We start from the raw sequence: 144,179 nt of genomic DNA on the forward strand, positions 1-144,179 counted from the left end.
AAATACACTCCTGCAAATGGAAAAAAGAACACATTGACACCGGTGTGTCAGACCCACCATACTTGCTCCGGACACTGCGAGAGGCCTGTACAAGCAATGATCACACGCACGGCACAGCGGACACACCAGGAACCGCGGTGTTGGCCGTCGAATGGCGCTAGCTGCGCAGCATTTGTGCACCGCCGCCGTCAGTGTCAGCCAGTTTGCCGTGGCATACGGAGCTCCATCGCAGTCTTTAACACTGGTAGCATGCCGCGACAGCGTGGACGTGAACCGTATGTGCAGTTGACGGACTTTGAGCGAGGGCGTATAGTGGGCATGCGGGAGGCCGGGTGGACGTACCGCCGAATTGCTCAACACGTGGGGCGTGAGGTCTCCACAGTACATCGATGTTGTCGCCAGTGGTCGGCGGAAGGTGCACGTGCCCGTCGACCTGGGACCGGACCGCAGCGACGCACGGATGCACGCCAAGACCGTAGGATCCTACGCAGTGCCGTAGGGGACCGTACCGCCACTTCCCACCAAATTAGGGACACTGTTGCTCCTGGGGTATCGGCGAGGACCATTCGCAACCGTCTCCATGAAGCTGGGCTACGGTCCCGCACACCGTTAGGCCGTCTTCCGCTCACGCTCCAACATCGTGCAGCCCGCCTCCAGTGGTGTCGCGACAGGCGTGAATGGAGGGACGAATGGAGACGTGTCGTCTTCAGCGATGAGAGTCGCTTCTGCCTTGGTGCCAATGATGGTCGTATGCGTGTTTGGCGCCGTGCAGGTGAGCGCCACAATCAGGACTGCATACGACCGAGGCACGCAGGGCCAACACCCGGCATCATGGTGTGGGGAGCGATCTCCTACACTGGCCGTACACCACTGGCGATCGTCGAGGGGACACTGAATAGTGCATGGTACATCCAAACCGTCATCCTAGACCGGCAAGGGAACTTGCTGTTCCAACAGGACAATGCACGTCCGCATGTATCCCGTGCCACCCAACGTGCTCTAGAAGGTGTCAGTCAACTACCCTGGCCAGCAAGATCTCCGGATCTGTCCCCCATTGAGCATGTTTGGGACTGGATGAAGCGTCGTCTCACGCGGTCTGCACGTCCGGCACGAACGCTGGTCGAACTGAGGCGCCAGGTGGAAATGGCATGGCAAGCCGTTCCACAGGACTACATCCAGCATCTCTACGATCGTCTCCATGGGAGAATAGCAGCCTGCATTGCTGCGAAAGGTGGATATACACTGTACTAGTGCCGACATTGTGCATGCTCTGTTGCCTGTGTCTATGTGCCTGTGGTTCTGTCAGTGTGATCATGTGATGTATCTGACCCCAGGAATGTGTCAATAAAGTTTCTCCTTCCTGGGACAATGAATTCACGGTGTTCTTATTTCAATTTCCAGGAGTGTACTTACAGAATTTTTACTTTTGCACAATTCTGTAGTTCTTGCATGAGCTTACGAGATGTCTGTAGCTGTTCTCCTTATAGTCTATACAAGTACAAGCCCTTGACAACAGATACCCCAAGCCTTCTGCTACCATTATAAACGCTTGACGATTGTTCCGGTAATGTGAAAAGTATCAAGTCGTAGAATGTAATGTTTCTGTTACATGCTGTGTTATACTATTTGACGATGCCTGGTCGATACAAAATGCCTGAAAATATCTTACGGTCTCAGAATAACGATGGAGTGGGCAGAAGGTAGCTACAGAGAGAACAAAAGTCTTCCTACAGAAAAGGAAAGAGCGTTTTTCAACCTGTGCTGCAAATAACATTCAGGATCTGCTTTCTGTAACACAACTACGGAAAAGAATTTTCTGAACGAATAGTTATAAATGTAGAGGAATGAAATTTCTGGAATAAGTTTGTCTAGTTCACATCTTTAAGTGATTAAAGTTGCAACATCAAAGGTTAGTGTAAGCGCGAGATAAACAATTGCAAATGTGAAATGCTGGTACTTTAATAACCGGTGTAACCTCGAGACTGTTGAATGTGAGCATACAGACGTGCATGCGTTGTGTTGTACAGCTGTTGGATGTCAGTTTGTGGGATAGAGTTCCATGCCTGTAGTATTTGGTTGGTCAGTAGAGGAATAGTTAATGTTGTTTGTGGATGACGCTGGAGTTCTTGTCCGATGATGTCCCATATCTGCTCGACTGGAGACCGATCTCGTGATCGGACTGGCCAAGGCAACAAGTCGACACTCTGAAGAGCATGTTGTGTTCCAATATTGGTATGTGAGGAGCGTTATCCTGTTGGAAAACACCTCCTGGAATGCAGTGTGACAGGTCGAATCACCAGATTGACGTACTATTTTGCAATCATGGTGCGTGGGATGACCATGAGAGTACTCCTGCTGTCGCACGAAATCGCACCCCAGACCCATAACTCTAGGTGTAGGACCAGTGTAACTATCACGCAGACCGGTTGGTTGCGCACCCTCAAATGCCCTCCTTCTAACCACCACACGGCCATCATTGGCACTGAGGTACGAGTAGAACCGGCTTTCATAAGAAAACACAACAGACTTCCACCCTGCCTTCCAGTGAGACCCTTCTTCACACCACTGCAGTCACAGATGTCGTTAGTTTGGAGTCGGTGTAATGCACGCTATGTGGCCTCTGGCTCGGAGCTCTTCTTGAAGTAACCGATTTGTAACAGTTCGTTGTGTCACTCTGGTGTCGACCGCTGCTCTACCACATATGGAGTACGATACGCCAGAGTCATACGCTGAACATGATGGCCATCCCTCTTGCTAGTGCCAAGTGTTCGTCTGGAGCCCGGTCTTCTTGCGACTACTTTCTCGTGACCACCGTTGCCAGCAAACATGTACAGTGGCTACAATCTTGCCCAGTCTTTCTGTAATATCTCGAAAGGAATATCCATCATCTTGTAGCCCTATTACGCGACCTCGTTCAAACTCGGTGAAGAGGTTCTAATGGTGTCTCTATGGCTTAACAGGCTTTCTTGACCAACATCAACTCACTACATCCAATCTCAAAAGTAACTAAAGCTCACGACCGTTGCAGCGTGTATTTAAAGCAAACCTGGTAGGCATCCTCATAGGGGAGCTAATAGCGCTACTATTGTGTGATACGTGTGAAATATGAAGAGACATCATCTTTCAGACGTAGAAACAATCCAACCAACATCAGTTTATGTCGCAGAACTTTTCTTTTGTGTTGCGATTTTTTTGTCTCAGTGTATATTACCCTCAGCGGCGAAAAGTCGTGGTAAGGCTAAGGGTGTGATGTTAATACAGCAATGATCCTCCACGAACCCTCAGAAGTACAGTAACATATCGAAGCACGCATTCTAAAAGGTGTTCCAAAAACAGATTGACCACGGATATTGCAGCACTACCCACATTTGATCTTGTACAGGTTTTATCGGATGTTCACGGATACAGCATCTCGTAAATATTAGACTGAGTTAAAATCGGGTGTTATGGGGCGTAGTCACGGGCGTTATTTCAGTGGAATGGTCATCAAGTCACCTGTGTGCTACCAAATACCGACAATATGTCACACTGACCTACTGAAACATGGTATCTCCGCCAAGGTACCCTAATGTCACATGGGGCTGCAGATGTCCTGCAACAATGTTCAGATGATGTGCATGTTCAGTGGTCGCCGTAGCAAGACACTGGGACCTAACTGCGACACTATGAACACAGTCCGGGCTCTAACCTTCAATCAGAACGCGACTTTGTTGGCAGGCAGAGTATGGAGATTCATGAGGCATGCATTGCATTCTCACGTGCCCATCATCTCGACTGCATCAAAACCAAGATTCATCAGATATATTACACGCCTCCTCTGTTTCATAGCCCATTGACCACTGACGATGTTCACGGACTCTTGCCAGTCGTTGAGCTCGGACTCCAGGTGTCAAGGAAGGGGACGTGACTCGGTCATTGACTGGTCAAGGCAGTGCGGTATACTTGCCTCGACGCACGTCCGCTGGAACTGGTTTCTGACCAAGCAGACGGTCGATCACAGCATATGGATGTGTGGAGGCGACGTGACGTTCGTGCGTCCGGGTCTTGGGATCGTCCCGTCCAGTGGCTTACGAGTGCTACATTGAAGACATAGGCAGACACTGTTGACCTCGGAAACAGAAATTCTTGTGTAATCTCCATAAGATGACTTGCGAAATATAGAGGTATATGAGCAATGACCCAAGAGTCTTGGACAGATAATCATCTCGCCGTCGAAGTCAGTTAACTCTCGGTAGGCAACGAAACGTCAGGAAGGAGAAGTTTTATATATGGACCACGGCAATTCAGCCCGGAAGTTTTAATTAATGATTTACATTTATAAAGGGTGAGTCACCTAACGTTACCGCTGTATATATTTCGTAAACCACATCAAATACTGACGAATCGATTCCACAGACCGAACGTGAGGGGAGGGGCTAATGTAATTGGTTAATACAAACCATAAAAAAATTCACGGAAGTATGTTTTTTAACACATACCTACGTTTTTTTTTAATGGAACCCCGTTGATTTTGTTAGTACATCTGAACATATAGACAAATACGTAATCAGTGCCGTTTGTTGCATTGTAAAATGTTAATTACATCCGCAGATATTATAACCTAAAGTTGACGCTTGAGTACCACTCCTCCGCTGTTCGATCGTGTGTATCGGAGAGCACCGAATTACGTAGGGATCCAAAGGGAACGGTGATGGACCTTAGGTACGGAAAAGAGTGGAACACATTACGTCCACATGCGAACACCTTTTTATTGGTCTTTTTCACTGACGGACATGTACATTACCATGTGCGTCGGTGAAAAAGACCAACAAAAAGGTGTTAGCATGTGGACGTAATGTGCTGTTCCAGTCTCTTCTGTACCTAAGGTCCATCACCGTTCCCTTTGGATCCCTACGTAATTCGGTGCTCTCCGATACACACGATCGAACAGCGGAGGAGTGGTACTCAAGCGTCAACTTTAGGTTACAATATCTCCGGATTCTCAGGATGTAATTAACATTTTACAATGAAACAAACGGCACTGATTACGTATTTGTTTATATGTTCAGATGTGCTAACAAAACTAACGGGGTTCCATTTAAAAAAACGTAGGTTTGTGTTAAAAAACATACTTCCGTGCATGTTTTATGGTTTGTACTAACCAATTACACTAGCCCTTCCCCTCACGTTCGGTCTGTGGAATCGATTCGTCAGTATTTGATGTGGTTTATGAAATATATACAGCGGTAACGTTAGGTGACTCACCCTGTATATGTTGGCTCGGCGATGAAGTGCCCACTGAACCGCATCGTATTTACCGACCCGTATTCGCGTATGACTTCGACGTTGGGCGCCCGTAATCACCAACCACCTACCCATATTCACATCCCTTAACGTTAAAAAGTACTCTTTAAATAACAGTAGGTTTCCCCTTTAATTCAATTTTCAGTATTTGTGGTATTTATAGCACGTTGAGAAAAAATCCATTTCTATTATGAAAATAAATCTTCAACAAGTAATTGAGCTGGCTTAGGAAAAAGACAGAATTCTATTTAACATACTTTGTTCAAAATATTGTATGTCCAACCATACCGTCGCCGGCCGGAGTGGCCGTGCGGTTCTAGGCGCTACAGTCTGAAACCGAGCGACCGCTACAGTCGCAGGTTCAAATCCTGCCTCGGGCATGGATGTGTGTGATGTCCTTAGGTTAGTTAGGTTTAATTAGTTCTAAGTTCTAGGCGACTGATGACCTCAGATGTTAAGTCGCATAGTGCTCAGAGGCATTTGAACCATTTTTGATCATACCGTCGTCCTTTACATTTCATAGTCTGAGCCATGTCCGGCTCGCGTTGATGCCGCTCATAGCTTGGCATCTTGTAATAGCGATAGTGGCTTCTCGTTTTCTTGGTGTGTTCACTGCTGCCACTACGTTTGCTCGCCTTGCCTGTCCGTGAGTGGCAGCAGCAGCGCTTATGGATAGCGCATACTCTGGTACCAGCTTTGGAGCAGACTCTAGTATTTCCGGGTCGTCGTGTGTCGAGCTAGTTGAGTTGGGACGGATCAGCAGTGAGGCGCGGACAGCCAATACTCGCCCGACCGCTGACGACACACATGCACTGTCCGACGGAAGGATGTGGTCGCGAGAGTGCACGGCCACGTCAAGGACCGGATTCAGTGAGTTTTAGTTAAATGCATCATGATATTCGAGTAGTGCAACTTTCGGCTCTGTGTGTTTGTAAGCCCATCGAAGCGCCCTCATGGCAGTAAGTTGTTAGTCGACGATTTATACTGGGATCTTTTCCGTGCCTGACTTGAGTGGAGACGACCGTCGGTTGGTCATTCGTCGGCTGTCGCAGCGGTCGACATGCATTTGATCTTCCGACCGCTTCTGGCTTCTCTGTGTTTGTGCCGACTTATAATTCGTCCTTGTTCTTTCACTGAGACTGGTTTTAGTATTGTGAGTTGTTCGTGGAATTGTTTTCCATGACCTGTGTGAATCTCGTGGTTTTGTATGAGCAGTTATTTTAATGCTGTCTGCGTACTGGATTCGGTGAGGAGTTGCGAACGGACGTCGCGTCGGTTGGAGGTGCAGCAGCGAGCAGGTCTGTGCAGCGCGAGGGCAAGCCTTGACCACTGGTGGCGTGCTGCCTCTGCCGGATTGATAAGGGGTAGCTGCTAGAGCGACATCTTCGTTGCACACCGTACCCTGGACGTCTGACAGTGAACACATGGTGTGTCATGGGGTGATCACTCAGTTTTTAAAATAACTGAAAGTCACGATCGCGACGTTTAAGTTGAGTGAAGAGTTAACTGCTAATGCAATCTCGACTATTCTGAGATCCCGCCTTTGGTCGACAGGTTGTTGCTCCCAAGGCCGCTGAGCCTGGCGGCAACGAATTAAGTGTTTCGAGACAATGAAATATTGCAGCCGTCTTCCTCCATTTGTTATTCATCATTGAATTTAGTATTATTCTTATTAGTGAAGTGCGACTAGCGGTATTTTCCACCCTGTAGCCGCTAACGCCCCAGTTACCTGCCCTGCGGGTTAGCGTACTTTCCGGAAGTGTACCTTTCCTGGTCGTCTTGATGCTGCCCGACACAGCATGTAGTCCAACAGCCTCTTGTATTGTACTGTGCATATTTTTTGAGACGTCTACCTTGGTTCTAGTGTCTCCTTCGGCCTTGGGTGTTTTCTGAAGACGTAGTGCTGTCTGTCTCTTCGCCCTTGTCTAAAAATATTCCATCGTTGTACCGGTCATCGGACATTAGGCGGATTGGTTAGTCGGTCGGCCGGCACTTAAGCTCCCCCTAGTTTGAGCTGCCATCCTGTTACGTGAGTACAACTCTTGGCTTCCTGTCTCACCTTAGCTTATGTCTGAGTTACTTTTCCAGGCTGACCCTTGGAACACTTGCTGAGAACCACTTGTCCTGATTCCTCATAATTTAGATAGTGATGTTTGTTTTAAGGATACCTGTAATTTTCTAATTATGCCTTCAGCCGTGTTACAATAAGTTTTTTTTAAAAAGCAAACTTGTTTTAAAAACAAAGTATTTATTGAAATGTGTGCTATTTGGAAATGTTCTTCCGTTTTCTAATTCAGGCCTTCAGCCGTTTGTTATTTGAAGCTGTATGTGGCCGTCAGCCGAGAATAATTTCCCTTCTTTCATAATAAGGCCTTCAGCCGTGTTACAGTAAGTTTTTTTTTAAAGCAAACTTGTTTTAAAAGCAAGTTATTTGTTGAGATGGGTGCTATTTGGAATTGTTTCTTGACTTCTAATTCAGGCCTTCAGCCGTTTGTTATTTGAAATTGTTTGTGGCCTTCAGCCGAGTGATAATTTCACTTGTTTTATAATAACGCATTCAGCCGTGTTACAGTTTGCTTTAAAACGAAGTATTTATCTTAATATGTGCTATCTGGAATTGTTCTTCTGTCTTCTAATTCAGACCTTCAGCCGTTTGTTGTTTGAGGTTATTGTTGGTGCCCTTCGGCCCTAAAATTGTGGCATTTTTTTTCTGTGCTAAGGCCTTCAGCCATCATACAGTCAATTGTGTTTTTTTTTCAGAGATTGTTTTAAAATTTTAGTTTCTTTAAATAAACTTTACGTATTTGTTGTGCAACCGAGAATAGCTGACTACGGCCCCATCCACAATCGTAACCTTATCCTGCCCCATCCTGAGAAACTAGCTCTCATAATCTAATAAATTATTTTTCCATTTTGCATTTTATAGCTCTCTTCGTATGGCATTTCTAAATACATTTTTCCTTTTCGTAGGAAGAGTATGAGAAATAATTGATCAAGCTGTATCACAGTTACTCAAATGTAACAGCCTTTTCTTTGCTTTCAAATTATTGATCGCAAGAGCATAAGTTTCTCAAACATTTTGAAATATACAAATGATTAGGTTTATCTTCACCATAAGGAGTTACAAGCTGACATTTTCATTTACAACATTCTCAGCAATTCCAAATTTCATTTTTGTGATAAGACACACATGTGTGGAAGAGAAATAGAAAACACACCAGCAGTGTGACTAATAGTCACTATATAGATTCTTGCCTCTGTTAGAGTTGCACTTACACCTTCTTGTATGGGCAAACACTCTGTAAATATCTTTTTATCCATTCGATACGACTGTCTCTCTATTCACCTCTCAACATAAAAAGACTGTTCACGTCACTCCGACTGTAGATTCGCCTGAAGCGACCGCTACGGTCCCAGGTTCGAATCCTGCCTCGGGCATGGATATGTGTGATGTCCTTAGGTTAGTTACGTTTAATTAGTTATGAGTTATAGGCGACTGATGATCTCAGAAGTTAAGTCGCATAGTGCTCAGAGCCATTTGAACCAGATTCGCCTGATCTAGGTGTTGGCCCTCCCTTACAAGGGTGTGCCTACCCTTTATTTCTCCAATGCCTACATGAAACCCCGTACATCCAACTTTATATCCTTAACAGCATTCACAGCCTCTGATCCTTATCTTTATATCTTCCAATGACGATTTTTCCGCGTAACATACCAAATCTACCCAGTTACTCCAACATACACTCCTGGAAATAGAAAAAAGAACACATTGACACCGGTGTGTCAGACCCACCATACTTGCTCCGGACACTGCGAGAGGACTGTACAAGCAATGATCACACGCACGGCACAACGGACACACCAGGAACCGCGGTGTTGGCCGTCGAATGGCGCTAGCTGCGCAGCATTTGTGCACCGCCGCCGTCAGTGTCAGCCAGTTTGCCGTGGCATACGGAGCTCCATCGCAGTCTTTAACACTGGTAGCATGCCGCGACAGCGTGGACGTGAACCGTATGTGCAGTTGACGAACTTTGAGCGAGGGCGTATAGTGGGCATGCGGGAGGCCGGGTGGACGTACCGCCGAATTGCTCAACACGTGGGGCGTGAGGTCTCCACAGTACATCGATGTTGTCGCCAGTGGTCGGCGGAAGGTGCACGTGCCCGTCGACCTGGGACCGGACCGCAGCGACGCACGGATGCACGCCAAGACCGTAGGATCCTACGCAGTGCCGTAGGGGACCGCACCGCCACTTCCCAGCAAATTAGGGACACTGTTGCTCCTGGGGTATCGGCGAGGACCATTCGCAACCGTCTCCATGAAGCTGGGCTACGGTCCCGCACACCGTTAGGCCGTCTTCCGCTCACGCCCCAACATCGTGCAGCCCGCCTCCAGTGGTGTCGCGACAGGCGTGAATGGAGGGACGAATGGAGACGTGTCGTCTTCAGCGATGAGAGTCGCTTCTGCCTTGGTGCCAATGATGGTCGTATGCGTGTTTGGCGCCGTGCAGGTGAGCGCCACAATCAGGACTGCATACGACCGAGGCACACAGGGCCAACACCCGGCATCATGGTGTGGGGAGCGATCTCCTACACTGGCCGTACACCACTGGTGATCGTCGAGGGGACACTGAATAGTGCACGGTACATCCAAACCGTCATCGAACCCATCGGTCTACCATTCCTAGACCGGCAAGGGAACTTGCTGTTCCAACAGGACAATGCACGTCCGCATGTATCCCGTGCCACCCAACGTGCTCTAGAAGGTGTAAGTCAACTACCCTGGCCAGCAAGATCTCCGGATCTGTCCCCCATTGAGCATGTTTGGGACTGGATGAAGCGTCGTCTCACGCGGTCTGCACGTCCAGCACGAACGCTGGTCCAACTGAGGCGCCAGGTGGAAATGGCATGGCAAGCCGTTCCACAGGACTACATCCAGCATCTCTACGATCGTCTCCATGGGAGAATAGCAGCCTGCATTGCTGCGAAAGGTGGATATACACTGTACTAGTGCCGACATTGTGCATGCTCTGTTGCCTGTGTCTATGTGCCTGTGGTTCTGTCAGTGTGATCATGTGATGTATCTGACCCCAGGAATGTGTCAATAAAGTTTCCCCTTCCTGGGACAATGAATTCACGGTGTTCTTATTTCAATTTCCAGGAGTGTATGTTCCCTGAGTCCTTTTTTATAACTGCTACCTATGCTTCTTTCAGTGCTACAGATTACCTAAAACTGTACGAAATCATGTAATAAAAAGCTTCCTCTCGCGATATTCTGCCTACATTTGTTATACTATCTGTTACTAACAACAATCCTCCACGCTCTTCCAGATAGTCATCACCTTCCCATAATTGCTACTTGTTAATTACTGTTCGCCCGCGATCTAAGCGGTCACATTCCGCCCACATGAAAAACAATTACAAAAGTACAATTTGCAATGTCTGAACGTATTTATTTTTCATTTCTTTCGGCCAATACTCGCAATACACACTAAGAAGTCACTATGCGAATACTGTTGAGAATACCTGTATGTTTGCTCTTAATCTCTGTTTAATCTTCATAGTTCATATAAGATATGACATATCCATTCAACAGCTAACCAGTGCCTCTATTTTACGAGAAGAGGTGTGATATATTGATAACTACAGCCTTTTTATTTTACTGACACAAATCATTTGTTCAGTAGCGCGCTCTCGTCAGAAATAAGTTGAGTCTTCTGTATTCTTTTGGCTCCTCATCTGTTAAGCCATTCATTAGTGGTCTCTTGCCAGAGAAAATACCATGCTCAGCTATTGAAGTCAGACAGTTTGCTCGCCGAACTACCTTGCCTTCACTTGGGGAATGATTCCCGCTCCCTCCCCCTTCCTTCTGTTTTGTGATGTGTCTAACATGCCTATTTTTCGTCATTATCACCACAAGCTGCTACTTGCTTACGGTAGGCAACCTCCCCTATAAAAAGTTGTACACTCCCAAACATAATGCGCCTAAGTACAGATAAAGTACTAAATTCTTATCACACGAAACGTACATAATATCTCATTGACATTCGGTACATCATACAACTTAGCTGTAGTAGATTTTGTTTGTATTATCGCAGTCGTTTCACGTATTTACGAGATCACTATGGTAAGTCTCTCTGTAATAGAAGAGAGGCAATTTCAACTGTGAGGTGTAAAGATCTGGAACGGGCTCCGTTCAGCTTCACGGGGCCAAATGGGGGTCTGCATGATAAAAAAGGTTGTGAAATTCTCATGAAAGTCGCTAAAAAAAATAGAGTAAAATCTTAAGGCTTGCAAGAGGTTAGGAGCAACGTGACATTTATATTATTTTTACTCTGGGCGTCAGATGAGCATCGGCAGTTGTCATACAAGTTAGGTATTTCTTGCACGTGGTAGGCAAGGCGTAACACAATAGTATAGCTAATCTCTCAGGACCAATTCCTTACTCAGAGAAGGATTTGTCATAGGAAAATGCTTCTGCAGGCGATTTATTTCCACTCTAGAACAACTATTTTAGAATCCTCCGTAATCCATAAATGACGAGAAGAAAAGGGATGCAGCATAACACATGAAATTTTTTCACATGAAATATTCAAACTGCCTTCTCGGATACTCCTACTGACATTCTAATTCTTGTTTTTGTTGCTTTTCATTGAAAGTAATGTTGATGAGTGATTCACGTCATTGTGACACATTCCGTTTCCTTACTTGCATATCGCATCACCTTTTGAGGATGACAACGTACTTCACGAGCACAAAACAATTTACAAATTTTTTTACGGTCTTCGTTTCTGATACAATGAAACGTAAGTGTCAAAAAAGCGGAGTTGGTGCCCATTTGAAGTGCACAGGAACGAAAGTGTACAAAAAAAGCTGCTCTGGCAAATGGCTATTTGGTATAAGGTGTAAGTCGCGCCTCTGACGTTTCTATGATGACAGATTTTCAGAATGAAAGTGATTCGATAGGATTATCTTTGAAGCAACTGATTGTCGTCTAGGGGGTTGCGAAACGTCAAATCTTTCTACTTGCGATAATGGAGGAGGCAATTCTTCAGGTAATTCACGACGACACTAATGTTAGCAAAATAATAGTTGCAAGAAGTTTCTTCTGTGTTGACGCGATGGTGAATGCTACATGATAACCTGCTGTCTATATTCATACAATTTATAGCCTGAGATACGTTATCAGCTGTTGATTTTCCTGGTCGGGCCCACTTCTACGAACAGTTTATTGAACAACTTGTTAATGTTAGTTTTAGTACAACGGTGCATTTAGTGGCTTAGTTGTCTTGTGCACGTTATATAAGTGTAAACTCTCACACACAGCCCGTAATGGCTTTCCTGAATTGCCACCTTGCTGTTAAAGGGATTGAAAAAGGAAGATTTTTTGTCATTCTGCGCGCCATTATTGTTGCTGACAGTTTACTGAGGACACGTTTTCTTTTTCTATATAGGATCAACGGAAAAAGATTCATTTCTTTCTTAGAGAATTCTGTAAATGATTTCTTAGATGTCATGCCTTTGTAAATACAAAGTACTAGGTACTCCACTGCAGGTTAAAATTGAAATGCCAGGATACCAAGTAAAGTATTTACCTTCCTTCGCGTATACGCCTTAGACGGAATATAGATTAGTTCTGATAATGCTGGGCATAGAGTCAAACGGACACGTCACCCAAAAAACGTTACGTCACAGTTCATAGATTATATGGCTGGTGAGAGGTGGCTTGTCAGTGACTACGCAATCCGTGTCAGATGTTTTCAAAGTGTCAGAGAACACGCCAAAATCCCGTGTGTCGAGGTATGTGAGGACAGCAAGAGCAAAATTCGATGTGACATTACCTTGTTGAAATACAATACTTCGCAGACTTCGAAGATAAGGCATGATTACCGGACTTAACACGTAACATATTCTGGCTGTGCGAATCACAGGTGATTATGAAGTTCATCCAACGACGCACTACACCGTGATATCGCAGGTTGGGCCCATAGAACGGTGGCAAACGCAGTCTATCAATATTCGTTGTACTCAAAGACGCCACACATGGACACATCCATTACCATAGTGTAGGGATAACCCGAACTCATACGAGAGGATGGCGTAGAGCCATTCCTGTCGCCATTGTTCTCTTTGGGCGCTCTGCTGCTGGCGCACCCTCACTGCTGACGGGTGTCTATGTCCTCAACAATGGCTGTCGTGCTGACAGTAACTGATGCTCCAGACTGACCGTGTGGGCACATGCTTCTGTAAAAAAAAGCCCGTTTCTTGACTCAAGCTACATAGCGGTGCTGTACGATCCTACGTAACCAAACAACAGTGACTATGTAAGTAGGCTGTTTAATTTTTTATGTTGGTAACACCACGTAGCGCTCTATATGAAAATCACTGACTGTGCTCTGTGCACTCAGTGGCTGGTTGGCATTGTTGGAATAGTCGCTATTGCAGTGTTGGGCAGCTGGCTGTTAACAGCGCGTAGCGTTGCGCAGTTGGAGGTGAGCCGCCAATAGTGGTGGATGTGGGGAGAGAGATGGCGGAGTTTTGAGAGCGGATGATCTGGACGTGTGTCCACCAGAGACAGAAAATTTGTAAGACTGGATGTCATGAACTGATATATACATATAATGACTTTTGAACGCTACTAAGGTAAATACATTGTTTGTTCAAAACATGGTTCAAATGGCTCTGAGCACTATGCGACTTAACTTCTGAGGTCATCTGTCGCCTAGAACTTAGAACTAGTAAACCTAACTAACCTAAGGACATCACACACATCCATGCCCGAGGCAGGATTCGAACCTGCGACCGTAGCAGTCGCTCGGTTCCAGACTGTAGAAGCCGGCCGAAGTGGCCGTGCGGTTAAAGGCGCTGCAGTCTGGAACCGCAAGACCGCTACGGTCGCAGGTTCGAATCCTGCCTCGGGCATGGATGTTTGTGATGTCCTTAGGTTAGTTAGGTTTAACTAGTTCTAAGTTCTAGGGGACTAATGACCTCAGAAGTTGAGTCCCATAGTGCTCAGAGCCATTTGAACCAGACTGTAGCGCCTAGAACTTCACGGCCACTCCGGCCGGCATTTTTTGTTCTCTATCAAAATCTTTCATTTGCTAACTATGCCTATCAGTAGTTAGTGCCTTCAGTAGTTAGAATCTTTCATTTAGTTGGCAGTATTGGCGCTCGCTGTATTGCAGTAGTTCGAGTAACGAAGATTTTTGTGAGGTAAGTGATTCATGAAAGGTTGTTAGTCAGGACCATTCTTTTGTAGGGATTGTTGAAAGCCAGATTGCGTTGCGCTAAAAATGTAGTAACCACAACCAACAGCGGGAACGCCTTGGGCCACGGATCGGAGCCGACAGGCGGGAAAGCCGCCGGCGGTGGAGCACGCACCACCAGGTAAACACAGGACGAGTCGGACGACAGAGCAAGGACAACGGACAACCACCGACCACGACCGACTATGAGCGACACAACAAGGAAGAGATAAACAACGGAGGCTTGCGGAAACCACAACACCAAACACTAAACGTAAATCCACTCGGAACCAGAGACAGGCAAGTGTCAACAACGAGCAACGACCAGAACGCAGTACCGCCGAGATAAAAACGAGATCCAGAGCGAGTACCAGACTGACGGGCCTACGGTTTTTTTTTTTTACTTTATTGTCATTTTAAAACCTATACAATAGGCAGGCTGGCAGCAGCACACTACGCTGCTCTTCAGCCAAAGAAGACATAAGCATAAAAAAAAGGAGAAAAACAGAAAAGTCACAAAATGGTGGGCGATAAAACAGGAGACACAGAGAGACAAACACGGAGCCGTTCACACTCGACGATAAACCACACTGCAAACTGTTGAGACGACGCACAAACACTGAAGAAGACGATGGCACTGGTGAACAACGGAGTGTGACGGTGAACACGGAACACTAAACACGACGGCACACACAAGACACTGATGGCGGCGATCTCCGGCGCGCGAAAGTCCACGTAGCGTGTGCGAGTCCGGGGACCTGCCAAGAGGGGAACGGGGGTGAGGTGGGGGAGAGGGGAGAAAAGGACGCCAATGGCGGAGGAGACGGGGGCAGGAGGGAGAGGGACAGGGGAGGGGAGGGGAGGCCCGGGGGAGGAGGGGAGAGAAAAGGAGGGGGGAGGGAAAAAGGGAGAGAAGGGAGGGAAGGGAGGGAGGGTGCCCTGAGGAGCATGCACAGGAGGAGGGTGAGAGGATCAAAGTTGGTAGGAGGGGTAGATGGAGGGGAGGAGGACATCATCAGGGAGGGGGAGCTGGCGGAAGCCACCTTGGGAGAGGGTAAGGAGGGTGGAGAGATGGAGACCGGGTGGGACATGGGAGTACAGGCGCGGCAGCGGGCGGGGGTGGGAGAGGATCGGGGAGACGAGCGGGTGAGGAGGATCGAGTTTACGGGAGGTGTAGAGGATGCGTATCCGTTCGAGGAAGAGGAGGAGGTGGGGGAAGGGGATAAGATCATACAGGATCCGCGTGGGGGAGGGGAGACGGATGCGATAGGCAAGGCGGAGAGCATGGCGTTCAAGGATTTGGAGGGATTTATAAAAGGAAGGGGGGGCGGAGATCCAGGCGGGATGGGCGTAACAGAGGATAGGGCGGATCAGGGACTTATAGGTGTGGAGGATGGTGGAGGGGTCCAGACCCCACGTACGGCCGGAAAGGAGCTTGAGGAGACGGAGTCGGGAACGTGCCTTGGCTTGGATTGTCTGGAGATGGGGAGTCCAGGAGAGGCGACGGTCGAGGGTGACGCCAAGGTACTTAAGGGTGGGGGTGAGAGCGATGGGACGGCCATAAACGGTGAGGTAGAAATCAAGGAGGCGGAAGGAAGGGGTGGTTTTGCCTACAATGATCGCCTGGGTTTTGGAAGGATTGACCGTGAGCAACCACTGGTTGCACCAAGCGGTGAACCGGTCAAGATGGGATTGGAGAAGGTGTTGGGAGCGTTGCAGGGTGGGGGCAAGGGCAAGGAAGGCGGTGTCATCGGCAAACTGGAGAAGGTGGACGGGGGGCGACGGCGGCGGCATGTCCGCCGGGGCCTACGGCAGAGCGGGTCCCTATATACGAAACCGGAGGGAGCGGCTATTGGCCTCTGTCTGCACGTGGCTTAGCGGTGGCGCCCTCGCTGCGCGACAGCCACTGCGAGGAATAGCCGCCGCGGAGGCGGAGCCGTCTATGGGCTGCCCACGTCCATTTGTTCTGCCACGTGTTCGACTTCCGCGGCAGTTGAGCGCGCGATGCCAAAGAGTGCGGACAACGGAACGCGCGCGTCCGAGCCAGCCGGCTGGGTCGCGCCGGGGCCGGCCGCTGGCCGGTCGGTGGGGCCTGCCCCGCTCCCCACAGGACGGATACAGTGGCGACGACCCCTGCAACGACAACGGACTCTGACAGGCAAGATAATGAGGACAGGACCACGACGAGCGATATGCGAATGCAGAGCGGAGGACACCGTACGTCAAACCCCTGTGACGAGCGACATCAGCTAACACAGAACGATCGGCACCAACGGGAACTCAGACGTGAAATACAACACCTGATTCTGCAAAGTCAGGAAGTATACGACAACCGGACTAGTACAGTTCCTACTTCACAGCCTGAAGAACAAGTAGACGACGTGGAACAATTTTCTACACCAGAAGACGACGACGAAATGGAGGGAGTCTCCTCTGAAGAAGTTTGGACCATGCAGCCCACCGACGGAGAGGGCGATTTTACACTAGTTCGCCAAAGAAAACGAATCTACGCTTCTCCTAAGCAGAACGACTCTCGGAAGCGACAACGTCCAGAAGAACTGAAATCTTCCAACCGTTATGCGGCTATTGCGACGGAAGATACTACGGATGCTCCAGAACGTATGGACCAGACGAGTGACGTCAATCTCGAAGCAGATAAAGAGGGGACAGATGGCTCTGGCCGTAACTTACTACGCAAAGTCCCGCCCGTTACTATTTACCATACCAAGAACTACATGGAACTCAACAAGGCGCTGCAACCGAATATTGACGGCAGTCTTAAGGTCATCTACCAACGAGACAGGACAAAATATCACTTTGACTCCTATGAAGATCAACGGCGGGCCATCAATTTCTTTGTGTCGAATGACATCCACTTTTTTACACATCAGGCCGCAGAGGACAAGGACCTCAAAGTCGTTGTCAAACGTCTACCTGCCGAAGTTACGGAGGAAGAGCTGAAAGACGCACTGATAGAGAAGGGTTTTCCTGTCATCAACGACCACCAGTTTAAAAATCGAGACGACAACACGAAGGAATTACGACCTCAAGATGCTTACTGTGTCACGTTGCCAGCCCAAACGAAAAACTACAAGATTTACGACATCAAATACCTTCTATATACTAAAGTAGTTATTGAAACCTACAACAGACAAGAAGGACCTGTTCAATGTCGCCACTGCCAGCGATTCGAACATACGGCTAATTATTGCAGCTTGCCTGCTCGCTGCGTTCGATGTGGAGGGCAACACCGATCTTCAGCATGTACTCATCCCCGACGGGCTCCGCCGAAATGTGTTAACTGTGAAAAGGACCATCCTGCCACATGGCGTGGCTGCCAGAAGTACCAGGAACTTCCCAGGAAATACAGACAACGGTCTTCCCCGCAGCCCTCTCAACGGAGGACTCGTGTAATACGGAACCCCAACCTGACGCCACACCCTCCGCCCCACCGTCAGTAAACGCCACAAGAACAGCCGGCGGCGACACGACAGCCAATAACACAGCCTCCTCCTGAAGCACGCGCACCTCGACAGCACCGCCAGCATTATTCATACGCCCACGCAGCATCACCACGCCGACCGGAACCGGAAACCTACGTCTCACCAGCTCATTTGATGGAATCTATAGCTCCAGCGCTCTCTGATGTCGCGAAACTTCTCACCGCCCTGCAGCAACAATTAGTGGGAATACTTTCTTTAATCGAAAGGGTATTGAAGGCCTTTGCAACACCTTAATATGGATCGCCCTGGGACCACGAGAAACCTGAAAATCTGTATATGGAACGCCAACGGAATGAAACACAAGAAAACAGAACTCACTGAATTTTTACAACGTCACAAAATCGACATCGCACTTGTATCGGAGACACATCTTCGTCCAACAACTGAGCTCAGATTTCGTAACATGTACGTCTATAGAACGGACAGACAAGGCCAACGAGGTGGAGGGACCGCAGTTCTGCTTAAAAGGGAACTGCGGCACCATCATGAAACACTACCACACCTCCAACATCTGGAGGCAACAGCAGTAACGGTTCGATCGGCGTCAGGCAACATCACTTTCATTACGGCGTACAACAGCCCCGGTAAAAACCTGGTGCCAGACGACCTAAGGAGTATCTTCACCAATTTTGACAAAATATTCCTCGGGGGTGACCTTAACAGCAAGCACGTCGCGTGGAATTCCCGGCGTACGAACCCTCGTGGACGAACTTTGATTGCCATGGAGGAAGAACTGGGCATCACAGTCCATGGCCCACGAGAGCCGACACGGATTCCTTACGTCGATGGGCAAGAAGCAGACGACCTCGATATTGCTATCATCAAAAATATTGAGACGAACCTCCAGCTCCGCACCGTCGACGATCTTTCGTCTGACCACCGACCTGTTATCAGCATAGTGGAAAACGCAACGGCCAACCTTCCGCCCCCAACCTCACAAACTCTGAACTGGGGTCAATTTCGGACATATCTTGACAACAATGTCTGCCCGACGCAGGACGTTTCAACACCAGAAGCCATCGACATCGCGGTACAAACTTTGACGTAGAAGATAAAGGCAGCCAAACGGAGGGCAACTACTCACACGGTCTACCCTGTAGTAGCTTTCGATGAGTTCCCGCCTCTACACCAAGAACTGAAGACACAGAGAAACAGGAGTAGGCGACGTTGGCTCCGCTATAGAAACCCGATCGATCGACGAGAAACACACGTCTTAACACAAGAACTGCACAGGACAGTGGCCGAGTGGCGACAGCAGGTCTGGGAAGATAAGATAGATGAATTCTTACTTCGAAAGAAGAACGAATGGCAGGTAGTCAAGAACATACGACGCCAGCGGCCACCTAAACGAGCCATCAGAGGACCCGATGGCCTCCTCTATGACGAACTCGCCCAGGCGGAGCTGTATGCTACGACTTACCAAGAACAGATGTCTACACCAGCGACCCCCGTGAACGACGTCCGCCTGCAAGAACAGGAAGCCTTCGTTACAGCAGAATGGACTGCTTTTCGTGCTGCGCCTGTGCAGAGCCGCCCACAACTCACCACACCAGCAGATATCCGTAAAATTATCCGGAAGACTCGGAATAATGCACCGGGCAACGACTCCATAAGCAACACCGATTTGAAACAGTTGCCCAGGAAGCCAACTGTGCTCCTCACCCGAATTGTCAACAGCTGCCTTCTGCAGGGATATTTTCCTACGGCATGGAAGACGGCTCGAGTAGTTCCAATACCCAAGCCAGGTAAAGACCCAGCAGAACCCAACAGTTACCGGCCAATTAGCCTCTTGCCGACCCTTGGCAAGGTGCTCGAGAGAGTGCTGTTGAAGAGGCTCCATGACACACTTACAGCGCATGATGTTATACGACCCGAACAATTCGGTTCCAAGGACAAGTTATCTGCCGAACTTCAACTTCTACGGATCACCGAACGGATACAAGAAGGATACAACAAGCAGCACTTCACGATTGGTGTCTTCCTTGACATCGAAAAAGCTTACGATAAGGCGTGGCGGCCCAACCTTATCGTCAAACTGCATCGCACTACCCCTATTGCGGATTGTTACATTAGACTCATAGACAGCTTTCTGCAGGACAGGAAACTGTATGTCCGAGTCGACGAAAAAAACTCCGAAATGAAACTGATCTCCGCAGGAATTGCGCAGGGCTCTGTCATTTCGCCTCTGCTTTTCAATTTATATATAAATGACATCCCAACAGTCCCCCTTGTTACGGCGACTTTTTATGCGGACGATACGGCTTTTCTGACAACTGGACGACACTTGGACCAGCTAATCGCTAGGATGCAACGGCAACTTGCTGTAATGGAACGCAGGGCGCTGAAAAATAAGATAACGATCAACCCGACGAAGACGGCAGCCGTTCTGTTCACACGGAGGAAACCAGTTCTGAACGACAGGCTCCAAATAACTGACCAATTTATCCCATGGTCGCCGGGAGTCAAGTATCTCGGTGTCTACCTTGACAAAAAATTACTCTTTACGCAGCATATTGACGACAAGAAGACGGCAGCCCAGAAGATGGCCAGGTCATTGATTCCGTTCGTGAAGAGTAAGGATCTCAACCCTAAGACTAAACTCCAATTGTATAAGGCAACAGTGGAACCCACAATGTTGTATGGCTCCACCTCGTGGGGCACTACGTGCGTCTCCAACTACAACAGACTCCAAGCGCTGCAAAACATTTGCTATCGATGGATCACAGGAGCTCCATGGTGGACAAGAAACGTCGACATCCGCACCGCACTCCACGAGACCACTATACAAGAGAAGGTCCATGACAAGGCTCTACGAGTTTTTGACAAGATCGATGCCCTTAGGGACGAAGTTCGACAGTTAGAATCGGTAGGAACGGTAAACCCTGCAAGATGGCACAAGTATCGAGTACCGAAGTCAATAACGTTTCACCCCCCATAGGCAATATGTCATAACACGAGGAAGCAGTCCCACATAACAGCCTTGACACATTTCACCCTCCACAGGAGATAGACATCACCAAAAAAACTTCCGCGGCGGAAGGTACTAGAAAAAATATTGTGTGTCAGTTTAGTGTTGATCAGAATAGGTAAAGAGCGAAATGTCTGAGTACGTTCAGTTCTGCTCAGCTGTTTGAAAATCAAATAATGTAAGAGGTTTAGCAGCACAGCCATTTATAAATTTTTCTACGGGGATGTTTCAACTATACTCTCAGGTGCTAGTCGCGTGGGGCCGTCACTTCTGTATGGCTCTTCCTACTCCATCGATTCCACACTGGTATGACGGTCGTCGGATCCCAGCCGCAGTGTGAAGGTAAACTAAAAACTGAGCGTTTTTGCCGTTGTCAAAATTCGACAAACAGTGTTAGACATTTCCCCCGATGTCATGATCCTCTCACAAACAGACAACATTGAAATACAATTTCTTAGTGAAAACACACGGTATGATCCTTAGCCATGTGCAGAATGTAGATGACATTGTTGCTATCTCCTTTGCGCCGTTTTAATAATGTGCATATCCTAGCATATAGTACATTTGGCGTTGATTTTGTTTGCGTTGCACCTTGCCTTCTTCCCGCTGCTATTCTAATGGCTAGCAAAGTAGATCATGTGCTATGGATGTCATTTCAGCCGTGTGTGCTCTCTAGCTGCTGGAATGGGAATGTATGTGAGGTATGTTGAATAGGTTAATACAAAGAGAAGCAACACCTAAGTTGTGCTATGCGTTTAGTTTATTGTGCGACGCCTCTGAGAGGGAATGGATCAGAGTCCGAGTTGTACGAGAGCGGCCACGACCCCCTGGAATCCGGCGTTGAAGTCGAGCGCGACCTCGTTGTGCTGGTAGTCGGTGCGGTCGTCGTAGTAGGCGTCGTTGGCGTCCGGCCCCCCCACCAGGGCACCGTACAGCACGTGCGGGTTGGGGTCCGTCGTGCTGAACTGCGTCCAGTCGCACGTCGCGGGCGCGTCGGGGCACGACCTGCCAACACAGAGCAGCAGACAAGAGGTCAGAAGTCTACACTTCCAGTTCAGCTTCAGCATGAGAGTCAAGAAATATGAGCAGTCGGAACAACGGAATTAATTAATAATTAAATATATCTGGATGACTCCTTCTTGTCCAAAAACCATTTTCGTCTCTTCACTATTTATCTACAGATGTTTCGGCTATGGTTGGTACAATATCTTTTGCTGCAGAAACTAACGTCTGAAGCACAGCACTGTGTGGACTATGAGGGAAGTTGAGAAGACGATGACCGAAGCGTTTTAGATGTGGCCCCACAGAAGGGTGATGAAAGTTATGTGGAATCATAAGATATGAAACGAGTTTCCGCGCAGAAATGGCGAGTATATAAATACCGGGTGATCAAAAAGTCAGTATAAATTTGAAAACTTTATAAACCATGGAATGATGTAGATAGAGAGGTAAAAATGGACACTCATGCTTGAAATGACAAGGGGTTTTATTAGAACAAAAAAAAAGTTCACAAAATGTCCGACAGATGGCGCTGGACAGCAAAACTTCAGTGACTGCTACCGTCACTGGTGAGAGGTACGATGATATGTTACAGAGTCGCATCATCCCCAGCCTGGCTGATAAACACCTGCTGGATCGTACGATGTTTATGGAGTATGGCGCTCCACCCCATATTGCTAGACGCGTGAAAGACCTCTTGCGCGCGTCTTTTGGTGATGATCGTGTGCTCAGCCGCCACTTTCGTCATGCTTGGCCTCCCAGGTCCCCAGACCTCAGTCCGTGCGATTATTGGCTTTGGGGTTACCTGAAGTCGCAAGTGTATCGTGATCGACCGACATCTCTAGGGATGCTGAAAGACAACATCCGACTCCAATGCCTCACCATAACTCCGGACATGCTTTACAGTGCTGTCACAACATTATTCCTCGACTACAGCTATTGTTGTGGAATGATGGTGGACATATTGAGAATTTCCTGTAGAGAACATCATCTTTGCTTTGTCTTACTTTGTTATGCTAATTATTGCTATTCTGATCAGATGAAGCGCCATCCGTCGGACATTGTTTGAACTTTTGTATTTTTGTGGTTCTAATAAAACCCCATATCATTCCAAGCAATGTGTGTCAATTTGTACCTCTCTATCTACATTATTCAGTGATTTATTCAGTTTAAAAATTTATCCTGACTTTTTGATCACCCGGTATATGGGAAAATTTAACGAGAAGAACAGACAGGATAATAAGACATACTAACTGCAGAGGAGCTGTAGCGAGGTGTAGAGGGTAAAATGCCTTAAATCGAATGTTATACAACTTTCACTCATTTGCATTCTGAAAGTAGCCCAGCGTCGACATGACGCTTCAATGCCCAGTAGTTTTTCATAGTGTCATTTCTCCTCTGAAACATGGTAGCCGTTAACAACGAGTAAATTCATAACAACGACGAACTTACCCCGTGTGAACACATTTGGCTAGCCGTTTTTGTCTTTTACAATACACACTGTTGTAGGGCTTCACGTTATAGCAGCTCTATAAATTATATTCAAAACAGCACCTTTTCTATGTTTGCTATAGATGGGTCTGTTCCACCACCTTGTTTTCCAACAGATTACAGAACCATAATGCGTAACTTTACCGTGAAAAATAACAATATTAACAAGAACAACACAGTTTCAGATGACAAAAAGTATGATGATACTTTCTGTACTGCTCAAGACGAACGGGGTACAGGACACCAATATACCGTTATGTACCTAAAAAACAACAACAAACTTTCAAAGCACAATACACTCCACTGTAGAGTGCTAGCTTCACGTGTGGGTGAACAGGGAACAAGAACTTGAGGAAAAGAGCTCTACAACAAGTTCATTTAATCACGCCTATCACGTTCTGGTCAACCTGTTAACTAATATATTGATTGGAAAGTGTACAAATGCTTCACAAATGTGAGTATCCAAATAAATATGTAAAAGCATGGTGTTAAAACGTCAGTCATCAAGTCGTGCATGACTGCTACGACAAGTAATTGACATCATCTTCTGTGAAGCATTAAGCGCTGTACAACGGTTTTGTAAAGGTAGATATGTACAGCAATAATCAAGTTTAATAGTTTCTCAAATAAAAAATACAGCCACTCAAATTAAATTGAAAATATGTATATACTGTGTCACATTTACTCGTGTAACTGAAACTAAGAAACCAGTGAATTTTATAATGAGGATGTACATCATTACGCACTTGTAGTATTTCCATACAAATGAATCAATATGTTGTGACAACATTTCCAACAAAAGATTACAGTGCTCCTCAGACTGGTTGTGAATAAATAACGTCGTATTCCAATCTCTTCGTGATCCTGTCTTCATTTTTCAAGCATTTGTAAAACGTGGAGAGCCATCCCCGTAAGAGGAAAAGAAGAAATTTTGCTTTCGTCAAGACAGAAGCATCAAAACACATTTGTTGTTCAAAACATTTGTTTTCCTATGAAAATTGCCTCAAAACTAGTAAGTAACGAAATTAAACATAAAACATTCGAAAAGTATTATTATGAATGTACAAATGCGTTACTGAGTGTGTCTTGTATTTTTAATCAAATAGATTATTTGAAAACACGGATTTCTCAAGTATTATTTCAGCGGCCAACTGACAGTTGTTAGTTGCAGACTGCTATATTAGAGTTCAAAATTACTTTTGAATGACCATGATAAGTTCTTTTTCTCTGCAGTAATCATTCCTGTTATTTCTCGAAGACCTTTGATTACAATTTCCCGTACTTGAAGTAGTCGGGAGACCCCTGCTCATAAAAACTTTCTCTAAGCAACAGCATCCAGTTTCAATGCATACATTACAACAAAATCCCGTAACTCTGGATTCAGAATCGTTTGGCCTCGTTAGCTGCGCACATTATTTGTGACAGGACGGTAATGACTCCCTGCAATCCATTCTTTGAATTGTGCATTTCACTGGAAAGTTGAAATTTGCTTACTGATAAATCTTGCCCTATAGGTTACAACACCATGTACTTAAATTTCATTGTTCAAACAAGTTTTTGTCTAGAACATTCGCCTCCTGCCTGTGGTTGAACGGCCAAGTTTCTTGTGACTTTACGTCCTCAGAGACAACGTTTTTTTTCCAGTTGGTTACTTTTCTTTTATCCATATTTTTGGCCTTCCGATGTGCCAGGTAACCGAATGCGTGAAAGCATTGCTTCAGGGATACGGGGAGGTGAGACTGTCCCGGCCAGAATCCCCTTCGCATATTAACGACGAAGGCCGCTGAGTTGGCTTGCCTGGATGTGGCTTTTAGGGGTTTTTCAAAAAAATGGTTCAAATGGCTCTGAGCACTATGGGACTCAACTGCTGAGGTCATTAGTCCCCTAGAACTTAGAACTAGTTAAACCTAACTAACCTAAGGACATCACAAACATCCATGCCCGAGGCAGGATTCGAACCTGCGACCGTAGCGGTCTCGCGGTTCCAGACTGCAGCGCCCTTAACCGCACGGCCACTTCGGCCGGCTAGGGGTTTTTCCTTATCCAGCTAGGTACGTATCAGGTTGGTAGCACCGTGGTTCAAATGGCTCTGAGCACTATGGGACTCAACTGCTGAGGTCATTAGTCCCCTAGAACTTAGAACTAGTTAAACCTAACTAACCTAAGGACATCACAAACATCCATGCCCGAGGCAGGATTCGAACCTGCGACCGTAGCGGTCTCGCGGTTCCAGACTGCAGCGCCCTTAACCGCACGGCCACTTCGGCCGGCTAGGGGTTTTTCCTTATCCAGCTAGGTACGTATCAGGTTGGTAGCACCGTGGTTCAAATGGCTCTGAGCACTATGGGACTCAACTGCTGAGGTCATTAGTCCCCTAGAACTTAGAACTAGTTAAACCTAACTAACCTAAGGACATCACAAACATCCATGCCCGAGGCAGGATTCGAACCTGCGACCGTAGTGGTCTTGCGGTTCCAGACTGCAGCGCCTCTAACCGCACGGCCATGTCGGCCGGCGGTAGCACCGTCCCGCCTCAGATACGCACTGCACAAACATTCAGAGAAGTTTCTCATACTTCAATGTAGATTTACTCAGAAGCAGAAAGGCAGGATAGGCAGACTCCGTCCCAGCAGAAGTGTTGGCGTCGGGAATGTCATACGACCGACTACCGCTGACGTGGCCTCAACCCATATAACAATATCAGCAACGTAGGAGAAACTGGAGTAGGAAATAGAAGATATGTTTGACTTTCCGGGGATATTCCTCTCGTTCCATCTCTTGCTCTGCAGAAGTCTATTCTAGATAGTTTTTCCTCCATCGTTCTCGATATTCGCTTGCCAAGTTCAGGCTTCTCTTCTATAGCACTTCGACGACGTTTTGGTGTTTGTACAATTTTTTTAAGTCTTAATTTTTTTATTATCCTCCATTCCATGTCATCTTCTTCATATACAAGTCCAAAAATTATCTTTAGTATATTGGTAAATTAACTAAAAGGGATTAGTTTATAATGTGTCAGTATGGGAGCATACTGCTGAACAGGAGTGACACAAAAAGAAGATGAAAGGCATGCTTTTCGCAACTATTTACTTGCAGTGATCCACAGTCCTACTTTACATCTGAAGGACTTGATGTACAATTCACCACCTCATCAGGGAACAAAATACAGCGAACAATAAAGAAATTAAAGAATAACAAAGCTTGTGGTGAAGACCTGCTATACGCTGAATTTTTAAAGAATGGAGGACCACAACTCGAATTAGAACTATAGAATTTAATATAAACGCTCTGGAGGCAGAAACCATACCTGCGGACTGGAATGAATAACGATTCCTTTCTGTGCGATATCTACGGAGGAATTGTTTTACTCGATGTCGCTTACAAAACCATGTCGATCTGTCTATTAAAGAGGCTGATACCCCTAACTGGAGAACTGACTGGAGACTACTCTGGGCTGGGACAGGGACACGCCACTTCACCTATTTCATTTAAAAGCATGTTAGAGGAGATCGATACAGAATTTGCTAAAACTAACTCACAATGCATACAATTGCAGGAGGTGAAAATTATTAGACTTTCGTGTGCAGATCATGTACCAATATTAAGTAGTTTCAAACAGTACTGGTTAGAATCATGTATAACTATTACGCTGAGAATACATGATTACGTGTAGAAGAAAAGACGGAAGACCGGGTCAGAAGGAAGAAAATCACATGTGTTGTACCTTTGGCTGCAGACAGATTCACTTTCAAGCAGTTAGGGAGTTTCACAGCAACAACCGTAGAACCTATTTAGAACGGATATATAATTAGACTACCTGTTACCCTCTGTTTCGCTCGCGTATTAGTAGTTTTGTTAAGATGAGTGATGCTCAGTAAGTTAGCTAGTTCAAATGTTCAAATCTGTGTGAAATCTTATGGGACTTACCGGCTAAGGTCATCAGTCCCTAAGCTTACACACTACTTAACTTAAATTATCCTAAGGACAAACACACACACACTCATGCCCGAGGGAGGACTCGAACTTCCGCCGGGACCAGCCGCACAGTCCATGACTGCAGCGCCCTAGACCGGACGGCTAATCCCGCGCGGCAAGTTAGCTAGTAATTTTACGAGATGTCTGTGTCACAGTGGCGTATAAAAATGTATGCAGTGCCATTATGTAGTTACATAAAGGATATGTTTCTATTGTTTTTCTGCATATAGAATCTGAAAGCACGAATTAAATTTTTAGCTATATTTTAAAAATGGTTCGATTCATTACATTCGCGCACAAGTAGAGTATTTAGGGGTTTCTCTGGCTCATCTTATAGATTTAAGTGTCAGGAAGTCATTTCTGAAAGTATTTGTATGGAGTGTAGCCATGTATGGAAGTGAAACATGGACGGTAAATACTTTGGACAAGAAGAGAATAGAAGCTTTCGAAATGTGGTGCTACAGAAGAATGCTGAAGATTAGATGGGTAGATCACATAACTAATGAGGAGGTACTGAATAGGATTGGGGAGAAGAGGAGTTTGTGGCACAACTTGACCAGAAGAAGGGATCGGTTGGTAGGACATGTTCTGAGGCATCAAGGGATCACCAATTTAGTATTGGAGGGCAGCGTGGAGGGTAAAAATCGTAGGGGGAGACCAAGAGATGAATACACTAAGCAGATTCAGAAGGATGTAGGTTGCAGTAGGTACTGGGAGATGAAGAAGCTTGCACATGATAGAGTAGCATGGAGAGCTGCATCAAACCAGTCTCAGGACTGAAGACCACAACAACAATAACTGGCTCATCTAACACTGGATGGAGATTTTGCTACCAAAGCAACACATATCAACTTGCATTTTAATGTTTCATGCTGCCTACATTTTTGATCCATCACCCTACGATGAGTAATTCATGATTAACGTAGTCAGTTAATATATAATCAAATGGAGCTTCATCAAAAGCCTCCTGCGTTCCACATTTAAAGCTACGACTCTACATTTGTCGTTCAGTCATTAAATGAAGCCGTCGTTGTGTCTTCAAGTGTCTTAGAAGCTACAAGGGATGCGTGACACTCAGCGTCTAAACTGCGACGGGTTTATGAATGTTCTAATGTCTCTGTAGCTCTTACGGCCGCCTGGCGTGCTGCATCCGAGTTCCGACGGATACGAGATTGATCTAAAGTTTGTTAGATTCGAGTCATTTTCACAGCTCGAGCTTTCTTAGAAACATACGCTACATCAAATTTACGTTTGCGAGGCTTGTAGTAACAGTTTTAAGTATGGCTCTCAAGGTTCCCGTCCTTCGAGGGTGATGATGATGATGCTAACGCAATGCATACATCCAAACGCGAGCGGAAGAGGGAAAGACCTGGCGGGAACTGAACCTGGAAAACCACGATCGTGAAACAGCAACGTTGACCGGATGACCACAAGGTGTTCACGGAAATTCTAGCTCAACAAAGGAACTGTTAAGCGACGCATGACGCTCAGCGGCTAAACTGTGATTGATACTGTCGCATCTCTACCAAATCTCCCCAGATATGCCAGATGAAGCAGCAATTCAATATTACAAACCACGCGCTCAGTACCGTTGGATCTGCACTGCCACAGAATAACCTAGACACTAAGAGTCACCGAACGTTGCGCCATTGTCATCTGCATGCCACTGAGGTATACCATATTTAAAAATGTTAGTAATACTCAAAAAGATACAACTTAACAAGGAATGCAGTAGTCTTCCCCAGGGTTCAAGCTATCTCCATACTAAATACCATAGGAACCTGTTCTGTCGTGATAACGAAACAGAGTGAGCTACTTCCACAATTAACACTGGTGTTAGTGAGGAAGTGCGAATTAAACATGTTGAGAACTGAATAAACATTGTATTGATTACGTTGTATAATATTATGTGGAAGGCATCAATCAACAAAAGCATTTCCACAAATGTGTTCAAATTGAAAACTGAAAGAGTAAATAACTTTTTCAGAGCAAAAATATTTTTCCTTATATTGCGTAATATTCTTCAATATCTCGCACTACACGCTTTGTAAAGTAGCCTATCTTTTTCATCAGGGTTCAAGATGTCTCATGCCAAATGTCATGGGTATCGGTGCAGTGGTTCAGTCGTCAGAACGTAACAGACAGAGCTACTTTCGCATTTATAATATTAGTGTGGAAGTAGGAACTGGTATGAATTCAATATATTGACCATTGTATAAGCATTGTGTTCTACCTGTTACTCACGGCTCCACTCGCCTATGAATGAAACTAAATAAAATTTGTGTATAGCTTTATTGGCCAGAAGGCCAAGGTTGGGATGTTGGGGAGCTTCGTGCAAGTCTTTCTGTTTGACTCCACGTCGCTTACTTACACGTCGGGACCGATTGTGATAGTAAGGCAACGCAAACGTCCAAACGCGAGCGGAAGAAGAAAAGACCTGGCGGGAATTGATCCCGGAAAACCACGATCGTGAAACAGTAACACTAACTGGATGACAACAAGCTGTTGATGGAAACTCTAATTCAAAAAAGGAACTATAACGGAAGCATGACGTTCACCAGCCGAAGTATGATCCTTTTGTCACTGATATTGGTATGGAAGTGTGAATTAAACATCTATGGATTCTCTAAACTTTGTATTCATTACATTGAATCGTACTATGTAGAATATGTTAAACAATAAAAGCATTTTCTCAGTAGGATGAAGTTCAAAAGTTTTAGAGTAAACAGCTTTTTCAAAGAGTAATTATTGTTCCATATTTTGCGTTATATTCTTCAAATCAATGAATATGTTGAACTACGAACGTAAATAAGGTACTCTATGTACCTACTCAGCGTGCAAGCTATTTCCAGACCAAATTTTATCAAAATCGGTTCAGCGGTTAAGTTGTGAAAGCGTAACAGGCAGAGCTACTTTCGAAATTATAATATTAGAATGGATGCCTGTCTAGTAATAATGAATAAATCACTTTTCGGATTCACCAAAATTCTAAGGAAAATAGTTTTGGACAGTTTGCACTTATCTAAAAAGCTATGTAGTCGAAGAAGAATTGCTCTTAACACAAAAAATTATTAACTTTTACTGCTACCCTTCTGTCGCTGCCGAAAACTCAAAGAGGAATCAGTAAGATAAATTTCTCCCATTCGCGGAAGGAGAGGCTGTGTACTCGTACGCTAATGTGCTAACGCTGGAGAAACGCTGCTACTGGGCTGTGGTTAATGATGTTGGCTTCATCAACGGACAAGGTATGGGCTGCAGACGGCTGGCTGGCTACTCACGCGGAGCGGTGGTGGGGCCTGACGGGAGGGTTCTCGCCGAAGCCGACCAGATAGCTGCGACCCGTGTCCCCCAGGATGTAGCCGATCTGCTCCTTGGCCAGCGCCTGGTTCTCCTCCGTGTTGATGCCCAGCGCTGCTGCCTGAGAAATGCCAAGAGAATAGATATTGTAGTAAAGTGTCTGTAGTTAGCCTTGGAATCGGAATCTTACACTACACTACTGGCCATTACAATTGCTACACCATGAAGATGACGTGCTACAGACGCGAAATTTAACCGACAGGAAGAAGATGCTGTGATATGCAAATTGTTTAGCTTTTCGGAGAATTCACACAAGGTTGGCGCCGGTGGCGACACCTACAACGTGCTGACATGAGGAAGGTTTCCAACCGATTTCTCATACACAAACAGCAGTTCACCGGCGTTGCCTGGTGAAACGTTGTTGTGATGCCTCGTGTAAGGAGGAGAAATGCGTACCATCACGTTTCCGACTTTGATGCAGGTCGGATTGTAGCCTATCGCGATTGCGGTTTATCGTATCGCGAAATTGCTGGTCGCGTTGGTCGAGACCCAATGACTGTTAGCAGAATATGGAAACGGTGGGTTCAGTAGGGTAATACGGAACGCCGTGCTGGATCCCAACGGCCTCGTACCACTAGCAGTCGAGGTGACAGGCACCTTATCCGCATGGCTGTAACGGATCGTGCATCCACGTCTCGATTCCTGAGTCAACAGATGAGGACGTTTGCAAGACGACAAGCATCTGCACGAACAGTTCGACGACGTTTGCATCAGCTCGGAGACCGTGGCTGCGGTTACCCTTGATGCTGCATCAAGGACAGGAGCGCCTGCGATGGTGTACTCAACGAGGAACCTGGGTGCACGAATGGCAAAACGTCATTTTTTCGGATGAATCCAGGTTCCGTTTACACCACCATGATGGTCGCATCCGTGTTTGGCGACATCGCGGTGAACGCACATTGGAAGCGTGGATTCGTCATCGCCATACTGGCGTATCACCTGGCGTGATGGTATGGGATGCCATTGGTTACACGTCTCGGTCACCTCTTGTTCGCACTGACGGCACTTTGAACAGTGGACGTTACATTTCAGATGTGTTACGACCCGTTGCTCTATCCTTCATTGGATCCCTGCGAAACCCTACATTTCAGCAGGATAATGCACGACCGCATGTTTCAAGTCCTGTACGGGCCTTTCTGGATACAGAAAATGTTCGACTGCTATTCTGGCCAGCACATTCTCCAGATCTCTCACCAACTGAATACGTCTGGTCAATGGTGGCCCAGCAACTGGCTCGTCATAATATGCCAGTCACAACTCTTGATGAACTGTGGTATCCTGTTGAAGCTGCATGGCAGCTGTACCTGTACACGCCATCCAATCTCTGTTTGACCCAATGCCCAGGCGCATCAAGGCCGTTATTACGGCGAGAGGTGGTGGTTCTGGGTACTGATTTGTCAGGATCTATACACCCAAATTTGCATGTAAATTTAATCACATGTCAGTTCTAGTATAATATATTTGTCCAATGAATACCCGTTTATTATCTGCATTTCTTCTTGGTGTAGCAATTTTAATGTCCAGTAGTGTAGTATTTTTGATAAGCTCAGTCTGGAAAGCTATTTACGAAGTAGACACTTTATTACATTATTCAATCTGAAAAATTAATTACATTCCTGTCGATAAAGGCCATTATCTGTCAACAGTTTTGTCAGCGGTAGGAATATATTTTATTTCATTTTATCTACACACACACACACACCAACAAAATTTTTGTGTGTCTGTTCCTATACCGATGTGTATGTTGATCCTGATGTTGTTTCTGAACACACTCCCAATTAAGCGCTACATACGTAGGGCGCCGCGCCCGAATGGACTGCAGCTTTTCAGCTGAAAGCAAAACACCAGAGACATCTGTGGGACAGTAGAACGAACACCCGTCCGCAGCTCCTGGTCTCGCGGTCGCGTTCTCGCTTCCCGAGTGTGGGGTCCCGGGTTCGATTCCCCGCGAGGTCAGGGATTTTCATCTGCCTCGAGATGATTGGGTGTTTGTGTTGTCCTCATCATTTCATCAGCATTCAAGAAAGTGGCGAGATGGAGCTGAGCAAAGTTTGGGAATTTGTACAGGCGCTGATAACCACGCAGTTGAGCGCCCACAAACCAAACATCATCATCATCATCATCATCATCAGAATGAACACTCATCATTACACGAAGGACAGTCGTGACCAGTCATCGGATCTGCATCACCACGTTATGAGAAGAAAGCTTGTCAGCCATGGAAGTTGCTCCACCTGTGCTCCGCCGTCAAAGTGATTTGGTGCGGTCGTGGAGTCGGCTCCAGTTTACTGTTGAGGACTTAACACCGCACACGCTGTCCACGTTCGACACGTAAACATGATTATCGGTATACACGACTTTGACTCAAAGGAACAGTGGGATGGTCTCTCCAGAACTGAATCTGGCGTTTCTAGAGGCGGTACGTCTTGCATGAAACTCTTAGAAGACTATTTCATGATGTGACTCTCCAATCCCGACGAGCACTGCGAGCACGCCATAGTACATCATGAATCCACGGACTCCGTCACAGGAGGGCTAGAAATCACACAGAATGGACTCTCCAAGATTAACGTTGGGGGTTTGGTCGAAATTTGGGTCAGTTTGCATCCAGATATTCGCACACACAACGTGCTGGGAAACAACTCGGTAATATCCTAAGCCTGCGAAACTGTTGTCGCACGTGTGCAACAGAGTGGCGTTGGAGTGATATCCTAGGGTGGCGTTTCATGAGACCACCGTGTACTTCTTCTGGTTGTTGAGCACACACTCTTTGCCCGACGGTACAGCTGCGAGATTCTGCATTCAATGGCGGGTACCGCGTAGCCAAGGTACTGGCGACAATTTCATCTCGATCGATGATAACTCGGATGCTCATCGTGCTATTCTCATGAACACGTTCGCCTAACATGCTGGTATCACCAGAATGGAGTGACGTGCCAATACTCCGGACATGATCCCTATCGAGCATGTGTGGGATCTATTGAAACGAGCTGTTTTAAGGGGTCGCCAGCGAGCACATACTCTGCGTTGACTTACGCAGAATCACCATCGAAGAGTGGGACGATTTGGACCAGTGCTGGCTTTGTGATCTCATTGATGGAATGGCAAGACGGATTCAAGCCTACATCCGAGCAAAGGGACGTTCCATCACTTAAGGACGTTTCTGAGGAGAGCTGCGAAACCCCCCTAAAACCACTGAAAATAAATATATATGCATGCTTCAAAAGATAATTTCGTTGTCTGTGGTATGAATTTAGAAATAAAAGAATAATGAAAAGCTTTTGTTGATGTAATTCGGACCATGATTGACTGTAGTTAAACTTTACAGCAATTTATTCTCCAGAAATTTACGTCATCTCATCTCACGCTGATATTAAATGGAAGACACGAATACCCTCGGCATATTAATAATCACTTCATAGTCACTTTTCTAAGTGTTGCTTTCCTTGATCCAAATGGAACGGTGCCGGGCGAACATTTATTCATGTGCATTCCTGCATCTGCACACGAGGTCGTGGTTAGGTAGCGTATGAAACTTAGACACCTGCTAGTGATCGTGGTGCTCCCTCAGCGTAGCAGGACTGGTTCAGGCGTTGAAGGCAATGACTCGCTTGACCCAAGACTTGAACAACCTCCCAGCATACCCTGAATTTTAACAAAAATTACAACACAGTCTTGATAGCTTGAACACGTTTCTTTAAAAATGGTCACCGGTTTCATTTGGTTTTAGACCACCATCACACTCGCCGTACTCCAAAGCTGCTAGGCAGAGACTTTGACGTGGAAAAGGGACCGTGTATGAGACACGGATGTCAACCGCTCTGGTTGACATCCACGTCTCGTACCTACGGTTGCCGCCCTGCTCCATCAGCCGCCTTTGGAGTATGGTCTGAAGATGTCTAAAGCAGAGTGAAACCGTTCATCATTTTTGAAGAAATGTGTTTATGCTATCAAGACTGTTTTTTTTTAATTTTTATTAAATATTGTTTGTAGATCTCTGCTTTCCCAACTACAATTACAAACATAAAGAAGCTTAAGTGGCTCGTATCAGGTCTTGCAGCAAAAGTCCCATAGTTCCGCATCTCTCTCTCTCTCTCTCTCTTGTCTTCCATTTTCTACTTGAGTAGTCTCTAAAATTGTTCAGAGAGACTTCTTACCTCTGACTGACCAGTATGAATTCCCTATCCCAGGAATTGAATTGTTTCAAGCAATTCTTGTTCTATGGTAAAATAAAAACCTATTCCAATAACATTTTTAATACTGAAAGGACTGCGGAATATTGGTTCGTTTACTGTTGTATTACAGAATCTGTTACGGCTGTATCTCATGAAGTCGTGAATCTAGTATGGTCTCTTGGATTAGCGACTCAGTGTACAATGGAGTTGTAGACCCACTTGCCAGACAAGTAGAGTCTCTTCGACGCATACAGTAGCATGACTTTAGCGTGGAGAGATGCTTTTTTTTATGTCTCGAAACCACTCGAGCAGTCACAACGTAATATATTTTACAGGAAGCACACATCTCCTGTATCAGCTTACTGGGAACAGAGGTTAGCGAATGTAGATTATTAGTTAGGTACGGGATGCCGGGTCCATTTGCTCATTCAGTACGTTGTCTCTTGCATAAGTCAGACTAATAGTAAAGGTAGAATGAGATCAATCCCTTCCACTCTACTATCTCTTCCACGGCAATGGAAAATGGGGAGAAAAGAAATATGGGTAACATTTTGCCACTGGCACCGGCAGTTCACCTACATGAAATTATCGACTAGCAACAGATCAGCATGTCAGAGACACAGATAACATTTTTTTTTTTCGAATAATCATGAATACTTACCCACGAAACAACGAACATATAAACAGCTGTGGATCAAATGCTGTCCAGATGAGCTCCGACAGACTCACCTTGAGACAGGTCAACGCGACGTTGGCGGCCAGTCGGAGGTTCCCCCAGTCGGAGATGTAGAGCAGTTTGAGAGGGGTACGCTGTTGCTGGTGCACCATGTACGTGCAGTGGTCGGACAGCTGCGTGGAGAACGTCTCGTCACCGGTTATCTCCGCCAGGAGTGCCTGCAGTACACACCATAACGTTGCCCGCTGAACCATCACAATAAAGTTACACATTTCCTGCTTCATTCTAATCGAACAATATCGTTCCCCCTTTTACACTTTTCATGAGTCATTTTGACTCAACGCTATATTTTGGCTACTTTCGTAAAATATTTTAGTTAATTTCCATAATATCTTTCCAGTAATACCAATCATTGGTCAAACAAGTGAAAAACGTGACTATTATTACAGTTCCAGAAAAGTACGTTTTGTTCACTTGAAACCTCCCCTTAGAAAAATTTATGAATGATTGTACTGGTAACCCCTTACGTATTTTGATTTTCAAACAGCTGAGCAAAACTGAACGTGCACAGACATTTCTCTCTTTACTTATTCAGATCATCAATAAACTGACACACAATATTTTTAGCACAACGCAATCTGACTCTCAATAATCCCTACAAAAGAATGGCCCTGACTAACAATAAACTATACCTTTCATGAATCACTTACCTCACAAAAATCTTCGTTACTCGAACTACTGCACTACAGCGAGCGCCAATACTGCCAGCTAAATAAAAGATTGTAACTACTGAAGGCACTAACTACTGATAGGCAAACTTAGCAAATGAAAGATTTTGATAGAGAACAAACAATGTATTTAACTTAATAGTGTTCAAAAATCATAATATATATGTGAGTTCATGACATCCAGTCTTACAAATTTACTCTTTCTGATGGGCACACGTCCAGATCATCCGCTCTCAAAACTCCGCCATCTCACTCCCCACATCCACCACTGCCCGCGGCTCACCTCCAACTGCACAACGCTACGCGCTGTTCACATCCAACTGCCCAACACTACAACAGCGAATATTACAACAATGCCAACCAGCCACAGACTGCACACAGCACAGCCAGTGATTTTCATACAGAGCGCCACGTGGCGTTACCAATACAAAAACCTAAAAAGCCTACTTACATAATTGTGTGCATTTGATATATTTGTTAGCATTAATATAAAATTTTTTAACAAATTTGTATTGGCCAGTGCCCAAAACAATTTGTAAAATTTTTTGTGGGGAACATAGGGGCTATGTAAGTAGGCTGTTTAGATTTTTATATTGGTAATGCCACGTAGCGCTCTGTATGAAAATCACTGGCTGTGCTGTGTGCAGTCTGTGGCTGGTTGGCATTGTTGTAATATTCGCTATTGTAGTGTTGGGCAGCTGGATGTGAACAGCGCGTAGCGTTGCGCAGTTGGAGGTGAGCCGCCAGCAGTGGTGGTTGTGGGGAGAGAGATGGCGGAGTTTTGAGAGCGGATGATCTGGACGTGTATCCATCAGAGACAGTAAATTTGTAAGACTGGATGTCATGAACTGATATATATATATATATATATATATATATATATATATATATATATATATATATATATATATTCACTTTTGAACGCTATTAAGGTAAATACATTGTTTGTTCTCTATCAAAATCTTTCATTTGCTAAGTATGCCTATCAGTAGTTAGTGCCTTCAATAGTTAGAATCTTTTATTTAGCTGGCAGTATTGGCGCTCGCTGTATTGCAGTAGTTCGAGTAACGAAGATTTTTGTGAGGTAAGTGATTCATGAAAGGTATAGGTTATTGTTAGTCAGGGCCATTCTTTTGTAGAGATTATTGAAAGTCAGATTGCGTTGCGCTAAAAATGTTGTGTGTCAGTTTAGTGTTGATCAGAATAAATAAGAGCGAAATGTCTGAGTACGTTCAGTTCTGCTCAGCTGATTGAAAATCAAATAACGTAAGAGGTTTACCAGCACAGTAACCATAATTTTTCTAAGGGGACGTTTCACATTTTAAATTTTATTTATTGAATTCGTGTCAATTAACACTTAATGCATGTAAATTTGAATAATCCACAAACAAGTTCATCAGCACAATCATTCATAAATTTTTCTAAGGGGAGGTTTCACACTCTGTCATCACTTACGTAAATTGATGAAAAAAACGTCATGACTACCTGCTTAGAAGTGTGTTCGTCCACATATGGTTTCGTTTCTACGTCCTGCCTATGTCTTTGGAGGTAATGTGTCGCCAGATGTGTACGGGCAGAACACGCAGTTCCCGTAAATTACTGGATGCTCTTACGAGTCGTGGAGTTAGCACCCGACAGCGTCCCACATGTGTTCGATCAAGCAGATTTGGTGGCCAAGGTTCAAATGTGAGTTTTTTATGATATTCGTCACAACACTTGAGACACAGACATCTGTCTTGCTCTAAGATGTCATTGCTGATGTGGAAGATATGAAGCATGAAGGAATGCAGATGTTACGCAGCACTAACCGCGTTGTCCACAGGTGTCAGGGTGCCGTCCACCAGTAAGACAGCTCCCATGGAATCACAGGTGAATGTCCTCCGCAGCATTTTACTGCTCCATCTGTCCTTCCGTCCGAAGCACATTGCATACATAGAGCAGACGTTCACCTTGATGACAATGCATCCGAACAGGAAAATCGACCCAGTTTAACAACAGACATATTTCATCCGACCCGGCAACAGACATTCACTGATCTGCGTCCGCGATCACCTCCTGTTAATTACAGTCGAAGCTGAAGATGGCTTTGAGTCAAGAAGAGTACCTCAGGGGGCATCTACTGTGGAACCCCATGTTCAACAATGTATGTAGAACCGTATGCTGCAAAAGACCTGTGCCTCCAGCGGCTTTGTACTCTGTCGTAGGTGTTGTCAGTTGTGGCACAGGTCGCCATCTAAACTGATTTACAAACAGGGCCAGCCTCCGACCTCCACTTTCTGGACGTCCAAAACGTTGTTGCCTACTCGTGGAGTCACCGTCCTCAAATAACTCTCCACAGATGCTCCTCTCCATAGATGCTCAAAACAGTAGCATACGAACAACCGACCACCTTTGTTGTCATCGAGATGATTGTCCCCAAGCGACAGTCCTCAATATATTCTTCATAATCCCCATTCGCCTCTGGTCCGCCTTTATACTTCCCTTCCCACATCACATGCCTGCAACGCCACCTAGCGGCATTCTGTGTCTCAGTAGGAGATGGTTATAAGGTTTTGGCTTCTGAGTGTTTATCAGTATGTGGTCATCATTTTGCATTAGAAAATGCCTTGCACCCAACTCAGTTACTTATTTATACCTCATCCTATTATCTCCAGTGCTATTTCGTTGTGCTACTGCTTACTACCTGAAGTAATCTGGAAACCTTTCCCACCCGGCTAGTCGCGCGGTCTAACGCGGCGTTTCCCGAGCGGGAAGGCGTGCCGGTCCCCAGCACGAATCTACCCAGCATATTAGCGTCGAAGTCCGGTGTCCCGGCCAGCCTTTGGATGGTTTTAAGGCGGTTTTCACCTGCCTCGGTGAATGGGGGCTGGTTCTTTTTCGGCCTCAGTTCACTATGTCGGCGATTGCTGCGCAGACACTGTTTCCACGTACGCGTACACCATAATTACTGTATCACGTAAACATTGGGGTTACACTCATCCGTATGAGACGTTTCCGGCGATGGAGGGAGAAGAGGGGTCCACTGAGGACCGAGCCGCACAATAACCCTGGTTTCAGTGTGGGTGGTGATGGGTGTGTGGGCGGGGGGGGGGGTGGAGGGGGGGGTGGACTCCTCTGGACTGTTGTGGGGTTGTGTACCAATGAGGGCTACAGTGGGGCGAAGCCTATCCGTCATTTCTAGGTCCCCAGTTCAATACACAATACAATACACAGTCTGGAAACACTGAATTCGTGACCCTTTCAGCTGTGAACCTGTTTCTACAAACGCGTACATACCTTCAGGGGAAAATAACGTGTTATGTACTTTAATACGATAACTTACATGTCCGTGCGTTCTTTCTCTATCGACACCTAACTTGAAGTCGAACATAGGATTTACCTCATGTCCGTAAAAGTTAAAAGTCCAGTTTTGTCTCACAGCAGCAAATGCTTTGTAGGGAAAGAGCAGATCACCCTAACATTTAACAAAAAGTCAAACGCGTTACCAAAAACAATTAGCCAATTAGCGTTGTTGATACCAGAAGACACTGACAAAGACTTTTAATAAGGCGCGTCAGTTGTTTAACTGCTCACAAGCTTTTGGCAGAGATCTCCTCTGTCATTATCAAGTGGTAGACTGACAAACAACCACTTGATGAGGGCAGTGGAGATCTCTGCTGGAAGCTCGTGGACAGTTAACCATTTGAGCCAGCTCGAAATCCAAGAATATTTTATTAATGGATATCACCACCAGAGCATGCAATTGTACACAAAGACTTTTATTTGCAGAGAGCATATATTTCGTAGCAATTCGGAAATAAAGAAAATCATAATTCTCAATTATTTGCAAAAAAAGGCAACTTTGCTGCCACCAGTACAAGAATGAATAACACACTCAACTCCGATATCACTAGTTGATTGACAAAAGTAAAGAACGCAAAAAATCAACTAATGTACCATATTCACAGGGAAACGGAAAGGAAGTTCATGAAAGCCTGTAGCTGTAGCACAGTACTGTATGGAAGTGAAATGTGGATCACTGGAAATCCGGAGAAAAAATAAATGGAAACTTGTGAAATATGTTGAGGCAACTTATAGGATAATGTCTTCGACAACCTCTCGAGTTTCTACAGGTGAATAACGCATCATAAAAAAAAACCCTTAGCCCCAACAGACCATGAAGTGTCATCCTCATCCTCAGCCCACAGGCGTCACTGGATTATTTTCAAGGCAGAAATGTAACGGAAGAGCTCTGTGTAAATATAAACCATAAGAAGGGGGGGATATATCAGCCAAGGATCATAATACGGCATATGCTGAAAAACGACAAACACACAATCAAAGATGACAAATGTCAGAAGTTATCGATAAAGAATATTAATTACCAACGCGTGAGCAAGTGCGTGTTAACTCTATCCCCCTAAGACTGTGAGTGTCAGTAGTTGTTTACAGGCGAGCGCATACTTTCGGATGACGAAGGATTATGCTTTTTGATGAGCACAGTCACACCTACCGATGGTTTTTAATTTAATGTCACAGCGCTTTCGTTGCATTTACCCATTGGATGTCCACCTGTAGAAATATCGACAGTTGAAGACGTTACCCAACTCCTGTCCCGTAAGTTGTTTAAACATTTTAATCACCAGGAGTAATTTAAGTTTCATATTTAAAACACGATACTATCGAGGAACATTATGAATTAAGGACAGGTACTAGAAAGAAGAGGTGAGGAAAGCAGCCTACATAAGACTTTTATCAGAATACGTGACAAAATGGTGGGACATCTGTTACAGCATCCAGGAACAGTTGTAGCGCTGGGAAGAGCAATAGCGTGGGAAAAGAGTATGACAAGACAGAAAATATAAAATGTTGAAACGATTATAGAGACTGTCTGGTATAGCAGCTACGAAGAAGGTGAAAGTTTAGCACAAAATAGAAGAAATTGGAATACTACATCGAACCAGACGAAAGTCTGATCACTGAGAAACGAAAAAGATATAATTTGCTCGAAAAAGTGCCTTTCCAGCCGACGTAACGGTTTTACTTTTAATTGCTCATAAGTTTTGCGTTGGTAATCGCTTGGAATTGATACAAGTCTGCCTTTGGAGCAGGTTTTCAAATTTCAGTCAACCTGAAATGCAAAAGGTCGACATTATTTCTGCCTAAAGCAAATACCTTACAGGGGGTACAACATGCGTGTTGCACTCTGGGAAAAATTTGAACATTATGTTGTAAAAGTACCATTGTTTGTTATGACAGAGAGAATGAGAGACCTATGACCTCTGATAGCTTATATTTTGAGTAACTTGTGAAAAATAATAAGAGCCCGTTATAAAAAAAATACGCTACATAGATATATCTAGAATTCATATGGCACAGTGTCTGTATGTCGAAGGTCTGCCTGCTGTTCTCTAGCGTAATTGATATGTATCAAGTGTTACCTACAACTCTTGATTTGTTTGTAGAAATTTCTAGTAGAATATAAACTTTTAGACTTTTTAAAACTTTACCACAATGCCCATCGTCTTCTGGTCGTAGCTGAAGTAGCTGGAGATGTACTGCAGCTGGAACTCATCGAAGAGCTCCAGGGCTCTCTGCAGGTACGTGTTGTCCCCAGTGGCCTTGTAGACCCACACGTAGCCCCACACTAGTTCGTCAGTGTAGCCGGAAGTCCTGCAACAAGCACTTGTAATGTGACAACGTGCCATTTAGTGAAGGTCAGGCGTAGTCAAGGCGCAACGGTAGAGAAAGTGGACGCTTATGCTATCTGTGGGCCAGAATCGAAGGCAAAGCGGAAGTGCTTCCGCCTGGTGGCAGCTAAATTAAAGAACGCTATGCGTGAGACAGTGTCTGGCTTGTGCTGCACTCTGACAGCGAAATTACAAAAGAATTAAACTAAATAATATTGTTACGTATAGTAAAAATATAAATGTAATATTACTTTAATATATGAAAATGACTGTAATTGAATATTCTAATGCTATGGTATGTTTAATTGTAAATAAAGAACTTGGCGTAATGTAAAATAATGTTTAGGTGTGGGGGGAATCCCCGAGAATGAGAACAGTGTACAGGTTGGCGCGTAATATTGGCGGTAGAAGTAAGTTGGCGTAGCTCTGAGGCAGAACAAGTGTTGAGTAGCGTAAAAGTGACTGCCGGTGTGTGCTACGGTAACGTTGCTAACAGACCATTTAGAAGTGAGCTGAAAACAGATATGGACTTCATTTATCGTATGGCTACAAGCTAAATGGACAGTAAGGCTTGTAAGACGCGGTATTTCGACGGAGATGGGCTGTGAGAGGCAAAATAGTACGGTTTCCCGCTCTGGGGTACATGGCACTGCATGGTGCAATGCTACGTTAATTGCGACGAGTTGCTTGTGCCAACGGCGAGGTGTGAAGGGACCAGTAGCCGCATCCAACGGCGTATTGTGATCTCAATGACTGATGAGGTCCATTGGTGAGCTCACTTCGGTAGCAAGGAACTAGAGGTTACCTTACAACAGTATTATTATGAACAGTGGTGGTTATACCAACGCCATTACCAGTACATTTATATTCTGTGAATCAGTTTGTGTGATAGTCAAACCAAGTTCCCTACAGTGTGTAAAGTTTGGAGGCAATAACTATTTTGTGGTTTAAATTGCATTCGCAGAGTGTAATCAATTATATAAGGGAAATAGCTCATTATTACCCCATACCCTGTGATTTCTATGTGCTGCAACATCAGTGATATGTTATGGTGTGTGAGTATCGAAGTAGCGATATTGTAAGAGAAAATAGTCGGAATTAACGCCGAAATTGCCAGCAGACGCCGCTTCATGCAACGGATGGAAGATGCTAGGTACTCTGCCACCTTAACTACTATCCAGCTCGATGTGGTGGCTCTTCAGTACGTTGCCATAGTCAAAAACTACTCGGTTCCGTCCGAGCAACGTAATTCACAATTAGTGTTTTCAGTAACTATATTGACAAGCAGATATATATTGTTCTTTAATTAAGCGTTCAAGGAAATTTGTTGCCACCACAGTACACATTGTGCCTTCAGCACAGTGCAAACTCAATAACATTAAATTCAGTAATTACAATTTGTGTAGTTTACATTAACCTAAAACAAGATCAAGTGTTTATCATGTGTGTTTATGTATTGTGAAACGATTTCAGGCTGTGGTAGTGTTATAAATGAATAGTGTCCTCCTGGTAAGCAATATCAAACATACAGAATTAAGTGGTCCCTGTTCAGTCACTTCAAAGAGATTATCAGTGCTACTAATAATCAAATATAGACGTAAAGTAAGTTCGTTACGCACCATTATCATTATTTATTCCAAAAATTCCGTGTAGTAGTTGGATCATCATAGGGTGTCTATTCAAACCTATTACACGCGAGAGCCACTTTCCGGACGTCCGATGCTACATCGGCTAATAATAATACAGTAAATTCAGGTAGTGGCATCGCACACTACAGCTACAGACTCATATTTATAGGCACGGAATTCCCATCCACGAAATTCCCATATATGCTAGTACACGTGATATAAGAAATTGAGCTGTGAGCAAAGCAGAAACCTTAGCTTACAGTCGATTAAAACCCAAACCCCTCGGAAGTATCCGTGCGCCGGTCCCGTGGCACTGTAACTGAATAACTGAATGCGGCCGTATCTAATGGCGAGCCTGGAGCTCTTTCTGTTGCTGTGCAGACGAACTATTGTAAAGGGTTGCATTTAGCTGCATTGAAGAAGGGTCACTGGATATGCGCACGGATACTGCTCCGCGGTTTGTGCTGCCACAGCCACTGCGCTGGAGCCGCACCTTTAAGGTGCACACACATTTGCGAACTGGATGGCTCATAAAGCCACTCACAAGCATATTGGTCACAAGTGGGCACGTTTCTCACTAGTACTTTGCTCACAAAGGTGCACGTTTCAAGCGAATCTCTTGTGAGCACTTGTAAGTTTTTCCAATGAGCACAAACTGGCGGCCATTCTCAGCAAGGAGGATAGCAATGCGTGCTCACACATGCCCCGGCGCTCGCTAGCTATGTGCCTGACAGTACGCTCAGTGGAGGCTCTCTGCGTCACTGTTTTCCCTATCAGTTCATTAGCTGCTCCCGACCACGTGGGTCCCAACGTATGATACACAGTTTGAACCACAGTGCCACTTCGCCTGGTTATACATTAGTGGTCCAGCAGCGTACGGACCAGACCGTAGACTATATATACACAACTTTGATGCACTTAGAAGTAAGGGCACAATTTATTCGCGTATTCAGCGGAACATAAATACTCGTCTGCCCATATACGTTTCAGTTTCTAATCACTTGAGGCCAATGTCAGTACGATCCATTCAATGATGCCCAGCGGCTTTCCACAACCTCTCTCGCACGTAGTTAGGAATCACTGATATACCTACACCGCTCTTTAAAATATTAAGCAGTTCAGATGATTTCAGATAGGGTATATCTAGCATCGCCGTTTGAAGGCATCGTGATGTGGTGCACTCTGTGAGAATAGAAGCCCATAAACTAGTAGATAGCTATACATCTACATCTACATCTACATTTATACTCCGCAAGCCACCCAACGGTGTGTGGCGGAGGGCACTTTACGTGCCACTGTCATTACCTCCCTTTCCTGTTCCAGTCGCGTATGGTTCGCGGGAAGAACGACTGTCTGAAAGCCTCCATGCGCGCTCTAATCTCTCTAATTTTACATTCGTGATCTCCTCGGGAGGTATAAGTAGGGGGAAGCAATATATTCGATACCTCATCCAGAAACGCACCCTCTCGAAACCTGGCGAGCAAGCTACACCGCGATGCAGAGCGCCTCTCTTGCAGAGTCTGCCACTTGAGTTTATTAAACATCTCCGTAACGCTATCACTGTTACCAAATAACCCTGTGACGAAACGCACCGCTCTTCTCTGGATCTTCTCTATCTCCTCCGTCAAGCCGATCTGGTACGGATCCCACACTGATGAGCAATACTCAAGTATAGGTCGAACGAGTGTTTTGTAAGCCACCTCTTTTGTTGATGGACTACATTTTCTAAGCACTCTCCCAATGAATCTCAACCTGGTACCCACCTTACCAACAATTAATTTTATATCATCATTCCACTTCAAATCGTTCCTCACGCATACTCCCAGATATTTTACAGAAGTAACTGCTACCAGTGTTTGTTCCACTACCATATAATCATACAATAAAGGATCCTTCTTTCTATGTATTCGCAATACATTACATTTGTCTATGTTAAGGGACAGTTGCCACTCCCTGCACCAAGTGCCTATCCGCTGCAGATATTCCTGCATTTCGCTACAATTTTCTAATGCTGCAACTTCTCTGTATACTACAGCATCATCCGCGAAAAGCCGCATGGAACTTCCGACACTATCTACTAGGTCATTTATATATATTGTGAAAAGCAATGGTCCCATAACACTCCCCTGTGGCACGCCAGAGGTTACTTTAACGTCTGTAGACGTCTCTCCATTGATAACAACATGCTGTGTTCTGTTTGCTAAAAACTCTTCAATCCAGCCACACAGCTGGTCTGATATTCCGTAGTCTCTTACTTTGTTTATCAGGCGACAGTGCGGAACTGTATCGAACGCCTTCCGGAAGTCAAGAAAAATAGCATCTACCTGGGAGCCTGTGTCTAATATTTTCTGGGTCTCATGAACAAATAAAGCGAGTTGGGTCTCACACGATCGCTGTTTCCGGAATCCATGTTGATTCCTACATAGTAGATTCTGGGTTTCCAAAAACGACATGATCCTCGAGCAAAATATCTGAATCATGCACTGATTTGAGCATGTGCAAATAAATACGCCAACACAAAGATCATATATGTCTCATCTGCGCCGGCCTGCGTGGTCGAGTGGCTCTAGGCGCTTGTCTGGAACCGCGTGACCGCTACGGTCGCAGGTTCGAATCCTGCCTTGGGCATGGAAGTGTGTGATGCTCTTAGGTTAGTTAGGTTTAACTAGTTCTAAGTTCTAGGGGACTGATGACCTCAGATGTTAAGTCCCATAGTGCTCTGAGCCATATGAGCCGTATCTCATCTGCAGATAATTTCAGAACGTTCGTCGATGAGGACGTACAACGTGGCTATAATTAAACTCTAGCAACTTGAGCCAGTGTAGACGAAAATTTTATGGGTACCCAACGTTGTAGAAATGGTGCTCAGACAGTGTGCTGTAGGATTTGCGTTGTTGTTAGTTTTAGCATCATTACTTGTTGGTACCAGTATGCCGACGTAGGGTTGAAACGCAGGCATAAGTGTGTCTTACAGTTGCGGACAGTCATCATAGGTGTGGACAATGTGAGCAGGTCTTTACGCGTAAGGTTCAAATGGCTCTGAGCACTATGGGACTCAACTGCTGAGGTCATTAGTCCCCTAGAACTTAGAACTAGTTAAACCTAACTAACCTAAGGACACCACAAACATCCATGCCCGAGGCAGGATTCGAACCTGCGACCGTAACGGTCTTGCGGTTCCAGACTGCAGCGCCTTTAACCGCACGGCCACTTCGGCCGGCTACGCGTAAGGATTTTTTGTCAAAACAACAGCAATAGTGCTGCTGCTCTCATCGAATACCGACGCATTAGAGAAATCTGGTGAGGCCCTCTTTCCACACCAGGGCTGAAGAACATGATTCTTGGGAGAAGCCAAGGGCCAACATCACCACGAATTGTTGCAGTAGTTCCTGTAGCCACGGCTGAGAAAGTGGATGCAGTGTGCCACCTTCAAGCACTGCATGTGCTGTGTAAGGACAGCTGAACATTCCATGGTTTTGCATTCGAAACCTCCTGCGAACAGTTGTGAAATGGTATCTCTAGTGCCGTTCCAGGCCGTCGTGGACGCAAGCGATCGTCACAATGAGCAACGTTTGTAACCTGGAACTTAAACATGGTATCTAATTAACGAATGTTACCTTCTCATGTGGGTGAAGGTGGCAATGCCTGTCTTTCAATGGTTTATCCATCATTTTTCTTCCGCGTGTCCTTGCAAATGTTTCCACAGAGTTTCCTTGTCTTATGAACACATGTTTCCAATGGGGACCCTCTTAAGCAGCGAAAGTTTAATTATAACCACACTGACTTATTGATGTAATATGAACTTTCATGAAAACGGTGCAAGCTCGAATTCTCTGCCCGAGAATCCAAGAGTAAGTAAAACTGAACTGATGTTCTACACATGAAAGTTACAATGGACTTTACTTCAATTCTTCAAGCAGCTTTGGCAGCTGTCCTCTTCGTTATACAGTCACTTTTTGAATTTATGGGCTTTCTACTGCAGATGCTGCTTCTGTTGCTGACATATCGCTTCAGTCGGCAAGAGTATATGCAGCGAATCCCAGTTACAGGTAGTCCTTCACAGGACGAATCGGACAAACCATATTGTTTGATTAATAATACAGCTTACGAATGTGTCACTTAAGCATTGCGTCAATCTCATCACCAGAGACAGGATTGTCTCACGTTTGATGCTGGAGAATTATGTAGATCACAATGATTCTCACATCTAATGTTGGAGAATTGTGTGGATGTAACAGAAATACAGGTGGCTCATGCTAAGAACTATGCAGATGGAAAAGGAAAAGTAAAAAGCTACACCATCGCTAGGAAAAAATGATTAGGAATTAACACATATGTCAAGACAGAAAAATATCAAATTAACTGATGACCTGATAATGTCACGGCGTTTAATGTCTACAAAAATCCGAGAACTAGCAGCCGCATTCGCACAATAGGGTCTTGCCATGATGTTGGGGTGTAGTCGTCCCCAGCTGAGTGGTCAGTGTACATCGCTGCCATATGGAGGAACCAAAATTGACTCCCAGTACTGTCGAGGACGTTTGCTTGGTAAGAGGTCTGGTACTGGTTGCACATAATATCGCGATGTCAACTGAGGAGCTAGTTGATTGAAATTTAGCAGCCTCAACGTCTAAAATTTCGTCAAAACGGCCAAATGTACTGTGTGCTGACCATATGCCCCTCCACATCGCACCTGCAGAAATCGACACGGCATTCGATCGACATCCTTGGGTCTTCAAGACATGGTCGACGTTTGTATTGTACAGTGATGATTTGAAGAACCATAGCCCTGGGTAGGGGTATGTGAAAGAAGATGAAAATGGAGTCGCTATTAGGAACTGGCTGGAAATGGGCAATTTCAACATCATCCACAATGCTAAATATCTAGGCACGTTTAGATCTGGCAAATGTGAGAAGAATTATTTTGCTGTTCTCTGCAGATTGTCCATGTCCACTGTCAGTAATAACAGTTTGACACAATGCAAAGTTCTGACGTCATTAACGCACAGTCAGCACAAACGAGTAAGCACCCAGTCTGCTTCGATGGAACTTTCAACGTGTAGAGTGACACCAGTGTAAGACGGGTAGAGATGTCCAGTGGGGCTCTTCATACGCAGCCTATTTTGATAGATTTGTGAGTGCTCTAACGGTTCATACCACGTGTATTTCGACGTCTATACATAACTGGATCGCCACAGAAGTATATCGAATGATACCCCCCCCCCCCAATTATTAGTAACCACACAGTGACAAAAGAGCTGCAGATTTGTTTTTCAAATGGTTCAAATGGCTCTGAGCACTATGGGACTCAACTGCTGAGGTCATTAGTCCCCTAGAACTTAGAACTAGTTAAACCTAACTAACCTAAGGACATCACAAACATCCATGCCCGAGGCAGGATTCGAACCTGCGACCGTAGCGGCCTTGCGGTTCCAGACTGCAGCGCCTTTAACCGCACGGCCACTTCGGCCGGCTTTGTTTTTCACTAAGGGTTACTACACTTGTAATACCGTATCGTTATACGAGGCGTGTTTTTTAAGTAAGTACCGTTTAGAAATTAAAAAAAAAGACGTGCTAAGATATCTCAATAATTTTATTTTTACAAGAAAGCCTGTATCTTAATCTATTTTTCTACATAATTTCCGTCAACATTGAGGCACTTGTCATAACGTTGCACCAATTCTTGAATACCCTCCTCATAGAAGTCTGCTGCCTGACTTGTTAACCACTGCATCACCACTGTTTTGACTTCATCATCGTCCTGAAGACGCTGACTGCCCAGGTGTTTCTTCAAGATGAAACATGGGTGGACTACGTCACACCAGAATCAAAGCAACAGTCCATGGAATGGCGGAATTCAGATTCACCCAGGAAAGTGAAGTTTAAGCAAAGAATTTCTGCCCGCAAAATCATGTGCACAGTTTTTGGGGACAGAAAAGGAGTATTTCTTGTGGAATTTCTGCCTCGTAATGAGACTATCAATGCAGCAGCTTACTGTAAGACATTGCACAATCAGAATTTCTGCCCGCAAAATCATGTGCACAGTTTTTGGGGACAGAAAAGGAGTATTTCTTGTGGAATTTCTGCCTCGTAATGAGACTATCAATGCAGCAGCTTACTGTAAGACATTGCACAATCTGCGCCGTTCAATTCAGAACAAAAAACGTGGCAAATTGAGCAAGGGCATCGTTTTGCTGCTAGACAATGCCCGTCCGCATGTGGCGAATCAGACCAAAGATCTCATCAGATCTTTTTGATGGGAAACTCTAGATCATCCTCCTTACAGCCCTGATCTTATGCCCAGTGACTACCATCTGTTCCTACGTAATGTTCTACTTATGTTACTACAAGATGTTTCACTGCATGACAGAATGGCGATGTACTTCCAACATGAAGGATGTCCGGTACACCAGGTCGCGTGCGGTTGAAGCGGTATTGAATAGCATATTTCATGACAGGTCATGATTGGTCCGCACGTTCACCGGATCTGACGTCCCCGGATTTCTTTCTGCGGAGAAAGTTGAAGGATATTTGCTATCGTGATCCACCGACAACGCCTGTGGGCGGTCAGCGTCTTCACGACGAAGTCAAAACAGTGATGATGCAGTGGTTAATAAGTCAGGCGGCTGACTTCTATGAGGAGGGTAATCAAAAGCTGCTACAACGTTATCAGAAGTGCCTCAATATTGACGGGAATTATGTAGAAAAGTAGATTAAGGTACAGGCTTTCATGAAAAAATAAAATTATTGAGATATCTTAGCAAACCTTTTTTTTATTTCAAAACGGTACTCTGTTAAAAAAACACGCCTCGTACATCGTTATAAGAGATCACAGTTATTATAAATGTAACACTGCTGTCCAAAATAGGAATTTTTGTTTACGACAGGCTCCAAATGCCAGCTGCGACATCAACGGAACTTAATTCCAATGCAATTCGCAGAATTCCATATTGACTAACGAGTAGATGGTGGCGGGGAACTAGGTGACGAGAGGACTCACGTGTAGAACTGGGCCATTTCTGGGATGGAGTCTGTGCAGAGCGCCCTGTAGGTGTCGGCGAAATTGAGCAGTTCGATGGCGGCGTTGAGCAGAGTGGCCGAGTACTGGGCGTCCACAGACTGGAACACGATGGACGCCGACGCCAGCGCCGCCGCCGCCTCGCCGGCGGCGTCCGTTCCTGCAATGACGCCGACCGACAACCCGTCTTGAGCCCCTGCCAGTGGTGCAAGGGATTCACTGTCCCAACCCCTTCCAGAGTAACCTAGTTTCTCGATTATTGGCAAGACCTCTGCAGTATATTGGAGAAACCAATGAAACAAACGAGGGCTACAAAAGAACCGCAGCAAATACATTTCGACCCTTACATTTGAAAACAGCCAATAACTAGTATTGCCAGTTTCTTCACCAGTAGGGCCACTAAAACCAGTCATTCGTCAAAAACTCACTTATTGTTGGTCAATGTAGCTCATGTAAAGTCGGCCAACCTGAACGAACGTAAGTGCGTCTTCGTCTCAGATCTTGTATTTTTGTTAGTTATCTTCAACAAGTAGTGGTTTGCACTCGTCTCAGTTGTAGGATAGCACGATCCCTTTGCTGAATTGAATATAGGCCAACGAGAATATTTGTCTCAGTACATCACAGACATATTGCTATCAGAAATCAGATCAAACTATCTAGGATGCTAGTCTCAGTAATGGGCATAGTCAGTGGGTTCTCTTTCTCAATAGCTTCGCCTCAATCTGATCAGACCAATATGGGCCCAAGGCTTCCTGGATCTAAGCTACACTCGAACCCTACCATCGGTTTTTAGCAGCTCATCTAATCAGGTCATTGTTTTCCAGACGTCTGGGTTACCGATAAGTTGACGAGCCCAGGAGAGCACTGTATGAGACGTCTTGCTGTTAGAAAAGGTAGTCATGGCGTTAGTCTGCTCCCATAGACCATTAATGCCAAATTTCGACTCATTGTCCTCAAGGATATGTTCATCATACGTTCCACATTTACTTCTGGGGCTATTTCGCGCAACGGCCCTTATCTATCAGCAAACCATGCAAACGTCACTGCTCCTGGTTGTTAAGGCTTTCAGTCACTGCGTTGTCCCTGGTAAGAGACAATGCCTGAAATTTGGTATTCTCGGCACAGTCTTGACCCCGTCTATATTGAACTTCCTAACGATTTCCGAAGTGGCATGCCCCACCCTTGTAGTTCCAGCTACCATACCTTGTTCAAAATCTGTTAATTCACGTCGTGCAGCCATAGTCACTTCGGAAATTTTTTTACTTGAACCACCTGAACATAAACGACCGAGCTGCCAATGGACTACCCTTCCATACCTCGTGTATGCGATACTGCCGCCATCTGTATAATATATCGATATTGCTACCTATTCACTTTTCTCACCTCAGCGTATTCTAAGTCACTCGTGAAGTAGAAGTAGTGGGTGGAAGCAACTTCAACAAAAGTTAACGCTCCCAGTCTTTCTTACTATCACACGTACTTTGGTTTAGAGGAATAGATGCGACTGTGTCGTTAAGATGAGCTGGGAAGACGGATGACTGAGATCAACGTCTTTCAAGCACTCTCACAACTCACATTCCAGACATGGCGATAAGCGCAAAATTTATATATACACATATTGCCGATTTTGGGAACACTAAGCCCTTCATGACTAAAAATTCATATTTTTTGTTACTTTTGTCTATATTATTTCCTTTCCTGACCTAGTATTTGTTTAATAGTGATTACAGCATGTACAAACGAGTATAGTTCTAGCCCACCAGGATAGCCGAGAGCGCTAACGTGCTGCTTCCTAGAGTCGGGTAGACGCGCTGGCCCCGGATCGAATCCACTTGGCGGATTAACGATGAGGGCCGATGTGCCGGCCAACCTGGATGTGGTTTTTAGGCGGTTTTCCACATCCCGCTAGGAGAATGCCGGGCTAGTCCCCATGTTCCGCCTCAGTTACATGGCTCGCATACATCTGAACACATTCGCACTATTCCATGGATTACACTCAACATAGACAGTTGGGGTACACTCATTCCGTCCCGGGGGGTACGGGATGGCGGCAGGAAGGGCACCCGGCCACCCCTTAAACATTAACATGCCAAATCCGATTAACGATTGCTGACCCTGCGTAACTGCGGGACAAGGTTCAAGCGATAGATAAATAGATGGATAGAAACGAGAATAGTTCTACACTGTCATCAAGTTGCTCGCAGATCCTTGACCACAATGGTGGTTCTGTTGACATACTGCAAACGCTGACGAGATAGGAAGACAACAAAGCAGTGAAGGGAGGGGAGAGGTTCTTTGGCGGAGGAAAGCAGACAGAGAGGTCATCGGTCTCATCGGATTAGGGAACGACGGGGAAGGAAGTCAGTCGGTCATGCTCTTTCAAAGGAACCATCCGGGCATTTGCCTGAAGTGATTTAGGAAAATCACAGAAAACCTAAATTAGGGTGACCACATGCGGGGCTGAACAATCGTCCTCCCGAATGTGAGTCCAGTATGCTAGCCACTGCGCCACCTTGCTTGGTAAAAGCAGTGAAGCAACTAGATCCTCAAATGAACCAAAATCGTAATATGCCAGTTGTTACAGTGGTATTTATGAATATAACTATAAATCAAGTGACAGCCCCACTTATTAGAAGCCCATCATGTTACAAATATCATCGATCCAAACTCAGGGTTATTGACAGGAAGTGTGACTCACCAGGGAAGGACTCGTTGAGCAGGTAGGCTGGCCTGGGAAAATTGATGTCTTCGGGGCGACCCCAATAGTTGTGGTCGGCAGTGCCGTCGCCGACCTGCAGGTAGAGCTGGTTGGGCTGTGGGTGCGCCTTGAGCAGCCAGTCGGTGCCCCACTTGATGGCGTCACGCACTCCATCCAGGAGGCCCGCCTGCTGGTACCCTGCTTGGAACTCGATCGCCCCCCACGACAGCACAGTAAACGCCGACGACGCGGGGAAGGTGAACTTGACGAAGTCTCCCGCTATAAGAACAGCACACTAGTCGTCACCAACGAAATTGTCATATATAACTGGTAATTAAGGATTACATAACCATTTACAGGAAAGAGTTGAGAGCCTTAATTTGGCTGAACGCTAAAAAAGACTAGGCAGCTAAGATACTTGTTACATCAGTAATGCCGGCCGCGGTGGTCTCGCGGTTCTAGGCGCGCAGTCCGAAACCGTGCGACTGCTGCGGTCGCAGGTTCGAATCCTGCCTCGGGCATGGATGTGTGTGATGTCGTTAGGTTAGTTAGGTTTAAGTAGTTCTAAGTTCTAGGGGACTGATGACCACAGCAGTTAAGTCCCATAGTGCTCTGAGCCATTTGAACCATTTTACATCAGTAATAAACCTTAAGAGTCCAATGTACATGTCTTTAATCAGCACCTAAAGATCTTAGTCACACCAAAGAATTATTTCATTACAAAAATAGAACTGTTAAGCAGCGGCTGTTAGGTATAATACCAATTAGATGAAGGAGTGATTTACGTGACGCAGGAAGTATTTTATCGACCCTGTTGTTCATCGCAACACCATGAAGGACGCATGTAACAAACCTCAAATTGGTATGAAGTATACTACATGTCTGAATATGCAAATAATTAAAATTTCAATGTAATTGCACCAAATAGGAGGTAGCAACCGAATCTGCTTAATGTACATATGGAGATATTTCACAGTGGGTTTCTCATTCAGAAATCGCATTTCATTGTTGCTTGTTTGGAAGGAGACTGCATCATGCCTTGTGTAATACGGAGAAACGTCTACCGGCGCAGGACTGTGGAACTCTCAAGCTGAGGTTTTTCATTCCACTGTATTGCAGCTCGCGTTGGTCAGGAACACGCGATTGTCATATGAATGTAGAGTCGATGGGCTCAGGGGGGCCTCACTCGCGCCTGTCATGATATCAGTGGCCCCATGTAACTAGCGCCAGAGAGCACACCCACATACGATTGATTTTAATATTCCTTCTGCTTCCTGGTAATACCGTGTCAATTGCTGACTCTATTAACTGACCTAATTGCGTCAACGACAAAACCTGCTCTTTAAATTGAGTAGTTTTAGATTCTTGAACGCCGTACAATTGACTTTACTGGCGCTGAAGATCTAAGCTGCCAATATGTGTGCCCAAGGTTAACTGTGCACTAGCCTATTAGCGTACCATTAACAGTGTATGATCTTTTTATTTTTTTTTATTGAGTCTTCAGTTTCATGTAGCCTGACGTCAGTTCCTCTCCCTTGCCAACACTTTCATCTCTAGCAATTGCAATCTATGTTCTTAATTATTTGCTAGATGTGTAGCAATCTCTGCCTGCTTCTACAGTTCTTAGCCCCTGCAACTCCCTCTATTGCTATTAGCAGTTGTCCTATCGTCCTGTCCCTTCTTCTTGTCAATGCTTTCCATATTTCCCTTCCCTCGCCGAATCAGTGGAGGACCTACTCATTCCTTACCTTATTAGTCTACCTAATTTTCAACATTCTTCTGTAGCACGACAACTCAAATGCTTCTTTTCTTTTCTGTTCCGGTTCCCCCCCCCCCCCTCCCACCCTTCCATGTTTCACTGCCATACGATGCTGCGCACCGAACGTACATTCTCAGAAATTTGTTCCTCAATTTAAGGTCTATGTTTGATAGTGTTAAAATTCCCTTGGACAGGAGTGCCCCTACTGCCAGTGCTACGTTGCTTTTCGTGTCCTCCTTACTCTAGCCGTCATTGGTTGTTGTTCTGCCTAAGTAGCACAATTCCTCAAATTCATCTGTTCCGTGATCAGCAGTTATGATGTTAAGTTCCTTGCTATTCTCATTTCTGCTACTCCTTATTCTTTCGTTTTTCTTCGATTTACTCTCTGTACTCATTAGACTGTTTACGCCATTCAACAGATCTTGCTTTCACTGAGGACAGAAATGTCATCTGGGAATCTGAACATTGATGTCCTTTCACCTTGGATTTTAATTCCACTTTTGAACCTTCCTTTTAGTTCCATCATTGCTTCTTCGACGTATGAATTGAGCAGCAAAGGCGACATATTCCTTCCCAGTCGCACACACTTTTTGATCCATGCACGTCTTTCTTGGTTTTACACTATTTTTATTCCCTCCTGATTCTTGTACATATTGTACATTGCTCGACGTTCCCTATAATTTACCCCTAGTTGTCTCAGGCTTTCGAACAACTTGCACCATTTTACATCATTGAATATTTTTTACAATCTGACAAATCCTATGAACGTGTCTTGATTTTTCTTCAGTCTTGCTTTCATTATAAATCACAACGCGAAAACTGCCTCTCTCGTGTCTTTACCTTTCTTAAATCCAAATTGGTCATCATCTGTAAGTTCCTTAATTTTTATTTGCATTCTTATGTATACTATTATTATCAGTAACTTTTATGCATGAGCTGTTAAGCTGATTGTGTGATTCTTGTTGCACTTTTCGGCTCTTGCAATCGTCGAAATTGTGTGGATGGTGTTTCTTCCCGAAAGTGTCGTGGGTGTATCGCCGTTCTCATACATTTTACACGCCATCGTGAGTAATTGTTTCGTCGCATCTTCCCCCCATTATTTTAGAAATTCTGATTCAATGTTATCTGTCCCTGCTGCCCTTTTTGATTTTAATTTTTTCAGAGCTCTTCTAAATTATGACCCTAATACTGGATCCCCGGACCGATGACCGTCGCAGTCTGGTCCCTTTAATCCCACAAACCACAAACCAACTGGATCCCCTATCTCTGCCCTGTCGACTCCTGCTTCTTCTTCTATTACGTCATTAGATAAGTCCTACCCCTCACAGAAGCCCTCAATGTACTCTTCCTACCTATCTGCTCTCTGCTCTGCATTCAACAGTGGAATTCCACTTGCATTCTTAAGGTTACGCCCTCACTTTTAAATTCACCGAAGTTTGTTTTGACTTTCCTGAGTCACTCCTTCCGACCATAATTTCATTTTGGGTTTCTTCACACTTTCATGTGGCCAGTTCGCCTTAGGTTCCCTGGACTTCCAGTTTATTTCATTCCTAAGTAATGTGTATTGCTGTACTCCTGAGTTTTCCTGAACGTTATTGTACTTCCTCCTTTCATCGATCAACTGAAGTATTCGTTCTGTTACTCAGTGTTTCATCGCAGTTACCTTCCTTGTAACTAGGTTTTTATCTCCGACTTTAGTGTTGTCCTGTGAAATGTCCATTCCTCTCCAAGGTGACTGCCTACTGAGCTATTCATTATCGCAGTGTCTACAGCCTCAGAGAACTTCAAGCTTATCTTTTCATCCTTTAGTACGTCCGTATCACACTTCTGTACGTACTGATTCTTCCTGACTGAACTCTTAAATTTCAGCTTACACTTCATCAGTACTACACTTTTATATGAGTCTGTCTTTGGACCTGGGTACGTCTTACGATCCACTATAAGATTTCTAAATCTCTGCCTAACCATTATGTATTCGAACCGAATTCTTCCTGAATCTCTCAGGCTTTTCCAAGTAAACTTCCTCCTCTTGCCATTCTTGAACAGAGTATTCGCTGTTACAATATGAAATTTATTGCAGAGCTCAATTAGGCTCTCTCCTCTCTCATTCCTACTACAAAGCCCATTTTCTTCCGTTACATTTTCTTCTACTCTGTCCATACAACCGCATTCCAATCTCTCATGACTACTACATTTTCATTTCCTTTTACTTACTTAATTACCTGTTCAGTATTCTCATATACGTTCTCTATCTCTTCATCTCCTGCCTTCGGCATCGGTATATATACATGAACTATTGTTGTCAGCGTCGATTTGTTGTCGATTCTCATGAGAGCAAAACTATCATTGAAGTATTCACAGTAACTCACTCTCTGTCTTCATTATGAATCTTACAACTGTCACTGCGTTTTCTGCTGCTGTTGAAATTACCTAGAGTCATGTGACCAGAAATCCCTATCTTCTTTCCATTTCACTTCACTAGACGTGCCTCAAAATTACAATGTCGCCGGCCGAAGTGCCCGTGCGGTTAAAGGCGCTGCAGTCTGGAACCGCAAGACCGCTACGGTCGCAGGTTCGAATCCTGCCTCGGGCATGGATATTTGTGATGTCCTTAGGTTAGTTAGGTTTAACTAGTTCTAAGTTCTAGGGGACTAATGACCTCAGAAGTTGAGTCCCATAGTGCTCAGAGCCATTTGAACCATTTGAACCATTACAATGTCCTGTGGAAACTTTTCACCTCTTCTTTTTTTTCACAGATCTTACAGTGGCTGTAGTTTATTGCGTATAACACGAAGAAAGTCTCCGTTACGTACATATACGTGCTTCAGCTGTCTTCATAGATTCCTTCTCTCCTCGTCCCCATGGTTTCCTAGGTAGTCCTCATCCTTATCTTTCAGAAGGGACAAATACAAGTATTTTGAGAGGTTAGTTTTCCTCCTGCTTCCATCTAAGATGTCCATATCGCAGTAGTCTGTGTCGTTCAGTGCAGCTTGTAATATCTTCTACCATTTACATTCCTTATACTATTCTACACTCCTGGAAATGGAAAAAAGAACACATTGACACCGGTGTGTCAGACCCACCATACTTGCTCCGGACACTGCGAGAGGGCTGTACAAGCAATGATCACACGCACGGCACAGCGGACACACCAGGAACCGCGGTGTTGGCCATCGAATGGCGCTAGCTGCGCAGCATTTGTGCACCGCCGCCGTCAGTGTCAGCCAGTTTGCCGTGGCATACGGAGCTCCATCGCAGTCTTTAACACTGGTAGCATGCCGCAACAGCGTGGACGTGAACCGTATGTGCAGTTGACGCACTTTGAGCGAGGGCGTATAGTGGGCATGCGGGAGGCCGGGTGGACGTACCGCCGAATTGCTCAACACGTGGGGCGTGAGGTCTCCACAGTACATCGATGTTGTCGCCAGTGGTCGGCGGAAGGTGCACGTGCCCGTCGACCTGGGACCGGACCGCAGCGACGCACGGATGCACGCCAAGACCGTAGGATCCCACGCAGTGCCGTAGGGGACCGCACCGCCACTTCCCAGCAAATTTGGGACACTGTTGCTCCCGGGGTATCGGCGAGGACCATTCGCAACCGTCTCCATGAAGCTGGGCTACGGTCCCGCACACCGTTAGGCCGTCTTCCGCTCACGCCCCAACATCGTGCAGCCCGCCTCCAGTGGTGTCGCGACAGGCGTGAATGGAGGGACGAATGGAGACGTGTCATCTTCAGCGATGAGAGTCGCTTCTGCCTTGGTGCCAATGATGGTCGTATGCGTGTTTGGCGCCGTGCAGGTGAGCGCCACAATCAGGACTGCATACGACCGAGGCACACAGGGCCAACACCCGGCATCATGGTGTGGAGAGCGATCTCCTACACTGGCCGTACACCACTGGTGATCGTCGAGGGGACACTGAATAGTGCACGGTACATCCAAACCGTCATCGAACCCATCGTTCTACCATTCCTAGACCGGCAAGGGAAGTTGCTGTTCCAACAGGACAATGCACGTCCGCATGTATCCCGTGCCACCCAACGTGCTCTAGAAGGTGTAAGTCAACTACCCTGGCCAGCAAGATCTCCGGATCTGTCCCCCATTGAGCATGTTTGGGACTGGATGAAGCGTCGTCTCACGCGGTCTGCACGTCCAGCACGAACGCTGGTCCAACTGAGGCGCCAGGTGGAAATGGCATGGCAAGCCGTTACACAGGACTACATCCAGCATCTCTACGATTGTCTCCATGGGAGAATAGCAGCCTGCATTGCTGCGAAAGGTGGATATACACTGTACTAGTGCCGACTTTGTGCATGCTCTGTTGCCTGTGTCTATGTGCCTGTGGTTCTGTCAGTGTGATCATGTGATGTATCTGACCCCAGGAATGTGTCAATAAAGTTTCCCCTTCCTGGGACAATGAATTCACGGTGTTCTTATTTCAATTTCCAGGAGTGTATTTACTTTGAATATGATGCAGTCGCGACTCTTCACAGCTTCCTCTCGTTGCATCAAACTTCAGAATTTTCAATTTTCTCTCTTGCTTTTTTATGATGTACGGAGAGTGATTCTCTCAAAACGAATTGATGATGTACAAAAATTGCTACACAATTTTTAGGAAAGCCAATGCTTAATTAACATGAAAAACGGCTACGTTTGTGAATAAACGCTAACCATTGCTATTACGTGCGTACAATTTGTGAGTATTTTATAAACTCACCGTCGAAGTAACCTTGCGTGAGGTCCTCGCCGAAGATTCCTTTGTCGTCAAGGCACGAATCCTTGCGCCAGGATACCAGAGGGTCCATGCCGGTCAGCTTTCCTGAACGCTGGGCTTGGTAGAATAGCAGCGACTTATAGATAACTTCGGTGTAGTTGTATGTCGCACCTGTAAAAGATATGACAGTTGTTGTTAGGATGAACGAATCTTGTTAACCTTAGCTGTACTAACGTTACGCTACACGACTCTGCGAGTTTTTATGCACTGAAGAACTATCACGCATATCCTACATTGTGGGGATTGTTTATTTGATACAGGGTAGCCGTTTGGTAGGGAATATAACGCAAATAAATAAAAATTACACAGTACCGTCATTTCAAAAAATATATTTAGATTATGTTGTTCTTTTCTCTATCTCTCTCCCTTTCTCTGGAAAATACAGGCCAAACCTCTACAGTGGATAATACAAGCATTTTATCCTTTTCCTAACACAAGTACTTGGTGAGCATGGATGGATACAGACCCAGTTTTTCATGCAAGCAAGCGGAAAGCTGTGGAACGCAAATATCGGAGTTATTGTCGTGATGCCAGCTTATAGTGTGTGTAGTGTATGCAGTGACTGGTGCTGAGAAATGAATGAACCATGTAGCACTAGTTTTTACATTATTAAATAACTTCATTGTAGGAACATTATTGTACACTATCAATAAACCGAATGAGGTTACATAGTTTTTAAACTGGCCTGGTATTCGGAAGGATGGACACACTAATCTTAATTTCACCATTGTTATTTAGGTTTCCGTGATTTTCCTAAAATTCTTCAGTCATGTACAGGAATGATTCCTACTACTGTATACGGCCCTTGCTGTCTGTCCGTACAGTCCTGTAAACTACAGTGAGTATGAATTGCGATTTTTCTTGATTGGCGACTCCATGGAGTGTCCCGTGCACCACGACCAGATAATGGATATACTTGGAAGGAGAGACAGCATTTGTCGTCTTTTTTTGTTTTATTAACCGCAAAATCGATTTTCGGTCACTTAGTGACCATCCTCAGTGCTGTAATATATAATTTAAATTGGTAGGCACTGGTGTCAACAAGCTTCGAGCGATCACATAAACTGATTTCTTCTTAAGCTCTAATACCACTACATGTGCCGTATCCACGTTTACACGATACATGGATCAATAAATACCACCACCGGTTTTCTTGTTTAGCGATATGACCAGTCAAGTATCTCATTACCCTATTTATAAACATCATTAGATTCTTGCAATCAATCCCTCTTCGTCTAAGATATCCGGTCGCATGTTATGAGTCTTCCACAACATTGGTTTCCCGCGATAGATGTAGACGAGTACTTTTTGGATGCGTGAGTATTTTTATTTGACGGGTGTGCCCTTTGGAAGATCAATTTCGGTTTTTAGCAAGCAGTGTGACTCGCCACATGCAATAGTTAGCAAACATTTAGTGTAGTAGGCCTACTTCTGTTTATCTTGTTTTGTAGCACGTTGCCAGAGGTATGTGTTTCTAATCTATGCATCTCTAAGCCCGTGAGTTCAGCTGAAATCTTTGTAAAATCGTACGTGATTTTGATTAATTTCAATTAGTAGCGTAGTAGAGTGCCCTTCGAACATTCAAAGAAGCTACAAGCGCCATTGAGGGAGTCCTGCGCAGATGGGGACGCAGCGTTGGGTTTCAGTATGAGATTCATCCGACCATGGCATAATAACCCAGAATATTTTAATAAATACGATACTTCAGACCATGAAAGTTTATATTTTTAAAATTTACACGTTACTAGGTGGTGGTTGAGCCAGAGGCAGTATACCTACATAAAACCTTTTTGAAAGTCACTCACTGAGCAAAATGTACAAAATCGTTTAAGTAGAGAGAAGAATAGCTAGAACATGTGAGCGCTAGTGTTGTACATTGAGAATGCTGATCCTAGTAACACATGATGTTACCTCATCGGTGCTTGAACCTAGTGACCGGTTTTAGAATCACCTGAAGGGATACACTCTACAGACCGCCACAAGCAGTTGCCGGCACTTTCAACTATTTTCGTCGTTGTGAGACGTGAAGTTACGTTTTGTGCACCATTTGTAAATATTTCGAATTAAAAACATCTAAGTGCTATGTATCATATTAAAGTTATTTTAAAGATATTTTTAATTCTACGACTACAACGTCTTATGGAAAGTAAAATTCCGTATATTTTTAAAACTAGTTACGTAACATGTGGATGGATAAGCCACACTTTTTCGGTCGTGTACCATTCTGTACCTTGAGAAGGAAGAAGTTCCTTTACCATGAAGCACGTGATATTTAAATCGATTGAGTTTCTTTCAAGTGTTAATAATTTTATTTGTCTTGAAAATGGAAAGTTGTGTTGGTTTCCAATATTTTTTGTTTCAATACATATTTAACTTTTAATTGGTTTTTGATAATATTTGGACTTAATTTAATGTCACTTTCTGCTTGTTGGTGTGTAGCAGGGTAACAATGTAACAGGCTATTATATACAGTATCGACAAGACTTTCTCAATTTCACTGCGTTCAAGTTTCGACAGAGTGTTTGTTGCTAGGTATATTACCATATTGTACCTTCTAACATTTCTCGCACTTGGAAAAACCTTACTTTTCAGTATAAATTCTTGTAACTTCAGAAGAAGATTGTAGTATAGAAAAAGTTAATTCCATCATTTACAAGTTAAGTGAGAAACCCCTATTACATGGATGGCTATTTGCGGCGTTGCTATGGTCATTATGTCATTACTAAGCGAAAAGATTACTCTTTATTTGTTTCTTTGTCGCTGTGTTGTGCCTCAATTGAACTTGAGCTTTCTCTAGTCGGCTAGTGTCATCTGAAAGTGAACTTGACTTTAATTCTGTCGAGCGTAGCTAGAACGGCACTTTCAAGCTCAGAGGAAAATGGAACGAAGTTTGAGTTGGTCACGCAGAGAAATAAATCAAAAATAAAATTTCCCTCACCGATAAACATAGGGAAACAACATCACTATTTCTAATAGTTGACATGAAAGCCTTGTGTGACGAGCTAGTGCATAAAAAAATGCACTCTACAAAAAATTCACCTGCTTTCCTTCACAACAGAATTGTTATAAGCCAAATGTTATTACTTTTTCATTCGATGTCGCATTGTGTAACACAAAGAAGGCTACACTTGGCAAAAACTATGCACATCTTCTGTTTTCATTGTCCTGCTACAATAATTGCTACAACTAAAGGAATACTGTACTTCTAAAAATATAACGTGACTACAAACTCGAACGTCAGCTGTCGATCGTTATTGTCAGCAGTCTTCGGTCACGTTCGTGAGTAAGAGAAAGCAAGCTGTATGCACATCGTGCCCGCGCAGAGATACAAATATCCATAACGCCTGTAGGCACCCTGCTCTAGATCTTCCGATGCTTTCCGGTCATCAGCTGTTTGCGTATGGCATCTGGATGTTTTCTAATCTCATTAATCCACCGTACATCAGATTGTCATCTAGGCGATTTCTTGTCTGTTGGAATCCAGCAGAAAAATTCTGTAAGTTCGTCTGTCATACATTCGCCTGACTACATTTTCGTGTAGCTTCATTTCATTTTCATTACATTCTTCCACTCTAATCTGCCTTCCGGTGCATTTGTTTGTTTTACTACACACCTCCTAAATCTCAGTTATTATCTTGCTGTCTCCCGACTTGAAATTGTCAGTTTGTCTGCGTAACGGACAGCGTGTCCAGCAATCTGCGTCTGTTTGCTGACGTCTGTTGTATCCGGAAAGGCGTCGTTGTAGGAGGATACAGGGTGACCTGGACAAATCTGCTAGCTGTTGTGATGGGTGACACCTTGTTCTAAATGTAAAAGATGTAAGTTAATGCAGATGAGTAAGAAAAACAGTCCCATTATTTCTGAATACAGAATAGATAGTTGGCTGCTGTACGCCATCCCATCGATTAAACATCCAGGCGTAACGTTGCAAAGCAATCGGAAATGAATGTTAACGACGGTAGCAGGGAAGGTGAATGGTCGACGGCGGTTTATTGAGAGAACATCAGTAAAGTGCAACTCGTCTATAAAGAAGACCGCATGTAGATCATTGGCAGAACTCATTCTTGAATGCTGATCGAGTGTTTGCAATACCAACAGGGTCGAATTAAAACAAAACATCGAATCAATTCGGAGGCTGTCCGCTAGATTTGCTGCCGACAGGTTCGATGAACATGCGAGCATTACGCACATGCTTCTTGAACTCGAATGGGAGGCCCTGGAGAGAAAACGACGTTCCTTCCTTGAAATACTACGGAGGAAATTTAGAGAACCAACATTTGAAGTTGACTGCACAGCGATCGATTCTGTTGTCGCCAGCCGGCCGTAGTGACCGAGCGGTTCTAGGCGCTTCAGACTGGAACCGCACGACCACTACGGTCGCAGGTTCGAATCCTGCCTCGGGCATGGATGTGTGTGACGTCCTTAGGTTAGTTAGGTTTAAGTAGTTCTAAGTTCTAGGGCACTAATGACCTCAGCAGTTAAGTCTCATAGTGCTCAGAGCCATTTGAACCATTTTTTTGCTGTCGCCAACGCACATTCCGTGTCGGGATAAGACGAATTATGCTTTATACAGAGACAAAAAAAAGGCTCTGAGCACTATGGGACTTAACATCTGAGGTCATCAGTCCCCTAGAACTTAGAACTACTTAAACCTAACTAACCTATGGATATCACACACATCCATGCCCGCGGCAGGATTCGAACCTGCGACCGTAGCGGTCGCGTGGTTCCAGAATGAAGCGCCTAGAACCGCTGGGTCACCACGGCCGGCTATACACAGACATATAGACAGTTATTATTAACTCAGTTTGTGAGTCCAAGAGGAAAGCAAATGACCAGTAATGCTCAAGGTACCCTTAGTCATATGCCACACGATGGCTTAAGGAGTATGAACATACCTGTAGATGTCTTTATGTCAAAACTGGTAATGCTCACTATACAACTGGTTAGCAGTACTACGTTCGAAACCCGAAACTTCCTCGGAGATTAAAACTATGTACCGGACCGAGACTCGAAATCAGAACCTTTTGCCTTTCGCGCGGAGGTGTTCTACCGACTGAGCTACCCAAACACGACTAACGCCCCGTCCTCACATCTTGTATTCTGCCAGTTGTGAGGTAACGGGCGTTTCGCTCTCATTTAAGTGTATGGCCGAAAGAGTCAGCCTTCAGGAATTGTGAAACCAACCGCATCGTCCAGGACCGTATGCCACAAAGGGCGCATATTCACCACGAGATGGGGAAACTCACAGACGTCTATTGTCTATTGAGGCCTAAGCGCTGTAGTGTGCGAGTGAGACAGACGAGAACCTACGTCATAGGGAAACCCAGTAGAAAACGTTTGTGGCCAAGGAGACGTAGCAGTGTTAAATATGGTGGACCTAAGCTCGGCCATAAAAGGAAACATTTATGAAAACTAGTTAACTCTGTAGTAATGCAGGGAATGAAGCCACAGTAATTTTAATCTGCCATCCTCCATAAATTTTCATGGTGATCCCAATGAAACTTGAATATTGATCATATCTATAATACACTCCTGGAAATTGAAATAAGAACACCGTGAATTCATTGTCCCAGGAAGGGGAAACTTTATTGACACATTCCTGGGGTCAGATACATCACATGATCACACTGACAGAACCACAGGCACATAGACACAGGCAAAAGACCATGCACAATGTCGGCACTAGTACAGTGTATATCCACCTTTCGCAGCAACGCAGGCTGCTATTCTCCCATGGAGACGATCGTAGAGATGCTGGATGTAGTCCTGTGGAACGGCTTGCCATGCCATTTCCACCTGGCGCCTCAGTTGGACCAGCGTTCGTGCTGGACGTGCAGACCGCGTGAGACGACGCTTCATCCAGTCCCAAACATGCTCAATGGGGGACAGATCCGGAGATCTTGCTGGCCAGGGTAGTTGACTTACACCTTCTAGAGCACGTTGGGTGGCACGGGATACATGCGGACGTGCATTGTCCTGTTGGAACAGCAAGTTCCCTTGCCGGTCTAGGAATGGTAGAACGATGGGTTCGATGACGGTTTGGATGTACCGTGCACTATTCAGTGTCCCCTCGACGATCACCAGTGGTGTACGGCCAGTATAGGAGATCGCTCCCCACACCATGATGCCGGGTGTTGGCCCTGTGTGCCTCGGTCGTATGCAGTCCTGATTGTGGCGCTCACCTGCACGGCGCCAAACACGCATACGACCATCATTGGCACCAAGGCAGAAGCGACTCTCATCGCTGAAGACGACACGTCTCCATTCGTCCCCCCATTCACGCCTGTCGCGACACCACTGGAGGCGGGCTGCACGATGTTGGGGCGTGAGCGGAAGACGGCCTACCGGTGTGCGGGACCGTAGCCCAGCTTCATGGAGACGGTTGCGAATGGTCCTCGCCGATACCCCAGGAGCAACAGAGTCCCTAATTTGCTGGGAAGTGGCGGTGCGGTCCCCTACGGCACTGCGTAGGATCCTACGGTCTTGGCGTGCATCCGTGCGTCGCTGCGGTCCGGTCCCAGGTCGACGGGCACGTGCACCTTCCGCCGACCACTGGCGACAACATCGATGTACTGTGGAGACCTCACGCCCCACGTGTTGAGCAATTCGGCGGTACGTCCACCCGGCCTCCCGCATGCCCACTATACGCCCTCGCTCAAAGTCCGTCAACTGCACATACGGTTCACGTCCACGCTGTCGCGGCATGCTACCAGTGTTAAAGACTGCGATGGAGCTCCGTATGCCACGGCAAACTGGCTGACACTGACGGCGGCAGTGCACAAATGCTGCGCAGCTAGCGCTATTCGACGGCCAACACCGCGGTTCCTGGTGTGTCCGCTGTGCCGTGCGTGTGATCATTGCTTGTACAGCCCTCTCGCAGTGTCCGGAGCAAGTATGGTGGGTCTGACACACCGGTGTCAATGTGTTCTTTTTTCCATTTCCAGGAGTGTAGTTTGGGATTTACTGTTAAAGTGAAACATGGCCGGAGACGGGCAGAGAGGTACAGCTCATGTCGAGACACCAAAGGGAACAGTTCGGATTGAGACGCAAAAGTGGATAGTCGGCCTTTAGGTATCTAGGAAGTGAAACGACATAGAAAATTTCGCGTTGTGTGTAATCGCGGGACTTAGTCTCTGAGCGGTGAGCAGCAGCGCACCTGGAGTGAACTCAACTTTTCGTGTGAACATGGGAGTATTGTGTTTCGCAATGAGATTTTGAATGCTTGAACTGTGTCAAAAGGATATGCGCTCGAGTGTAACAGTAACTCTAAATGCGTCCACTTTCGCTATTAGTTTGCTTTCTAACTAAACATTATTCCAACCAAATCGCAACTGTGTGGCCTACATCATTTATGCGTCTTTAATTTAGTTCCCGCTATTATTACTACTGTTACTATATGTTATGTTAACTATGTATTTCGCAAACTTGTCATCAGCCAGAAAATTTCACCAAAGGGTCACAGGTGTCTAATTTAGGGCGTGTAATGCGACACGTGCGGTTCAACCCCTAGACAAATGAGTCCGAACATGTATGGGATGTTAGCTCGCACAGTACCTCGTCTCCTACCTTCCAGATTTAATTATTCCCATCATACTATGCCACCACATCCCAAAATTATTATTCTTTTACGTAAGTTCAGTGCTAAGTCTGATATTAATCTACACTGAGATGAAGTCCATGTTAGTCGTTCCAGAATATTTTAGCGTCAAAATTGTGCTAAGTTACGTATTTCTTTGTCTAGTTAACTCGAATAAAATAAATAAAGATTGTAATCAAACAGTTATTCGGTTATTATTGCAGTTACAAAATATCCAAGATAATGAGTGAATTACATTTCTAAAACATTTTTTCAGTTGTACATTCATCATTCGAAATTTCTCCTCTCGATTATGTACACCGGCGGTCGTGCCAATAAAATTACCTGCAGTATTTCAAAGTTTATTTATGACAACGTTTACGACATTTCTTATTTCTTGAATTTTGAAATAGTAGATGAAACAAGTCATAGTCTTTTACCAATCCGCCACCTCTCTGGGTTCATCTTACCGCGACTGATCAAATGATGTACTCAACTTCAGTAAGCTTCACGTATTATCACAGGATGCTCTGAGAAATATGAGTTTATGGAGAGCTTCTATATCTCCAGTTACATGTACATGATTGCTCAGCAAATTTTAGTTTAGTATTTGGCAGAGGGTTTATCGAACCACTTGCAAGCTATTTCTCTACCGTTCCATTCTCTAATAGTGCGTGGAAAAAACGAACACCTAAACCTTTCCTTGCAAGCTCTGATTTCCTTCCACTTTTGGGGAAGAAATAGCTCGTAATTGAAACTTCGTCAAAATATCCAGCCCCAAGGAAAAATGCCTTTGTTTTAATGACTGTCAGCCCAATTGCCTTGCACCCTCTCTCTCCCTTACTGAGCGACGATACAAAATGAAATCCCTTCTTTGAACGTTTCCGATATCCCCCGTCAGTACCGTCTGGAAATTATACCATAAAGCGTAGCAAAACTCCTGGAGAGGACGGACAAGAGTATTTTCGTTTACATACATCTGATGTGTGGAAGAAGCTAGGATATTTTATCTAGTTTTCACCCTGTCTCAAAATATTTTCATACACCAAATGCACTGTTTGTTGTGCACTGCGTAGCGCATGACGAACGCTAGAACAGTAAATTAGCTGCCATCATAAGTGGACGAACAGCAAGAGTTTTTGACCGGCTCAGAAGCAAGGACATTTCGATAAATACCCATGACATTAAGAGCACAGTGGTTTATGTGATAATCTGTTGTACCTGAATGAGACAGCCAACACGGAAGACGCAAAAATACAGGGCACGTAAGTGATTACGCGCTCTGCTGAACATCGGCAGGGAGAGGTGCGCTGACGAAACAACCGGGCGATCCACCCTGTACAGCCGGCTGCAAACGAAACGTGAATGTGGCCGTGCAAGTTCACGATGACGTGGACGTAGCTCCCAGGAACGTCCCACAAAAGCCTTTTCAAAGAACTGCGTATACGTGCTACTGCTTCTCAGGAAATTTGTCTCAGGTAATATATCTCTTTTTCAAATCAAGAGCCCGATTCACAGAATCAAAAGCGGATAACAGAATAACCCTTGTAAAAACTACGTTTCAGGACGGTGTCCACAATTCACGAAATAACATTTCAATATCTCTACCAACAAATCCAGGAATATTTGTCACTACTGCATTCTTATAGTAATCGAGAAAGAATAAAGTTTGTAAAACTGATTACCTATAATTCTGGCCGTAATGAATATACAGATACCATAAGATCAGTGTCGTAAGGTTCCACAGCAACTAAGTAAAGATAACAATATTTTTAAAAAAGTTATTCCTGTTAAATGCTTAATACTGAAAGACTCCTAAAGAGGTGTAAAAAGTGGAGACAGAAACATATTGCACCGTCTTCGAGCGCAATTAGTGCTACTAATAAACATTATCAACTCCTGATAATCGAACCATTAATATCTTAATATACACGGAAGAGACAAAGAAACCGGTAAACCTGCGTAATATCATGTAGCGCCGCAGCTAGCACGAATAAGTGCACAATACGACGTGGCATCGACTCGACTAATGTCTGAAGTAGTGCTGGAGGTAACTAACACCATGAATTCTGCAGGGCTGTCTACATATCCGTAAGAATTCAAGGGGGTGGAGAGCTCTTCCGAACAGCACGTTGCAAGGCACTCCAGATGTGCTCAATAACGTTCATGACTGTGGAATCAGGTGGCCGCTGGAAGTCTTTAAACTCAGAAGAGTGTTCCTGGAGCCACTCTGTAACAATTCTGAAAGTGTGAGGTGTCGCATTGTGCTGCTGGAATTGACCAGGTCCGTCAGAATGCACAATTGTCACGAATGGATCCAGGTGATAAGATAGGATGCTTACTTACGTATCACCTGTCAGAGTCGTACCTAGACACTCAGGAGTCCCATATTACTCCAACTGCACACGTACCACACCACTACAGAGCATCCGCCAGTTTGAACAGTGTCCTGATGACAAGCAGGGTTCATGGATTCATGAGCTTGTCTCAATACCCGTACACGTCCATCCGCTCGGTACAATTTGAAACGCGACTCGTCCGACCAGGCAACATGTTTTCAGTCAACAACAGTCAAATATTGGTGTTGACGGGCCCAGGCGAGGCGTAAAGGTTTGTATCGCGCAGTCATCAAGGATACACGAGTGGGCCTTAGGCTCCTAAAGTCCATTTCGATGATGTTTCCTCGAATGATTCGCACTCTGACGTTGATGGCCCAACACTGAAATCCGCAGCAGTTTGCGGTAGATTTGCTCTTCTGTCATGTTAAACGGTTCTCTTCAGTCGTCGTTGGTCCCGTTCTTGCAGGGTCTTTTTCCGGCGGCAGCGATGTCGGAGATTTGATGATTTAACGAATTCGTGGTTTTCAGGGTACACTCGCGAAATTGACGTACGGTAAAATCCCCACTTCATCGCTATCTCGAAGATGCTGTGACCCAGAGCTCGTGCACGGACTATAACACGACGTTAAAACTCACTTAAATCTTGATAGTCTGCCATTGTAGCAGCAGTAACCGATCTAACAACTGCGCCAGACACTTGTTGTGTTATATGAGTGCTGCCGATCGGAAGGCCGTATTCTGCCTGTTTAGATATCTCTGTATTTGAACACGCATGTCTATACCAGTTTGTTTGGCACTTTAGTGTATATCTTACGTTGGAGAGAGCATCTTTCATGGAAGTAGGACTGTGGCACCTATTTATCTTTGTAATACATAATATTTGAAACCTACATAAGGTATAGTATAGAAACAGAAAAAAAACACAGTACACAGATGGTCAGTATGATGGTGTATTTTTACAAAAAAAGCACACCGTCAATCAATCACTGTGAGAAAACGTGAGAGATCGCAAGTGTTTATGTATATGTATTTAGTAACTTAAAATTAATTAGTTTTGTATACAAATCGACACATTCCACATGGCGGGGGGATATCACAAATGAGTTCACGAAACATTTTACAACAGCTTCGACTATAACATAGCGAGAGAACAGATACATAAGTAACTTACCGTATGCGACGCCGACCAACGTCAGCAGTGATACAGCAGTGAAACGAGCCATGATTGTAGCCTAACTCAAAAACGACCCCGAGAGGGCCCGTATATATATTCACTTATTGGCGGTTCCGTGTAACGATCCATATTTGTTAACACAGAGCACTTTGTTAGTGAACACATGTGTTTACCGTATCTAGCGCCAATTCGCTTTGTCACATGCGTGGTTATGGCCACCGCTACATTCATCGGAATGCTGTGTTCATAATACAGGCAGGTGGGAGGCGGCAGTTACATAACATGTTTGTTTTGGACACGTAGCACCCTACAAGGCGGCTTCCGAGAACCACATCATCAGACCACACCTCTCTAGCACGACACGAGACAGTGTGTTTCGTATTCCTTTGCGGCTCTTGTTCCCTGCTCTTCAGTTGGACATTCTCGTCACGCCACAAGCGACAGCTGACGCTGTTGCGTGAGTGTGTCAGAGGACCGTCTGCGCACGCAGGTGACGTCATCTGGAAACAGCAGTGGGTTTTGCCGGTAACAGCTGTCCCAGAGCCACGGCTGATCCCTGCAGAGACGACAGCCAGTCACAGTTGTGTAACACCAGGCCTCTGAACCCACTGACTCCCAGTTTCAAACCGCTATGCCACCTATTTACAACATAAGGTTTTGTGTCTTCTATTCGAAGTTCTATTTTAATCAGTCAGTACCTTGATATTACTCGTACTCCTGGCATTTTGTTTTCCTCGTGACATTTCTTGTGAACAGCGTAATGTCTGCTGTTATCTGCATTGCTGCCAGAAATCTACTGTTATGTTTCCAATCAGTGCGACTATGCAATGTATGCAACATTAGGTGATGACCTTGTTTCAACCGAAGCGCAAACTGAAGACGAAATTGAAAATGAAGTGAAGAATCAGGGCCACAATGACCATGGAGTGAGCGAGGGACATGAAGAAGATGGAGAAGGAAGAAATAAAGAGTCTGTTCCCATTGTGAGTTACCCTTTAGAAGCCATTAGAACTGTGAGCATGTTCTATGAAGATAGATGAGAGAGCACTGAAACTCCAAATGAAATAATGAACATACGAGGTGTGGCTAGAAAAAAACCGGACTAGTACTGGTGAAACAATAAAACGAATGCAATAAGGCTGAAAGTCGCGTGACCTGTCACGTGACTCTCGCTCCGCCTACTGCTCGAGTTTCATCTGCCTCCTGCACTCAGTCTGCCCGTGGCGTCTGTTTTAAGTAGTTGACGTTTTGTCTGTGCGTCGGAAAATGTTGAGTGTACAGAAAGAACAGCGTGTTAACATCAAATTTTGTTTCAAACTCGGAAAATCTGCAAGTGAAACGTTTGTAATGTTACAACAAGTGTACGGCGATGATTGTTTATCGCGAACACAAGTGTTTGAGTGGTTTAAACGATTTAAAGATGGCCGCGAAGACACCAGTGATGACACTCGCACTGGCAGACCATTGTCAGCAAAAACTGATGCAAACATTGAAAAAATCGGTAAACTTGTTCGACAAGATCGCCGTTTAACAATCAGAGCAGTGTCTGAGTTAACAGGAGTTGACAAGGAAAGTGTCGAACAAGTTTACCGTTTTTTTCAATGTTTGCATCAGTTTTTGCTGACAATGGTCTGCCAGTGCGAGTGTCATCACTGGTGTCTTCGCGGCCATCTTTAAATCGTTTAAACCACTCAAACACTTGTGTTCGCGATAAACAATCATCGCCGTACACTTGTTGTAACATTACAAACGTTTCACTTGCAGATTTTCCGAGTTTGAAACAAAATTTAGATGTTAACACGCTGTTCTTTCTGTACACTCAACATTTTCCGACGCACAGACAAAACGTCAACTACTTAAAACAGACGCCACGGGCAGACTGAGTGCAGGAGGCAGATGAAACTCGAGCAGTAGGCGGAGCGAGAGTCACGTGACAGGCCACGCGACTTTCAGCCTTATTGCATTCGTTTTATTGTTTCACCAGTACTAGTCCGGTTTTTTTCTAGCCACACCTCGTAGAACGTAATCTAGAATGTGTGTGTTGGACAAACAGACACCAGATTAAAATAACTAATTACCTCACTCCCGAGTAAAGAAGCCTGGTGAGTATTCGATATATTGCTGTATATACTGTATTCATGTAAGCTTAAGAGTGAACACTGTATGTAAAATAAAACAAGGCTAAACAAATTTGATCTTTTCCATTTCCCACCGCAAGAGAATGAAAATACGAATCTCGGTTACAACGACACTTGTTTGAAACAACGTAATTATCAAGGTCCTTTGAATGTGGTTATAGCCGGGTTCCACTGTAAATGGAGAAAAATTGCGGTCTTGTCACACTTTCCAGGGGCACTCCTGCCGATACCCTTGTCTCTGTCTGATAAACACTCGCCTTCGAGAACAACGTACTGGGTTCTATTGCATTGTATGTATTGCATGTTAACCGGGGACCTAGAAACGACGGAGAGGCTCCGTCCCCGCCGCAGCCGCAGTGGTCCACAACCCCACGAAGACTTCCGCAGTCCACTTCACCCCTCCGCCGCCCCACACCGAACCCAGGGTTACTTTGCGGTTCGGCCCCCGGAGGACCCCCCTCCCCCAGGGAACGTCTCATACCAGGCGAGTGTAACCCCTATGTTTGCGTGGTAGAGTAATGGTGGTGTACGCGTACGTGGAGAACTTGTTTGCGCAGCAATCGCCGAGATAGTGTAACTGAGGCGGAATAAGGGGAACCAGCCCGCATTCGCCGAGGCAGATGGAAAACCGCCTACAAACCATCCATAGACTGGCCGGTTCACCGGACCCCGACACAAATCCGCTTGGCGGATTCGTGCCGGGGACCAGGCGCTCCTTCCCGCCCGGAAAGCAGTGCGTTAGACCGCACGGTCAACCGGGCGGGCTACTGGGTTCTATTACTTAATAAGTTTTCGAGTCACTCCCATACCTGGGGATGTGTTCCGTATGTTCGTACCTTCGGTAACAGTCTGCAGTAGAGCACCGTGTCAAACACATTTCGCAGTCTAGGAATATGGAATCTGCATGTTGCCCTTCATCCATCGTTCGCAGGATATGATATAAGAAATGGGCAAGCTGAGCGATACTTTCGAAAACCTATCTGATTCGTGGACAGAACCTTTTCTGCCTCAAGGAAATTTATTATATTCGAACTGAGAATATGTTCAAGTATTCTGCAGCAAACCAATGTAAATGAAATTCGTCTGTAATTTTGCGGATCCGTTTATTACCATTCTTATACACAGGAGTCACCTGCGCTTCTTTCCAGTCGAGTGGGACTTTGCACAGGGCGAGTGATTCGCTATAAATATAAGCTAAGTAAGGGTCCAATGTCGGGCAGCATTCTTTGTGAAACCGAACTTGGATTCCATCCGGACCTGGTGACATTAGCTTTCAACTCCTTCAGCTGCTTCTCTGCCTCACGGATACATGTTACCATTCTGAATGGAAACTGTCACAAGGTTCAAAAAACACCTAGTTGAATCTGTAAAGGGGAAATTAAACTAAGTGCTAATTACGTGGTATATATTGCTATCGATTTCGCTTTAAAACTAATGACCAAAATGCCATCGTTACTTTCAAAGTAAACTTCAGCATCTGTAGACATATGCTATGTTGCTAACGAGAACAGTTTTCTATACAAGGAATGTTCATTCATTATTCTTTTTTCAGAATGTTCGATACCATAGCCTATTCGATCCTTTTCCTTCCGAAACAGTGGTTTCCAGCAGATAACTAACATTTTAAAATAAAATGTAATTGACCTACGGCAAACGCCGCGTTTTGAACACCAAATCACAATTTTTTCCCGTGTTCCATTTATATGATGTCTCCATGTGCTAGAAGATACTTGCAAAACTCTCAGGCGGTGGTACAAAACAAGTAAAACGCCTATCAATACGGCGTTTGCTTTGTAAGAATTTCCATCCTCCCCTTATCCTGGCCTTAGCTCGTCAAAATAGCCTTACTTGCTCCAGGTTTTTTGATGTACACTTCTGTCTGCACAAGCTTGTAATGTGGGATAAGTAGGACTGCCCCTTCGTTCTCATAATGACAAGAGTTCCTAAATGTGAAAACGAACGGTCTTCTTGTGAAGCGGTGTCTCAGAATGAAATTCAAGATCTTGTATATGGCGATGAAGTTATTTACAGGTTCATGGTGTCTTACTGAGAAATAATTTTTTGAATATGAAACTGAACCGAAATCTTCTTTTTTATTTAAAATAAAAAAAAATGAAAGAAGGAAATATCTTACAGAATATAAATCCTCTTGGCACTAAAAGTGCTCTGCTTTGCTAGGAAGAAGTAAAAATCTAAATTCTGTTGAAACTTCAAAAATTCTGGAAAATATTCAACCACCTGAAATTAATACTGAAATAGATCCTCTTAATGAAGTCCAGATTCTGAGACCGTTGACTAAACGCATCTCCCTTCGCTCGTCGGATGAGTAGGTTCTTCCTGTTCTCGCCTCTAATGTGCACAGCGAGAGTTTCCTTATTTTTCCTTAGTGTCGTGTGAATCCTTGTGCGTAATATGGCGCATCGTTGTTTGTCTCTCAGCGTCTCGTGTTCGGCTCAATCTGACGCAGCGTCCATGGCTCACAGGAACATGCCATGTACAGACATTTCCAGTTTTAGTTTTGAGAAGTCCAAGCGGTATATGCAGTCAAGTCCGTTAGGAATTCATGATCGTCTTGTAGATACGATCAGTGTAACTTCGAAAGAGGTTCACACGGTTTACGACGATTCGGAATCGTATGTGTTTTATGTCATGTTCCTAGACCCACTTCAGATTGACAGGCTCCTTTTGCGGCACGGACAACAGGTTCCTTTTACTCCTCGCGATGGTTCTCAAAGTGTGGCTATTCCGGAAGATATCAAGGTAGAATATGCGAATTTCAGGCTGTTTAACCTTCTGCTCAAAGTTGATGACTTTTCCTCAAGACCTTCCTGCTTCCGTTTGGGAACATACAAGGGGAACGCTGGTCCGCTCATTATCGTTTAGAAGTTTATACTAGCGTTCGATTGGTTTAAATGGTTCACATGGCTCTGAGCACTATGGGACTCAACATCTGATGTCATCAGTCCCACAGAACGTAGAACTACTCAAACCTAACTAACCTAAGGACATCACACACATCCATGCCCAGGGCAGGATTCGAACCTGCGACCGTAGCGGTCTAGCGTTCGATTCGTGGGCATGGTGGTAAGACAGAATATCCTCTCTCATCTGCAGGTGTGTGGATACTGGGTACATATAGCTTATCACAGGACAAGAAGAGAGCCGTTTTATATGTAATGAGAGTGGACACCTCCGCTCAAATTGCCCATGTCTTGCCACGGTCTTAAAATCCACTTATTAATATCGTAGTTCTGTAGTGCAGTGGGCAAGATGGCGGTCGCAATACAGCTGGCTTCGATTTGACTAACGATTTCTCGATCTATGTGGTACAACAGCACATAGATCGACAAATTGATAATCAATTCGAAACCTGAAACTTCCTGGCAGATTAAAACTGTGTGCCGGACCGAGACTCGAACTCGGGACCTTTTCCTTCCGCGGGCAAGTGCTCTACCAACTGAGCTACCCAAGCAAGACTCACGCCCCGTCCTCACAGCTTTACTTCCGCCAATACCTCGTCTCCTACCTTCCAAACTTTACACAAGCTCTGTGTGGTGTCACTGCCAGACACCACACTTGCTAGGTGGTAGCTTAAATCGGCCGCGGTCAATTAGTACATGTCGGACCCGCGTGTCGCCACTGTGTGATCGCAGATCGAGCGCCACCACACGGCAGGTCTCGAGAGACGTACGAGAACTCGCCCCAGTTGTACAGCGACGTTGCTAGCGACTATACGGACGAAGCCATTTCTCTCATTTGCCGAGAGACAGTTAGAATAGCCTTCAGCTAAGTTAATGGCTACGACTTAGCAAGGCGCCATTAGCCTTAAATAGCTTGTATATAAAGAGTCACTTGTATCGCCACAATCTCCAGATGTCTCATCAAGAACGATGTATACAAGGATGTATTAAAAGTTAAGTATATTCCAAAGATACGTATTTTCTTTATCACATTCATTAAGTCTCCTGTTTCAGACCTCACTCCATCCTTCGTGAGTTAGCGCGTGCATCTTGGCCGCCTCTTTCAATTAGTGTGCGTAGTGTTGGCAAGTCTGCCGACACTACACTCTGTAAAGTTTGGAAGGTAGGAGACGAGGTACTGGCGGAAGTAAAGCTGTGAGGACGGGGCGTGAGTCGTTCTTGGGTAGCTCAGGTGGTAGAGCACTTGCCCGCGAAAGGCAAAGGTCTCGAGTTCGAGTCCCGGTCCGGCACACAGTTTTAATCTGCCAGGAAGTTTCATATCAGCGCACACTCCGCTGCAGAGTGAAAATCTCATTCTGGAATTCGAAACCTGCTGTGTTTCGACTGCCATCTTGTCCACTGCACTACAGAACTGTTTGTGATCGTGTTCACAAGTTATTGCTATGTTAGTGACAATTTGTGAACAGTGACCAGGAGAGCCACAGAAATGGAGGCACCCGAGCGCATCACAACGAGACTGCCATGCCAGAAGAAAAAAAGGAGTGACCGTTACGAAACATTTTCGTGCAAACATCAATCCAGCTTCCAAAGTGACATCACCTCTTACCAAGTTTTCTCTTCTTCCAGAGGATGACCATAGTATTTACGAAAAGACTATGTAACATCAGTACGGGCTTATTGCAAAGTTTTTTTTGTAGTACCATTTAGCCTGAAGATGCGGTATTACCTCGAAACATGTCGCTAAATAAATAAGTAATACAATAGTTCACACAGTTTGTGACTGGTAGCTGTAATTTAAAAAAAGCTTTACATATCTCATGATAATTTGGTGCTGTCCTACATGAGGACGTGATCTAGCAAAATTACGTTTTCTCATTCGCAAGTGTCTTTATGGCATTTAGTAGGTGTATAGCAGTTTCCTGGTTTCGACTCGAATGTGTCTTAATGGTAACTAAAAGTCCTTTATCTTTTTACAAAAGTAACATATCGTTATCAGGCACTCCTTGTGATTATTGAAAATTACTTGATTTGAAGGGACCATTTGAGTGAATGTTGAAGATAACATGTGTTACTTCCGCAATAAGATGCCGGGTCTATAGTTTTGATGATGACTTATTAGATTCCAAGCCGGTTACCTGTAATATATCCACTGATACTTTAAACTTAGCAGCAGCTGCAGGCTGATGAGTGGAAGTGACATGATGTTGTGGGGGCGGAAATATATTTTAGTAGTCTGCATAACTTTATTGTCGATCGTGACTGATGTCTATCTCAAATTTCTTTACACACAAAGATTTTTATACGGAAAAAAATATTAAAATGAAAAGGTATCACACAAGGTGTGTTTCAAGCAAAGAAATTCTGAAAAAAGAAAAAGAATAGAAGCAATGTGTTCAGTAACATGAACGGGAAAGGCCGTAGCTTTGCACTACAAATGCACTGCAGTATGTAAATTAAGTCATAAGGTACGCACAGTTGGAACTACATCTTCGAAGTAATGGTTTGTATGTAATCCCAGTGGGTGAATGTGTTTGCCGAGAGATGGCATGGCGGGTTTTCTAGTGGCATAAGTGGAGTTAACAGCTTCGCAGCAATTTCCTCATTTCTGGTGAGCTGTTTCGACAGTTCTTTACACGGTGGATTCTTCCAGATCAGCAGAAAGAGCTGTTATCCAATTTCTTAGCGCAGAAGAGTATGCTTCAAACATTCATCTCACTATAAAAAAGGTGTACGTAGTAGTGTAGTGACTCGCATGGTGCACAACATTCCAATGTTGTCTGCGTCGTGGGGTGGGACGTGTAGAGATGAGGCGCACGTTGTCGCCATCGATGTAATGGTTTGCCGCGCGGGATTAGCCGAGCGGTCTTCGGCGCTGCAGTCATGGACTGCGCGGCTGGTCCCGGCGGAGGTTCGAGTCCTCCCTCGGGCATGGGTGTGTGTGTGTTTGTCCTTAGGATAATTTCGGCTAAGTAGTGGCTAAGCTTAGGGACTCATAACCTTAGCAGTTTAGTCCCATAGGATTTCACACACATTTGAACTTTTTTTTTTTTTTTTTTTTTTTTTTTACGCTATGGTTTCGGCTGTGGAGGAGCTCATAAGGACGAATCGTCAAATCACCATACATGACATTGCTATTGAATTATCGATAAGCAAAGGAATTGTGCGTGATTTTAACCATGAGAAGCTCCGTTATGGCAATGATTGTGTGCACAGAGGATGCCCAAGCATCTTTCAAAGAATCAGAAGACAACAAGAATAGCTGTTTTCCTGATCCATCTGTCGAAATACGCGGAGCAAGGAACTGACATCATTGCTCAAATTGTGGTGTATAATGAAACTTGCTGTCATCAGTCCGACCCTGATTCCAAACGGTTGAGCATGGAGAGGCGGCATCTAGGCTTCCCTTGTCCACAAAAGAACCCACACTGCCCCGAACACCGGAAAAGTAACACTCAGTTTCTTTTTCGACAAATAACTACCACTACTCATTGACTGGCTACCATGGAGTCAACGGTTAATACTGAGAAGTACTGCTACTCGTTGCTGAAGCTCAAAGGTGCGGAAAAAGAGCACGGGGAATTGTGCTTCTCCAGGACAATGCTAGGCCACATGTGACTGAGAAGACACTCGAGTTGCTCCAGAACTTTAAATGGGAGATCCTGTAACATATTCCTTACAGTCCCGATATCCCCATATGTGGCTCCCATATCTTCGGCCTCTTAAAATAATCTCCGTGAGGTCAAATGTTCACATATGACAAGGAAGTGCAAGACAGCCTGCAAAACTAGATCCATCAGCAACCCAGGATTTTATAGACCGAAGCTATCAATTCCCTTCATTTACCCTGAGATTAGTGCATCAGTATCAGTGGCAGTTACGTATAGTTGTACTGTTCCACAGCAACTATACTTTTTTATTTTTTATTTATTTAACCTGATCTGATTATGGCCATCAGGCCCTCTCTTACACCGGGCCAGAGTTTCACATACACAGTACCTTTTTTTTAAGTTCACACGTACCTAAAAATAATAATTATAATATGACAGATGGTATTAAATTGTTTCGAGTGTCTACAGTGGCAAATGAGTAAATAACACTATGAACCAATGAAGTTAATACTGGCAGTACTTGTCCTACAGCAGCTTCTGTCAGTGATGGTGGTAGTAGTTAACAATAATAATAACACTATTGTCATTATTATTATTATTATTATTATTGCTATTAAAATTGCTTGTGCATGTATCTGTAGCCTCCCTGTCTTGAGACCCCGTAAAGATGACAGGGCACACACGAGTTGCGCATTAAGGGAACTCATTGTCTAAACAACAAAGCAGACGACTGTCAAATACGAGTGCCTCACTCGAAGCGTTCAAAGTATGGGAGACACAGCACATACAGCCCGTGCACGCCTACCCTCAGGCACTGATCTTGCACTCCCAACCACGAAGGCAGCCGCGCGGAGTGGCCGCGTGGTTAGAGGCGCCATGTCACTAATTGCGCGGCCCCTCCCGTCGGAGGTTCGACTCCTCTCTCGGGCTTCGGTGTGTGTGGTGTCTTTAGCGTAAGTTAGTTTAAGTAGTGTGTAAGTCTAGGGACTGATGACCTTAGCAGTTTGGTTCGTTACAAATGCACACACATTTTGAACCACTCAGGCTCAAGGAACAGCACCGGTCGGTCCGTCCACCATGCAGACGGCACTGCTGTCTCCGTGTTCTCCCCGTACGAAGCCACCAGCCGCCAAGCTTCTCCCTCGTGCATCGCGTTGCCCAAAGCGTCCTGCTCGTTTCGCTCCTTCCTTCAAAAAAATGTCCAAATGTGTGTGAAATCTTATGGGACTTAACTGCTTAGGTCATCGGTCCCTAAGCTTACACACTACTTAAATTATCCTAAGGACAAACACACACCCACATGCCCGAGGGAGGACTCGAACCTCCGCCGGGACCAGCCGCACAGTCCATGACTGCGGCGCCTGAGACCGCTCGGCTAATCCCGCGCGGCGCTCGTTCCTTTCATACTGCAGACTGTTGCTCCGGCCGATTGCCGATCGACACCCAAGGGATTCACAGCGGGCTCCTTTCATGAAACCAGTTCTGTCCACCTACCGAGCGGGTCGGAACGTCAACGTGCCACAATCAAGAATAAAATGAAACGATTGTATGACATTATTGACTGCGTGTCCAGATCTGGGATTGTTCCGCCGCTTGGTTCAAGTCTTTCTGACTGACACCACTTCGGTGAGTTGCACGTCTTTGTGATGGAGTTGAGATGAAATGAATAGAGCTACACAAACACTGAGACCCCAAGTGGTGAAAATCTCCGGCCGGGACAAGAATCAAGCCCGGGACCTCGAGATCTAGAAGCAGCGATACTATTAGACCACGAAATTGCAGGCCAGAAGGGGTGCGAAGTCATACTGGAAGAGGGCTCATATTGCTAATTACTTTGTAAATTTGACTCCATTTTGTAATCGCCGGCAGGAGTGGCCGAGCGGTTCTAGACACTACAGTCTGGAACCGCGCGACCGCTACGGTCGCAGGTTCGAATTCTGCCTCGGGCATGGGTGTGTGTGATTTCGCTGAATAATTCCACAAGCTGTGGCGATATTTTCAGGTGTAACTGCGGTTTGCTTGCGGCCAACATGCCCCACTAGATCATCAGTTACGCAGCCTGTTCGTTGAAATTTTGCGAAGAGCGTACGAATGGTTTTCGCATCGGGTCCTTTTGGAACATTAAATCGTGCTTGAAAACTTCGCCTTGTTGCCGTAGGACTCTCTTCTAACCTGTGGTACTCTAGCACCAGAAAAACGCTTTGTTCAATGGAGTACATGGTTTTAACCTCTTCCTTCGGTACGCTAACCTCCTTTCACGTTTCAATAGTGGAACTGATCGCTCTGGGCTTCGGATCACTATTGATACTAGGCATTACGTATGGCGATTACAGCGCCATCTGTTAGCAGCTTTTGTAACTATTATTTCAAACTGCTGTATAAACTTCTTGCAGCTTTCACAATAAACATACCGTTTACTGCATTCCTCTATCGATCTTTGTTTTCGAGATATTTAATTTTGAAATCAGGGAGTCCTTTTCTGGACACCCTGTATCAAGACATCTGTGAATAAAAGAGCGTACTAGAAATGCGTCTTAGCCCCTAATTTAAAACTCACCTAGCTATCTCAGTGAATGAATTGACAAAAGAAAAAGATATGTATGCTAATTCAGATGGAAGCTCTACTATGTAACCAACACAAGTATGTGGAGCATTCTACAGTGCTGTAGAGCGCTTGGAGACTTGCGTCAAATTGCAGTGGACCACTCCTTAAAGTCGATTTTACACGAAACAGCTAACGTGTACAAGTGAGGTGTAGACGGCCCGTTACCAAGCGGCAGAACTGTGAAACTGCGATTTCAGCATACGGTTTATCTGCGCAGCCCAGAAGATGGCCAGGTCATTGATTCCGTTCCTGAAGAGTAAGGATCTCAAACCTAAGACTAAACTCAAATTGTATAAGGCAGCGATGGAACCCACAATGTTATATGGCTCCGCCTCGTGGGGAACTACGTGCGTCTCTAACTACAATAAACTCCGAGCGCTGCAAAACATTTGCTACCGATGGATCACAGGAGCTCCGTGGTGGACAAGAAACGTCGACATCCGCACCGCACTCCACGACACCACAGTACAAGAGAAGGTCCATGACAAGGCTCTACGAGTTTTTGACAAAATCGATGTCCTTAGGGGCGAAGTTCGACAATTAGATTCGGTAGGAACGGTATAAACCCTGTAAGATGGCACAAGTATCAAGTACCGAAGTCATTAACGTTTCAAAAATGGTTCTGAGCACTATGGGACTTAACATCTGTGGTCATCAGTCCCCTAGAACTTAGAACTACTTAAACCTAACTAACCTAAGGACATCACACACATACATGCCCGAGGCAGGATTCGAACCTGCGACCGTAGCAGTCGCGCGGTTCCGGACTGCGCGCCTAGAACCGCTAGACCACCGCGGCCGGCTCATTAACGTTTCACCCCCCATAAGCGATCTCTCATAACACGAGGAAGCAGTCACACATAACAGCCTAGACACAACTCACCATCCACAGGAGATAGACATCACCAAAGACAGCACGCTAAAGGACACATTGAGTGCCCAAGCCTAACTGAATGTGTACTAAATAAAGTGTTTTCCTTTTATCCTTACATCCCATTCTAGAAGAATAAGCCATCAAGGATGATCTCTTGAGCACACACTACACAGTATTAAAAAAAAAAACAATCTGTGGGGAGCAATAGAAATCGTTCTATTCTCCCATGTATTCGCGCACGCGCAGTGGAAGAGGTGTTGTATGCGCGATTGCGCAGAACGTATCATTTCGTGTGAGCTTCCTACACGTTGCTGTTTTCTCTTGTGGTCAGCAGACGAGAAATACGTGATCTTTTGAGGACTATTTTGGTTTTTGGCGAGACAAATGGTTCAAATGGCTCTGAGCACTATACGACTTAACTTCTGAGGTCATCAGTCGCCTAGACCTTAGAACTAATTAAACCTAATTAACCTAAGGACATCACACACATCCATTCCCGAGGCATGGATTCGAACCTGCGACCGTAGCGGTCGCTCGGCTCCAGACTGTAGCGCGTAGAACCGCACGACCACTCCGGCCGGCTTTGGCGAGACATTCTACACATTTTCCAGTAGCTATTTTTTTATGAACACAGTAATAAAACAAATGAAAAGCATCGTTTTTTATATTGATGTTGAGGATAGCTGAACATCTAATGATCTTATTGTAGAAATGGATTGAAACAAAGGAAGTATAAGCGTGCATACTGAGGCATACAGCAAGGGAAGGTGTACATATGAACCTCTACATCTTATTGCATCTTTTGACTTATTTCAGCATTCCGGGAAAGACAGCGTTGAGAGAATAGGCACAAGAGCCAGAGCAGCTGAGCCGGCCACTACCAGTGAGAGCTGTAAAACCCGATTTGCATATTTGCAGTCGTACTATTGCGAAATAGCTTCCCTCATTATTGTGTCACTTGCACGAATCCTGTCATGTACCATTCACAAGGCACATCCAGTCTGACGAACTTCATAAATTCCTGTGGATCTTCGGGCCTCAGCTCCTTCATTAACAGATGCTACATGTTCCTGTTTTCACCCTTTCTTCCAAGCCGTGGTCGAATCCAGTTTCTACCCCTGGGCCGCCGCGGTGGTCTCGCGGTTCTAGGCGCGCAGTACGGAACCGTGCGACTGCTACGGTCGCAGGTTCGAATCCTGCCTCGGGCATGGATGTGTGTGATGTCCTTAGGTTAGTTAGGTTTAAGTAGTTCTAAGTTCTAGGGGACTGATGACCACAGCTGTTAAGTCTCATAGTGCTCAGAGCCATTTGAACCATTTGAACCATTTTCTACCCCTGGCATTACTTCGTCGCTCTGCCCTCCTCCTAGCGACTAAGGTGGACACTGTCACCGCAAATGCTTAAAAGACAACTACAGCTTTCATGTCAAAAATGCTGTGAAACGTAAACATAGACCATCATTCTCTTGAGCCAGCTTGACAAAAAACGGATACTTCTGCATATAATTCTGAGTAACCACAACGTAAATTCACTATAGCTGTACAAGGTACCGATAAGTGCTTCATACACTACTGGCCATTAAAATTGCTACACCAAGAAGAAATGCAGATGATAAACGGGTATTCATTGGACAAATGTATTGTACTAGAACTGACATGTGATTACTTTTTCACGTAATTTGCGTGCATAGATCCTGAGAAATCAGTACCCAGAACAACCACCTCAAACCATAATAACGGCCTTCATGCGCCTGGGCATTGAGTCAAACAGAGCTTGGATGGCGTGTACAGGTACAGCGGCCCATCCAGATTCAACACGATACCACAGTTCATCAAGAGTAGTGACTGGCGTATTGTGACGAGCCAGTTGCTCGGCCACCACTGACCAGACGTTTTCAGTTAGTGAGAGATCTGGAGAATGTGCTGGCCAGGGCAGCAGGCGAACATTTTCTGTATCCAGAAAGGCCCGTACAGGACCTGCAACATTCGATCGTGCATTATCCTGTTGAAATGTAAGTTTCACAGATATCGAATGAAGGGTAGAGCCACGGGTCGTAACACATCTGAAATGTAACGTCCACTGCTCAAAGTGCCGTCAGTGCGAACAAGAGGTGACCGAGACGCGTAACCAATGGCACCCCGTACCACCACGCCGGGTGATACGCCTGTATGGCGATGACGAATACACGCTTCCAATGTGAGTTCACCGCGACGTCGCCAAACACGGATGCGACCATCACGATGCTGTAAACAGAACCTGGATTCATCCGAAAAAATAACGTTTCAGCGCCAAGAGTTAACGCAGCCGTGATCTCCGAGCTGATAGTCCATGCTGCTGCAGACGTCGTCGAACTGTTCGTGCAGATGGTTGTTGTCTTGCAAACGTCCCCATCTGTTGACTCAGGGATCGAGACGTGGCTGCACGATCCTTTACAGCCATGCGGATAAGATGCCTGTCATTTCGATTGCTAGTGACACGAGGCCGTTGGGATCCAGCACGGCGTTCCTTATTACCGTCCTTAACCCACCAATTCCATATTCTGCTCACACGCGAGCAGCAATGTCGCGATACGATAAACCGCAATCGCGAGAGGCTACGATCCGACCTTTATCAAAGAAGGAAACGTTTTGGTACGCATTTCTCCTCCTTACACGAGGCATCACTAGGCAACGCCGGTCAACTGCTGTTTGTGTTTGAGAAATCGGTTGGAAACTTTCCTCATGTCAGCACGTTGTACGTGTCGCCACCGGCGCCAACCTCATGTGAATGCTCTGAAAAGCTAATCATTTGCATATCACGGCATATTCTTCCTATCTATTAAGTTTCGCTTCTGTAGCAATTTTAATGGCCAGCAGTGTAAATACGAAGAAGTCAGAATTTTCAGTGAGAGTAAATAGAAGCTTTAAAAAAGTATAAACTTCCGCACTCAACGACGTAGTCGACGCAGACGAGCTTGTGGTTCCTAATATGAACCCTTGGAGCTCTGATGAAGACTTTTATATGTTTGGTGTGTCGCGTAATACCAGCTTAACAAAATCGTTTGTTACAACTTCCGGCAAGCGATGGTGCGCATGTGTGGAACAAAAGCTCCGAACAGGAAACCTATGTGACTGGATAGAAAGTAAACCTGCGCTGTAAGCGGGTGGTACCTTTGCCGCTCTAGCTCTGCCTCTGGTCGTTGCTCGGCAACGAGAGAAGTCTGGACAGCGAGATTGCGCCCTTGAATGGCCGCGGACGGGGTATGTTCCTGTGCCCGCCTTGCAGTTGTCAGGAAGTGACTGTCTCACAGCAGTGGTAGGTGGAGGTCAGTTTTGGTGGAGGACGTGCGAGCGCTCTGCGCTCTGCGTTGGCCGAACAACGCTGGAGGCCAGCGGCCTCGCTCGTGTACAGTTACCGGCGCCATCACACTGGCTAGGCACTTGAATTTTCTCTCTCTGACCGTTGGTGAAAGCGAACCTGCTCTGGGAAAATGTTGCGTGCACATATTGTCGACTATGGTGAGGTACTAGGGTTGGGGGTTGTTTGGGGGAGGAGGCCAGACAGCGAGGTCATCGGTCTCATCGGACTACGGCAGGACGGGGAAGGAAGTCGGCCGTGCCCTTTCAAAGGAACCATCCTGGCATTTGCCTGGAGCGATTTAGAGAAATCACGGAAAACCTACGTTAGGATGGCTGGACGCGGGATTGAGCCGTCGTCCTCCCGAAAGCGAGTTCAGTGTGCTAACCACTGCGCCAGCTCGCTCGGTGAGGTGCTTGATTACTGGGTTTAAATTCCTCAATGCTGGTTCTTCATGCGCCTTTCTCCAGTCAGATACTGTGGGTGAAAGCTGCCGATTTGTTTTTGATACGTAAGCGCATACTCTCTGTTTGCGCCGAACGTGCGTTAAGTCTGTGGAACTATTGTTTATTGAGCAGCGTGGCAGCCTGGTGGTGCATTAGGGGTGTGAGCCGCGGTAAAAATTGCTGTTTGGAAGAGCGCGCCGCAGCGCGTACTGTGAAGCAGTCGCCCTCCGTTTTGGCGCCGCTGTGGAAGTCGCAGCTTTTTGGTGTCTCCCTCTGGTGGGAAAGGGGAAAAGTTGCCTGTTCACGTGATTTAAGGGGCGCTATGAGCTCGCCAGTGAGTCAGTCTGGGTCAGTCTCTTGTCCACCGCTTGCTAGTCTGTCTCTCGTCCGAATTTGTTAGGCAGTTATTGTCTGTCTGTCGTTCGGAGTGCTAGTATGTCTGTCGTTCGGATCAACCTTTAAAGCCGGCAAAATGAGAGTCTTTCCACTCCGCCAGTAAGAGAACTCAGCGAGTGGTCGCCCGGTCGGGGGTTAGTTCCTGCATCCGAGTTTGCACGTTAGGCCGCCAGTCTGCTCGAGTCAGGCAATGGTCATTGGCGGTTGGATCGATCGGTTGGTCGGTCGCGCACTGAGACACGAGATGACTTGTCCGTCTTGAGCGTCGGCACATACGAGGTCGCCACGTGAGTCCAGTGGGCCGCGGCGTATAGCGAGGGGTAGTGACTTCGCGGTCGAGACGAGAGGAACAGGAGTCAACCCACGACATCGGTCTGGCCGGTGCGAGCTGCGACGCCGTGAGACGGGAGATCGGCGCGCCTTTCTGCGTCCGTTGAAGCGGCTGGCAGCGGACGGTTCGGGAGAGCGATTTGGGGTTGCTGCGCCAGGTCTTCTCGAGTGATTGGTGATATGTTGTTTGATTTACTCTTGTTAAATTCTGCTTGTCTTCCTGGTGAGGTCACCAGCCGTTTTGCTTTGGGGTCGTCCTACCATTCTTCTCCGTTTGCCCACCCACAGGAAGGTGGTTGTTTATAAATTGGGTGGTCCGTTTTTCCCTTGTGGAGTAGGGGCGGGTTAGAGCAACCTGCGGTTCGGGTTGTTCGGTAATCTCCCTATCAGTCTACCGTACGTTAGTAGCTGCCTCTGTCATGTCTGTCGGATTTGGTGTGTTAACGAATTTATTGCTTGGAGTGTAACTGCCTAATACCTGAAATATGTTTTGATGTTTGGAAACTTTGATATATTGCCTATTATCTTGAGAGGCGGTATCTGTGTACTGTAGAGCATCTTAACTACTGTTTAGCCAACCTTGTAGAATTTTATATAAGATTGCATTTCATGGGCTTTTATTTAAATGATCATTTTAATATATAAAGTTGCCACCCTTTCACCGTAGGACTTTTCTTAGAAGTTAAAATCAAGTTGCACCTTCGGTGGCAAGGTTAATATTTTAATTGTTAGTGTTTTGTACAATTTCCATCCCTCCTACAGGGGGTTGCGTAGTTTGTGTGCATGTGTAAATTGTTAAAACTCTTAAAGTAATCTGTTGTGTTGCAGATTTGCACCAGTGTAGTCCTTCAGAGGCTGTTGTGAGTGGTCGTAACTACGGCCATGTCAAAACGTAGTGGCAAGGTTCTCTGCCCGAAAGCTCATTCAGTCAAAACTTGTTTCTTTCTGCCTCTGAATAAATTGTAACTTTAATATTTAGAGGGTGCTTTCTGATTATAATTTTAAATATGTTTCTTTTAAAAAATGCTTTTAGGCACTATTAAAGTGAATAAAATTCCCGTTTCTTAAAAGGAATTTGGTTATGATTTCATCAGTTACTCCCTGGCAACTACTTCCAGGCTTATATAGTGTGATTAAATGTGTTAAATGTTCTTGACGAATCGCTAGTAAGTAGAATAAATTCTCAAGAATATTCTTTGGAAATAAATCACGGTTCAGAGTGCTTTGATATATACTTTGGCAGATTACCTGCCGTTTTCTTTGCCTCCCGTTGCCAGTGATTTAAGATGTTTATGGAACAGTGTTCTAGGCACCTTTTGTGAAGGTTACCTGCACTTTTCTTGTCTCACATGTTGTCCAGTATCCTCCGTTTTGTAAAATTCGGGTTTATTCAGTTTGTTTTGCTGGTGTTTTAAGTGCTTGTTAAATTCACTGTACGCATTGGTTTTGATCTCATACTGTTCAGTTTCATGTGTATGTTACGGGACATGTAATCCATTACATAAAGCTGTTGTGGGTTGGCAGGAGAGCCAACGCCGGTTACTAGAGGAAGCCGAAAGGCACGCGTTTTAGCTCACGCAGGCTGGCGTGAAGTCTGGAACAGGACAAGGAATTTAGAAAAACGGACGTAGCTGGTGGAATACCTAACTTTAATCCATTAATGATGAGCGTCGCCCTTGACGGTACATGATTACAGTATCAATATTAACTGGTACTGGCGCCTTGCTAGGTCGTAGCAAATGACGTAGCTGAAGGCTATGCTAACTATCGTCTCGGCAAATGAGAGCGTATTTTGTCAGTGAACCATCGCTAGCAAAGTCGGTTGTACAACTGGGGCGAGTGCTAGGAAGTCTCTCTAGACCTGCCGTGTGTCGGCGCTCGGTCTGCAATCACTGATAGTGGCGACACGCGGGTCCGACGTATACTAACGGACCGCGGCCGATTTAAAGGCTACCACCTAGCTAGTGTGATGTCTGGCGGTGACACCACAGAAGCTTTATTATCAGAGACCTCACTGTATACCTTAGTTAGTGTTGTGACAGATGTGGAACACAATTGGAGATACGTTCATTAATAGTGATCTCTTTTCGTAAGACAATGGGCCAGATGAATACTTGAGATCCGTATTACATCCCGTTCACGTTATTGATGAACTTGCCCTCTCCTATTAATTACTCGTCAGTTCTTTATTTGATCATGCTGCCTAGGCCTTGCCCAGTCTATCGATAGATTTTAGCGGCTAATGCCATTATTTGACTGCCGTGAAGTTACACTTCGTTTTCGCTTAAGGGCGTTCCATAGTATAAACGTAGCCTACAATATAATTAATTATTTCATAATTATTTATGAACATTTTGTGTTTCCATTAAATTTCAGGGCAAATCCTAAAGTACTTCTGCCAATTTTAAAGCTTGCTTAAGTGGCTGTCGGCCGTCTTTGTAAATCTTAAAATTAAGCTCGGACCGTAATTTTACTATTATCGTTTATATTCTTGATCTGTAAATGTTCTTGCTACTCTAACCGCAACACCGTACCCCACTTGAATTTTTCAGTTGTCGAAATTATCTGTAATTATATGAAAATATAAAAGGTTCCTTTTCTCAAAAAACAAAAGAAAATAAGAAGCAATCGCCACTTAGAGCCAATCTGAAAAATAAGCTCCGTCTATTGTTTGCTTGTTCCTTGGGCTATAAATCTCACAAAAGTTACTAATGGATTTCTTGTATTTTAGGGGAATTAAGGCAAACCTTAAAGCACCTTCACCGATATTAAACTTGTTTGTGTGGTGAACTGGCGTTATTTCGGTTAGCCTGTAGATGTTCTGACTTACTTGAGTACAGAGTCCCTTAAAATTTGGTGTCGCCTTCATAGTCGTTAGTAGGTTTGTTTCGTCATATTCCCTTCGATAAAACTGTCAAGTGTAAATCATTGGTTTCAGTTTTTACGTTTTTAAACCGCAAAAGTTCTTCCTATTTGTATATTTTTATCATAACGCACTTTTATCGTTGACCTTAAGACGTTGGTGCGTTGTTAAGAATAATTTTGGAGTTATCTTCTTACTATACCTGCTTGTTACAATTTTTTATTGGCTTTCCGAAGAAACATATCGTTAATTAGGCCTTAAGAAAATTTTGCAGTTGCTAAATTTGTCATTTGTTTTCCTTTGCTTGTCTGTGAACAAAGCCGCAAGGCGACTAACTATGTAGCAGAAATTTGATTTATGATTCTTTGTTTGTCATTGTAACAATTCAAAATTTAAGTTTTGTTCTGTAAGGCACTTGTTATTTATCACTAAACCAATCGAGCGAAATGGCGAAGTGGTTAGTACATTGGACTCGCATTCTAGAGAACGACTTTTCAAACCCGCGTACGGCCAAGCTTGTTTAGGTTTTCCGTGATTTCCCTAAATCGCTTCGGGCAAATGCCGGGATGGTTCCTTTTAGAGGACACGGCCGACTTCTTTCCAAGTCCTTCCCTAATCCGATGGGACCGATGCGCTCGCTATTTGGTCCCCTCCCCCAAATCAACCACCCAACCACTGAACCACTTGCAGTTCTTGGTTTAATTCAATGTTAACTATCTGTGACAGTGATCCCCTTATTCGTGTACTTTTCTTATATGTTTTTAATTGTTTTTTAATAAACTATTCTTCAAAGACACTTTATTTTGTGATTCAAGTAGATACCCAGTCCCCAATCTGCTCCCTACCGCTTCAGAACTGTTGATGAGGGGCTAAAAGTAGCAAGCACAATCAATATGAAACAAGATCAACACATGCTGGCATCCAATCACCGGCTGTCTCTGAGATAGCAGGAACTGGGTATCATCGAGGACTGTATTAAGGCAATGATCTACAAAAACCTCGACACGCGAAGAGCACCAATTTATGCTGTACAAATTGATGCAGAACGCAACACTGACACAAACTGCTGGAGAATTCGTTGAAACATGTGGCCGGTAACATCTCGTCCATGAACCGGCACCACAGGGGCAAATCGTGTTGCTGCCACTTGTATGAAAGTAGAGTGGTATGCGTTAACATACTGGTCACTGTCCATGGATGACTGCATGTCACATTAAAAGACATCCAACTTACAACTCGGCGTCATTCCTAGTGTAAGTAGCGTGAATAGAAGGACGCTATGTGCAAGAAGCATGAAGCGCCCTTTGAGTGTATCCTGATAGCTAAAAGAGCCACGCGCACTTTGAATAAGAAAATGTTATTTGACACTGAAATCAATATAAAAGATAGGGTCGCCACCGACTCTGGCCACACGACAAAGAAGAGGTAGCACTGAGTCGGAAAATTACTTAATTTATTAATAAGAGAAACTCACAAAAGAACATTCATTGTAACGTCATTGATAAAGAATGGGATGTAGTTATTAATATGATCCAGGCATTCTTCCCGTGAATCAAATATTGAGTAAAGTAAATAGGACGTGAACACCATGCGTAAGTGCAGCCTGCAGCAAGATTCGTGAAAACACGATCTCTTCCAGAGCGTTTGTTTCAGATAAAAAAAAGGGACACTAATCACTACACCTGTGCACATGGAAACGCTATAGGTGGGCCAACAAGGAAAACTACAAGGTAAATGGCGAAGGTAACGGCGACGTAACATCGGTACACAAGATAAGATTGAAGGCAAAATTATTTATTCCTTAAAACATTGATGTAGTGCATCTATAGCCTGCTGTTGCATGCTAACTATATACAATTGCTTGTGAAATACGACACGTTTCATAACAGACTCGCGTGCCCACTCGGTCCGCGGAGACAATTTCTATGGACCGTGGCCAAATTTTAATCACATGAGACAAAGAAAATTCACAAATACACAAAAATTACCAAGATCCGGAAAAGATTAGAAGCATACACACACAATTGTAGGCACATAAACATTCACACTGAACCGAGGGCAATTCAACATATGCAACTCCTTTGTGCTGCGTTCCTCTCACGGATCAAAGTCAAGACTGCATTGGGAATCAAACTGAAAGTCTACAAAAGCCTTGCATTCCCTGCTGCAACCCAGCAAGTAAATCTTTATAAGACGAAATTCGAGACCAAAAGCTAAAAGCTCCCCTCTCTATGTGACAACGCGCCACGCGGTCAGTCCAACTCACCCTTCTTCGTCTGGAGCACAGCTGTGTACGCTTCCCGTACCGGCGGCAGACTGCCTCCCGCTTCTCCAGCCTCTTCCACGCTCCGCGTGGACCGGAAAACCCCAAGATGCCATTTCCGCCACCAACCTAACGCAGGTGGATTTCTCACAAGTAGCGGAAACCTCTTTGCCGACTTGACCACTATGAGAGTTGGCAATGAAAGGTGGCTACAGGACCCTTTCACTAGATATGCAAAAGTCCATACTGAGACTACATCTAATGTTGCACAACGCATCGCAAATAAAGCGGAGATGAGACGGATAAAAGTGAAAATCAGAGACGCATACTGATTTAAACAACTCAAAGTGCTTCAATATCATGTTGCGGGCTTTCACACTAACTACGCACCCCCTGACTCAGAGTTGAAACATTACAAGTTTTGGCTGGTTTCGTTGTTTAGGGGCTGGGATACGTAGTTTCCGCATTACAGGCCAAATACTGCTGAGTCTACAGCATATGATAAGAATACACACATGATTCGAATGGTCGAAGGTTTCTATCACTCGGCCATTGCGAATTATGAATGTAACATATAAATTTATAATTGAAAGATTGCAATTGAATAAAATCTGCAGGTACTATCTTAACGACTTTAAATGATGAGTACGATAGTAGAAGTACTTTTGAGAATGCGGTATATTTCTGCAAAACACTTATTGGTGTCGATGGTCCAGAAGTTAAATAAAACATAGGTTGGATAACAGGGAAATAGTAGATTCCTACTTCACGTGATCAGTTATGAACAACAACATAGCTCGCGAGATATTCACTTCTGAATGCATTGTGACGGTACGTCACATAAATGGACATTTGAAGAAAGGGAAAGGAAGTTTTTGTTATGAGACGTGTGAGTTATAAATTATTTCAAGACTGTGTACGTGTGCGCAATGTATAACAAATAGTAAAGAACGTAAGTTATTATTATTAAAACACAGACATCGATGTAATTAACAAAACACAGGTTTTTTGGTATAATCTCTGTGTAACATAGGCCATGAAGAACAGAGACAATGCTTTGATTGAACTGGCTCTCCTGTTTTGTTTCGTCTAGCGGTAGGCCGGCATTGTAGTGCTGTCCGATAATTAACGTAAGTTTTATCTGTATTTTGAAAAAATAATAGAAATTGTTATTAGAAATTGTGTATTATTGACTTAGTTGTCACCTCTCATGGTCGCAACCATTAATTATAATTAACAACGTTTTTACAGAACTTCGCAGTACAGGGAGCTCATCTCCCCTAGCAGGATTTAGTCGGCCATTGCACTGACTGTATTATTTAATTAAAATATCATGTCATAATATTAAATGTAAACGCGAGAGACTTCTCAGTTTTGATCTTTCATTAATTTCAAAGTTAAAAAGAGTGAAAATAGTTTCCATTCATTAACATTAGAATACTTAGTGAGTTCAGTATGTTTCATTTTGGCCGCCTAACGGCAGACGAGATGCTCTCCAGTTTTGCCTTGCAAATAAATGAACAAAAATATTGAAAAGCATTACATTCCGCAATATCTCAGTCAATCTTTGTGTAATTTGGTACATGAATAACCAGTAGCCCCTGAGACCCATATTAATAGTTACATTTTGCATAATAATACGCATATTTTCTTTTCTAAAAAGCAGCGCTTACGCAAACTATTTATTAGAAGGAGGTGAGTCGCGCGTGGTGTTTAAAGAAAAATACTATATCGTACGTACTTCGGAGCAGCCGATGTCCTTACGAGTGTTATCGTGGTATAAGTTAATTAAAAGTCTCATGCAAGCCCACAATAATGAAAACCACCCCAACCAAAATCATAAAATACGTAATTATAAAAATAAAAAATATACACTTATACCGTGATATTATACTACTGCAGAAGCCAAGGAAATTGTAAGTAGACTGTTTAGGTTTTTTTATTGGTAACGCCACCTCTGTATGCAAATCACTGGCTGTGCTGTGTGCAGTCTGTGGCTGCTTTGCATTGTTGTAATACTCGCCATTGTAGTGTTAGGCAGCTGGCTGTGAACAGCGCGTAGTGTTGCGCAGTTGGAGGTGAGCCGCCAGCAGTGGTGGATGTGGGGAGAGAGATGGCGGAGTTTTGTAATTTGTCATGAGCTGCTATATATATTATGACTATCAAGGTAAATACATTGTTTGTTCTCTATTAATATCTTTCATTTGCTAACTATCCCTATCAGTAGTTAGTGCCTTCCGTAGTTTGAATCTTTTATTTAGCTGGCAGTAGTAGCGCTCGCTGTATTGCAGTAGTTCGAGTAATGAAGATTTTTGTGAGGTAAGTGATTTGTGAAAGGTATAGTTTAATGTTACTCAGGGCCATTCTTTTGCAGGGATCTTTGATAGTCAGATTGCGTTGCGCTAAAAATATTGTGTGTCAGTTTAAGCACAGTTATGTATAATTGTTAAAAAGGGGACGTTTCATATGGCGACCCTGCCAGGATTCAGACCTGGAATCTTCTGATTTTTTCTTGTAGTTTGTGTAATTAGTGTAGCTTTTGTTTATTGCTAGCGCGTAATTGTAGAGAAAATCTCCTTTGTAGTTGCAGTCTTTCATTGTTGTACAGTAAAACAGTTGTGGCATGCATGTAGATTTGCACAAAGTGTTTCGCAGCTGCAATTAACTACATATTATTTTCAGTGCTATGTTAATGTGCTCTCTTATTTTTGCTCTTCAAATTGTGCTTTTCTGTGTAATCGTGTGAAATATTGTGACAATAATGGCGTGTGAAAAACGTAACACTAGGCTCCAAAGTAAACTGAGAAATAATAGTGACGACGAGCGTAGCTTGCCAGCACCACTGTGTAATGAATTAACAGATATTCAAAGTAGTAATTTGGTAACTGTGCATAGGGAAATGGAGCGGGCGTCAAATAATGGCGTAGACAATGAAACAAGTAGTGAACATGGAAGCATTATCGATCGATCGGTCGGCAATAGCTCGCCTCAGGAATCCAAAATTACACGACACGATCTCGCAAATACTGTAGATTCAGGTTTTGGATCCTCACCGTTTTCTCAAATAAGTCAAGACACATTTTCTGCTTGTCAAAATGTGAACGTTTCCGGTGCAAATTCACTGCCGAAAAGCACTGAGGAACATGTTCCAGACACCAGTGCATTGTTATTACAAATAATACAACAAATGGGACAAACACAACAAAAGCTTCAAAAATTAGACACAATGGAACAAAATCTTCGAAAGTTAGACACAGTGGAACAAAATCTTAGAAAGTTAGACACAATGGAACAACACCAGAGACAAACACAGCAACAGTTAGACGCAATGGAACAAAATCTTCAAAAGGTAGACTCATTGGAGCAAACTCTTGAACAAACACGTGAGGATTTAACTACTGAGTTACATCACATTGAATCGAAATGTCAAAAAGTCTGTAATGACGTAAAAACACAAATTTGTGAGCATTTCCAACCTATTTTTTCGCGTCATGAAAATGCACTACAGAATCACGAAGCAGACATAAAAGAACTGCAAACTACTGTTCATGAAAATCATGAGACCTTGCAAGCTAAATTTGACTCAGTTGCATCTACCGATTCGGTTACGCAACTTGCAAAAACTCAGGAAAACTTAAAGGACACAGTAGATACTCTGAAACTTGGTTCAGAAAAACACACTGAGGAAATAAGTACACTATCGGATAAAGTAGCAGAACTTTCAGATCAGTTCACTAACTTATCTACAAAGGTAGATGATGATCTGAACGACACAACACCTGTAGCCTTCACTGACACTGAAGAGTATGGAGAAATTAGAAAATTCAAACAAAATCAAAATCAAATCAATACACAGTACAAAAGAGAAATCCGGGAAGTGCAAGATCAGTTGGCACAAGTAGTACAAGAATTACGTATTTCAGAGGACACTCGCGCCCCAATACGGGATGAGGGACATAGAAATACGGAACAGCCACAAAATAATAACACAGCGCATTTCGGAAATTATGAAAGAAATTGGCAAGGTGCACCGAATTTTGAAATGGAACCGCCGAGACGACATAACAATGACCGATATGCGACTCGCCGACATGATGACTTTGACTATAAGCTGTTCATTACTACACGTAAATTCAAAACATTTAAGAATTCTGGCAACGACATTCATCCACAAGCATGGCTCCATCAATTCTCTCATTGTTTTCCTCCCAACTGGTCGTTAGAACACAGATTAGAATTTATGTGTGGCTACTTGGAGAATGAACCAGCTGAAAGAATGCGATCGGTCATTCACGATTGCCACAATGAAGGAGATTTTTATCATGCCTTCCTCTCAGCATATTGGTCTCAAGCTACACAAGACCGAGTAAAACATAGCATCATGATGATGAAACACTTTGAACAATCTGAATTTTCCAGTCTTGTCAAATATTTTGAAGACATGTTACATAAGAATCAGTATCTTTCAAACCCATACAGCCCCTCAGAGCTCATCCGCATTTGCTTAATGAAATTGCCTGAACATGTACGACATATTATTTTGGCAGGACGTTGCAAAGACGACATTGAAGCTTTTCAGGGACTCCTACAAGAATTAGAAATTGACACAGACAGTCGCTGGATGCGAAAACAGGAAAACAATCACTACAGGTCACATCCGTCACAATTCCGTGACGACAGAAATAATAACTGGACACGACAAGGCTATTTTCACAACACAAATCGTGACCAAAACAGACACCACCCATATGACAACCACTGGGAGAGTAATAACAGTTGCAGAGAAAGATCGCATTTCCATAGTAATGAATGTGACAGAGATAGCCATAGAAACAGACAATATGGGAACCAGAATAGTTATTACCAAGGGAGACAGAATAACTTCAGACGCAACGGTCCACACGCAGTTACGATTCCAGGAGAAATTCTCCACCACATGACAGAGAGAAAAGAAACTATGTAAACTACCGAGATAACGACAGCCCTGAATTTCATCAGAACTGGCGGGATTCTAACAGAGCTGGGCCCTCTCGGCAAGGCGAATTTGTAGAAGCTAGGTCTCCTAATCCCAATAACGACGCGCGCCAACAAAGGGACAGACAATGACTCGCACCGCAGGCAGCCGCATGCGCCAGCTGGCTCAGAGAAAAATAACATAAGACGCTAGCCTTGAGAAAAGATTTAGCATTCTTTACCGACGTATACCATATGACAATTGCATTCAAGTTCAAACTCTGAGTACTATGAAGAGTAAAGGATTTCACCACACTTCACATATAAAACCGCTTATTGAAAAATAATCTGCTTTTTAACTTTGTCTTTGCCATATAACTTTTCACTTTACATTACTAGTATGCTTTGTAAGACTTAAGAAACTGTTAACATGTAACAATGTTTGAAGTTAAATATCCAGTCAAGAACCAGGAGAACTTATTTAAACAGAAATTACGAATGCATTGTTATTGTGAACGGACGACACAGTGTTATTGTGTGTGTGCATTCTTGCTTGTTTGTTCCACGATTACGTAACGACTATAAGGCTCATATACTTAGAACATTTACCAGTACTGCTAATGAGATTTTAATGCAACATTTTGGTTTATTTGAAAATACATTCTGAATTTGAAGTGCTTTCTGAGAGATACCAGATGACACAGAGGTTAGTTTATGTGACAGCTACACGATTTTTATCACGACGCTACTAATGAGTGACAATTTACAATGTTGCTTTTGCGGTGTATCTGTTTTATATCTGCACAGTTTTCTGAATTCTTCTGGAAAGAAAAACATGTTTTAGTATTTAACTTTTGTGGTATAGCTACAATGAGACAGCCTTTTCCGTAGCACAACAATACGTTACAGCACAGTACTTTCTTCATCACGGCAATAAGCGTAATAACTAAGATATCTATTCGCAAAGCATTTCATTTTTGTGTATCGTGAGGTAAGTACATTGAGTTCTGCAGAACTTAGCTTTCGGAGGACGATAACTACGACACTTCCACAGAGATTATCTTACAACAAGACGCACAGTTTAGCGCTACAGTACACGCATTTGTGTGATTAATTTTGTACTTAAAACATTTATTTTTAAAGATATTTGAAGTACAATGATACAAAGGTATTCCGTGACACATTTCATTCCATTGCTGTAATCTATAACACCTGAGGGTATTATTCATTTATCCTCAGGGGGGTACACGCCTACTTTGTGTACCATGTGTTTGGCAAGCACAAGGAGCCCTAGCTAATATGGTATTTGCTTATACAACTTTACACATCCGTACCATATTTCTCCAACACAGTATTACACAGCTATCAGATCATTTAACTGAGAGACAAACATTTTTTTTACTACGTCAGTGACAGATGTTTACGTAATTACACCGTTGGATAACTTCACACTTACGAAATTGTATTTTGCTTGTACTTCGTGAACTGTTCATATTTTTTCGGAACCATTGGGATACTATGAGAGCTTTGAATGATGTATTTGGTAAGGGTTCACGATTTTTAAAGTACATTTGAGGCAGATGACTCTTTTGACATGAGCAGAGAATTTTTTTTAGGTTTTGAAATTATTGAAGGAAGCTACGACTATTTTGAGATTTGGCTGAGGTTTTATGATATTATTACGATGATGATGTGTATTATGCTGTTGCGGTATGTTTATGATCAATAAGCTGATGCTATATGAGTTATTTGATTATGCTACATATGTTATGATGAAATATTGAAGAAGTGTCGATGAATAAGGTAAGAAATAATGAGTAGTGGTTAGGGATGCTGATTTGTGAAAAAGGATGTTGGAAACCAAGAATCGTACTTTAAGAGTTATGAAATGTGTGTAAATGCGTGAATGTATCACAATGCCGGCGAAAATTTTTTGGACACTGTTATATTTACAGGATTTTGTTTCTACATTTGTAACGCAAATTCACGACCTATGAAATCTTTATATGAGACTGTCACTGTAGCGGAAACTACTGTCATAAATATTTCGTTAAGAAAGGTAAGTGACCTTGATGTAATGCGTTGTGGCGCCCAGCTGGGCCAGCCGCCTGGAGAAAAAGCCATTAGGTGGAGAAAAAAAAGAGGCCATTAACCTCGCTTCTGACATTCCTTTGTAAAAAGCATCGCAAATACGACACGCTCATTACTTGGAAACATATCGTACTTTCTGATATTTACTGAAATGCCTAATTAAATGACAAGAAATTGTTTGTCTACACACCTGATTATGACTACTGTCTTTCTAGATGAGATATTTTTTTTTACTACTTATGAAATGCCACATGGCTATTGAACGATGTTCTTATGCTTTGCTTTGTACATAGTTGCTTATTTCATTTGATATCTAGTTTCTAGCTGCACTGCACTATTGGTTAAAATAAAATTTAATATATGTACTTATATAGTTATTTTATGCCTACAGATCCAGACAATAAGAAATTTATGATCTACTTCCAAGAAAACGAGGGCACATAAATAGACATTTCCCTTCACTGGAATTGCATAAATAATTTCTTTACGATTTGGTAACTTATCTGCTAGTGTAAGTTCTCGTGATGCATCACTCTAGTGTTAAGATGTGACATAGGTATTAGACATGGCCATTTTTAGTGTAATATTTTTTTTCTGCTTGAGCTATGTCATGTTTAGATATCTGCTGTTTGCCAGGCATAGTGCTACTAAATTTCACTTTGTATTATTCTTTTAAGCCTGTTTTACTACTGATTTATTTTTCTTGTTTGCTGCTCATAGCCTTATATTAGTCGTAATATTGCAATTGATTTGCCAATGTCCATTTTTTTGTCATTCCTGTTTGTGTTAATTGTTTTGTGCTGCTGCATTGCCTCGTCCCTTAGTTTAGCATCTGAGCTCAGTAGATTTAAGTTAGCTTAAGAGGGGGTAGGCTATATAAGAGAACGAGTTGTGATGAATTGGAAGAAATGCATTTAGAAGCTATAAGAAAATAGTTTGGCCATACAAGTATTTTGAAAGAGGATATGAACAAAAAAGTAGGGTTTAGGGACAACAGGTTTAGGTAGGATTTTCTTGGAAATAAATGATGAGGTATGATAATGGTAAATAAATAATGAGGTAAGAAATATGTGAACAGAATACAGAAAGCATGCTTGGATAGGATTTTTTTGGTGGAGACAAATGTTGAAATAAGACGAAAGATCTACAGAATGAAGTTTTGGGTTGGACTGCAGTACCAAATGTCACACTGAAAACAAGCCCTGTCCTGTACCTTTGTGTTATTATGATATGTGAATTTGTGTTTTTCCTGTCTTTATGTGTTTAGCTAATAAGGTTTATGTTGTTGAATTTTTCTGATAATATGTTATTTTCTATGTAAAGATGTTTAGACATTATTTATTCTGTTCTGTTTTAATGCTCATGTGTGAAGATGATGTTTCGAAAGATTCTGATCTTTTATGTATGTACTCATGTCATAATTCCTGTAACACTGATGTATATGTTATTTCGATTCTTTTGTAAAGCCCCTATTACTACAAATGTTATCTGTATTGTTATGTTCTTTAATGATGTATTCGGTATCTTTGTAATTGTAATCTTATGTTATAAAATTGTAATTGACACCAGTTCATCAAATTAAGTAACTTGTAAGTTACATTTCGCTGCACACGTTTCTGTTGGTCATAGTATATGGACAATATGTGAGAAGTAGGGACTGTTAGTGTTTGCACGTGTGTTAAAAATTCAGCAAGGGACTGGATAACAGCATTGCTGGTTCTAAAGACAATTCCAAAAAGTTTGTGAGTGCACAAGTGGTGGACTTGCTATATTATGCGCAAGACTTTTCAATGGTGATTGTGCACCTGCACAGTCACAACAGATGGCTGCTGGCCATCTCTACAAGGACTAAAGTGGGTCTACATCTTTGATGATCCATCAATACCATTATTTCTACAAGGACTGCAGTGGGTCTGCACCTCTGGTGGCCCACCAGTACCGTAATCTCTACCAGGACTACAGTGGGTCTGCTCTGCGGTGACCTACCTACCAATACTCTTCAAAACTTCGACTGACTCTGCTGTGGGTTGGCTCTGTTGTGGCCCATTACCTGTCAGCATGTCAAGAGTCAGCACTGTCTTTCCGTTGGAAGGACAACACTACTTCTTCAAGACTGCATGGAAATCCACTACTTCTGTGTGCAATTTCTTTTACTAATGAGACTTTGTGAAAAAAAACTGTAATTACTATTATGATGAATGATCAGAACTATCTTTATGGACTCTGAGAAAATTTTAGCTTTTGACCAACATTTTATCAATAAGTGTGTGCATTTGATTTCTTTGTTATTGTAGTTACGATTATGAAAAATTTTAACAAATATGTATTGCCCAGTGCCCAAAACAATTTGTAAAATTTTTTGTGGGGATCATGGGGGCTATGTAAGTAGGCTGTTTAGGTTTTTTTATTGGTAACGCCACCTCTGTATGAAAATCACTGGCTGTGCTGTGTGCAGTCTGTGGCTGCTTTGCATTGTTGTAATACTCGCCATTGTAGTGCTAGGCAGCTGGCTGTGAACAGCGCGTAGCGTTGCGCAGTTGGAGGTGAGCCGCCAGCAGTGGTGGATGTGGGGAGAGAGATGGCGGAGTTTTGTAATTTGTCATGAGCTGCTATATATATTATGACTATTAAGGTAAATACATTGTTTGTTCTCTATTAATATCTTTCATTTGCTAACTATCCCTATCAGTAGTTAGTGCCTTCCGTAGTTTGAATCTTTTATTTAGCTGGCAGTAGTAGCGCTCGCTGTATTGCTGTAGTTCGAGTAATGAAGATTTTTGTGAGGTAAGTGATTTGTGAAAGGTATAGTTTAATGTTACTCAGGGCCATTCTTTTGCAGGGATCTTTGATAGTCAGATTGCGTTGCGCTAAAAATATTGTGTGTCAGTTTAAGCACAGTTATGTATAATTGTTAAAAAGGGGACGTTTCAAAATCACATAAGAGCACACTTCGGCACTCTGAAATATTTCTATCCTCCGCGACCACGCGCAAACTGCTCCACTGTCCAGGTCTTTCCGCCGACTCCGCGTCCGTCGCGCCGTCGGGTCGAGCACTTCCCGTGTCCTGTGCCGTACTCCCCAGAACTGTCACCCTGCTCAGAACTCCCCCGTGTCCTTTCCGGAAACGAAGCTCCTCCCTAGCCTCCATACTTCTCTCTTAGTAAGGGGCACTGTGACTGGCTAGAGCGCTATCTCCAACTCTCCAGGCCAACGTACACTCACAAACGTATTAAACATACAAAATACTGGATTTACATTTAAATAACTTGAATTTAAATAATATTCCTACTGCTGGACCATAAACACATTCTAATACACATTATTAGGTACATAAACAAATTAAATAAACATATATCAAAGGAATAGGACAAAAGGTAGGCCAGTAGCCTGATGTGTCTGTGCTTTCTAAAACACAGTAAATATTTAACCGATTTCTTCATGAATAGATCGCATATAAACAAAGACGTAGATGAATAAATATATTTATAAGCATGCTGCTACCGTTTTTTTTTCTTTTCTTGTAACTGTGGAGTATTTATGGCCTGACGCGATCGGTAGTAATCGGCCACTTTGACCTCCAATACCTCATGTACTATTCAAGTTACATGCCTGTAATTTATACCAATTTAGGTTTACACTAATAGCTTTCTAAAGACACATAGAGCGACGAAATCGGGTGAACCGTTTACATTCTCGAAATTCGTTGCTGGGTGTTACTTGTATAATTTATCGTCAGATACTAAACATTAAACTAATAAATATATTGAAAATCTAATTACACCATCAGAATCGTCAAGCAGATAATTGTAATGTACATGTTACTTTTTGAGGTATAATGATTCATCTCCCCCCCATGAACCATGGACCTTGCCGTTGGTGGGGAGGCTTGCGTGCCTCAGTGATACAGATAGCCGTACCGTAGGTACAACCACGACGGAGCGGTATCTGTTGAGAGGCCAGACTAACATGTGGTTCCTGAAGAGGGGCAGCAGCCTTTTCAGTCGTTGCAAGGGCAACTGTCTGGATGATTGACTGATCTGGCCTTGTAACAATAACCAAAACGGCCTTGCTGTGCTGGTACTGCGAACGGCTGAAAGCAAGGGGAAACTACGGCCGTAGTTTTTCCCGAGCGCATGCAGCTTTACTCTATGATTAAATGATGATGGGGTCCTCTTGGGTAAAATATTCCGGAGGTTAAATAGTCCCCCATTCGGATCTCCGGGCGGGGACTATTCAAGAGGATGTCGTTATCAGGAGAAAGAAAACTGGCGTTCTACGGATCGGAGCGTGGAATGTCAGATCCCTTAATCAGGCAGGTAGGTTAGAAAATTTAAAAAGGGAAATGGATAGGTTAAAGTTAGATATAGTGGGAATTAGTGAAGTTCGGTGGCAGGAGGAGCAAGACTTCTGGTCAAGTGACTACAGGGTTATAAACACAAAGTCAAATAGGGGTAATGCAGGAGTAGGTTTAATAATGAATAGGAAAATAGGAATGCGGGTAAGCTACTACAAACAGCATAGTGAACACATTATTGTGGCCAAGATAGATACGAGGCCCACACCTACTACAGTAGTACAAGTTTATATGCCAACTAGCTCTGCAGATGAAGAAATTGAAGAAATGTATGATGAAATAAAAGCAATTATTCAGATAGTGAAGGGAGACGAAAATTTAATAGTTGTGGGTGACTGGAATTCGAGTGTAGGAAAAGGGAGAGAAGGAAACGTAGTAGGTGTATATGGATTGGGGCTAAGAAATGAAAGAGGAAGCCACCTGGTAGAATTTTGCAGAGAGCACAACTTAATCATAGCTAACACTTGGTTTAATAATCATGATAGAAGGTTGTATACATGGAAGAACCCTGGAGATACTAAAAGGTATCAGATAGATTATATAATGGTAAGACAGAGATTTACGAACCAGGTTTTAAATTGTAAGACATTTCCAGGGGCAGATGTGGACTCTGACCACAATCTAATGGTTATGACCTGCAGATTATGTAACCTCCCCACAAGAAAATATTATTATTTAAATATGAACCAAGAACCAAGTGTAAACTCCCCACAAAAATAATAATTAAATGAATTTTAAATATTGTAACCTCTGAACAAAATTAATTTTAATGTAACCTCAAAATTCTTTTCTCATTTAATGTTAAGTTCGAAACAGAAAAATTCCTAATCACCAAAATAATAAAAAAAATTCAGTAACCTGGTAAATTTTATGACGACAGCAGTACTGCGCCTCGGCCCTGTATTCTGAATAAAAAAGAAAAAATTCTTACCTCAATAAAAACTGCGAATATATCTGCTCTTATGTAAAAATTTTTCGGCACAGCTTCGTGCAATGATGGCCTATATTTTTTTTTTATTCTTGGAAGGAATGATCATGCATTGGAATGCTTTTCTTAAAAAAATAACTTTATATTATAAAAATTATTATTGGGGCATTTTTTTAAAGAAATTAATGACAGTTAATATACATTACTAGATATGCGCAAGGCAGCTTCTTTACCTTCTACAATAATACTCATCCTCCAAAGTCCCGACCAGAGCAGACTGCCGACACGCGCAGGCACGCGCAGACTACAGTCGACTACAGCAGACTACTGAAGACTACTCAAGACTACTGCCGACTTGCGACAAGCAACAACTAACTACATACTACTCTCTGGTCAGAGACTCTGCCATGCCTCACCCATCGCCGGCAACGCATACGTCTTACATAACCCTCCACTGGGGGGGGGCAAAAATTTGGCAGCGATGGTGAGTCAATTGGACTTGCCATGAGCAACAAATTTATCTTAATTAACCAAGTTTACAATCACAGAATATATACATATATATAAGTGCAAAACATGAAATAAGATATAGTGCACATGCACTGAGTACAGAACATAACAAGCAAAGACAAAATGTATACACAATGAGTACAAATCAAATGACAGAAAGTGCACACGCACTGTAGTTCAGAATATATCAGCAAATCACAAAATGTATACGGAATGAGTACAAATCATATTAACAAATGACATAAAGTGCACACACACCGTAGTTCAGAATATATCAGCAAATCACAAAATGTATACGGAATAAGTACAAATCATGTTAACAAAATGACAAAAGTGCACATGCACTGTATATACTTTTTTTTACTATTTTACAAGAACTAGGATAGGAAAGGGAAGGATTGCATCATGGTTGTTGCACTTTAGGTTTCACGCAGCTGCACTGAAAGTCCTTATCTTTCTACAGAAGCACAACACCTAGTGAGACAATCTGAAGTTTTTTTCCTTGCGGTATTAATCAGTGTAGCCAAGACACTGAAATGTCGTAGTAATATTCCATGTTATCATTTTGGTAGTACATTAGGTATACCAAACAGTGGGACCATAATAACATCTTCATCGCTCAAGGCGGTGGACAGCATGTCGTGTCAACACCACGTTCTTGTAAGGTACACCAACGTACAATTAGTGCTAAAACCAAATATAGTGCTCCATGATCATGAGGATAGACAGGACAAACGGATATTGCAGTAATTTCTGGTAATTAGGTCAGAAGGTGAAGGACATTAAGTCACATACCAGTCTTCATTGAGAATTACACTAGTCTAACAACTGATTTGAGTAATTGGTGGCACTCATCGCCCAGTTACTGAACATTTCTGTACCATGTATGAAGTATTACAGAATAATTTTCATAAATCATCTGATTACAGTGAACATTGGCACTCATTGGCCAGTTACAAACCATCAGAAGTCATCATTGAAAACAGGAGCTAATGAATGGCATAGTATTAACATAATTCACTTAGTTATAGTAATCATTGGCACTCATTGGCCAGTTACAAAGTATTCTTATATTTTTATAAAACCTTATTCAGTATTATTCAGAAGTTATCATTCAAAATGAGAGTCAATTATTGGCATAGCATTTATAGAGTATAACAAAATATTATTTACAGAAATTATTGGCATAGTATTTATGCATTATTACAAAGTATCATTCAGTATTACTCAGAACTGATCATTCCAGTGACATACGACATATTGAAAATGTAACATACTGTATCTATTATTCAACGTCTGTGACTAGAAAACATCATTCAGTATTACTCAGAACTCTCTTAAACTGGTAGCATTATTTGAGACAGGTAATACTTTTTTTTGTGCTAGCAATGCATTGCGTTGGGATCGATAATTAATTACTGGGGCATAACATTATTTGCATTTGAGTTATTGCTGCAAATGAAGATGTGTAATGTCATTCGTCAAGAGTCAGCTGTAGCAAGGTTATGAAACAAGTAGAGTATATGTGATCACATTCATGAATGACACAGGTTTAATGATTAACTGCTTATAGCGTATTAATTTCGTGAATAGCTTCTCCTAGAAAAATACAAAATGGATTATTAAGCTGAAAGAAGAAACGCATATTATGCTGAAAAGTAGTGAACTTCGAATTAACAGGTAGTGAAATGTGGATAAAATATATATGTTCTCTAGCTGTCCTTTCCAAAATCTACAGTCATCATACCATGTGACATAAGACATACTGTCAAAACGAACTGCAGCAAATACTTAAATAACTACATAGCATAAATACATAAACTTCAACATTATCCTCATCTGCAAAGAAAAACTTCATTATCCATATCATCATAACTCCATTATTATCATCACCTGTAAACAAAAACTTCAGTATCCATATTAACATATTCTTCATCATTATTCATCACCATTCATTATCATTTGCAAAAAAGTCATTTCATTATTCATTATACAACTGTTCATAGTATAGAATTCCTTATTTCTAGCATATTTCATCAGTAAAACTAAGATGTGTAGTTCTGTCTGACAGCCTGCATCAATAGCCTCGTATTCTGAAAGAAAAAATTAGTTAAGACTACTATCATACGATGTGTATAGTATATTCTCGTTAATGCTTGTTAATTCTGATCCATTTACTCTTCGTGACGAGGTATTGCATCTTCTTTCGCTCATTCCGAAGGTGAAATTCCCATTTCTGTTTAATTTATTTCTTTTACACGTTATTTCTTTCTGAAAATGATGAACAAAGATTAACGTCTGCATTTAAATCATATACCAATTAAATAGAAACTGGTTTCCAGTGATATAGTTGAGCATACAGCATAGCATGACGGAAAACGTAATATGTCAAAAACACAGACTGTGTGCAGGTGCAAATATGTACACAGAGTATCACAATGTAGCAGCAAAAAAATGTAAAATAGTCACGATGTTGAGATATCATAAGGCAAAATGTTAAAGTCAGCTGGTGTCTGTTATATCTTAAATATTTCATAGTGCATACAAAATAGGAAAACAATCATATATACATAAAAAATGGAAAATGTACACGGTCTGATATATAACGACAAGAAATGACTTTCTTTGTGTTCAGCTTGTATGTTGTGTAGTTAATAGAGGCGAGAATTGAAGACTCTAATGGAGAGAGAATTTGATAAAATTAATATGTCACTAGATGGAATTGCATAATTGTTCATAAAATATGTAAGTTTATCTGGAAAAATGTGCACGGTCTGATGTGTAACGACAAGAAAAGCGACCTGCTAACCTTACCTTGCCGGGAACTTGCCAAGAAAAAATGCGATAATCATCAGTAAGTAGTCACATAAATATAATTGCATAAGTGGTCATAAAATGTGTAAGTTCATCTGGAAAAATATGCACGGTCTGATGTGTAACGACGAGAAGAGCGACCTGCTAACCTTACCTTGCCGGGTACTTGCCAAGAAAAAATACGATAATCATCAGTAAGTGTTCATGTGAATATAATTGCATAAGTGGTCATAAAAAAATTAGGAAATGGCATGACAGTGTGATAAATCATAAAGTATGTTCATTCAATAAAGGGTTTTATGTTGGAGACACGGTGATTGCCCTTGCTTTTTCTGGTTCTCAAAGTTTCGACGTGTACTACATTGGGGTGAGGAATGCTGCGAATTCGATATGGACCTGCATATAGAAGCTCAAATTTACAGCATCTATTCTTTCCTCTGTTGGATAAATAGTGTGTACGTACTAATATCTTCTGTCCATTGTGAAAGTCACGGCGTGTACAAACCTGTTTTTGCTGTCTTCTCCGGCGCTCTGCGGCACGTTTGATGTTGTTCAGCGCAATGTCAATTATTTCATGGTGTCGTAGTCGAAGAGATGTAGAAAAGGTTACTAATTCTTTAATTTTGTTAGGTGGTTCAACATTTTTCAGTATAACAGACGGAGATAGCATAGTAGATTCATTTGGTATGGAATTAATTACATCCTGGAATGAGAGTATGTGTGTGTCCCAATCAATATGTCTTTTATGGCAGTATATTCTACACAGTTTACCAATTTCTTTCATTAATCGTTCACAAGGGTTCGAAGAAGCATGGTACCTGGATATATAGATCGGAGAAATGTTTCTAGCTCGTAACATACGTGTCCATATAGCAGATCGAAACTGTGGTCCATTGTCGGAAATTACTTTCAACATATGCCCTACTTGAAATAGAAAATGTTTTACAAATGCTTTCGAAACAGTTTTAGCAGTAGCTTTGTGTAACGGAGTGAAGGTAACAAATTTTGAAGTGAGTTCAACAGCGACAAAGATGTAGCAAAAACCTCTATTAGTTCTGGGAATCGGACCAAAAATGTCTACAGCGGCCATGTGTCTCAATTTAACAGGTACAATGGGATGTAATGGAGGAATATGTGAAGTCGTATCTGACTTAGCTTTCTGGCAGATTTTGCATGTCGCTAAAACTCGTCGAATACCTTTCTCCATGTTGGTAAAATAACAGTTCTGTCTCAGAATAAGAAAACAATTTCTGGCTCCGTAATGTGCGTAACTTAAATGAGTATACCAAATTAATTTGCTAACAAGCTCGTCAGGAATGCATAATAACCAATTGTTGCTGTCAGGGTGAGAGCGGCGAAACAGAATATTATTGCGTACAGTGTAATGGTTTCTAATGGTAACATTATTCCTATCTTGCCAAAGGTGTTTAATCTCTTTCCATACGTTGTCTTTACTCTGCTCTTGTGCTATGTCTTGTAATGACGACGAAATGAAATTTTCAAATGCAACTTGTTGAATGTACATGACGCTGAAATTTGCTTTGCAGAAGTTGGTTGCGATGTCTTGCTGATTGTTGCTGAGAGAACGGGATAGTGCGTCTGCTACAATATTTTGTGTGCCGGGAATGTGAACAATTGTAAAATTAAATTCCTGTAAATAAAGTTTCCATCTGCTTAATCTGTCGTGTGTAAATTTAGCTGAAAGTAAAAACTGTATCGCTCTATGGTCTGTATAAACGGTCGTATGTCTTCCATAAAGGAAATGCCGAAATCTCGTAACTGCCCATACAACACATAATGTTTCAAGTTCTGTAACAGAATAATTGCGTTCAGCAGGTGACAGAATGCGACTCGCAAAGGCGATGTTTTTAATTACTGTAGAACCATCTTCTTCAATTTCCTGAAAAATGTGTACGCCTAAAGCGTTGTTAGAACTGTCGGTGGCAATTGAAAAATTTCTAGTAAGATCTGGATGTGATAAAAGTGATGCATTCAACAAAGCATGTTTCAGGTTCATAAATTCAGAATGTGCTTGCTTGTCCCAGGACCAAATTGTGTTTTTACCTGTCAATTGACATAATCTAGGGGTGTCTAAAGCAGAGTAATGAATAAATTTACTAAAAAAGTTAATTAAACCCAAAAAGCTGCGTAGTTGTTTCTTCGTCGTAGGAACAGTAATGTCACGTAAAGCTTGAAGTTTTTCCGGGTCAGGCGTAATGCCCTCTGCTGAAATTACATGTCCAAGAAATTTTATAGAAGTTTTACCAAAGTGCGATTTACTGAGATTAACTGTGAGTCCTTGTGCACGAAAAGTTTGCAACAGTTGTTCAGGAATCAGATTGTGTTCAGACCAATTAGCTTCTGCAACAAGAATGTCGTATACATACTTTGTGATTCTGTCTTTAAGTTCTGTCGGAAGTATTGTATTCAAACCGCGAATAAATGCTGCTGAAGAAATAGTTAAACCGAACGGTAATTTACAAAATTGATAACAGTCACCAAAACAAAGAAAAGCCGTGCACTTTCTGCAGTTCGGATGGAGTTGAATTCGCCAAAATCCCGATTTCAAATCTAATGTGGAATAAATAGCAGCACCATGAAATTTCTGTAGAAGTTCTTCTAGTGTCTGTGGGCGATCCGTTTCATTAATAATAATGTCATTGATGTGACGCGAATCAAGTACGAGGCGAAGTGAACCATCCTTTTTCTTAACAACATGGAGCGGGTTTATGTACGGACTAATTGCCGGTTCAATAACTCTTTGGTCCAGCATAGCTTGCAATTCTTTCTTAACTTGTTCTCTGTGAATATACGGAATGGGATAATACTTGGCTTTAAATGTGTCGTGCTGTTTAACTTGAAATTCATACATAAAACCGGACATAGTACCAGGCACGTAGTCAAAAACTGGAGCTTGCTGTAAAAGAATTTTGCGTAGTTGCGTGCGTTCGTCGTCTGTATTTTCATTGCTCTGTTTAACTTTATCAGAAATCATCTGTATAACGTCATAGTCGGCTTCGTCTGGAGTATTATAGTTGTGTACGTACGTATCTGTTAACAATGTGTAATGACAGTCTATGTTACGTGATGTGGAAAAGACCTCTGTACGATTAATTGTTTGTTCTTCTGCAGATAAAGAGTGCTGAAATTCTAAAGCCAGTTGTACATTTTCACCCTTTAACATTAAATAGGAATTTTGAAAGTCAATAATTGCGTCGTGTTGTACCAGAAAATACGTACCTAAAATAACGTCTGCCGTCAATAAGGGAACAATCCAAAAATTTGAGTGAAATGTATGACCTGCAATACAAAATGATAAATGCGTCTGTAATTTAACATCTACTCCTTTACCAGATACTGCTCCTTTTACTTTATTTTGCCTAATGGTAACGTAGGATAAGTATTCTCTTTGTTACACTCGTTGAAAGTTTCCTCATTTATGACTGACATAGGAGATCCAGAATCGATTACTGCTGAAAATTTCGATGATCCAATTTTTACTTCAATGACAGGGTGTGAAATGGTTTTTTGAATAACTGGTCTTTCCTGCAAAAGAGTGTCTCGGATGTCCTCAAAAGTAATAACATTTTCGTGAACAAGATTCTCTGTGTCAAAAGTATTGCTTGCGTTACTGGAAGATGCAACCTGTACAGTATCTAGTCAAATTCTATCTGACGCGCTATTATTTTCAGGAGGATGCTGTGGCATTTCAACTATTTGTACGGTTCTGTTATTTCTTCCTGACGTATTACGTTCAGGATGATATCTACTGTCTGGTTCATTCATGATATGTTGTTGCGGATTATTTTGCTGCTGATAAGACCGACTGTTATTAAATGTACGCTGAAAATAGTGCTCATTACTTTTACGTCTGTCATTATAGTCATTTCTATACGGTGCATTGCGATAGGAATTGAAATAGTGTGTTTTCTGTACGTACTGATTTCCTTGTTGCTGTGCGTTACTGTTTGTTGGAGCTGACGCTATACGTGTAGGCGGCGAAACATTAAAGCTTGGTTGACCTTGTAGACTGCATTGTTGGTTAGGTATGCTAACCGGCTGACTTTCATGTTGTTGTTGTGAAAAACTTCAATTGTTACCAAAATGCGTTCGCTGTTGCTGATAATCTTGTCGATACTGATAATTAAAATTTTGTCTGTTATTAAAGTTCTGGTGGTTGTCGTTCCTGAAGCGTCTATTAGCTTTACTATTGAAATTGCGTGGCTGATCGTAATTGCTGTATGTTTGTTGACCTTGGTTATTATATGAAAATTTTTTGTTTATAAAGGAATAATCCGATTGCTGCACTTCCAAAAGCTGTAACAGATCTCTGAATGCCGAAATATTTTCTTTCTGCTGACCCATTAAAAGTGACACTCTTAATGATCGTGGTCATTTAGAAATACATAATTGAATAAGTGCAGATTCACTGTATGGTTCACTTAAATACTGGTTTTGTTGGACCATGTGTTCAAAAAATTGCGTGACAGTGGAAAAATTTGAGTTCTCATAATTCGGTAAGCTAATTAATTGATCCTTGATTCCGCGTTGTGTCGTCTTCGACCAATAAGCTGACAGAAAAGCATTCTGAAATTCTTCTACCGAATAGCATTGTCTCGCGATCGGTCTCATACGAGTTGCAGGTTCACCTTCCAAAAAACTGCAAATAAATTCAAGTTTATGTGTTACGGGCCAAGTCGGTGGAAAAGCAAAGCTAAATTGTTGTATCCAATCCAAGGGGTGGATCTGTGTTCTGTCATTTTTAAATACTTTAAATTTTCTCACTGATAGAAAATGTTTGTAATCAAAATTATCGTCTCTGTACGTCTGAACAGGTTCAGGATTGTATGAGAATCTATTTGTCTGTGATTGTTCGGAATCTAAGTCACGTACTCTCCGTAAATTACCTAAATTATACTGTCTGTGTGAGTGTGACAAATGTTCGGAATGTGCCGTATGCTGTGACGTGCTATTGACCGAAACATTTTTCATCTCTGTCACTTCTTGCTGTAAAGTTGACAATTTTCTACGTAACATATTGTTGGACGAATCTATCTCACTGATCGTCTGCTGTAAATTTTGGAATTCAGGTGTTTGATTAAACGAAATCGGTGAAGTATCGTCTGATTTGCTGTCATTATTACTTTCAATAACGTCAATACGACTGGCCAATTCATCATATTTTTCAGTCAGTATTTTTACCTGATCATCGTTTTTAGTGTCACAAGCATTAATTTGTTTTTGTATTTTACGTGTGGTTTCGTTCAATTTTTTAACATCTGCTTTGATGTCATCGGAATCCTGTATTAGTTCTAATTGTTCAAGTCTGTCGGTCACTGTCTGAAAGTCTACTGTGTGTGTATCTGTTTTTTAATTAAGTTCGGAAATTTCATCACGCAATTCGGTGTTCAACTGTTTGATAGTATTAATTTCGTCCGATACTGTAGCAATATTGTTGTCTACGTATGTTTTTGCTTTCGTAAACAATTTACGTTTATCTTCCTGTCTCTGTGCGGTAATTGTTTCCATGACTTGTCGTTTTACTTTATTTTGTTCCTGTATGAATTTACGGTAACGCGTTTCACTGTTTTGTAGGTGGTGATTAAAACGTTCGTCAATTTGGCTGTTCTGTTGGTCGAATTTCGCGTCTACCTTTTGCATCCAGTGAGCGTGAAAGTTCTGCTGACATTAATTTAAACTCGTCGCGTAACTGTGTTGCGTTTTCAGAGCATTGTTTACCGACTGCACTAATTTCGTCTCTAAGTGATTCTGTTGTAGCTGCTTGCGTATTCCTTAATTCTTGAGCAACAGATCTAATTTCTTCACTACTTTTCCTAGCATAAGCCTTAATTTCATCACGTAATTGTTCTTTTGTATCATGACATTGCGCGGCAACGGCTGTAATCTGTTCACTAAGTTGTTTTTTCTGTTCATTTAGGTGGTCGTGTCTTTCATTCAATTGTTTGAAATTTTCATTAAGGTTGTCTTGTTTTTCACTCAACTGTTTGTAATTGTCTAGTTTTTCATTAAGTTGTTGTTTGAGATTTTCATTATTTTCATTAAGTTGTTTGAAATTTTCACTCTGTTGTTTGGAATTTTCGTCTTGTTTTTTATTATGTTCATTAATTTGTAGCAACAATGCCATAATTTGATCCAAGCTAAAATTAGCAACTCTATTCTCTGTGCTGTGTGATGGTGTATCTGCAATTGTCACGTTTTGTGTATCCATTTGGATATTCTGTAATTCTTGAAAAGCTTCGCCACTTGGATGTGCACTGTTATTCACTACACCGGAATCAAATAAGTCTGACGTACTTTGAGTACACTGTTCATTTTCGTTAGAAAAATTTGTCTGTTCATTATGCAAATTTTGCAAACCGGGTGTATCAAGCTGGGCAACGTTCATTGTAACAGAACGTGCCGCGTCATCAATTGTCGTTAAATTGACAGACGACACAATTGAATTTATTTGTTCATCATTAGCATTACAATCATTACTAGTGGTCGGTAGGCACTGATTGTCTGTAAATGGAGGATTGTCATCATTACACTGAGTGTCGCAAATATTATCGGTCAAATTGTTCGAGTCGGCTATTTCACTCATTGGACATCGCGATGTACTGTTAACAGTTTTCCGCGGCATTTTCACTAATCAAAATTAAGCACAAATGAAACAAGGACAATGCAAAATGCAACAAACACAAATGCAAGAAAGAGCAACAAATTGCCGATGATCTGTGAAAGAAAGAGTGACAAATTAGTAAATGCGTTGCGCTAGATGCAAACTACATTTAAGTAAATAAGAGCAGATATATGACTACTTCTCAGAAGATTCACAAAGAAATACGATCCTGGCCGGATGTCGCCAAGTGTAACCTCCCCACACGAAAATATTATTATTTAAATGTGAACCAAGAACCAAGCGCAAACTCCCCACAAAAATAATAATTAAATGAATTTTAAATATTGTAACCTCCGAACAAAATTAATTTTAATGTAACCTCAAAATTCTTTTCTCATTTAATGTTAAGTTCGAAACAGAAAAATTCCTAATCACCAAAATAATAAAAAAAATTCAGTAACCTGGTAAATCTTATGACGACAGCAGCGCTGCGCCTCGGCCCTGTATTCTGAATAAAAAAGGAAAAATTCTTACCTCAATAAAAACTGCGAATATATCTGCTCTTATGTAAAATTTTTTCGGCACAGCTTCGTGCAATGACGGCCTATATTTTTTTTGATTCTTGGAAGGAATGATCATGCATTGGAAATATTCTTTAAATTGAAATGAATGCTTTTCTTAAAAAAATTACTTTATATTATAAAAATTATTATTGGGGCATTTTTTTAAAGAAATTAATGACAGTTAATATACATTACTAGATATGCGCAAGGCAGCTTCCTTACCTTCTACAATAATACTCATCCACCAAAGTCCCGACCAGAGCAGACTGCCGACACGCGCAGGCACGCGCAGACTACAGTCGACTACAGCAGACTACTGAAGACTACTCAAGACTACTGCCGACTAGCGACAAGCAACAACTAACTACATACTACTCTCTGGTCAGAGACTCTGCCATGCCTCGCCCATCGCCGGCAATGCATACGTCTTACAATTAAAACTGAAGAAACTGCAAAAAGGTGGGAATTTAAGGAGATGGGACCTGGATAAACTGAAAGAACCAGAGGTTTTACAGAGTTTCAGGGAGAGCATAAGGGAACAATTGACAGGAATGGGGGACAGAAATACAGTAGAAGAAGAATGGGTAGCTTTGAGGGATGAAGTAGTGAAGGCAGCAGAGGCTCAAGTAGGTAGAAAGACGAGGGCTAGTAGAAATCCTTGGGTAACAGAAGAAATATTGAGTTTAATTGATGAAAGGAGAAAATACAAAAATGCAGTAAATGAAGCAGGCAAAAAGTAATACAAATGTCTCAAAAATGAGATCGACAGGAAGTGCAAAATGGCTAAGCAGGGATGGCTAGAGGACAAATGTAAGGATGTAGAGGCTTATCTCACTAGGGGTAAGATAGATACTGCCTACAGGAAAAGTAAAGAGACCCTTGGAGATAAGAGAACCACTTGTATGAACATCAAGAGCTCAGATGGAAACCCAGTTCTAAGCAAAGAAGGGAAAGCAGAAAGGTGGTAGGAGTATATAGAGGGTCTATAGAAGGGCGATGCACTTGAGGACAACATTATGGAAATGGAAGAGGATGTAGATGAAGATGAAATGGGAGATACGATACTGCGTGAAGAGTTTGACAGAACACTGAAAGACCTGAGTCGAAACAAGGCCCCCGGAGTAGACAACATTCCATTGGAACTACTGACGGCCTTGGGAGAGCCAGTCCTCACAAAACTCTACCCTCTGGTGAGCAAGATGTATGAAACAGGCGAAATACCCTCAGACTTCAAGAAGAATATAATAATTCCAATCCCAAAGAAAGCAGATGATGACAGATGTGAAAATTACCGAACAATCAGTTTAATAAGCCACAGCTGCAAAATACTAACACGAATTCTTTACAGACGAATGGAAAAACTGGTAGAAGCCGACCTCGGGGAAGATCAGTTTGGATTCCGTAGAAATACTGGAACACGTGAGGCAATACTGACCTTATGACTTATCTTAGAAGAAAGATTTTATCTTAGAAGAAAGATTAAGAAAGGCAAACCTACGCTTCTAGCATTTGTAGACTTAAAGAAAGCTTTTGACAATGTTGACTGGAATACTCTGTTTCAAATTCTAAAGGTGGCAGGGGTAAAATACAGGGAGCGAAAGGCTATTTAAATTTGTACATAAACCAGACGGCAGTTATAAGAGTCGAGGGACATGAAAGTAAAGCAGTGGTTGGGAAGGGAGTAAGACAGGGTTGTAGCCTCTCCCCGATGTTATTCAATCTGTATATTGAGCAAGCAGTAAAGGAAACTAAAGAAAAATTCGGAGTAGGTATTAAAATCCATGGAGAATAGATAAAAACGGTGAGGTTCGCCGATGACATTGTAATTCTGTCAGAGACAGCAAAGGACTTGGAAGAGCAGTTGAACGGAATGAATGGTGTCTTGAAAGGAGGATATAAGATGAACATCAACAAAAGCAAAACGAGGATAATGGAATGTAGTCGACTTAAGTCGGGTGATGTTGAGGGTATTAGATTAGGAAATGAGACACTTAAAGTAGTAAAGGAGTTTTTCTATTTGGGGAGCAAAATAACTGATGATGGTCGAAGTAGAGAGGATATAAAATGTAGACTGGCAATGGCAAAGAAAGCGTTTCTGAACAAGAGAAATTTGTTAACATCGAGTATATATTTAAGTGTCAGGAAGTCATTTCTGAAAGTATTTGTATGGAGTGTAGCCATGTATGGAAGTGAAACATGGACGGTAAATAGTTTGGACAAGAAGAGAAGCTTTCAGAATGTGGTGCTACAGAAGAATGCTGAAGATTAGATCGGTAGATCACATAACTAATGAGGAAGTATTGAATAGGATTGGGGAGAAGAGAAGTTTGTGGCACAACTTGACCAGAAGATGGGATCGGTTGGTAGGACATGTTCTGAGGCATCAAGGGATCACCAATTTAGTATTGGAGGGCAGCGTGGAGGGTAAAAATCGTAGGGGGATACCAAGAGATGAATACACTAAGCAGATTCAGAAGGATGTAGGTTGCAGTACGTACTGGGAGATGAAGAAGCTTGCACAGGATAGAGTAGCAAGGAGAGCTGCATCAAACCAGTCTCAGGACTGAAGACCACAACAACAACAACAACATGTTTCATCTGGCTACTATTAATTTCTGTTCGAACTGTGAAATGTCTGCCATTAAGGTTTCACAAAGTCCGACATCTTTGGCACTCCCCGCATAGACATCGCCTTCTTCGACACAAAACTCCGTCCTCGTCACAGCGGAATTCCCAGCGGCCGGCCAGAGTGGCCGAGCGGTTCTAGGCGCTACAGTCTGGAACCGTGCGACCGCTACGGTCGCAGGTTCGAATCCTGCCTCGGGCATGGATGTGTGTGATGTCCTTAGGTTAGTTAGGTTTAAGTAGTTCTAAGTTCTAGGGGACTGATGACGTCAGAAGTTAAGTCCCACAGTGCTCAGAGCCATTTGAACCATTTTTGAACCACGTGGTTTCTAACGAGCTCGGCCCTGTCGCGCGGCCTGAGTGGTGGCAGCCAACTCTGAACTTAGAATATTTCCAGGGCGTCAGAACTGGTCCGTTACCTCACAAAGTATACAGGGTGTTACAAAAAGGTATGGCCAAACTTTCAGGAAACATTCCTCACACACAAATAAAGAAAAGATGTTATGTGGACATGTGTCCAGAAACGCTTAATTTCCATGTTGGAGCTCATTTAAGTTTCGTCAATATGTACTGTACTTCCTCGATTCACCGCCAGTTGGCCCAATTGAAGGAAGGTAATGTTGACTTCGGTGCTTGTGTTGACATGCGACTCATTGCTCTACAGTACTAGCATCAAGCACATCAGTACGTAGCATCAACAGGTCAGTGTTCACCACGAACGTGGATTTGCAGTCATTGCAATGTTTACAAATGCGGAGTTGGCAGATGCCCATTTGATGTATGGATTAGCACGGGGCAATAGCCGCGGCGCGGTACGTATGTATCGAGACAGGTTTCCAGAACGAAGGTGTCCCGACAGGAAGACGTTCGAAGCAATTGATCGGCGTCTTAGGGAGCACGGAACATCCCAGCCTATGACTCGCGACTGGGGAAGACCTGGAACGTCGAGGACACCTACAATGGACGAGGCAATTCTTCGTGCAGTTGACGATAACCCTAATGTCAGCGTCAGAGAAGTTGCTGCTGTACAAGGTAACGTTGACCACCTCACTGTATGTAGAGTGCCACGGGAGAACCAGTTGTTTCCGTACCATGTACAGCGTGTGCAGGCACTATCAGCAGCTGATTGGCCTCCACGGGTACACTTCCGCGAATGGTTCATCCAACAATGTGTCAATCCTTGTTTCAGTGCAGATGTTCTCTTTACGGATGAGGCTTCATTCCAACGTGATCAAATTGTAAATTTTCACAATCAACATGTGTGGCCTGACGAGAATCCACGCGCAATTGTGCAATCACGTCATCAACACAGATTTTCTGTGAACGTTTGGGCAGGCATTGTTGGTGATGTCTTGACTGGGCCCCAAGTTCTTGCACCTAAGCTCAATGGAGCACGTTATCATGATTTTATTCGAGATACTGTACCTGTGCTGCTGGAACATGTGCCTTTACAAGTACTTCACAACATGTGATTCATGCACCGTGGAGCTCCTGCACATTTCAGTCGAAGTGTTTGTAGCCTTTTCAGCAACAGATTCGGTGACCGATGGATTGGTAGAGGCGGACCAATTCCTTGGCCTCCACGCTCTCCTGATCTCAACCCTCTTGACTTTCATTTATGGGGGCATTTGAAAGCTCTTGTCTACGCAACCCCGGTACCAAATGTAGAGACTCTTCGTGCTCGTATTGTGGACGGCTGTGATACAATACGCCATTCTCCAGGGCTGCATCAGCGCATCAGGGATTCCATGCGACGGAGGGTGGATGCATGTATCCTCGCTAACGGAGGACATTTTGAACATTTCCTATAACAAAGTGTTTGAAGTCACGCTGGTACGTTCTGTTGCTGTGTGTTTCCATTCCATGATTAATGTGATTTGCAGAGAAGTAATAAAATGAGCTCTATCATGGAAAGTAAGCGTTTCCGGACACATGTCCGCATAACATATTTTCTTTATTTGTGTGTGAGAAATGTTTCCTGAAAGTTTGGCCGTACCTTTTTGTAACACCCTGTATTTTCAATTCGGGAGACTGCCAACTCCAGTACAGTGCGGAATGTGAAGTGCTAAGTATGGTGGAAAATACTGCATATAAATGTAGTAATGTTCACCGTAAAAAACTGTACAACTTGTGAAGGTTGTCGATAAATGGTATCATAATAATTGAGTCTAGAATGCAAACTAAATTTTTTGACGAGGACTTCACTTTAATGTGTATACAGCTAAGCAGGAGTGAGGTAGAGGGCCGGCCGAAGTGGCCGTGCGGTTAAAGGCGCTGCAGTCTGGAACCGCAAGACCGCTACGGTCGCAGGTTCGAATCCTGCCTCGGGCATGGATGTTTGTGATGTCCTTAGGTTAGTTAGGTTTAACTAGTTCTAAGTTCTAGGGGACTAATGACCTCAGAAGTTGAGTCCCATAGTGCTCAGAGCCATTTAGCCATTTTGAGGTAGAGGTATTAGGGAATGGACATCAACATAACTTGAAGCACCATTTAACAAAGAAAGAATTAAAAAACAATAATTTCTCAGGTAAAGGTAGTTTGTACCCGATACTTTCATTTCGGGTACGTAGCGCCCATATCGTTCGTCAGAGGCCTTGCCTTGGAGATATCATTTGGGAATGGCCTGTCTGGAGGGTTCTTAAGAGGGAGAAGTTCCGACGTTGTGGGGAGAGCCTGCAGAGGGAGCTAGTGGATAGCGGGTGTTCGCTATTGACCGAGAGAGTGTAGTGTGAGCTGCCGACGGAACGGCTGCGTGTGTGAAGGGGCCAGTGGGGCTCTGAGGACCTTCGTGGGCAAGGACTGCGCCTGGGCAGTAGCGGTGACTTTATATGAGTGGGCAGTTGTCGTTACGTCTCACAGAAGCAACGCGGCGTACTGTGGAACTGGCTGTCATCTGTGCAGTGGGTGCCTTCTCCCGGGACTACTTGCAGTGCAGAGTGCGTGTGGGCTGCTGCGCTGGCAGCTAGCTTTACTGGTGTCGATGTTGTCCTTTGGTTCTCTCCTTTAGCGGTTACCGTTCAAGCATCCCAGCCCGCACTGTACTATGTTTTCATACGACACGTCGACATGGTTGTTGTTTGATTTGCGTTAGCTGTGCCCGCGTTTTTAGTCCCCTCTAGCAGGCCACGTTCTACTAAACTTCCGGCTTGTTAATTAATTCTTGGTAATTGTAATTCTGGGACTTTTCCACTGAATTGTAGAGGTTCTAGAAGATAAACTCCTCGCCCTTTGAGAGTGGCTCAGTGTTATCTTAGCATTATGAACTTTTTAAAGTATGAAAGATTTTTACCACTCGTTAAAGACAGCTCAGAGTAATTTTTCTGTTTTTTCAGACTGTGAACATTTGTTTAAGGGTTTGTTTCCATCTTGAAAATTTGCTTAACTTATAGAGAACTATTTTTAAATTAATCTTGGAAAGACGACCCACTATAAATTTTGCTGTTTTAATCCACTCATTAAAAGTGATTTAGAGTAATTTCAATCAAAATTTGGAAAGGGTTTTAATCCACGCCTTAAAGGTGGGTTACTTTGAATCGTGCTCTTTTGTAAGTGTTGGTCTCCACTAAACTTTAACATTTTCGTTGTGCTCTGGTTAGTGGTAGCGTAAGCCTAAGTCGTGATCTCTTGTTCGTTATCAGAGTGTGATGTAATACTTTCGCCGGCCGGAGTGGCCGAGCGATTCTAAGCGCTACATTCCGGAACCGCGCGACCGCTACGGTCGCAGGTTCGAATCCTGCCGCGGGCATCGATGTGTGTGATGTCCTTAGGTTAGTTAGGTTTAAGTAGTTCTAAGTTCTAGTGGACTGATGACCTCAGAAGTTAAGTCCCGTAGTGCTCAGAGCCATTTGAACCATTTTTTTTGTAATAGTTTCGTTTAGGTGTGTGTAAATCACCTCAGCTTATTTGTCTAACATTGATGAAATTATTCTACGCATATCCCGGGCCCTAGGTCAGCCGGCCGAAGTGGCCGTGCGGTTAAAGGCGCTGCAGCCTGGAACCGCAAGACCGCTACGGTCGCAGGTTCGAATCCTGCCTCGGGCATGGATGTTTGTGATGTCCTTAGGTTAGTTAGGTTTAACTAGTTCTAAGTTCTAGGGGACTAATGACCTCAGCAGTTGAGTCCCATAGTGCTCAGAGCCAGCCAACCCTAGGTCAACTAAAAGGACGAAAACGAGATCATGATGATATATGTAGTTCTTACACTTGTGGGAAACTTTCGTTGTATCTAAATTCTAAGTAAAGCTATGAAATTCGTGTGCATGTTTATCTTCATGTATCTGAAATTTCTGTTTTATTGTACTGGAAGACCTTTAATATTTTCAAGAATTCTCGTATGATTTTACTTTGATTAAAGTTTGAATAATTTTTTGAGTCTGTTTTACTAGTTAGATTGCTGAGTGTGGCTATAAAATCATATTTTCCTTTATTGTTTCATATTAAATTTTGCTTTAATTAAATTATCTGCAAACGTTTGTTCTGATTCTCTGCTTCACTATTTAAATTCCTGAGCTTGCCTGCATGGTCAAATTTTGTTTAATTGCTTCAAGTTAAATCTTTGCCTTGATTAAAGTCTTTCTAAGCATTTGTTCTGAATCTCGATTGTACTACTCAGATTTCTGAGCTTATATGTAAAACCATAAGTTGCTGAACTGTTCTACACATACTATCAGTGTGTTGTGTATCAGCAAATTTAAAAAAAAGTATATATCAGTGCTGTATCTTCCACTTTGGTTTAGTCCTTCCATTCCAGCAGCCAGTGTCCTGCTACCGACCATATCAGTACGTCTGCCAAATTAAACGAAAATTAAGAAACTAAGGTAGGTTTACAGACTAACACCGAGCGAGGTGGCGCAGTGGTTAGACACTGGACTCGCATTCGGGAGGATGACGGTTCAATCCCGCGTCCGGCCATTTTGATTTAGGTTTTCCGTGATTTCCCTAAATCGCTCCAGGCAAATACCGGGATGGTTCCTTTGAAAGGGCACGGCCGACTTCCTTCCCCATCCTTCCCTAATCCGATGAAACCGATGACCTCGCTGTCTGGTCTCCTTTCCCAAACAACCCAACCAACAGACGAACAAAAAGTCCTGCACAAGCGTTAAATACAAATATTACTTGTATACAGGAGCTTCAGTCAGTAATAAATTCGAATGAAAATTGCACGAAGGGATTACAGTATCTTATTTTGAACAGAGCGGCATAAACGGAGTGACGAAACAGCCACTCAATAGGTTCTCAACTGAACTGAAAAGGAAAATTGACGCCTCTCAGTTTTTATCTGAATCAGTAAAAAAACGTCGATTGAAGTTAATGAATACAAGGGTTCCCACTATAAGATCTCAGATTAAATTACACAAACCTGTCAGGTAGACTTGTTAATAATAACGAAATGCTCCCAGTAGTAGCCTAAATTACATGCTCGACGAAAAAGACTTAAAAGTGCATACAAATTTCACAAGACTTTCAGTACCAAAAATAGCATCCAATTTGTTAACAGTGTAGTAAATACGAATATCCCACAGGATGCAGTTTTCTCTTCTTGGGATGTAACAAGTATGTTTAAGAATACACCAGTTGATGAAATATTATAAATAATTACACGTAATTTATTAATGCATAAAGTATGGCAGAAAGTGAGACTGTAGAGCAGTTACACTTTTCGCAGTTTAGCCATGATTCCAGGTTCCTTAAATATAACGAAAAAATTTACGAAATTCGAAACGGCTTAGCGATGGATAATAGTTTATGAAGCATCTTGTCAGAAATTTTCCTTAATGACTTGGATATCAAAATTTTTGATAAATTCCACGATATAAAACAGAAAATTGTTGCACTATGTATTTCTAGAGAAGGTTGCAAGATGTGCTTCACTCGTCATGTAAATTTAAACATTGAAATACATGTGCATTCTTAACGTATATTGTGGATTTTAAAAGTGACAAGCATCATGGCAATGACGTCCCAAGTTCCACATGCATTTCAGTTGACCATATTTTTACTTGTGACAAACCTCTTTATAGTTTTTTCTTGACAAACTTATGTCGAATGTGCAATATGCCTCCACTCAAGTGTTAACATGGCATGAGTAATGACTGCATAATGATACATTATGTACAAAAAATAAAGTTCTTAAAGATCTGAAGATGACAGTCTTACCTGTCGAAATCTGTCAATAAAAATAGTGTTGAACGGGATCTTGAATATAAAAAATTTATTTACGGTGCATACAGCTCGCTTCTTCTCATTACTCGTTATGAGAAACTTCAAAAAAAAAAAAAATCATCTGCTTTCCATGAGGGGGGGAATTCACAGCACTACTGATAGCAACATCAATGCGTGGTGTCCGCAGCTCGTGGTCTCGCGGTAGCGATCTCGCTTCCCGAGCACGGGGTCCCGGGTTCGATTCCTGACGGGGTCAGGGATTTTCACCTGGCTCGAGATGACTGAGTGTTTGTGTTGTCCTCATCATTTCATCATCATTCATGCAATTGGCGAGATTGGACTCAGCAAAGATTGGGAATTTGTACGGGCGCTGATAACCACGCAGTTGAGCGCCACAAAAACCAAACATCATCATCATTATCATCATCATCATCAATGCGTGGTGGAACGTTCCCTTGCTCGGGTCCTGACTTGGTCCGTCGTGGCATACCATCAACGAGACCGTCGAGCCGGCCTGGTACAAATTGTTACACTCTTCAGTGTTTTTGATAAATTCCACGATATAAAACAGAAAATTGTTGCACTATGTATTTCTAGAGAAGGTTGCAAGATGTGCTTCACTCGTCATGTAAATTTAAACATTGAAATACGTGTGCATTCTTAACGTATATTGTGGATTTTAAAAGTGACAAGCATCATGGCAATGACGTCCCAAGTTCCACATGCATTTCAGTTGACCATATTTTTACTTGTGACAAACCTCTTTATAGTTTTTTCTTGACAAACGTATGTCGAATGTGCAATATGCCTCCACTCAAGTGTTAACATGGCATGAGTAATGACTGCATAATGATACAGTATGTACAAAAAATAAAGTTCTTAAAGATCTGAAGATGACAGTCTTACCTGTCGAAATCTGTCAATAAAAATAGTGTTGAACGGGATCTTGAATATAAAAAATTTATTTACGGTGCATACAGCTCGCTTCTTCTCATTACTCGTTATGAGAAACTTCAAAAAAAAAAAATCATCTGCTTTCCATGAGGGGGGGAATTCACAGCACTACTGATAGCAACATCAATGCGTGGTGTCCGCAGCTCGTGGTCTCGCGGTAGCGATCTCGCTTCCCGAGCACGGGGTCCCGGGTTCGATTCCTGACGGGGTCAGGGATTTTCACCTGGCTCGAGATGACTGAGTGTTTGTGTTGTCCTCATCATTTCATCATCATTCATGCAATTGGCGAGATTGGACTCAGCAAAGATTGGGAATTTGTACGGGCGCTGATAACCACGCAGTTGAGCGCCACAAAAACCAAACATCATCATCATTATCATCATCATCATCAATGCGTGGTGGAACGTTCCCTTGCTCGGGTCCTGACTTGGTCCGTCGTGGCATACCATCAACGAGACCGTCGAGCCGGCCTAGTACAAATTGTTACACTCTTCAGTGTTTTTGATAAATTCCACGATATAAAACAGAAAATTGTTGCACTATGTATTTCTAGAGAAGGTTGCAAGATGTGCTTCACTCGTCATGTAAATTTAAACATTGAAATACGTGTGCATTCTTAACGTATATTGTGGATTTTAAAAGTGACAAGCATCATGGCAATGACGTCCCAAGTTCCACATGCATTTCAGTTGACCATATTTTTACTTGTGACAAACCTCTTTATAGTTTTTTCTTGACAAACGTATGTCGAATGTGCAATATGCCTCCACTCAAGTGTTAACATGGCATGAGTAATGACTGCATAATGATACATTATGTACAAAAAATAAAGTTCTTAAAGATCTGAAGATGACAGTCTTACCTGTCGAAATCTGTCAATAAAAATAGTGTTGAACGGGATCTTGAATATAAAAAATTTATTTACGGTGCATACAGCTCGCTTCTTCTCATTACTCGTTATGAGAAACTTCAAAAAAAAAAATCATCTGCTTTCCATGAGGGGGGGAATTCACAGCACTACTGATAGCAACATCAATGCGTGGTGTCCGCAGCTCGTGGTCTCGCGGTAGCGATCTCGCTTCCCGAGCACGGGGTCCCGGGTTCGATTCCTGACGGGGTCAGGGATTTTCACCTGGCTCGAGATGACTGAGTGTTTGTGTTGTCCTCATCATTTCATCATCATTCATGCAATTGGCGAGATTGGGCTGAGCAAAGATTGGGAATTTGTACGGGCGCTGATAACCGCGCAGTTGAGCGCCACAAAAACCAAACATCATCATCATTATCATCATCATCATCAATGCGTGGTGGAACGTTCCCTTGCTCGGGTCCTGACTTGGTCCGTCGTGGCATACCATCAACGAGACCGTCGAGCCGGCCTAGTACAAATTGTTACACTCTTCAGTGACCAATCTGTGCAAGTCGCGCAGAGGACGTGGTCGTTGTTGACGTCCAGAAACAGGTCGCTGCAATCGGTCCCACACACGTTCGACTGGGTTCTTGTGCCGACACAGGTAGGCCACTTCATACTAGTGATCGTAGCATGATGAACGTGTCCTCGAGAACTCCTCGATGAGCACGCGACTTATCATCCACGAAGGGGAAACTGTCACCAAAACGTTGGCCATCCAGCCCCACTATTGGTTGCAGAACCGCATCCCTGTACCGTACAGCAATGAGACCGCCCTCAGTAACCACGAGAGGAGTACGGTGGTCCCATGTAATGCCACTCCATGATATCAGTCCACCACCACCTTGTTGTTATTTGAGACACATTGTTGGAGGCGTGTTGGAGGAGTTCGATATTACGGAGTAGTCACCAAACACGTTCAAATGGCTCTGAGGACTAAGGGACTTAACTTCTAAGGTCATCAGTCCCCTAGAACTTAGAACTACTTAAACCTAACTAACCTAAGGACATCACACACATCCATGCCCGAGGCAGGATTCGAACCTGCGACCGTAGCGGTCGCGCGGCTCCAGACTGTAGCGCCTAGAGCCGGTCGGCCACTCTGGCCGGCACCAAACACGTTATTACAAAGTCCACGGTGTTGTGGTGTGCAACAAGATGCCCACCATGGAAGTCGGGAACGGAAATTCGCTTGATACGATCATCTCCAAACAGTTTGATGGCAGTCATGACTTCCTGTAGCCTCTTAGGGCGCCGAATTCACTTCTGGAGCACTCAGTCCAGGCTTCCTTTGACTCAAAAGTCGTAGATATCGATCATCGTGCGCACCTATCAAATGTGGACAGCCTGTGCTGCGTAAGTTCTCAACACGAACTGTCAGTTACAACCCATCCATTTCCACACTACATCACTTTGACTCCAGTGCTAGCGTAGAGCTACTTCCTTGGCTGACAAGCCTTCTGCAGGTAACGTGATGATGCGGATACAATTATAGATCGCGACTGTCCTCTGTGGCATGATGGGTGTTCACTGTTCGACAGGCGTCCATACTGCATCCCTATTGGTTCTTTACTTGCAAGTTAAATGCCGCAATCCATTCGTGTGCGGCGTTTTACCCGAAGATAGCGCTCATGGTAACTGTTCGTATGTTTAGAAACAACGTCAAGGGTGGCCCCCGGGACCTGTACAGGAACATTCACAATAGCAACACGCCTACACCACATATAGGGCTGACATAACACTTTTGTTGTGCGTGTGCATACTGAATCTCGTATGATGCGTATTAATAACGAAATACATATTATATTATCTTTGCGGTACTGTTGCTTCTGTCAACCAGGCGAAAAGTTTTGGCATTTATTCCATGAAATGACATTCGCAGATCTTCTTTAGGTGTTTACTGCGTCAAATGGTGGCTTTACTTTCGTCAGAAAGTGTGACTCTCTTCCTGTATCAATTCTGACAAGATCAGATGCTTAGGAAGTCTTCTGGCCTCTTACTGAATTCTTCGCCTCTAGCTAGAAAGACTGCAGACCATTCCAGATATACTTACTCTGAATGACGTATTCAAACGCCTTCATCCTACACACAGATTAAATGGAAGTTATCACCACACGTAATCGGTCAATAAATCCACAACTGTGGCAACAAATGATCTTAATTACATCTGTCACGAATTTTTCAGCTGTTTCACTCCTTTATATCTCACTCAAAAGTTGAGAAGTATAGTCACTGTAATTTCCGGAACATGCAATTTACAAATTTTTCATTTCTTATCAGATTCGATGTAATCAAACAGTAGAATATACTCCAGGTAAAGCTTCCTTACCGGTACTTACGCAGTATAGTTATAAGACACAGCAAGAGACCTTACAAATAAATTACCTCTCTTTATTCTGAAAGAAAATTATTAGCTATACACCCTTATTAATCATGAAATAAACAAATTGACGTTTGAGGTAAATAAATCAAAATTATACTCAAGCAATTTAGTAACAACATGACACGAAATTAAAGCATCAAGGCCAGTTTATTATATGTAGAAACGATATAGAGACGACAAAAACAGCTCTGGAAATAAAATGATACATCTAGCAGTCAATACTGCACAACATGAAATCTGAAACTTAATTTCTTGTTGGCGGCAAGACGTGGGATAAACCTAAGAGACTAGAAGGTTACATTTTGATTTTTCAGATCTACATAACAGACGAGGATCCTTTAGTTAGGTAGTCTTTGCATTTTGGATCGGGAAACTATAAATTTGTGTCACTTGATCCCTTTGTCACTTCAAGCTTGTAGTAAGTTGTTTATAATATTACATGTTGTTGTTGTTGTTGTGATCTTCAGTCCTGAGACTACTTTGGTGCAGCACTCCATGCTACTCTATCCTGTGCAAGCTTCTTCATCTCCCAGTACTTACTGCAACCTACATCCTTCTGAATCTGCTTAGTGTATTCATCTCTTGGTCTCCCTCTACGATTTTTACACTTCACCCTCCCCTCCAATGCTAAATTTGTGATCCCTTAATGCCTCAGAACATGTCCTACCAACCGGTCCTTTCTTCTTGTCAAGTTGTGCCACAAACGTCTCTTCTCCCCAATCCTATTCAATACTTCCTCATTAGTTATGTGATCTACCCATCTAATCTTCAGCATTCTTCTGTAGCACCACATTTCGAAAGCTTCTATTCTCTACTTGTCCAAACTATTTATCGTCCATGTTTCACTTCCATACATGGCTACACTCCATACAAATACTTTCAGAAACGACTTCCTAACACTTAAATCTATACTCGAAGTTAACAAATTTCTCTTCTAAAGAAACGCTTTCTTTGCCATTGCCAGTCTACATTTTATATCCTCTCTACTTCGACCATCATCAGTTATTTTGCTCCCCAAATAGCAAAACTCCTTTACTACTTTAAGTGTCTCATTTCCTAATCTAATTCCCTCAACGTCACCCGACGTAATTCGACTACATTCCATTATCCTCGTTTTGCTTTTATTGATGTTCATCTTATAATCTCCTTTCAAGACACTGTCCATTCCATTCAACAGAATTACAATGTCATCTGCGAACGTCAAAGTCCTTATTTCTTCTCCATGGATTTTAATAAATACTCCGAATTTTTCTTTTGTTTCCTTTACTGCCTGCTCAATATAAAGATTGAATAACATCGGGGAGAGGCTACAACCCTGTCTCACTCCCTTCCCAACCGCTGCTTCCTTTTATAACCCCTCGACTCTTAGAACTACCATCTTGTTTCTGTACAAATTGTAAATAGCCTTTCGCTCCCTGTATTTTACCCCTGCCACCTTCAGAATTTGAAAGAGACTATTCCGTTCAACATTTTTAAAAATTTTCTCTCAGTCTACAAATGCTAGAAACGTAGCTTTGCCTATCCTTAATCGATTTTCTAAGATAAGTCGTAGAGTCAGTATTGCCTCACGTGTTCCCATATTTCTACGGAATCCAAACTGATCTTCTCCGAGATCGGCTTCTACCAGTTTTTCCATTCGTCTGTAAAGAATTCGCGTTAGTATTTTGCAGCTGTGACTTATTAAACTGATTGTTCGGTAATTTTCACATCTGTCAACACCTGCTTTCTTTGGGATTGGAATTATTATATTCTTCTTGAAGTCTGAGGGTATTTCGCCTGTCTCATATATCTTGCTCACCAGATGGTAGAGTTTTGTCAGGACTGGCTCTCCCAAGGCCGTTAGTAGTTCCAATGGAATGTTATCTACTCCTGGGGCCTTGCTTCGACTCAGGTCTTTCAGTGCTCTGTCGAACTCTTCACGCAGTATCATATCTCCCATTTCATCTTCATCTATATCCTCTTCCATTTCCATAATATTGTCCTCAAGTACATCGCCCTTGTACAGACCCTCTATATACACCTTCCACCTTTCTGCTTTCACTTCTTTGCTTAGAACTGCGTTTTCATCTGAGCTCTTGATATTCATACAAGTGGCTCTCTTTTCTCCAAAGGTCTCTTTAATTTCCCTGTAGGCAGTATCTACGAGGTGTGGCTAGAAAAAAACCGGACTAGTACTGGTGAAACAATAAAACGAATGCAATAAGGCTGAAAGTCGCGTGGCCTGTCACGTGACTCTCGCTCCGCCTACTGCTCGAGTTTCATCTGCCTCCTGCACTCAGTCTGCCCTTGGCGTCTGTTTTAAGTAGTTGACGTTTTGTCTGTGCGTCGGAAAATGTTGAGTGTACAGAAAGAACAGCGTGTTAACATCAAATTTTGTTTCAAACTAGGAAAATCTGCAAGTGAAACGTTTGTAATGTTACAACAAGTGTACGGCGATGATTGTTTATCGCGAACACAAGTGTTTGAGTGGTTTAAACGATTTAAAGATGGCCGCGAAGACACCAGTGATGACACTCGCACTGGCAGACCATTGTCAGCAAAAACTGATTCAAACATTGAAAAAATCGGTAAACTTGTTCGACAAGATCGCCGTTTAGTAATCAGAGCAGTGTCTGAGTTAACAGGAGTTGACAAGGAAAGTGCAGAACAAGTTTACCGATTTTTTCAATGTTTGCATCAGTTTTTGCTGACAATGGTCTGCCAGTGCGAGTGTCATCACTGGTGTCTTCGCGGCCATCTTTAAATCGTTTAAACCACTCAAACACTTGTGTTCGCGATAAACATAATCGCCGTACACTTGTTGTAACATTACAAACGTTTCACTTGCAGATTTTCCTAGTTTGAAGGAAAATTTGATGTTAACACGCTGTTCTTTCTGTACACTCAACATTTTCCGACGCACAGACAAAACGTCAACTACTTAAAACAGACGCCACGGGCAGACTGAGTGCAGGAGGCAGATGAAACTCGAGCAGTAGGCGGAGCGAGAGTCACGTGACAGGCCACGCGTCTTTCAGCCTTATTGCATTCGTTTTATTGTTTCACCAGTACTAGTCCGGTTTTTTTCTAGCCACACCTCGTATCTTACCCCTCGTGAGATAAGCCTCTACATCCTTACATTTGTTCTCTAGCCATCCCTGCTTAGCCATTTTGCACTTCCTGTCGATCTCATTCTTGAGCCGTTTGTATTCCTTTTCACCTGCTTCATTTACTGCGTTTTTATATGTTCTCCTTTCACCAATTAAATTCATAAGCAAGGATTTCTACTAGCCCTCGTCTTTTTACCTACTTGATCCTCTGCTGCCTTCACTACTTCATCCCTCAGAGCTACCCATTCTTCTTCTACTGTATTTCTTTCCCCCATTCCTGTCAATTGTTCCCTTATGCTCTCCCAGAAACTCTCTACAACCTCTGGTTTAGTCAGTTTATCCAGGCCCCATCTCCTTAAATTAGCACCTTTTTGTAGTTTCTTCAGTTTTAATCTACAGTTCATAACCAATAGATTGTGGTCAGAGTCCACATCTGCCCCTGGAAATGTCTTACAGTTTAAAACCTGGTTCCTAAATCTCTGTCTTACCATTATATAATCTATCTGATACCTTTTAGTATCTCCAGGATTCTTCCATGTATACAACCTTCTTTTATGGTTCTTGAACCAAGTGTTAGCTTTGATTAAGTTATGCTCCGTGCAAAATTATACCAGACGGCTTCCTCTTTCATTTCTTACCCCCAATCCACATTCACCTACTATGTTTCCTTCTCTCCCTTTTCCTACTCTCGAATTCCAGTCACCCATGACAATTAAATTTTCGTCTCCCTTCACTATATAACGGAACGAAAAACTTATCAATTATACGAAATCTCCGTAACTGCCCTCTTCGTGTTCCACCTCCATGTAACCGTCACCTATTCCCACAGCCAAGCCTACTGAATATTGATCTTAAAGATACCAATTTGCTTCCGTTTCCTAAATTCTGCTTTACTAAGCACAAAAGGGGCAGTGCAGCGGCGTGCTCACACTCCCTGTAAATTCGATCGACCTTCTCCCATACACCAGCACGCCATGACGTTCCCACTCGTATTTAATTAGCGTTTCCCTCCAACACGAGAACACACACCTGCAATTTACGTTCCTTCTTCCCATAAACTACCCATTTCATCCTATAAGAAGGCTCTAATGCACCATTTCCTTGGCCAGCTGTCATCCCATTCATCTCCTAACGTGTTCATCCCACGTATCACTGCTTTCTCATATACAGGGTGTTACAAAATGGTACGGCCAAACTTTCAAGAAACATTCCTCACACACAAATAAAGAAAAGATGTTATGTGGACATGTGTCCGGAAACTCTTAATTTCCATTTTAGAGCTCATTTTAGTTTCGTCCACCTACTCTAAATGGAGCACGTTATCATGATTTCATACGGGATACTCTGCCTGTGCTGCTAGAACATGTGTCTTTACAAGTACGACAGAACATGTGGTTCATGCACGATGGAGCTCCTGCACATTTCAGTCGAAGTGTTCGTACGCTTCTCAGATTCGGTGACCGATGGATTGGTAGAGGCGGACCAATTCCATGGCCTCCACGCTCTCCTGATCTCAACCCTCTTGACTTTCATTTATGGGGGCATTTGAAGGCTCTTGTCAACGCTGCCCCGGTACCAAATGTAGAGACTCTTCGTGCTCGTATTGTGGACGGCTGTGATACAATACGCAATTCTCCAGGGTTGCATCAGCGCATCAGGGATTCCATGCGACGGAGGGTGGATGCATGTATCCTCGCTAACGGAGGACATTTTGAACATTTACTGTAATAAAGTGTTTGAAGTCACGCTGGTACGTTCTGTTTCTGTGTATTTCCATTCCATGATTAATGTGATTTGAAGAGAAGTAATAAAATGAGCTCTGACATGGAAAGTAAGCGTTTCCGGACACATGTCCACATAACATATTTTCTTTTTTTGTGTGTGAGGAATGTTTCCTGAAAGTTTGGCCGTACCTTTTTGTAACACCCTGTATACAGTCGACATTCCTTTTCATAGATTCTGTGAGAAACATACCACATCCCATCACCACCCACAATTACAAGAAGCCATTATTACATTATTTTCGTAATAAAGAGAATGTACATCACATAGCTATCATAGTGCCATAAACGTCATCAGCAATTTTAAACTTCTTCAGTTGTGTAAGCAGTCTTCACAGATTTGCCACCAGATGACGTTCAGATTCCAACTGTCTGACATCTTCAGGTGGTTGAACCTTGCTGGTGGCTAGGGACTACTGACGGTATCAGGCGGAAGCGAGTACAATCTAAGGAGCAGAATGAAGATACGAAGACACTTTGGCATTTTTACCGTATTTTGATGCCATGTCGTCTAGAATCGGAAGGTGCGAATAGCGTGAGTGGTACCGAGCCACAGCAAGGTTCAGCCACCTGAAGATGTCCGACAGTTGCTCCGGGGAAATATTGTGGAATTTGCACGTCATTCGGCGGTAAACCCGTGAAGACTATTTACAACATACCCGCCTGGAATGTTTAAAGAGTCACGTCTTCAATTATTATTTTTTAATGCAGAACTTTAATGTAATTCACTGGCTGAAGAGCGGAAACGTGTCCGCTGCCAAATCGCCCACGGGAGAGGAAAAAACTTGAAGCACCCAAGAGGGGAAGAGAGAACGCAATGAAACTTCTCGAGTTGAGATGGTATTTGAAGTTATTACAGCGATTACAAAGTCGCGTGAAATTTCCCAAAACGCTTCGTAGCATAAACGCACATATCAGTCTCCCTCTCACGCCTTTGGCCTGGTTGCAGGCTCTGATTCTGATGGGAAGCCGTCATACAGCCGTTGCACCCTCTCCTGAGGCAAACGCTCCTTCATATCCCGCGTCCTGGCCCTGGGACGAAGTTGACGTCTGAGCTGGTCCCACACAGGTTCTATCGGGAACAGATCTGGGACTCTTGCTGGCCGCAGGAATACCTCAACATCACGTAGTTCATAGTAACACATACCGTGCGAGGACAAGAATTGTTCTGTTGACAAATGTCACCGGGGTGCTATCGCAGGAGTGGTAACTCATGAGGAAGCAGGATGTCCTTGACGTACGTTGCGCCGTCTGAATACCTGTGACGTGAAGTCATAACGCAATGGCTGCCCACACCAGGACTCCAGGAGTAACCACACTGTGTCTCTCCGAAACATTGGAAGAGTAAGACTTCTCCTCCTTTCGCCGCCCTACTCACTGATGATGGTCATCGGCTGGTGGCGCAGAACCGCGATTCTCCGCTGAACAAAATGCGAAGCCATCCATCAGCAGTCCATTCTTCCCGCTCACGGTTCCACCCCAAACGCAGCCGTTCAAGGTGTGTTGACGGAAGCCTACGCATGTCCCGGTAGTTCCCTAGTCCGTTCCCTGCAAGTCTCTGACCAGTGGGGTTGATATGACGCAGAATTCTGGAGGAGTCCATTGCTTGTTCTTGGATGGTAGGCGCAGATGTGAAGAGGTTACAATGTACTTATTTCACAGTACGGCGGAGCGGAACCTCGACGACAAATACACCAGCCCTTACTTTCACATGCCGCCTTAACATCGGGCCATTGTGACATCAGAACGTCCCACAAATCAGGATATTACATGATTCGACCAAGTGGCCAAATTGAGACCCACGACTCTATCATGTGCTGATAATGGTCTCACACGAGTACTCGCCTCTCCGTGTCTTTCACAGTGATCACTCAACATCCAGTACTGTTGACGCCCCTTGTATACCCTACCACGTCTGACGACTACAATAAACACGAGCAAACACTAATGCACTGTGATGGCGGTTGCACCTTTCACAGAGAAGTGCAACCCTAATCATTTACCTACCCACCCATGGCGTGTGCGAGTACTAAATTACATTGACATCCGATCTTGTTCTCCGGACGTTTCACTTTTTATTCTTTTTTTTTTTTTTGACAGGCAGTGTAAGTAACTGTTAAATAAGAAAAATAATCAGTGTCCGGTAAGTAACTGTAAATTAAGAAAAGTAATCTGTATCCGGTGGTTGTAACTCGTTGCTGAAGCTTATTATGCCGTTTTGCATATTCAACTGCTACCTCCTTTTCTGGACATTGACTTTTAACTGGAACTGTGGCTGTGTACATTGCTGTTTAAAGCGATTATGGCTTTGTTCGCCGGTGCTGCACTAGCCTAGCCCTAATTTTAGTCACATCGTTCGGACTCTACTGTGTGCTTCGTCATCGTGTTCGCGTCGATCTAGGTTTCACGACGCTTCATGGTTGACTGCAGTGATCTGGTTAGCTTCTGTCAGGCTACAATAAAAAAGAAATTGCTTCTCGCACGACTATTTCAGCACAATACAGAACCGATGCAGCATACTTACAGGGTGTTTCAAAAATGACCGGTATATTGAAAGGTGGCTACACTGAGCCACAGCGCCAGAGATCGCTAGAGAGCATTGTTAGCCGCCTCCACTGGCACAGTGATTATTGAGATGTCGTAGTGGTCAGTGCTTGTCGAGGACTGGTAGTAGTCAGTTCGTGTTGAGATGTGCTAGTAGGGAGTGCTTGCTGAGATGTGATACTGAAAAGTTCTTGTTGAGATGTGGTAATAGCGAGTCGGTGTGGAGATACATTGTAATTATGAGAGTGATTTTGGTCAATATATGAAGGTACGAAACTTGATTTATTTTTCATTATTTCCATGTTTTAAATAATGCGTCATTACAGGTTCAGTCAACAAAGCATCTGGCTTGTGTTCTTGGATTAGAGTGCAATTCTGGTTTTCTTGAGTAATTATGGTATTTCTATTTTCTTTAATTAATTCAGTATAAATGATATTTAAAATTTCTTGTGTTGTTGAAGAAGAACCGTGCCAGATGCGTACGTTGAGTCATACTTCCACACACAGAACAGTTACATTTGTGCTTTGGTTTCGTAGGTTTTATAGTTGCTGGGGACTTAATTAATTAATTGTGTTAATGAAAATTTCCATTTCATTCCTTGTTGTTATTCTAAGCAGTCAGATTGCGTAATAATACTAGTCAGGGCCAACCGGTACGAGACTTCGTAATCGGACAGACTAATACTAAAGCAGAAATTAAAATTATTTGCATTTCATTTTAATTAAGCCCCCATGCACGTGATAAAGCATCAGCAACAATATTTGAAGATCCCTGTATGTAAACAATACTAAAATCAAATTCCTGTAGGTACAACGCCCATCGTGACAATCTGCCATGAGTTAATTTTGTCGACATAAGAAATTCCAGAGCTCGATGATCGGTGTAAACCTTAGTATGTCTGCCAAACAAAAATGTGCGAAATTTTGTGAAAGCCCAAACAACAGCCAAAGTTTCAAGTTCCGTAATCGAATAATTCTTTTCGGATTTAGAGAGAACACGACTTCCAAATGCAATAGTCTTCTGTACTACAACGCCGTTTTCTTCTATCTCTTGAAATAAGTGTGCACCTAGGCCCTTGTATGATGAATCCGTTGCCAAACAAAAATCTTTAGATAAATCCGGGTGTGAAAGAAGTGGAGCAGCAACTAAAGCATCACGAAGTTGTTCAAATTCTGACTGAGCTTCCTCATCCCAACACCAGTTAGATTTCTTTCCAGATAGTTCACATAAACGAAGTGTGGCCAAATTGTCCAATCTAACAAAGCGTCTAAGAAAATTACAGACACCAAGGAAACTACGTACATCACGTTTTGTGGTAGGAACAGCATAATTACGAATAGCGTCTAATTTTTCTGGATCAGGAAGAATACCTTCTGTAGAAATAATGTGACCGAGAAATTTCACCTGAGATCGACCAAATTCAGATTTTTCCAAGTTCACTGTCATGCCAACTCGTGCAAAAATACGTAATAATGAATCCAACATTTTGTTGTGCTCACTCCAAGAACGTTTAGCAATAAGAATGTCGTCAACATATGAAGTAATATTGTCACGAAGATAAACAGGCAAAATTTCATTTAAGCTACGAATGAATGCTGCAGAAAATATAGTAAGTCCAAACGGTAATTTTCAAAGTCACTTTTGGGTAAAACAGTCAAATCCGGTTATTTTTTACCTACTGTCTAGATATATGGATAGTAGAAGAATTGTTTTTATAGATGCAAAGAATAGTGAAAGAGTAGGCAGCGGTGCAGAAAACTAAAAGGGAAATAGCACCACTACAGCTCGGGGCCCTGTGATCGCTACGGCACATATTCACTTAGTATAGTGAATCCCCTGAGGACTTTAATAGCTGCACATAAATTTCAGTTTGTGACTTAGTGGCACATCTGGCGGAAGTGCGTACGTAAATTGATCCAGCCATGAACATGGATGTATGTCATTCTTAGAATTGCGAAAGATCTTAAATTTCCGAACAGTCAAAAAGTGTTTATAGTCAAAGTTTTCGCCTCTTGGCGACAAAGACCTACCGCGTCTGTCCCAGTTTGAATGTCGATTATTGTCAAGTTCGCGCGCCTGGCGCTCTCTTGTTGCATCCCGTAAATGAAACAAATTATTTTCTTCAAACCCCTCTGGTATCTGTGATTCTAAATCTCTTTTGCCGTCTTTTCCTACGATTTCGCTTTCAATATATTTGTCTTGCTTTTGTAATGCCTCAAATTCCCTTTTGACGCGTTCATTAAATTTTGCCGGATTTTCAACATGCCTATTTATGTTCTTGTACTCTTCGGTTTCTGCGCATGGCAATGGAGCTGTATCATCTGAATCTCTGTCCCCATTTAAACTGAGACTTGTCAGTTTATCTGAAATCTCCTCAACTCTTTCCAATAAGTTTACGTCTTCCGTAAGTGTCGCGACTCGGATTTCGGTATTGTCACATTTAGTAGTTAACTGTTCACACTGTTGCGTTAAGTTATTTATTCTGTCATTTGGTATGGATTCCTCGATTCTTTCAATTATTTCTTCCTTATCGTGTGCTCGTTGTAAATTTAACTCTGAAAAATTTTGTACTATCACGCGATCTTTTTCTTCCCGTTCTCTGTCCTGTTCCTCTTGTCTGATTTCTGTTGAAATTAAGCTATTATTGTGAGCCTTCAAAATCGGTTGTACTTCTCTAATTTCTTTGTTTGATTCATCATTCGTATTTTTGAAACATGTCCCTATTCGTGAGCATAACCGTGTTGTCATTGCTTTCATATCAGTTTTAATTGTCCCTATATCTGTTTTAATTGTTCCTATCTCAGTTTTTAATTCGGATCGAAAATTTAATATTGTACTCATCAACTGCTGCATTTCTTCTTGCGTTAACCGCGCACTCTGAGAATTTTTCGATTGTGAAAAATTTTGAACTGTTTCCGGACTATTTTCCCTACTTATTAAATTGTTTTCAACTCCATTATTCATCATACTGTTGTCCTGTGTTGGCGAGTTCGCCATGTCAACAATTTCGTTATTCTGACTATTCATCATTTTTGCCTGTTTCATTGATCGCGTAATCATTTACAAAGTATACAAAACTCGTCACTGCACGAAAATTACACACAATGCCTCCTTATTTCCAACAATACCATTCACTCGAAATGTTTCCTTCAAACACGATTAACGAACAATTGAAATAATTGCACTAAATCGTAAAACGCGTATACAAGACAACAAAATTAAATTCAGAGAAAAAAAATACCATTATAAAAATGACAATTACCAAATCTACACATGCAAAATAGACTACAATTACTAAACTACAAATTACTACAACAATACTACTGTCTACTATTTTTACAATCAGAAGATTCCAAGGGACGATCCGAAGCAGCAGTCGCCACGTGCATGGGGGCTTAATTAAAATGAAATGCAAATAATTTTAATTTCTGCTTTAGTATTAGTCTGTCCGATTACGAAGTCTCGTACCGGTTGGCCCTGACTAGTATTATTACGCAATCTGACTGCTTAGAACAACAACAAGGAATGAAATGGAAATTTTCATTAACACAATTAATTAATTAAGTCCCCAGCAACTATAAAACCTACGAAACCAAAGCACAAATGTAACTGTTCTGTGTGTGGAAGTATGACTCAACGTACGCATCTGGCACGGTTCTTCTTCAACAACACAAGAAATTTTAAATATCATTTATACTGAATTAATTAAAGAAAATAGAAATACCATAATTACTCAAGAAAACCAGAATTGCACTCTAATCCAAGAACACAAGCCAGATGCTTTGTTGACTGAACCTGTAATGACACATTATTTAAAACATGGAAATAATGAAAAATAAATCAAGTTTCGTACCTTCATATATTGACCAAAATCACTCTCATAATTACAATGTATCTCCACACCGACTCGCTATTACCACATCTCAACAAGAACTTTTCAGTATCACATCTCAGCAAGCACTCCCTACTAGCACATCTCAACACGAACTGACTACTACCAGTCCTCGACAAGCACTGACCACTACGACATCTCAATAATCACTGTGCCAGTGGAGGCGGCTAACAATGCTCTCTAGCGATCTCTGGCGCTGTGGCTCAGTGTAGCCACCTTTCAATATTTGAAACGGCAATAAAAACTAAACGAGCAGCGATAGAAATACACCGTTTGTTGCAATATGCTTGGGACAACAGTACATTTTCAGGCGGACAAACTTTCGAAGTTACAGTAGTTACAATTTTCAACAACAGATGGCGCTGCAAGTGATGTGAAAGATATAGAAGACAACGCAGTCTGTGGGTGCGCCATTCTGTACGTCGTCTTTCTGCTGTAAGCGTGTGCTGTTCACAACGTGCAAGTGTGCTGTAGACAACATGGTTTATTCCTTAGAACAGAGGATTTTTCTGGTGTTGGAATTCCACCGCCTAGAACACAGTGTTGTTGCAACAAGACGAAGTTTTCAACGGAGGTTTAATGTAACCAAAGGACCGAAAAGCGATACAATAAAGGATCTGTTTGAAAAATTTCAACGGACTGGGAACGTGACGGATGAACGTGCTGGAAAGGTAGGGCGACCGCGTACGGCAACCACAGAGGGCAACGCACAGCTAGTGCAGCAGGTGATCCAACAGCGGCCTCGGGTTTCCGTTCGCCGTGTTGCAGCTGCGGTCCAAATGACGCCAACGTCCACGTATCGTCTCATGCGCCAGAGTTTACACCCGTATCCATACAAAATTCAAACGCGGCAACCCATCAGCGCCGCTACCATTGCTGCACGAGAGACATTCGCTAACGATATAGTGCACAGGATTGATGACGGCGATATGCATGTGGGCAGCATTTGGTTTACTGACGAAGCTTATTTTTACCTGGACGGCTTCGTCAATAAACAGAACTGGCGCATATGGGGAACCGAAAAGCCCCATGTTGCAGTCCCATCGTCCCTGCATCCTCAAAAAGTACTGGTCTGGGCCGCCATTTCTTCCAAAGGAATCATTGGCCCATTTTTCAGATCCGAAACGATTACTGCATCACGCTATCTGGACATTCTTCGTGAATTTGTGGCGGTACAAACTGCCTTAGACGACACTGCGAACACCTCGTGGTTTATGCAAGATGGTGCCCGGCCACATCGCACGGCCGACGTCTTTAATTTCCTGAATGAATATTTCGATGATCGTGTGATTGCTTTGGGCTATCTGAAACATACAGGAGGCGGCATGGATTGTCCTCCCTATTCGCCAGACATGAACCCCTGTGACTTCTTTCTGTGGGGACACTTGAAAGACCAGGTGTTCCGCCAGAATCCAGAAACAATTGAACAGCTGAAGCAGTACATCTCATCTGCATGTGAAGCCACTCCGCCAGACACGTTGTCAAAGGTTTCGGGTAATTTCATCAGAGACTACGCCATATTATTGCTACGCATGGTGGATATGTGGAAAATATCGTACTATAGAGTTTCCCAGACCGCAGCGCCATCTGTTGTTGAAAATTGTAACTACTGTAATTTCGAAAGTTTGTCTGCCTGAAAATGTAGTGTTGTCCCAAGCATATTGCAACAAACGGTGTATTTCTATCGCTGCTCGTTTAGTTTTTATTGCCGTTTCAAATATACCGGTCATTTTTGAAACACCCTGTAGCATCGGCTGTAATGTCGGCTTGCGTTTCCCAGAAACACAACTATGAACGAGGGTGTCATTTCCCAGGCAGCCATTTATACCTCATTACCGAGCATCCTGCTTCTCATTGCGGAAATAATACAGAGATATGTTTAGTGATGTAACCGATTTTGCCTGGGCGTCAGTGATTGTCGCATTAGCGAGAGACAGCAACAATTGCTCTAAACAGCGTTCGTAGTTTAGACGAAAGCTATGCCTTCAACTCCTGGAGGATCTTACCGTTCTGCAAAAATTTACTGTAGCCGTGTTTTACATTTGCTTGCTTTGTTCGCTGATGGGGCTGATAGCATCAGCCAGGTCAAAATGTGCTGTGCAGTGCATAAGCAATGGCCGTCACTTGGTCGTTGCCACTGATGCTGGACGCTGAATACGGCAGAGGCCACATGCTCGCTTACAGCAGCTGCTGCCTTTATTCCAACTCATCAGACATGCTTGAAATCATCACACGTACGTAACAGCTCGATGCCAGCACTCCACCATCCGTCATGTCATGACTATACGCATTAATGCACTCTTGCAAAAACCTGTCTGTCACTGTTCGGTCTCGTATTAAAAAGTCCAAGTCACTTTATTATTTATTTCTGGCAATTATGTTTGGTTAAACAATGTGAATGTTATTCTATTTTGCAATGTCGACTGGCGCCTAATGTAGGACACCATTATGTCAATGCAGTTATCATTTCTACAGATTCTTTTCAGAATTTACGACAGTATGTCAGTAAGTATCTGCAGTTTTTCTCGAACTGCCTTTAGGTTGGCTCGATCCCTTCGTGTGTTCATCAGCTGACCGATGGCAGCGTTGTTCTCGGCTGCGGTAGATTGCATCATTATTACACTACTGGCCATTAAAATTGCTGCACCAAGAAGAAATGCAGATGATGAACGGGTATTCATTGGACAAATATATTATACTAGAATTGACATGTGATTACATTTTTTTACGTAATTTGGGTGCATACATCCTGAGAAATCAGTACCCAGAACAACCATCTCTGGCCGTAATAACGGCCTTGATACGCCTGGGCATTGAGTCAAACAGTTCTTGGATGGCGTGTACAGGTGCAGCTGCCCGTGCAGCTTCAACACGATACCACAGTTCATCAAGAGTAGTGACTGGCGTATTGTGACGAGCCATTAGCTCGGCCACCATTGACCAGACGTTTTGAATTGGTGAGAGATCTGGAGAATGTGCTGGCCAGGGCAGCAGTCGAACATTTTCTGTATCCAGAAATGCCCGTACAGGACCTGCGATATGCGGTCGTGCATTATCCTGCTGAAATGTAGGGTTTCGCAGGTATCGAATGAAGGATAGGGCCACGGGTCGTAACACATCTGAAATGCAACGTCCACTGTTCAAAATGCCGTCAATGCAAACAAGAGGTGACCGAGACGTGTAACCAGTGGCACCCCATACCATCAGGCCGGGTGATACGCCAGTATGGCGATGACGAATGCACGCTTCCAATGTGCGTTCGCCGCGATGTCAAAGAAATGGTTCAAATGGCTGTGAGCACTATGGTACTCAACATCTGTGGTCATCAGTCCCCTAGAACTTAGAACTACTTAAACCTAACTAACCTAAGGACATCATACACATCCATGCCCGAGGCAGGAATCGAACCTTGAAAGGTGGCTACACTGAGCCACAGCGCCAGAGATCGCGCTAGAGAGTATTGTTCCGTCGCCTCCACTGGCAGTGATTATTGAGAACTCGTAGTGGGCAGTGCTTGTCGAGGACTCGTAGTAGTCAGTTCGTGTTCAGATGTGCTAGTAGGGAGTGCTTGCTGAGATGTGATACTGAAAAGTTCTTGTTGAGATGTGGTAATAGCGAGTCGGTGTGGAGATATATTGTAATGATTAGAGTGATTTTGGTCAATATATGAAGGTAACGAAACTTGATTTATTTTTCATTATTTCCATGTTTTAAATAATGCGTCATTACAGGTTCAGTCAACAAAGCATCTGGCTTGTGTTCTTGTATTAGAGTGTAATTCTGGTTTTCTTGAGTAATTATGGTATTTTTATTTTCTTTAATTAATTCAGTATAAATGATAATTAAAATTTCTTGTGTTATTGAAGAAGAACCGTGCCAGATGCGTACGTTGAGTCATACTTCCACACACAGAACAGTTACACTTGTGCTTTGGTTTCGTAGGTTTTTGTAGTTGCTGGGGACTTAATTAATTAATTGTGTTAATGAAAATTTCCATTTCATTCTTTGTTATTGTTCTAAGCAGTCAGATTGCGTAATAATAACAGTCAGGGCCAACCGTTTACGAGACTTCGTAATCGGACAAACAGCTACGAAAAATTAAAAAATATTTGCATTTTATTTTAAGTAAGCCCCCATGCACGTGGCGACCGCTGCTTCGGATCGTCCCTTGGAATTCTTCTGATTGTAGAAA

The 144,179-nt window shown here is 43.2% G+C and overlaps 1 protein-coding gene across 1 annotated transcript; it reads right to left on the bottom strand.

Moving 5' to 3' along the window:
* Nucleotides 1-21,738: 21,738 nt before the first annotated feature.
* LOC126195358 (endoglucanase A-like) lies at nt 21,739-71,178 on the bottom strand. Its single transcript, XM_049933937.1, has 8 exons — nt 71,029-71,178; nt 59,883-60,050; nt 53,408-53,686; nt 50,692-50,869; nt 41,884-42,046; nt 35,720-35,884; nt 30,737-30,876; nt 21,739-22,001 (listed from the first exon to the last, which is right to left on the bottom strand). The coding sequence occupies exons 1-8, from the start codon at nt 71,078-71,080 to the stop codon at nt 21,788-21,790; spliced, it is 1,359 nt and encodes a 452-aa protein (XP_049789894.1). The 5' UTR covers nt 71,081-71,178; the 3' UTR covers nt 21,739-21,787.
* Between the last annotated feature and the right edge of the window lie 73,001 nt (nt 71,179-144,179).

Source organism: Schistocerca nitens, chromosome 7, assembly GCF_023898315.1.
Source record: "Schistocerca nitens isolate TAMUIC-IGC-003100 chromosome 7, iqSchNite1.1, whole genome shotgun sequence".
NCBI classification, from domain to species: Eukaryota; Metazoa; Arthropoda; class Insecta; order Orthoptera; family Acrididae; genus Schistocerca; species Schistocerca nitens.

Excerpts from the sequence above, each read along its gene's own strand:
- LOC126195358 (XM_049933937.1), bottom strand. The coding sequence starts at position 71,080 with ATGGCTCGTTTCACTGCTGTATCACTGCTGACGTTGGTCGGCGTCGCA. Across the intron at positions 60,051-71,028 it reads GTTGGTCGGCGTCGCATACG|GTGCGACATACAACTACACC; the intron begins GTAAGTTACTTA and ends TATCTTTTACAG. Across the intron at positions 42,047-50,691 it reads GAAATGGCCCAGTTCTACAC|GACTTCCGGCTACACTGACG; the intron begins GTGAGTCCTCTC and ends TGCTTGTTGCAG.